The sequence below is a fragment of the Aotus nancymaae genome, unplaced genomic scaffold, assembly GCF_030222135.1.
Source record: "Aotus nancymaae isolate 86718 unplaced genomic scaffold, 86718_ANA_hifiasm-v0.15.2.pri h1tg000057l, whole genome shotgun sequence".
Classification (NCBI taxonomy): Eukaryota; Metazoa; Chordata; class Mammalia; order Primates; family Aotidae; genus Aotus; species Aotus nancymaae.
The window spans coordinates 70,175,194-70,319,372 of NW_026988471.1; the positions used below are offsets into that span (position 1 = coordinate 70,175,194).

General features: G+C 41.6%; 3 protein-coding genes, 1 long non-coding RNA gene, 1 other non-coding gene and 2 pseudogenes across 6 annotated transcripts; 5 read left to right on the forward strand and 2 right to left on the reverse strand.

The window, feature by feature from the left end:
• Positions 1-316: 316 nt before the first annotated feature.
• Positions 317-48,971, forward strand: LOC110568267 (ankyrin repeat domain-containing protein 36C-like). Of its 2 annotated transcripts, none has more exons than XM_064364216.1 (18): positions 317-458; positions 4,853-4,959; positions 6,193-6,330; positions 8,762-8,832; positions 18,334-18,362; positions 18,457-18,529; positions 20,207-20,235; positions 20,330-20,402; positions 22,912-22,940; positions 23,035-23,107; positions 24,758-24,786; positions 24,878-24,950; positions 30,524-30,597; positions 33,229-33,370; positions 42,341-42,545; positions 45,176-45,356; positions 46,488-47,405; positions 48,777-48,971. In XM_064364216.1, the coding sequence occupies exons 1-18, from the start codon at positions 408-410 to the stop codon at positions 48,969-48,971; spliced, it is 2,490 nt and encodes an 829-aa protein (XP_064220286.1). In that variant the 5' UTR covers positions 317-407. The 2 variants fall into 2 exon arrangements, with proteins under 2 accessions (XP_064220286.1, XP_064220287.1); XM_064364217.1 differs by having other exon boundaries at positions 30,527-30,597.
• Positions 10,940-13,528, forward strand: LOC135269710 (U3 small nucleolar ribonucleoprotein protein IMP4-like; annotated as a pseudogene).
• LOC110568268 (forkhead box protein H1-like) lies at positions 26,622-27,863 on the reverse strand (annotated as a pseudogene).
• Positions 35,063-36,381, reverse strand: LOC105711397 (myb/SANT-like DNA-binding domain-containing protein 3). The gene has a single exon (XM_064364218.1). It carries the CDS (start codon positions 36,199-36,201, stop codon positions 35,371-35,373), a length of 831 nt encoding a protein of 276 aa, XP_064220288.1. The 5' UTR covers positions 36,202-36,381; the 3' UTR covers positions 35,063-35,370.
• A 2,320-nt stretch (positions 48,972-51,291) lies between the features above and the next one.
• Positions 51,292-59,416, forward strand: LOC135269699 (uncharacterized). The gene is made up of 4 exons (XR_010337969.1): positions 51,292-52,343; positions 55,622-55,657; positions 57,109-57,169; positions 57,274-59,416. It is a non-coding gene; the product is annotated as an uncharacterized LOC135269699 (long non-coding RNA).
• A 2,873-nt stretch (positions 59,417-62,289) lies between these two features.
• On the forward strand, positions 62,290-115,074 carry LOC135268151 (pumilio homolog 1-like). The gene is made up of 12 exons (XM_064363785.1): positions 62,290-62,439; positions 64,664-64,761; positions 67,026-67,095; positions 67,829-67,883; positions 73,635-73,919; positions 84,936-85,158; positions 86,304-86,433; positions 87,681-89,509; positions 106,348-106,462; positions 111,900-111,928; positions 112,023-112,095; positions 114,949-115,074. The coding sequence occupies exons 1-8, from the start codon at positions 62,290-62,292 to the stop codon at positions 87,720-87,722; spliced, it is 1,053 nt and encodes a 350-aa protein (XP_064219855.1). The 3' UTR covers positions 87,723-89,509; positions 106,348-106,462; positions 111,900-111,928; positions 112,023-112,095; positions 114,949-115,074.
• Positions 91,678-91,762, forward strand: LOC135269812 (small nucleolar RNA SNORD103/SNORD85). Its single transcript, XR_010338063.1, has one exon. It is a non-coding gene; the product is annotated as a small nucleolar RNA SNORD103/SNORD85 (small nucleolar RNA).
• Positions 115,075-144,179: the final 29,105 nt, after the last annotated feature.

A 144,179-nucleotide genomic window follows, 5' to 3' on the forward strand; every position in this document is an offset into this window, starting at 1 on the left:
AGGACTGCTCTACATTTGGCCTGTGCCACTGGCCAATATGAAGTGGTAAAACTCCTGGTGACCAACAATTGCCAGCTTAACCTTCTCGACAGTGAATGCAGGACACCTCTGATCAAGGTATATAGAAGCCAACTCTGAGCATGAGATGGATTTGGTTTAAGTACATAGAATAAAATGAATTTGTCTCATTGTAATACCACTATATAACTAGTTGGTAAACCCTGTGGAGTGTTTAGTTTGATTTTCCAGTATTTACAATCTTTTTCTTGGTCTAATATTGACAGGCTATACAACTTAAGCAGGTGTTTTGTGCAACTATTCTGCTGGAAAAAGGCGCCAATCCAAATATTACAGATTACTATGGCAGGACTGCTCTACACTACGCTGTGTACAATGAAGATACAGACATGATAGAAAGACTACTTTCACATGGTACAGATATTGAAAGAAGCAGCAAGGTATAGATCAACCAATGTTATTTTCAAACTACCTGAAATGCATTTATTTTAGCATATAAGGGTCATTTTTTCATATTTGGAATCTCAAATATTCCTTGAATGAAAATGTTTTTAAATGCCTTAACTGTGTAAGATTTTACTTTAAATATTGGAACTTTTAAAGAAGCATTACAGGGTACAGCTTTCTTTCATGCACTTATGGTAAATAATTATAACAAAAAATGAATTGCAATAAATTTGTAATTCATGGTAACTGAATTTGGGAAAGGTAATAGTTAAGTTTTTTTCCACTAAATTACTCTTTTTTTCTGATTAGTGTAAAGTGACACAGGAAAGTAAAATTTGCCCTTGTAAATATGCTTTATTTTAAATTTCAAAGAAAATTAAAGCATTTCACAATAAATGTAAATCTTGCTGCTGTTGACAAGTAAGGTATGTGAAGGTGATTTCATTTGAAAGTGCACTTTGGGGGGCCAAGGTGGGCAGATCACGAGGTCAGGAGTTCGAGACCAGCCTGACCAACGTGGTGAAACCCCATCTCTACTAAAAATACAAAAATTAGCTGGGCGTGGTGGTGCATGCCTGTAATCCCAGCTACTCAGGAGGCTGAGGCAGGAGAATCACTTGAACCCAGGAGGCAGAGGTTATAATGAGCCAAGATAACGCTACTGCACTCCAGCCTGGGTGACAGAGCAAGACTCCGTCTCAAAAAAAAAAAAAAAAGTGATTCCCCTGTGGAAAGGCAGCTTAAGAGGGAAAAATGAAAAGGAGAGCAATCAGAAATACACAAGCTAATTTGGAAATTAGGTGATGAGGGAAAATACTGAGAAGAGGTTTTTTGTGTTGTTTTCAATTTATATGTTTAGACCAGTTTCTTACTTTGGGAAAGAGTTTGTAAGTTGTAAAATTGCCTATGGATCAATTTTGGTAGGACTCTGAGGAAACCAGATTGGCAGTGAATAGTGGGGATGAAGTGGGACACAGTTCAGCAAAGAGAAGAACACATAAATAATGGACATTATTCAATTCTGGCAGAAACAGCCACCTAGATAAGCATCTAAACTGTACTCTCAAGTTCAGAATGTCTTTATGGGCAGGTGAGAGATAAGGAGCTTATATATAGTAAAATCAAGTTGGATTTTGAGTTTACTATTCTCTTCTCTATCCCTACCCAGGAAAAGTAAATGGAGTTTTCAGTGAATGGCTCTATCTTTTGCTTTTTACTCTTTTTGGCCAAATCCCAAATGATAAAGGGGATTTGCTATGTGGATGAGAGATGAGACTGAAGTGATTATCAACTGCACTAGTTCGAAGCTAGAATTGTGCATGAGAGTAACCTGAGGAAATTAAAAGCAAATCTATAAGTCTAGAATATCCCCTGAAGATTTTAATATAGCAAATCTAATATAGCCTGGACATGTATGTTTTAAAATATTTCCTTGAAGCTGGGCATGGAAGTACATCTAGCTAGAGCAACAGAATAAGAACCTGGCTCTAACAACAAAAACAACAAGTTTCTTGAGATACTGATACACTACTAGTTAAGAACCACTGTATAGATAAGTATAATATAAATTCCCCTATCTCAAAAACTTAAGAAATCTCCAGAAGAGTTGGAGTTTGATAGGTGCTGCTTCCTTTAAATCTTTCCTTCCCAATAATATTAGCCTAACTTTTATCTGTCTCTACCTCTGTGGTTGGGAGGTTAAAAGGACTATTATTTGCAGTATCTATCAGCTTAAGACTAACATCTTTTCTTTGCCACCATCACTTATTCACTGCCATTCAGAGGGTTGTTAGAAATTTGCTATTGAGTAGTCTTTTAATAAGTAGAGACTGACTCAGGATTCTGAGTCTCTTTGTTATCATTCTGGTGATTAGGTCAATACATCATTATTAAAAGCAGGGTTCTCTCAATTACAATAGTAATAAATTCTAAACCTTTTTTTAAAGCTGAAGCTCTATTATGGACTGTTTCAGTATGTCAAGTACATAGAACAATGCATAATCAGGATAGCAGTTTTAAACACTGAAAACCATGAAGTTAGTAAGAATATGGAGAGGTATCCTTTTAATGATTTAGTTTCAGTAGTCCTATAAACTAATTATCCATTTGGTGAACAGTCTGGGTTTTTTTGTTTTTGTGGTAGAAGGAGTCTCACTCTGTCTCGCCCAGGCTGGAGTGCAAGTGGCATGATCTCAGCTCACTGCACCCTCTGCTTCCCCAGGTTCAAGCAGTTCTCTGCCTCAGCCTCCCAAGTAGCTGGGATTTTAGGCATCCACCACCATGCCTGGCTAATTTTTGTATTTTTAGTAGAGATGGGGTTTCACTGTGTTGCCCAGGCTGGTCTCGAACTCCTGATCTCATGATCCACCCGCCTTGGCCTCTCAAAGTGCTGGGATTATAGGCGTGAGCCATCACAGCTGGCTAATCTGGGAAAAGTAAACATAAATTATAGATGAATGAATGTTGTAAAAGTGCTTGAAGTGGGTACTATGACTCTTAATAATAATTTTTATTGCATTTTTGAGCCTGTTTTAGAAAAAAAAAATCTGAAACAAAAGAAAAGAAGTATTTTGCATGAAAATACTTGCTTTATGCACAACCGCTTAGAGACATATCCATAGCAAATATAAAAATACAAGATCTATAGTCTAAATGTGGCCCATAGATGTGTTTGGTTTGCCTCTATAAATTGTGTCAACATGTAAGGTTTGGGAGACTGTACACAGATCTGGATTCCAGGCTTCTTTTAAAGGATCTAGTCTGGTGTCCCTTGAGCCCATCTCACTGTTAAGGATGCTGTCCAGAGGTTGCCCCTTTCTATGAGGCATGTGGTCTTCATTTTGCTACTGTGCCTACTTAGGTACTTCACTTCCTCGGGTCATCTCCCTTGCCTCTGTAAGGATGATTTTACAAGCCCTGTTTTATAGTATATTTTAGTAAATATTTCAAGGTTTTCAAGATATTTTATATTTATTCAAATATGTAGTCTATATTTTATATAAATCCTTTAGTAATGGGGTTGAACTTTTGAATTTAGACAGTGTTTTATAAACTATTTTTCTTTATATATACTATAAAGAATCATCTTCCCATTAGAATGCAGGTAAGCTTTTTCAGGTTTATCAGTTGGTATAGTTGCATAGGTTATGCATATTGCCAACAATATTATATCTTTCTCTTCAGCATTGTCTCCTAAAAATGCAGGTAATTTAGTGGCTTTTATTATGCTATAAATAATTCATATAGGTAATTATTAGAGCTTTAATTGATTAGCCATTGTATTTTTATTTCTGATTTATATTTTATCTAAAATAAAAATATTTTAAGTAACAATATGAAAACTAGAATACAAATAAATTTTAAAATGAGTTATGTACCGGGATCCTAAGATTATAATTACATAATTATTTGCACCAGGGTCCTAATATTGTAGTTGAGAATAACATTTCATATAGAGCTTTCTCACAGCTAAGATAAAAATGCTACTAGAGAAAACCCATGGACTATTTAATAATAAGGAGTGAAAGTTTATTTGAAGCCTATCTCCTTTAATTCAGAGCCCAGTTCTCTGAATTAAAAAGAGATAGGCTTCAAATGAACTGTCAATCATGTCAGAATCTCAGATGACAATATCAGGTGCTCCCCAGGAGATTCTGACACCGTTGATAGAAACAAGCAAATGTGTATCACCCAGAGGAAACCTCCACCTTTACTGGTAAGCTCTCACAACTGTATCCCTGAAACTCTAATTCCTCAAATGTTAATGTTCTACATGAAAAGTATTGACAAATAGGGATTAGGTGAAGTTCAAAAGATTTCTCAAATACTAGTTACACACTGCACAGTTTTGTAACATTTTTCAAACTTGGGTGATCATGGAGTCTTTCGTTTGGAGTCTTTCTTCAACTTCTGGTAAAGTAAATATTCTTTGGAATATATTAATAGTTTAAGAAACACTGCTCATAGATAATAATTTAGATCATTAATAAAAATACCTGAAACATTTATTACTGTGTCTTAGGGTTTGAGGACATAGAGAAAAAAATACAGCTCTTGCTCTGAAGAAGCTCTTGGTTCAGGTGGGAATCAATAAAATCCTTACAAAATACCATGCTAAATGCGGTGACAGAAGCAAAGATTCCTGGAACTGGTAGATGTTTGAAATGAGTTTTGGAGATGACCAGAGTTCTTACAGTGAGGCAGAGAAGAGTTGTTTCCAGGGGAAGGAGCAGCACATAGAAAAGCACCGAGGAGTGAAAAGAAAGAGACACCTCTTATGTTATTTCAATTGTATATATTTAAACTCATAGGATCTTGTATAAGGTTTTCAATTCAGTTGATAAATATGTGATTTTGTGAATTATAAATTGTTGCTGTTGTTTTACAGGAAGAACCTCCACCACTTTTACTTGCTGTGAGTCAAGGAAAACTGAAGATGGTGGAATTTTTATTAAAGAAAAATGCAAATATAAATGCACTTGATTCTCTTAAAAGGTACAGACCTTAGTTCTTGTTGCATTGTTTTAAAACCTGAGTGTCATTTTAGAGTGACGGCAGTCACTCAAGTCAGAAATAGTACATTAATAAGAAGACTAACTTTTAATTATTGGGATATAGTGAGAAATATCAACACAGATTGTAATTTAGGTAGAAAAACAATTATTTGGATGAATAACATAAAGAAGAGTGTTGGTAGGATTTGTCTCTATATATAGACATACACATAGAAGGCTTCTATATATAGAAGTCTCTGTATATTGACAGATGTTTGTTATTTGTGATATGATGTGTTATTTATAATGTAATAATGTGATGTTTTTGATTGTATGATTTTATGTTAGCTAAAGGAGTTTCATGTTTTTCATTTCTACTGTGTTTTGATGTTTTTAATTGATATGGGGAGAGGGAGAAAAGATAGCTTTAAATGAGTAAAACTTTAATGAAGACAAGCTTTAGGTTCACACAGGACTGGGTTTAATCCCAAGCTTTCCCACTTGCTAGATGTGTGACCTTGGGAATATTACTTATCACCAAGTATGTTTTCTTATGTGAAAAGAAGGATAATATATTCTTCAAGGGTGATTGTGTATAAGTCATTATATATATATAACGTTAGAATGTCCAGCTAACACAGCAAGGTGCTGGTGTTTTGGAAACAATGGCTAAGCATGTAAGTATGTGCTCATATATGTGTGTGTGTGTGTGTGTGTGTGTGTGTATGGTTACACACAACCACCCTTAAAGGATATATTATCTTCCACATATATATGTGACATTTAATTAAATGCCTAGCACATGCTTATCAGTGTCATGAACTGAAGCTAAGGCTTTATTGTTTTAAGCCTACAGATAGCTCTTATCTGACCCCTTAGTTGATTTTGCATTATAATATCTCAGACTAGGGAAGAAATGAATAATTCTTCACTTAAAATTGCCTACTTTACATAGGTGGCCAGAGCACAGTTTCTTGCCCATCAAAGGACTTTAAGTCAACAACTTTAACTGTGTCATACCACAGTGGGACAAGAGGCTTCCTTTTTGTTCATCGCTTTTAACCTTTGTGATAATTTACAAAGATAAACCCTTGAGCACCCAAGATGCTTGTTTATTAGTACATGTAATTGTGTTAATTCTACATGGACAAGCAAGATATTAAGTTAATAAAGTATATACATTTAGCTTTTAAAAACATTATTAAAGTTCTTAATTATCTCTCTGTTATTTTAGATCAGCCCTCACACTTGCTGTTCGTCTTGAAAAAAGAGATATAGTCATTCTTCTTCTGCAGCACAATATTGATGTGTTTTCTCAAGATGTATATGGGGAGACCGCAGAAAATTATGCTGCTGCTACTAAAAATGAAATGTAAGTCTTTACATAAAAAGGCTAGTGAACACTAAATTGAAGTTTAAAATAATTGTAACAATTGCATCTTATGTATCAGGTGAGATTTCATAGTTTGGTTCAGGTAGTTTTCAAGTGGCAAATTTTTAAGTTTTCAAGAGTTATGGAACTTCATCAGCCAGAAATCAAAAAAAATAAGTAGCAGTAGGTACAGGATTCTTGATATTGAAACTTTTAAGACTTTTCTCATTAGGGATTCCAATGTTCTTTTTATTTCAAGTATAACCCCTATGCATAGGATAAAGTAGTTTCACATCTTTGATTTTTCTAATTAGTTATTTGGATCTTGAAATGTCCAGTTTATCAAAAAAATCTTGTGCTGTTTACTGGGGACCATCTACTATAGCCTGATCCTTGAATTTTTCAAGAACCTAAGGGGTTCCCTAAGTTCAAGGAAGACAAATAGTTTCTATAAGTCAGAAAGGGAGGGGGAAAGGACATGTTAATCATTGTTTTGTTTTCATTGATTCTGTTGCTGCTTTCTTGCCATTGAAAGTGCTCCTACAGTCTGGTAATGATTAACCTTTGCCACCCAGGTTGCCCCGATGCCCTTTCTGTTTGAGATCGCTTAATCTTCACAGTGATCCATTAAAAAACTTCAAAGTTACAACTGTTTTTTAGTTCACATGCATATACTTATATGTTCAGCCATTGTTTCCAAAACACCAGAACCTTGCTCTGTTAGCTGGAATTCTAACTTTATGAATACACATAGTGAGTAAATTGACACTTTCACCCACACTCAAAACCTGATGTAGAGCCCACATTTTAAGCTGGACTTCAAGACCTTCGTGGTGAGTTATTTTTTGAGTCCCTTGGTTTTTTTGTTGTTTTCCTTTTCTCTTTAAAGCAAATATTAGTTGGGATAGTTCTAAACTGTCAGAGATATTCAAATAATGTTGTAGAAAGAAATTACAGGTTTTTTTATTGCTACCAGATATGTACCCTGAGACTTTTAAAATAAACAGTGTAAGAGTTTTTCTCAGGTAGTGGAAGCTTCTATGCCATCCTTCCTTAGAGCAGTAGGCATCAACTTGTGGTTGGCCCCTCAAGTGGTCTGTTTTCTATAATAAAGAAGATCTCTCAAGCCGCTTGCATCACTATCTCAAGTTTTTAAAATATTTGTAAATTCTGCTTTATAGGAAGTCATTCATCAGAATTATCTGAGTCTCAAGTTGGTTAGTTAGATTTAACAGAACTAAGTCTCATCCATGGCTCATCAGCGTTTATATGTAAAAGGTTTTGTGCTTGCTTTGGCAGCACAAATACTAAAATTGGAACAATACAAAGAAAATTAGCATGGCGAAGCATTTCATATTTTGCAGTCACAGGAAGGTCATTTGGCTGCTGGCCAGCTAAGTAATAGTTTGAATCAAAACAAAATGGATGGCACCTTATATTAGAATTGTGATTTTCGTTACAAAGGTGATCTATAAACTGAGAATGGAGCTAAGTAACACATGGGGTGTTGCGTAAATATTTTGTTAGTATGTATCTTGAAATGAGAAAATGTCAACTTTCATCTATTTTATGGAACTTAAAAAAAATGAAAGTAGGGCTTTATCTTCCATGTCAGTTGGAGATAACATGGAGATTAACTATCACTCTAGCAAACGTCTGCTGGTTCAGTTCGAATCTATAGAGAAGTGATAGTGGTAGCCCAAGCCAGATCTTGACATGTTAGTTTTCTCTCCTTGGAATTGATGAGCTCAGTAATAGTGGACAATCATGTTACCTATTTTAATGAAATAATGGTATTCATAAATAAATTGATTTACAAATTATGAAATAATTGAGATGCCCTGAATTATAAGCCACAAATAATAGAACAATAAACAAAATTAGGACAACATTTTTCTTAAACTGAAGCATTTGAATATTAGAACCTATGAAAAAACACACATTGGGTTTGATTTGGGATTTCAAAATAGTTCCAGCAATAAAATTTAAGAACAGATTCCACTACTTTACTATTTCTCTGTGAATGTTAAAAATGCTACTTCATTAAACCTGTAAAACAACCTCATGAAAGAAGACAGTACAATCTAGAAGAAGACATTGCGCCTAAGAGAAGCAACCTGTTTAACAGCAAATACCTGTAGGCTGTAGAGCCAGGACTTATCAGTAAGAGCCAGGAAGGTGACTTTCTATTATGTCAAGGTGATGTGAGTTAGTTTATGAGCTATACTGCCTTCACTTCATGAGTACTTCACCTGTCGTTATTATTTAATTAGAAAGGTACTAAGAAGTTTGTAGAGCTCACAGAACAGAAGTGTATAGGATAATTAACATCCCGATACTGTTTAAAATACTCTAGTAATTTAGTATGTTTGGTAAATTTTTTTAATAATAGTATTAAAATATAAATTTTCTTCATTAATTTTATGCATAGCATTCTCAAACTAATTTCTGAATACAAAGAAGAAAAGAAATCTAAAGCGCTTTCTATAAATAGCAATCCAGGTAAGATTTCTAACAGTGAATTACTCTTGATGGTATTACCATAGATAAAAAAGAATAAGGATGTTTTGATTACAAAAAAGCACTGTTTAAATGGCATGCATTTAAAAAAATACTTTCTTAGTAGTCTAGATTTCATAATTATTTAAAAAGTTAATTGTAAATGATTTATAATCTGAAATAATATTGTTTGAAAAAATTGTTACTTAATTATGGTTCCTAATATTCTAGATGATCTTTTTGTGTAAATAAGAAAACAAATTTTAAGTTATGCTGTATGTTTTCTTTATAGTCACATTAAAATGAATTAGACTTTTTAATTAGAACTTCTATTTAATTTGTATAATAAATTCTTTGCAGCTAGTAAATGAACAATAATTACAATTGACCCTTGAATAGCATGCTATTTAGCTCTACCAATCCCCATGCAGTTGAAAATACATATTTGGTATGTTACATGTATTATATTCTGTATTCTGCATACAAGAAAATAAACTAGAGAAAGGAAGCTTTTGCAGTAGTTAAAGCTGTAGTTTCCTTGTAGTTCAATCCTTGAACTACTATCAAGCTAGTGTGAGGTATTTACCCTTCCATGGTAAAATAAATAAATAAATAAAGTAAGCTCCATTTACTCATTTTTAAATGTTGGCCTTTTTCTTGGCCTTGTGCCTTCTTCATTTGTTTTGCTTAATTTTTCCTTATATTTATAAAAATACAATAATAATTGACAGGGATTTTTCTCTTGTGAAAGCCATCAGTGAAGAGGCCATGTTGACTTAGGAAATATAAACATATTTATGTTGTGGCAGTAGATATATAAAGCATAAGCAGAAAAGAGGTACAGTTAATATGATTTAGTGAACACTGAATGTAAAACACTAGGGTGCAGAGAGAAATCCTGGACCATTCATAGGTTTCCAGGTTGTGTACTAGCCTTTATACTGCACACGAGAAAGGAGTAGGACATGTTCAGTGAATGGAGAAGTACAGCTGGTCAACAGGGAAGAATAATTTCCCTTCCCTCCAACTCTGAGGTTGGAGATGCAGACATAGATTGATGTTATTCTAATTATTAGGCAAAGTCATTGATCTCAATGAGCTGTCCATGATGCAGACGTAGAATGAGATGGCATCCAGTGACAAAACCCCAGGAATGTCAATATTTCCCCCCTACCCCCAGAAAGAAAAGAGTTGGTTAAGGAGAATGAGCAGTGGCTAGAAAAAAGTAGGAGAGGAGTCAGAGGAAGTGATGTTGCAAAAATAAAAAATGTGAGAATTTCAAGGAGGGAGTATCAATTCTAACAAGTAAGATGACTAAAAAGTCAATTAGATTTAACTTGTAAAAGCTCTTTGGTGGTGCCCTTTTCAAAAGAACCATTTTTGAGGTGTAAGGTGCACTATTGATGTGATTGGTATGTTTGGTGTCCAAGTATGGAGGAATAAATCTATCAAGATCCTGCGTAACTCTTTTGTAACTGCAGAAGCTATGTGCACAGGGTCAGGGAAAATGTCTTGACTTCTGAGTACATGTACCAACGCTTTTACAGAATTGTCAAAACCTAAGGGTAATGTGTGAGAAAAAACTGTGGCCTCCTTATCTGCTCCTTGTGGAAATACTTAATTTGTACTGAAGCCCCTGTTAAGTTCTTCTGGATGCATTCTGAAACAAAAGTCTGGTAGCAATAACTGCACCCAACTTCTCCAAAGCACATACACCCCAACTCACTCCAACATGGAATCATAACACAGCTGCATTTCAAGAGTTTCTAGTTTCAGTCAGAAGTAGTTTACAGATCAGCAGTTTGGAGAAGCTAACGTCTTTTATAATATGGAGAAAAATGTAAGTTGATATGCTAAATATACCAGTTCTCTGTGTTCTGGGACAATTTGTTTTAGTGCATTTTCCTTTTCATTGCCTCTTACAATATCTGCTTTTACTGCTTTCTTTTGAATTTCATCCCTAAAGAAAATATTATTAGAACACATTTCTAACACAGGCATGTTTGACAACTATATATTATTTCCTTTTAAGAGAATTAGCTACCTATTCTAAAGTATATCTGGTATTCTATTAATCTTTAATGCTAAACTTCTTGATATCTTTAGCACAATGACATTGTAAGTGATGACAGTCCTTTATGATTTTGAGTGTCTTTTAAATTTTCAAATTTTAAATGTCTTTTAAATTTTCAAACTTGACATAGTTTTAATGTAAAACACTTTCCTGGTATTACCTTTCTTCAAATATTGCTAATCTGTTACTTAGCTAGACTATTTGGTCAATTGGATTACGAGACTTTCAACCATTTATATATCACTTTCTTTCTTTCTTTCTTTTTTTTTTTTTTGAGATTGAGTCTTTTGCTGTCCCCCAGGCTGGAGTGCAATAGTGTGATCATAGCTCACTGCAGCCTCAAACTCCTGATTTCAAGTGATCTTCCTACCTCAGCCTCCTGAGTCGCTGAAACTGCTATAAGCATATGCCACTGCATCCAGCTAACTTTTTTCTTTTTTTTTATTTTTCAGAGACAAAGGTCTCTCTCTGTTGGCCAGGCAAGTCTTAAACTTTTGCCTTCAAGTGATGCTCCTGCCCAGCCTCCCAAAATGGTAAAATTATAGGCATGAGCTATGGTGCAGGTCCATAACTTCCATTATTCCCCAAATAAGTTTAAAGTCCTCTTGACCCTTGATAATAAAAATCCACTGTTTGGGAGGAGAAGTGGATAACTCATCCTACATTTTAAATGCAGTTTTTGACTTTTTGACCTGTTCTGTGAAGAACGGCCTTTAACAGATGATTTTTAGTTTTAATAGACATTTTTAGTCTTATAAGAAGCTAAAAAAAAAGATTAGAAACAAATTAATTGAGCTCTATGATCAGTGGTACAGTATTATACTATATCCAAGGGCTACATATATTTCTATAATTATCACAATGACTTGAATAATGCAAATTATTTTATCTATGTTTTCACTAATCCTTTTTTTTTTTTTTTTTTGAGCCAGAGTCTCTCTCTGTTGCCCATGCTGGAGTGCAGTGGTGCAATCTCGGCTCACTGCAACCTCCGCATCCTGGGTTCAAGCGATTTTCCTGCTTCAGCCTCCTGAGTAGCTGGGAGTACAGGTGTGCACCACCATGCCTGGCTAATTTTTATATTTTTAGTAGAGACGGGGTTTACGCCGTGTTAGCCAGGATTGTCTTGATATCCTGACCTCGTGATCCACCAGCCTTGGCCCCCCAAAGTGCTGGGATTACAGGTGTAAGCCACCGTGTCCAGCCTACTAATACATTTTAGAGATAGAGTCTCACTCTGTTTTCCAGGCTGGAATGCAATGGTTATTCACAGGCACAATCTGCACTGTAGCCTGGAACTTTTGATCTCAAGCAGTCTTCCTGCCTCAGCCTTTGGAGTAGTTGGGACTGCAGGTGCGTCTCACTGCACCTGACCTGCCTGATACCTAATTATTATAAAAGAAACCTTGCTGAGCTGAAGAAAATTGACTGTGATCTGTTTGTTTCTCTTCTAGAATATTTCATACTATGGGATATATTTTTAATTATCCACATTCTCAATTTTTTAATTCTGGTTAAAATAGGATTGCTGCTTGTTTTTCATTTTTTTGGCATAATTGTTTCTATTTCTTTTATGGATTTATTCAAGCAGAAATACAGGAATCTTAAAGGCAACTGTCAAGGAAAACAGATTAGGGAAAGGTATTTTGTAAAACAGCTTTCTGATTGTAGTCACATGTCACATCACTTTAAAGAAAACAAATTTCGAGGCGGAACCCACAGATTTTCCCGGACCCACGTGGAAGCGGCGCTCAAGATGCTGCGCCGCGAGCCCGCCTGCGCCGCGAGTACCTGTATCGCAAGGCCCGCGAGGAGGCGCAGCGCTCGGCCCAGGAGAGGAAGGAGCGGCTGCGGCGCGCACTCAAAGAAAACCGCCTGATTCTTACTGAGTTACGCCGGGAAGCTCTGACCTTACAGGGGTCCCTGGAGTTTGATGATGCTAGCGGTGAAGGTGTGACCAGCCACGTGGATGACGAATACCGATGGGCAGGAGTCGAGGATCCCAAGGTCATGATCACTACCTCCTGAGACCCCAGTTCCCGCCTCAAGATGTTTGCAAAGGAGCTGAAGCTGGTGTTCCCGGGAGCCCAGCGAATGAACGGAGGTCGACATGAAGTGGGGGCGCTGGTGCGAGCCTGCAAAGCCAACGGCGTGACCGACCTGCTGGTGGTCCACAAGCATCGAGGCACACCTGTGGGGCTCATCGTCAGCCACCTGCCCTTTGGCCCTACTGCCTGCTTCACGCTGTGCAACGTGGTCATGCGGCATGACATCCCAGACCTGGGCACCATGTCGGAGGCCAAGCCCCGCCTCATCACACACGGCTTCTCCTCCCGCCTGGGCAAGCGGGTCTCTGACATCCTCTGATACCTATTTCCTGTGCCCAAAGATGACAGCCACCGGGTCATCACCTTCGCAAACCAGGATGACTACATATCATTCCGGCACCATGTGTACAAGACGGACCACCGCAACGTGGAGCTCACTGAGGTCGGGCCCCGCTTTGAGCTGAAGTTGTACATGATCCTCCTGGGCATGCTGGAGCAAGAGGCCACCACAGACGTGGAGTGGCGCTGGCACCCTTACACCAATACCGCACGCAAGAGGGTCTTCCTGAGCAACTGAGCCCACTCACCACTTAGTCAGGACGTGGACTTGGAACACAGGACGGGGACTCTCATAGACAGACCTGCCAGGAGGGGCTCACCAACAGGCCCACTGAACTGGGATGTGGAACTGTGGCAGGTGGAGAGGTGTGAATAAACCGTCTGTGTCATGTGAAGGAAAAAAAAATTTCATGTAATGCAGTTGTGTCAGGGTTTCCCAAGACTGCCTCTATGTTTGGTGATTCACTTAGAAGGATTCAGCAAACAGTCATACTCAGGGCTTTGATTTGTTACAGTGAAAGAATACAAAATAAAATTAGCTCAGGGCAAAGGGACATGTGGCATATCTGGGGGAAGCCAGGCACAAGCTTCCAGGAGCCCTCCTGTGGAGTTACCAGGATGTGCTTAATTCCTGTAGCCTTGAATTTTGACAGCATACGTGCAATGTTGTTTACCACTATGAGTCTCATAGAGACTTACACAGTATCCAAAGATTTTATGGAAGCTAGTTACATAGGCATCCTCTCTCACACGTGCAAAAGTTCCAGACTTCCAGAAGAAAAGCAGCTATTCAGAGTCAACTACATTGTTTATGCAAACAGTTTAGGTACAGTGATCTACTTTTCTCAGAAAATGGTGAGAAACCTTTAAAATATAAATTTCCAAACACCAGTGAAAGGCCAGTTTTGCATGTAGGTCTTTCTAAAATGACAGTCTTATGACTGTCATGTGAATTATTTTCTTTACAGCAGTTATAGCCCCAACTTAATTTTAGGTATTGTCTTAAAAATTCTATTTTAATAGTGAATAGTATAGTGATATAGCATGCTGCTTATTTCATTTGCATGAGTTTCAATTTAATATGAAATATTAAGTTTCTGTGCTGTTAGATTTTTGACTTTTGGTGAATATTTAACAAATTTCTATACAGAAGTTACTATGGCAATATTAGGTAATTATAATCTGTTCTTATTTGATTAACCTTTCAGCAAAATTGTTAAACTAAGTAATAATTTCTGATTTAAAATTAAAATAAAAAATTTATTTCGTTTTAATTATATAGCTGGTTCAGTTTTGTTTTATATTTTGTAAAATTTCTGTTTATAATTATGAAATTTAAAAAATCAATCATGTATTAGTTATTTTCTTGCCTACTAATACAATTATTTCCTTTATGTATTTTTATATACTATAATTCTGCAGTGAATATTCCTATTCTGTTTCAAATTGAGTGTATCTTGCTATAATATATGGTAGTAGAAGATTTAGTGACAATCTTCTTTTTTTAAGTTATACTTTAAGTTGTGGGGTTCATGTGTAGAATGTGCAGGTTTGTTTCATAGCGTAATGGTGGTTTGCTGCATCCATCATCCTGTCATCTGCATTAGGTATTTCTCCCAATGCTATCCCTCTCCAGCCCTCCACCCACCGACAGGCTCTGGTGTGTAATATTCCCCTCCCTATGTCCATATAACTCCCACTTATGAGTGAGAACATGCGGCATGTGGTTTTTTGTTCTCATGTTAGTTTGCTGAGAATGATCGTTTTCAGCTTCATCCATGTCCCTGCAGAGAACAAGAACACATTCTTTTTGATGGCTGCATAGTATTCCATGGTGTATATGTGCCACATTTTCTTTATCCAGTCTATCATTGATGGGCATTTGGGTTGCTTCCAAGTCTTTGCTATGTGAACAGTGCTTAGATAATCATATGTGTGCATGTGTCTTTGCAATAGAACGATTTATAAATTTTGGGTATATACCCAGTAATGGGATTGCCAGGTCAAAGAGTATTTCTGGTTCTAGATCCTTGAGGAATCACCACACTGTCTTCTACAATGGTTGAACTGATTGATACTCCCACCAACAGTGTAAAAGCATTCCTATTTCTCCACATGCTCTCCAGCATCTGTTGTATCCTGATTTTTTAATGATTACCATTCTAACTGACGTGGGATGGTATCTCATTGTGGTTTTGTTTGCATTTCTCTAATGACCACTGATGATAAGCTTTTCTTCATATGTTTGTTGGCTGCATAAATGTCTTCCTTTGTGAATTGTCTGTTCGTTTCCTTCACCCATTCTTTTGATGAGGTTGTTTGTTTCTTTCTTGTAAATTTAAGTTCTCCATAGATTCTGGATATTAGCCCTTTGTCAGATGGGTAGATTGCAAAACTTTTTTCCCATTCTGTTGGTCGCTGGTTCACTCTATTGATAGTTTTGCTGTGCAGAAGCTCTTAAGTTTAATTAGTTCCCATTTGTCTATTTTGGCTTTTGTTGCTATTGCTTTTAGTGTTTTAGTCATGAAGTCCTTGCCCATGCCTATGTCCCGAATGATATTGCCTAAGTTTTCTTCAAGAGTTTCATGGTGTTAGGCCTCATGTTTAAATTTTTATATCCATTTGAAGTTAATTTGTGTATAAGGTGTGGGGAAGGGATCTAGTTTTGTCTTTCTGCACATGGCTAGCCAGTTTTCCCAATACCATTTATTAAATAGGGAATCCTTTCCCCATTGCTTTTCTCTGGTTTGTCAAAGATCAGATGGTTATAGTTGTGTGGTGTTCTTTCAGAGGCCTCTATTTATTCCATTGGTCTATATCTCTGTTTTGGTACCAGTACCATGCTGTTTTGAGTACAGTAGCCTTGTGATATAGTTTGAAGTCAGTAACATGATGACTCCAGCTTTGTTTTGTTGTTGTTGTTGTTGTTGTTTTGCTTTGGATTGTCTTGGCTATGCAAGCTCTTTTTTGGTTCCATATGAAGTTTAAGGTGTTTTTTTTGAATTCTGTGAAGAGGGTCACAGGTAGCTTGATGGAGATAGCATTGAATCTATAAATTCTTTTGGGCAGTATGGCCATTTTCACAATATTGATTCTTCCTAACCATGAGCATGGAATGATTTTTCATCTGTTTGTGTCCTCTCTTATTTCCTTGAGCAGTGGATTGTAGTTCTTCTTGAAGAGGTCCTTCACATCCATTGTTAGTTGTATTCCTAGGAAACATTATTTGTTGACGTGTATGTTTTTGCAAAACTGGACAAACAGATGGCAAGAGTGCTGAACTGCTGAACTCAGAAAATGTAGGTATATCAGGAGACTTGAGGAGTATAAAGAAAATGATTTTTAAAATTTTGACTCAAGTATAAATGAACTCACTTCAGATGTATTTAGAATATTTGCATAAAAGGTGATTTGATTTTGGCTGCTCCAGGAACTACTGGAAGCAGTAAAGAGTGCTAGAATTAGGATAAACCACAGTAACTGATTACTACTCTTATTTACTATTGGGCATCAGAGATACATGTTTTGTTGATATTAGTTATTCAAATGAGATAAACATGAATATATATACATTAACTTTGTTTCTCCAGAAGCTAACTTTTGGATGAAATAGTAATTTAATAAAAATTTTTAAGAGAATAGTATACTTCAAGCTAGACTATTTTGGAAACAAAAATAATGTTGAATTCATTAATTGACTCCTAAAAGGTTTGTTTTCAATGAATATTAGAGTGAGTTTCAAATGTAAAAGCTTATTCATATCTATCCTTGTAGCAACTTTATTTTGCATAAGTATGTCAAATTTGATAATTTATTATACTTTTTGAAGAGATTTATATATTGTATATTCTTGCCATGAGCAAAATGAAGAATGTTTCTGAAGATTAAACTAGAGGATACAAGAAATGTAGGCACATTGTTATACCACATGTAAGGTTTGTTCTTGGGTTCTTGCCAAGTTTAAAAAGAAGAAACTGAGGCTAACACAAGAAGATCCAATATGAAGGAATTTATTCAGGCTCCCAGGTGAGGTTCTGTGGTCCAACAGGAGGGGCCAGAGAAGTCACACGGACTCCTCTCAGATGTGGGGTTTTATAGGGAGTGAAGGAGCTCGATTGGTTTTGGGACAGCAGGACTGCTATTGGGTAAGGTTACAAGCCTTTGTTTGCATACAGGACTTGGCTGCTATTGGTTAGAATTACTCGGCTGCTATTGGCTAGAAAGACTCAGCTGCTATTGGCTAGAAAGACTCGGCTGCTATTGGCTAGAAAGACTTGACTGCTATTGGCTAGAATCACAAGACTCTGCTTGCATACTGAATTCTTTAAGGGAAGGCCAGGCTGTGTGAGAAGGGGAGAAGGGAACATGCCCAAGCAGGTGCGAGCTTTCAGACAAAAGGTGGGGGCGTGTGCGTCTGAGCTCGTGGCGAGGCAACCAACCTTACACTACATGGGTATGAGGAATAAAGAATATTATATACTAGGATTCACCAAACCTATATCCAAGCTGATCATTCTGGGACATGTCCACTGAGGAGTTGTGAAGCGTTCATTCAACTAAAGCGTCATAGTCATTGCGCACCTGCTCAATTATCAGGCAAGTAGAAGAGCGTAATGAATATTTGTAGTATAATGGTACAAATCCTTCTGATGCCTTGCATGAAAGACATGACATGCAGGAGCATTTACCGCCTGCTTTGACATTGATTCCCAGATGTATAAGTTGCTCCTCTGATTTTAGATCACATTTATTCCTAATCACTCAGCATATCCACATGCACAATGACACTATTTTATTGTGGTAATAGACATATAAAGAATAATATCACATTTAAAATTATAAGTGTATGTTTCATGACACCTGTATTTCTGTTCTCTTCGGTGTATTTCTGTCATGTTCCTGTTCCAAGACACAAAGTATGAAACATCAAAGCCTACGCTAATACAGGCAGGGGAATAAAGCTTGATGCTAACACTACATGAATGTATGGTTAACTTTATCATATTTACATATGATTGATTATGTATCCCTTTTTCTTTTCAGTATCTTCTCTGAAACAACTAGGCTACAGGGTAATTACACTCTCATTTATATTTCTAATTATTAACTCCATAGTCTATGAAATATACTTAATGTATTGATTATTTTGTTTCAAATTCCATTCAGGCTCCACGTGACAAGAAAACATCTGTTTCAGTTATAGCCAGAGAAGTAAAGGATGGAGACCAATCTGGGACAGGTAATTTTGCAATACACATTTAATGTCATGTTCCCTCAAGATTGAAGAGAACTTCTATTTTTTGAATAAATCAGTGGAAGGCTCAGTGAAGCTGCACATTCTGATTGAACAGGCCTGGGCTTCTGCATTAATAATAATTTCTTGGTTGACACTGGTACTGCTAGTCCTTGGCCTTGATCTGAGTAGTAAGATTATAGACTTCCCTACATTGAAATTGGGAAGAAGAACCATTAAAGAGCAGTTGAAGACATACCAGACTCAGGGACAGCATAATTTTGCTTTAGTTCTACAGCATGTTTTCATCAAGGGGGAAAGAGAAGGAGATGAAGTAATAGAAATTATAGGCATCAGACCATATTGCCAAAACCAGAGGGAAGAAGTGATCGTAATAACCCGTAAACACTGTAGAAAACAACTAAGGACACCACTGATGGAGTAATTACTTTCCTTAAGGAGGAGAGATTGTGAGGCAGGAAGGAGGGAAAAGAAGAAGGTATTTATGCAATTTTGGGGATTCTGCTGAGGAAACCTGAGTGAACTCCCTTCAGATGCATTTAGAATATTTGCATTAAAGAAGATTGGATTTTGGCTTCTCTGGGAACTACTGGAGGCAGGAAAGTGTGTTACAAATGAGATAAACCACCCTGATCCATTACTTTTCTATGTTACTATTAGGCATCAGAGATATAAGTTTTGTTGATATTATTCAAATGGGATAAACATGAATATGCATACTTAGTCTTCTTTTTTCAAAGAGCTAACTTTTGGATAAAAAATAATTTATGAAAATGGTTTAGAGAACAACATTATACTTCAAACCAGAACTTTTTAGAAATAATAATAATGTTGAATTCATTAATTGACTCTTAAAGTAGTTATTTCAATGAATACGGGAGTGATTTCTAAATGTAAAGCTTCCTCACATCTAATGCTTGTAGTAACTTTATTTTGTATATGTATGTCAAATTTAATAATTTATCATACTTTTTTGTGAGGTTTATGTATTATGTCTTCTTGCCACGAGTGGATTAAGAAACTTTCTGAAGGCTATACTAGAGGATGCCAGAAATGTAGTCACATTATTACACCACATGGATATGAGAAATAAAGAATATTATATAGTAGAATTCACCAAACATATATGTAAGTTGATCAATTCAAGATACTTCCACTGAGAAGTTATGAAGTGTACATTCAACTAAAGTGTCATTGTCATTTTGTTCCTGCTTAATTGTCAGGCAGGTCAAAGAGCATGATGAATATTTGTTGTATAATGGTATAAATCCTTCCAATGTCTTGCATGAAAAACATGCGAGAGCCTTTACCATCTGCTTTGACATTGATTCCCAGGTGTATGAGTTGCCTCTCCGATATTACATCACATTGGTCCTCATTACTCAGCATATCCACATTGATAATAACAGGTTTTTATTGTAGTAATAGACATATGAAAATATTATTACTTTTGAAATTGGAAGTTTATATTTTGTGAAACCTTTATATCTATTTTCTTCTGTGTATTTCTGTCATGATCCTGTTTCAAGACACAAAGTGTAAAACATCTAAGCATCCAGTAATACAGGCAGGAGGATACAGCTTGGTGCTAATACTACATGAATACATGGACACCTTTATTATATTTACATATGATTGATTACATATCCCTTTTGATTTCAGTGTATTCTCAGAAACAGCTGGACTTAAAGGTAATTACACTCTCATTTATATTTTGAACTATTAACTGTATAGTCTATGAAATATATTTTATGTATTGATTATTTTGTTTTACATCCCATTCAGGCTACAATTGACAAGAAAGATTCTGTTTCAAATATAGCCACAGAAATAAAGGATGGGCAAAAATCTGAGACAGGTAATTTTGCAATTCACAATTAATGTCATGTTTACTCAAGATAGAAGAGAATGCCTTTTCCCCAAAATAAATGAGTGGAGGGCTCATTGAAACTGTACATTCTGATTCAGCAGGGCTGAGATTCTTGGGAGATGTTGGTGCTGCTGTTCCTTGGCCATGATCTAAATAGTAAGATTATAGACCTTTCTACATTGTAATTGGAAAGAAGAGCCATTAGAGAGCAGTTCAAGATGTAACAGTCTCAGCGGCAGCATAATTTGCTTTACATCTACAGCTATGTTTTCATAAACAGGGAAAGGAGAAAGAGATGAAGTAAAAGAAATTGTAGGCACCAGATAGTATTGCTAGAATTAGAGGGAAGAAGTGATCATAATGACACATGAACATTGTAGAATGAGAACTAAGGAAATCACTGATGTAGTAATTATTTTCCTCAAGAAAGAGGAAATGTGAGTCAGGAAGGAGGGAAAAAAAGAAGTTATTTATTTAATTTTGGGATGTCTGCTGAGGAAACCTGAATGAACTCATTTCACATTCATTTTGAATATTTACATATAAGAAGATTTAATTTTGGCTGCTCCAGGAATGACTTGAAGCAAGAAAAAGTGCTATAATTGGCATTAACCACCCTGACTTATTACTCTTCTATATTACTCTTAGGCATCAGAAATACATGTTTTGTTGATTTTAGTTATACAAATTAGATAAATTTGAATATGAATATATTGTCTTCGTTGTTCAGGGAGCTAACTCTTGGATAAAATAGCTATTTAATGAAAATTCCTTAGAGAATAACATGATACTTTAAACAAGACTATTTTAGAAACAACAATAATGTTGAATTTATTAACTGACCTTTAAAATTTTTTTTTCAATGAATATTGGAATGATTTTCGAATGTAAAAGCTTGTTAATAACTAATCTGTGTAGGAGTTTTATTTTGAAGAAATATGTCAAAATCGATAATTAATGATACTTTTTCTTGAGGCTTTTATATTATACCTGGTTGTCATGAGTGGATGAAGAAACTTTCAGAAAGGCTAAACTACAGGATACAATAAATGTAGGCACATTATCACACCACATGGGTATGAAAAATAATGAATATTATCTGCTAAGATTCACTAAACATATATCCAGGCTGATCAATTGAGGACATTTCCACTGAAGAGTCATGAAGTGTACATTCAATCGAAGTGTCATTGTGATTGTGTATCTTTTCAGCTATCAGGCAAGTTAAAGAGCATGATGAATGTTTGTAGTATAATGGTATAAATTCTTCTGATATCTTTCATGAAAGACATTCGGGAGTATGTACCACCTGCTTTGACATTGATTCCCAGGTGTATGAGTTGCTCCTCTGATTTTAGATCACATTGGTCCTCATCACTCAGCATATCCACATTGATATTGATACTTTTTATTTTGGTAATATACATATGATGCATAATATCTCTTTGTAATTTTATAACTGTATATTTTGTGGAAGCCTGTATTCCTATTTTCTTCAGTATATTTCCTCATGTTCCTGTCCCAAAGACATAATCTATAAAACATCAAATTCTACACTAGTACTGTTACGGGAATCAGGAGACCAGAGAGACCAATTGGTGGAACAGGAGGATTTCATTAAGGTGTGCACCAGTTCAACAGATTTGCATTCAAAGGCTGAGCTCTGAACAAAGACAGGGCTTGACTTTTTTTTTTTTTTTGAGTTGGAGTTTCACTCTTGTTACCCAGGTTGGAGTGCAATGGCGTGATCTCGGCTCACCGCAACCTCTGCCTCCTGGGTTCAGGCAATTCTCCCTGCCTCAGCCTCCTGAGTAGCTGGGATTACAGGCACGTGCCACCATGCCCAGCTAATTTTTTGTATTTTTAGTAGAGACGGGGTTTCACCATGTTGACTAGGATGGTCTCGATCTCTTGACCTCGTGATCCACCTGCCTCGGCCTTCCAAAGTGCTGGGATTACAGGCGTGAGCCACCACACCTGGCCCAGGGCTTGACTTTTATACACAAAATACAAGAGCAGAACAAAGGCAGTTTATCAAGCAATGACGGGCCTATAACTCAGGCTTACATACGACTTTTGCTATGTGACCTAGATGGCCATTATCTAGGTTGCTGAAGAGCCTCACACAAGCTTATCTTGCATCCTTTGCTATGGCACCTAGATGGCTGCAATCCAGACTTGCTCAGACGTATCTCATGACCTTCACTGTGCTGCTTAGATGAAAAACGGAAACTTGCAGTTATTAGCTATAGAGAACAAGAATACAAGAATCTATAAACTCATAAAACTTGCAGAGCAGGGTACAGTTCCACAGGAGGGGGAAGGACTCAGGGAAGTTTGCTTATACCAAAGGCAAGGAGGAAAATTTGTTTTTCTGCCCTCATCTCCTGCTTCAGTACAGGCAGGAGGATACAGCTTGATGCTAACACTGCATTAACGTATGGTTGGCTTTATCATAGTTACATATGATTGATTATATATCCATTTTGCTTTTCAGTGTCTTCTCAGAAACAACCGGCCTGGAAGGTAATGACTCTTTCATTTATATGTTGAATTACTAATTATATAATCTATGAGGTATATATTATGTATTGATTATTTTGTTTCTCATTCCATTCAGGCTATAATTAAAAAGAAAGTTTCTCTTTCAAATATTGCCACAGGAATAACGGTTGTTGAAAAGTCTGGAGCAGGTAATTTAGCAATAGATATTTAATGTCATGTGCACTAAAGATAGAAGAGGACTTCCCACCCCTGAATAAATCAGCAGGGGGCTCTTTCAAAATGCACATTCTGATTCAGCAGGCCTGAGATTCTGCATTTCTAGTACATTCTCAGGTGATGCTGATGCTGCTGGTCCTTGGCCATGATCTGAATAGCCAGGTTATACACTTCTGTACATTGAAATCAGGAAGAAGAACTACTGGAAAGCAGTTCAAGACATGAGAGGATCAGGGGACAGCATAATTTTGCTCTTACTTCATAGCATGTTTCATTGGAGAGGGGAAGGAGAAAGAGACGAAGTAATAGAAATTATAGATGTCTGATGGTACTGCTAAAACCAGAGGGAAGAAGTTGTCATAATAATCCATAAACTCTGTAGAATGAGAAGCAATGTGACCACCGATGTAATTATTTTCATCAAGAAAGACGGATTACAAGGCAGGAAAGAGGGGAAGGAATAAGTTTTTTAGGTAATTTTGGGGCTTCTGCTGAGGAAACCTGGGTGAATTCACTTCAGATGTATTTAGAATATTTGCATACCAGATTTGATTTCTGGCTTCTCCAATGACTACTGGAATCTGGAAGGAGTGTAGAATTGGCATAAACCACAGTGACTCATTATTCCTGTTTATTACTATCAGACATCAGAGGTATATTTTTTATTAGTTATTCAGATGAGTTAAAATTTAATATGAAAGCATTAGGTTTTTTGCTAGCTTTTTTATTAAAATAGCTATTTAATGAAAATTCTTTATAAAGTGATACTCCAAACTAGACTAATTTTAGAAAAAAGTAATGTTGAATGCATTAACTGAATCCTAAAATGGTTACTTTCAATGAATATTGTACTGATTTCCAAATATAAAAGGTTATTAATATCTAATGCCTATAGCAATTCCATTTTGTATAAGTATGTATAATTTATTGTACTTTTTGATGGGGTTTATATATTTTATCTTCTTGCCATGAGTGGATGAAGAAACTTTCAGAAGGCTAAACTAGAGGATACAAGAAATGTAGGCACATAATTACACCACATGGTTATGATAAATAAGGAATATTATCTACTAGGATTCACCAAACATATATCCAAATGGCTCAATTCAGGACACTTCCACTGAAGAGATGTGAAGTATACACTCAACTGAAGTGTCATTGTAATTGTGTATCTTCTCAGTTATTGGGCAAGTGAAAGAGCATGATGAATGTTTGTAGCATAATAGTATAAATCCTTCTGATGTCTTGCATGAAAGATGTGCAGGAGTATGTACCACCTGCTTTGACATTGATTTCCAGGTGTATGAGTTGCTCCTCTGATTTTAGATCACATTTCTCTTATTAGCTTATCCACATTGATATCAATACTTTCTTTTATTGATAGACATGGTGCTTAATCTCACTTTTTAACTTGTAAGTATATGTTTTTTGAAGGCAGTATTCTTATTTTCTTCAGTGTACTTCTGTCATGTTACTGTCTCAAAGAAATAAACTAGATAAACATGAAATCCTACACTAACACAAGCAAGAGTATTTAGTTTGATGCTAACACTCCATGAATGTATGATTGGCCTTACCGTATTCACATATGATTGATTATATATATATTTTTTGCTTGTTAGAATATCCTGAAAATCTTCCCACCTTGAAGGTAATTACTCTTATATTTATATATTTAATTATTAACATATCCTATACAACATACATCATGTGCTAATCATTTTATTTTAAAACCCATTCAGGTTACAACTGAAAATAAAGATTCTGTTCTGAATATAGCCATCAAAATGAAGGATGTACAAACATCCTTGCCAGGTAAACTTTGCAATGCAAATTTAACTCTGGAAAGAAGTACATTAATCTATTTGTAATGCTCATAGTCTTTTCATTCTCAATTATTTTTCTTTTTATGTTTTATTTCAGGATTTCATATAAATAATGTAGGTGTTATCTTTTTTATGTTTTTAAAAATGAGATTTACACACATAAGGAAAAAGTATATTTTTAAAATATAAGGTTTTGTGTTGTTTTTTGAAAGGGAATTTCGCTCTTGTTTTCCAGGCTGGAGTGCAATGGCATAATCTTGCAACCTCTGCCTCCTGGGTTCAAGGGATTCTCCTGCCTCAGCTTCCTGAGTAGCTGGGATTAGAGGCATGCACAACCATGCCTGGCTAATTTTGTATTTTTAGTAGAGATGGGGTTTCTCCATGTTGGTCAGGCTGGTCTTGAACTCCTGACCTCAGGCGATCCGTCTGCCTTGGCTTCCCAAAGTGCCGGGATTACAGGAGTTAGCCACCACACATGACCTGAAAAATAAGGGTGTATTCAGATGTTTCTACTTTTACATTTGGATACTCTGAAGTTTTTGATTTGGAATTTCAATAGTTTTTAGCAATTTAAAGAGATCAATTTTGATACTCTAAAATATTTGTTTTGCTTTAAAAGTCAATTTGAAGTATAGTTTTTATCTAATGAAATATTTTACTTTGTAACATATTTAACTTTTATAGGTTCTGGTCTGTTTTGTTACCCTTATTATATTAAGCCAATCAGCTGTTTTGATTAGCACAGTGTGTGTCTGTGTATGTGTGTGTGTTACTTTATATATAAATTTTTGTTTTTAATTTTAATGTGTAAATTGTATGTGCTTATGTTTATGGAATAAATGGGATATTTTGATGGAGGCATACAATGTGTAATAATCACATCATGATTAATGGGTTATCCATCACCTCAAGCATTCACAATTTCTTTGTGCTGTCTTTTAATTTTTACTCCCTCAGTAATGCTAAAATGTACAAGTTATTGCTGACTGTAGTCATATTTTTGTACTATAAAATGCTACATTTTATTTATTGTATCTAACTATAGTTCATACTTATTAAGTATCCTCATTTCCTACCACCCTCGAACCCTTCCTATACTGTGGTAACATTGATTTTATTCTCCATCTCCATGAGTTCTTTTTTTTTTTTTTTTAATGTTGCAAATTCCTTTACTGTTATCTTCCCCACCACCAGGATCACGTAGAGTCCAGTCTTTTTACTCCCTAACCCCTTTCCTGAAAAAGGTGCTACCTCCTTCCCAGATAGATGAGAGAGGGCAGGACTTCAGGCTGGATTCACCATTAGGCTCTCCCTTCCACAGCCTGGAGCAAGGGAGGGAGGGGAGGTGATGGCTGGAGACGGATGGATGGGTGGTGGGCTGAGAAGAGGAAACTAGGAAGGGCAATTCCAGGCTCAGCCCTGTCCCTCCAGCTTTGCCTCTGGGTGTAGGGAAACAGACATGACTGACCAGGGTGAGGGCTGTGCCCAGGTGGGCCATGGTCACGCATCAGGTAGTCCAATAAACACCGTGGACTCCCAGCAAGGCTGCTGCCTGCTGTTTCAAGGCTGCTGTGGTTGCAGACACCCCACTGGCCTTGGCTCCCTGTCAACAAGCTGAGGGTGGGAGCAGGAGGGAGGAGCAGCCCCTGCCTTAGGAGCCTCACAGGCTGCACCAAGAGAGCAGCCAGCCTGGGGCTGGGGCTGCCAGGGCTGGATCAGCCAGGGTGGCTGATCCAAACGTCATAGATGCTTTTGTTGGGTGGCACCCCCTGGAAGAGGGTATCTAGATCCCAGAGCAGCCCTGGGGGCCCTCGGGTTTCAGGGATCACACCCCAGTAGGCAGGGCTGGTTGACGGTGGACACTGGGGACAGGAGGTGGGCGGTGGTGCCAAGGGCATTACCACATTGAGAGTGTAGATAGGAAAATAGGAGGTAGACAGCTGCCCTCAGAGGGAGGCCCTGTGTCCCCCACTGGACAGCCCCCCAGGAACTGAGGTGCCCTGTAGTAAGTGGAGAGGCCAGGCCCTAGGCTCTGGGGAGAGGGTGGAGGGCCCGATGGCTCCCCCCGGGAAGCCTCCCCCTCCACTCTTGTGGGGCCCGGAAGGGGGCAGAGGGGCCACAGAGGCCTCTCAGAGGAGAGAAGGAGTGGGGTGGGCACAGCCTCTTCCCCACTATTCTCCATGCCTGTAGGAACTGGGCTGCTCTGTGGAGCTAGCCCTGGCCAGGGTGCCCCCTCCCGGGAGCCCCCTAGCAGGAACTTGATGCTGAAGCCCTCGCTGGGTGGCGGCAGGGGACTGGGAGGCCGATAGGGCCGGCCGTGCAGCACGTAGGGGCCCAGGTCCTTGGCGAAGGCTCCTCTCGCACCCCCGTTCTGCCAGCGCCTGCACAGGGCCGTGTTCTGCAGCCGTAGTGCCTCGGCTGGGATCAGACTCACGTCGACTGCCCAAAAGTTGCCCTTGGCCTGGGGCTTTGCAGGGTCCTTGGGCACCTTGCGGAAGCATCGGTTGGAGGAAAGGTTGTGGCGAATGGAGTCTTTCCAGCCCTCGTAGTCTTTCCCGAACAAAGGGAACACCGCCTGGACCTGACGGATGATCTGGGCCAGCTTCAGCCTGCGGGAGGGTGCGGCCTGAATCACCAAGGCAATCACGGCCAAGTAGGTGTAGGGGGGCTTGTCATGTCGCAGGTACCTCCTCTTCCTCCTCTTGGGGGCCTGGGAGGGCGACTCTGCCTCTGGGGGCCGCAGACAGGAGCCGCTGCAGGGCCCCACGCAGGACCATAGACAGCGTGGGCGGGGGCCTGGCCCCACTCGGTCAGCAAGGCGTCGTTCTTTCCCACAAGTCTTTGTTGTTGTTTTGAGACAAGGTCTCGCTCTGTTGTCCAGGCTGGAGTACAGTAGTATCATCTGGACTCAGTGCAGCCTCCACCTCCTGGGCTCAAGCGATCCTCCCGCCTAAGCCTCCTGGGACTACAGGTGTGTGCCATAGCGCCCGGCTAATTTCTCACTTTTTGGTAGGGACAAGTCCTCCCTATGTTGCCCAGGTTGGTCTCCTGGGCTTAAGCGACCCACAGGCCTCAGCCTCCTCCCAAAGTGCTGGGATCACAGACGTGAGCCACCGCGCTGGGCCTTTCCCTTAAGTCTTAAGGCACCCCTCTCCACTGGGGTCTCCTTGGTGGGGCGCTGGAGGCTCTCCGAGTTCTGACCGCTCCTCTCCGACCGCAGTGTCCCGGGCCGAAACCACCCCAAAAGCTGCCACTCATTCCGCCGGCGTCCATCCAGTTGCCCACGATGACTCGGTTTTTTCCACCACCGTCCCAGGAGCCTTTGAACACTCACCGTCTCACCCAAGGCCCGAGAAGGTCGCAGCCGCAGAGGGATCGCCTGGCAGCCCGCAGCCGACCCCATGAGTTCTATTTTTTAAATTTCTCACAACCACAAAGGAGTGAGAACACGTGAAGCTTTTCTTTCCTTGCCTGGATTATTTTACTTGACATAATGCCCTCCAGTTCCATCCATGTTATTCCGAATGAGAGGATTTCATTCTTTCATATGGCTGAGCAGTATATGTATCATATTTTTTAAATTCATTTGTCTGTTGATGTATACTTAGAGTGATTCCAAATTATGGCTATTGTGAGAAGTGCTGCAATAAACACGTCAGGGCAGATTTCTCTTTTACAATACTGATTTCCTTGCTTTTGAGTAGTTACCTAGCAATGGGATTGTTGGATCAAGTGGGTAGTTGTATTTTTAATTTTTTGATGACTCTCTATACTGTTCTCCATAGTGGCTGTACTAATTCACAATGCCACCTATGGTGTACAGGGGTTCTGCTTTCTCCACATCCTCACCAGCATTTCTTAATGCCTGTCATTTGGATAAAAGCCATTTTAAGTGAGATGAGAAGATACCTCATTGTAGCTTTGATTTGCATTTCTGTGATGATTAGAGATGCTGAGAACCTTGCCATATACCTGTTTGTCATCTGATAGCAGTTCAAAACATAACAGAGTCAAAGCAGAAGTATCATTTTGCTATTATTTCTGAGCATCATTCTAGCCAGAGGGGAAGGAGCAAAAATTTAGGAAATAGAAATTATACATGTAAGATACTACTGTTAAATAAAGAGGAAAAAAGGGGTGGGAATAATTCATGAAAGTTATATAGAAGTTTTGATAATAATCAAATTAAATGTATTTGAACTAAGAAACTTTTATTTTATTAAGAAATCTATTTTTTTATAAGATCGCAATTCCATGAAAGTACCTTAGAGATAAGCATGATATATCAAATCAAATTAATTTTAGAAACAAAAAGTTATAGCATTCATTATTTGAATAACAAAACTGATATATTCAGTGAATATTGCACTGATTTTGAAGTATAAAAAGTTATTAAGTCTGAAAATTAAATTTTTCATTTTTGACTATTATTTACACATTGAAACTTATTATACACTATTTTGATGTTTTTAAAAATCTTCTTGCATGAGTGGATCAAGAAACTTTTTGACAGGGCCAAACTGTAGGATATGAGCAATGTAGACTTAGTAGTAGCCCACCTGAGAATGAAAAAAAATGAATAGTTCTTTTGTTATTCTAACTGTCTATCTAAGCTGAGTAATTTTGAACAGTTTCTTTGATGAGAAATAAATTATATATTTATTGGAAGTGTCCTCACAACTTTGTACTTCCTAAATAATAGGAAAAATAGTTGAAAATAATAAGTGTTTGTAGCATAATGGTATAATTGAACCTGATGGATTGCATTAAAGACAGACCATAGCATCCTCCCATCAGCTTTGACACTTACTCTCTCAGGATCATGATTTGCTATTCTTATTTAAGATTATTTTTCTCATTATCAGTCAGCATGTTTACATTGGAATAGATACAGTGTTCTATTTTAATTATAGTTAGTTGAGACATAATCTCACTTTTAAAATCTTAACTATATATATTTTTAAAACCTATATTAAATAAAACTGTTTATCTGAGGAAAGATAGCCAGAATCAAGGAAGACTTCACGTAGCTGTCTGAGTCTTTCATCTTTTAAGAAAGATGAAAGAAATTCATCAGAATAGTTGAGGAAGATATTTAGGCTATAAAGAAGAGACTGCACATTGATGAAAGTGTAAACAGTAGCAGTCATTTTGGAAATCATTAATAATGAACAGCAGGCTCAGTGTGTTGTTATAAAGCTACTATTAAGAAGTAAAGAACAGTGTACTGTTACTTTATCTGTTTCTACTGGATTTTTACCTTTTGTTTTATTTCTGATGGTTTTGTTCATTGATGTTGGGTGGATGAATTTCTGAGTGAATCTTTGACCATGTTTGTATGGCTCGAACCTGTTGACATCTAGTGCCTCCCCAAGTGGTTTGCTGAAGTTTTGGAGGATTAAAAGCATTTCTTAAAGAAGTAAATATTATACTAAAGATTAACCTTCATTTAAGCTCTCAATTTATAAAATAATAATTTTATTTTTTATTTTTAGAAAGACTATGGCTTTTATCTAAATGTTCTGTGTAGCTCATTTTAACTAAATATATAATTTTTTTTAGCAGAACAAGACTTAAAAATGGCATCAGAGGGAGAGCAAAAGAGGTTTGAAGAATATGAAAATAACCAGCCATGGGTATGTAAAAATTTAAAATCAAATACCTGGTCTAATCTTGTTTTCCTTGCTTTGGTAATATAGCATATTCCAAGTGAATTTACCTTTGGATTAGCCTTTTAGTATCAGTTGATTATAATTTAACATTCCATTTAAAAAACATTTTAACTAGTCATAAAACTCAAAATAGTGTTGGAATCTATAGTAACTTATATCTAATCTTTACTCTTGGAATTGAGTTAAAAGTTCCTGATATTGTTTGCACTTCTATTTTTATAACTTCCTATTATAATAAAGAAGGTACATCAAATATCGAATTGCAATTTGAAGCAATAGAAATTATGAACAATTTAACACTGATGACCGCTTTATTGGATTCTAAAGGAGTAATTCTTGCTAGTGGTTCAAACTTTGCAGTTTTTTCTTTTATTGCCGGTTATACCAAAGTTAAGAATTTATTTTCCCTTGTGATCTCTGACTTTAGCTACTATGTTCAGGAAGAGAATGGATCATAAAGTCAACTCAGCTGTCTATCAAGAGAATCATATCTTGCAGAATGGCATCTTTGGCATTAGTGTACAAACAATAACTTCCTGGTGTATTTCAATATAGGAAATCTATAACTATTATTAAATGTATTAAATCCACTGTCATTAGTGGACCTTAGAACTTAAGCCTATAATCTATATAAATATATAACACTGTCAATCATATTACAATACATAATTAGCATTAAAATGTAAGAATTTGCTTTTCTTACTGGTGTTGATTTTGGCTCCTAATAATTTAAAGTTTGCCTAATCATTTAGTAATGTTTGGAAAAACACTCAAGTGTACACTGTAGGTATAGTGATAAAATCTTTTTAAGTGGTGGTGCCTTTGTAGTACCACAGGTCATCTTGTAATTCATTTTTCATAAATTTAACACATAATGAATTAGTCAAGTTTAGTCCAAACAAACAGTGACAAATTAAAGTTTCATGGTTTATGTTTTTCACCTATTTTAGGCTATTCCAAATTATTTTTCACTTCTTAGTTACAATCCAGTGATTTGGGAGTAGGTAAACATAGATTAAGAAGTTTAATATTAAATTCTAATTATTTTTTAATTTTTCTCTTTATACACTTGATTATTTAAAGTTATTTTGAAAACACACACTCAGAAAAGTCATCTGAGAAACAAAACTAGCAAATTACTCTTCCACTGTTGCATGTGCAAAAATTGTCTCAACAACTAGTAGTGAAAAAGTGTTATGATAGAAAGGACTTCTTTATATATGCAGAACTTTCTTGTATGCAGAAGTATGAGAGAATGTGGATCAAACAAGACAAATTAGGGTGAAAAAGGTTTAAAATTCATCACCACAAATAAAGCAGAGTTTTGTGAAAATTACAAAACTGTTTGTATTGAGGAAGAGTGACTACACGGTAACTCTACAGGAAGAACAAACTTAAGTAAATACCCTCAGATTTGACAAATGATTCACCTGATTGTCAGAAAAGTGATGTGTCTGGCATGTCTGTCTCTGTAGTAGTCCAGATATTTCCTGAACAAAAATAACCCAGTCTCAAAAATGCCTTTCTATCTCATTCATACTCTGGGTCCCCAGAATACGCTTGCCAGTCACCTTCTAAGCTTTATTTAAATGGAAATTAAAGTAGACTGTGAAAGTGACCACAAACCAGATACTGAACATGTTTTTAACCCAGACCCGGAAAATTGTTATAATGATACAAAAAGTACAAAAGCAAGAAACTAAGAAGTAGTTATGGCTGAAATAAAAGAAGACTAATAGGTTGTTAGGCAAATGACAAAAAAATAAGAACCAAAGTACCGCTAATTGGAAATTAAACATCAGACGTATGCCTCAGTTTAGTGATTCAAAAAGCCTTTTAGATATGTGGCTTACCTGCTTCAAAAAAATGAAGCATGTGATAATAATAAAAAACAAGATCATACCCTTTTTGTTGTTACAAACACAACGATACAAAACCAATACAGAATTTGTTCCAGAAGCCATTATATGACAACTGTAGTGCAAGAAAAGTATAAAAGCATACACCTTTAATTAGAAAATGTGCATTATTCTCCACCACATTCTGACAGAACATCAACAGTATGTCTAGAAGTGGAATTAAGTGATACATGCATAGATTTAAGAATGAGGTAAGCATATTACAAGTAAAGTAGAGTTCCTGGCTTTGGAGAAAGTTCAACTTGAAAAAGAATTAGAGGGTCACTTGATGCTGCTCCTTTTTCTCTTCACCAATTATTTGATCCATTTGAATTTTTTATTTATGAAAATTTTATTTATGAAAATCTGTGTAGAATGAGGTTATCTAAATACTTACTGTATGTAGAAATAGATTGTTTCTGCAGTTGAAATGATACAAGCTCAGGAAGACATTATCCTAATCCTGGTTCCTTAATTAACTCAAGTCTCTCTGTCAGTTTTCTAAATGGCATAGGGACTGGGAAACTAATTTATCCATATACCATGTGACTTTCTGAACAAGTGTCAACATAAAGGAAATTGCTAAAAAAAAAAAAATACTGTGTTTGTGCTAGTCGAATAATTCCCACTTCTCTACATTTAGTATATGCTATAACTATTTTGGGGACATTTTGAAACAGTGTTATTTATTTTGCAGATGAAAAACCAAATACATTTTAGGGATGACCTTGATGACATAATTCAGTCATCTCAAATAGCCTCAGAGGATGATGACTCTCTTTCTTCTAATTGTAAGAAAGTTATATTACTCATTGATCAACATGGAATGCAGTGTAAAGGTAGGATAATGCATAAATATAAGGCTTTTTTCTATTCTATAGCAGTGTATGCACACACTGCTTACCACTGTACCATAGAGTGCTGATATAAGAATGTTCATTTCAGAAATATGCCTTAAGAATGAGAACTACTGTATCTTGTACACTCTCAGCTAAAGAGCTATGATCATTTCACTGTACCTTTATCAGTGTGAATGGCACTGCCAATGTGTTTGTTTACTCTGCTTCTCTTGTGTGCCTTTACCCATTTACCCATGGTCAGGTTACCATTTCCTCCCACCTGAAATACTGTGGTAACCTTATAACTGTCCTTCCTACTATTCCACCTTCCAAAACCATGGCCTGTTCTGCAATCATAATTATATAGTTGTAAAAAATCAATACTGATCATGTTACCTGCTTGCTGAAAACTCAGCTGCCACTTATTGCAGTAAGGTACAGATCTCAATCCTCTAGCTTTACACTGCATCATTGCATTCCCTTTTCAGTATCACAGCCAGTGCCTTAGGTGTTTGCTCCTATAATCAGTAGCTTTAGTGTGATATAATTGATATATGATAAAGTGCACGCATGTAAAAGGTACCATTTGATAAGTTTTAACAGATGTATACACTTGTGAAACTTATTACCATCAAGATAGTTAACATATATCCATCACCCACTAAAGTCTCCTCACGCCCCTTTATATTCCTGTTTTTGAAAACTGCAAAATGGTTTTCCAAAATATTTGTACCATTTTCCCTTCTCATCAGCAGCAAATGACAATTCTGCTTGCCATGTTGTCACACTACTGCTGTATTTATTTATTTTTTTAATTTTAGCCATTCTGATGAGTGTGTATTATGTATATTAATATGGGTTTAATGTACATAATCCTCATGACTAAAAATGTTGAACATCTTTCCATGTGTTTATTTGCCATCTATATATCTTCTCTTTTACCATTTAAAAAATAGGTTGATGTTTACTTACTTGTTGAATTTTTGTAATTCTGTATGTATTTGGATACTGTTACTTTTTAGCTACTTTTTTATAAGGATATTTTTCCAGTTTTGGGGTTCACCTTTCACTCACTTTGTAGTATCTTTTGAAGAACAGTTTTAATCATGATGAAGTCCAATTTAATTGTTGAATTACAGATTTTGCATTTTGTGTCAGATGTAAAAAGTGTTTGCCTAGCGCAAGGTAACAAAGATTTTTTCCTATGCTTTATTCTAGAAATTTTATAGACTTGGGTCTTATATGTAAATCTATGCTCCATTTTCAGTTTCCTTTTGCAGATGGAGTAAGGTATGGATTCAAGTTCACTTTTTGGATATGAACATCCAATTGTTCTAGCACCATATGTTGAAAAGCCTACCCTTTTCTCCACTGCATTGCCATCCTGCCTTTGTCAAACATAAGCTGGTTGCATATGTGTTATCTATTTCTGGACTGTCTGTTGAGTTTTATTAATTTCCAGGTGCTCCTCAAATTGTGGTAAACCCATTGTAAAGTCAATAGTCAAACCGCCTTAAGTTGGGGATTGTCTGTGTTTGACTTTCTTTATACAAGTTGAGCATCACTAATTTAAATATCCCAAATCTGAAATACTCTAAAACCCAAAACTTTTTAATTGCCAACATGGATGCCATAGTGGAAAAATTCCACATCTGACCTCATGTATACAAATGTTGTTTCATGCCCCTAATCATTAAAAGTCATGTTTTTTTTGTGTGTGTGTGTTTTTTTCATGGTTCTTGTATGAATTCTAATTAAGAGACATTACATTCAAAATTATAGCACTCATAGTGATAATTTTCAGAGGACTATAACAGCTTCTTTGCCACTTAAGGGGTACAGAGGGTGCAGCTGTTTACCTGACTGAATTCTTAAATAAGTGACTACTACCACTCTAATCTTCCTAGTTGTAACTCTGTTACAGGTTACTGACCGCAAGTCCATGTTCCAGACATTCTTTGCCAACACAGATTAATTGCAAGACAGCCACCCCCAAAGTCTTAGGGTGAATTGGGAAAGGGCCGGTTAAATGAGGAAACAGGCCATTCCTTGGTAAAAGTTTGCAGTTTTCTTTCCCAAAACATCTTCTTTTTATTGAGAACTTCCATTTTTATCCTGTGTTCCTCCTCTGCCATCTCACACTCTCGCTCTATCTGCTGGATTTTGGCCACATGCACCTCATTCATCTGTATCAGCTGCAGTTGTAAGATGGACATTGGCTGATGGTGTTGTTCTTCCTCATGCATCTTTTTTAAAGCACCTTCCTGAGAGGCTTTGCTCCTGTAGTTTTTATCGGCTGTTATTCTGACAGCTGAACACGAGGGTTCAGGTTGAGAGGTCTCCTCACATACTGGAAAATGTTTGAACTCTTTCTCATCATCGCACAGTTCTCTATTTGAAACAGCAAATGATTCTTGGGCCACCACGTCGGGGTGGTATTCGGGCTTCTCCTCCGGGGGGCTCTGCAGGAAGTAGAGCTGCTCCGGAAGCATGCTGGCGATCTTCTCCTTCCCTAGGACGTGAGTACTCAGCAGCGGGCTGACGCTCCGTTTCACTTTCTCTCTCGTTTCATGGGCCATAATTATTTTGGTCCGAACTTTTATGTTCTTCCAGCACTTCTTCAGCTGTTTGAAATCCCGCAGGGACACGCTCGGCTGAGAGTTGTATTCATGGGCCAGCGCCTGCCAGGTACGCTGCTTAAGGGCAATAGTTCGCGCATCACTTTTCTTACATTGCAGCACATATTTGTACTTTTCTACTAAAGCCAGCAAGATGCTCTTTTCCAATTCTGAGAAGTATTTGGCAGGCTTTATAATTTCGTTGTTTTGCATTTTCCACTATATTTCTCCTGGCCGCTAGCTATCCGAGTCCCATCCTAGCGCGGGGAGGCGGCCGCCCGGCGCCCAGCCTGCAGAGCGGGGGTCGCAGCGGCGCGGCCCGAAAGCCCGCCATGCCAGCCCCCCGCCCGCGGCCCCCGCGCGCCCGGCCCGCACTCCCCACCCACGACCCCGTCTCGCTGCGGCCCGCCGGAAGGGGAGCCTCCTACCTGCAGCGGCGTGGCGGCGACCGGGGGAGGGGCCGGCGAGGCGCGAGCGCGGGCGGCCTGGGCTCCTCTCTCCAAAAGTCATGTTTAAAATTACCTTCAGTCTTTGTGTATAAGGTACATATGAAAAATTAAGTGTATTTTGTGTTTAGGTTTGGGTCCTATCCACAAGATATCTCACCATGCTTATGCAAATATTCCAAAATCCAAAATCTTAAAAACTTCTAGTCCAAAACATTTTGAATAAGGGATACTCAACCTGTACCTGTGGCATACTGTTTTGGTTAATGTTGATTTATAGTAATTCCTGAAATGATTCCTCTAATTTTGTTCTGTTTTGACAATGCTAGATCCTTTGCATTTTCACATGAACTTTAGAATCAGCTTATCAATAAAATAAAGACTGCTTGCTTGTTGGAAATTAGGTTGGGATTGTGTCATATTTGTAGATTAATTTGGGGAGAATTGACATCTTAACAATAGTGAATCTACTCAATAAAGTGTGTGTCTGCTTTTATAGAGGTAATATTAAATTTTCTCAGTAATATTTTTTAGTTTTTATAGATCTTTCTATATTTTATCAGATTTATCTGTGTTTCATTTTTGATGAAGTTGTAAATTATAGTTTAGTTAGTGTAGATGTATTTGACTTTATACAGGTTGAGCAACGCTAATCTAAACATACATTTTTATAAAACTCTAAAAATGTTTTAAAATTTTAATTTGATGGTTTATTGCTAGCATATAGAAATACAGTTGATTTTTCTATGTTGAATTTGTATCCTTCAATCTTGTTAAACTCACTTATTAGTTCTGGCACGTTCTTGGTAGATTCGATCAGGTTTTCTACGTAGACAAAAGGTTGTCAAACCTTTCTTTCTCAAACTACCCTCTTACTAAGGATGGTAAATATTTTAGACTGTGTCAAAGGGGTCTCTTTTGCAGCTGATAAACTCTGGCATTGTGGTATGAGAGCAGCCATAGACCATCTATAAATTAATGAATACAGCTGGGTTCCAATAAAAGACAAGAAACTGGCCCACAGGTTGGGGTTTACCCATACCTATTGTATGGCCATGGTTGTGTATAAAGACTATTTTCTTTCTTTTTTTTTAAGCCTGGATGCCTCTTATTTCTTTTTCTTTTCTGACTGTATTAACTAGAATCTTCAGAACAATGCTACCTACAAGTGGTGACAGCAGACATTCCCTTGTTGTTCCTCATCTGACGGGAAATGCATTCCATTTTTCACTATGCTGCATGTTAGCTGTAGATTCATCATAGGTGTTGCTTATCATGGTGAAGAAGTTCCCTTGGATTCTTATGTTCTTGAGTTTTTCTGCTTTAAAACATCAGGAGTGAATTTTATCAGATGCCTCTATCCGTTGGAGTGATCCTATGTGTCTTTTACTTTGTTATATGGTAAATAATTATGATGTTTTGTTGTTAAGCTAACCCTGCATTTCTAGGATAAACCTCATTTGTTTATGATATATTATCTTTTTATTATACTGTTGGATTCAATTTACTAAAGTCTCATTTAGAATTTATTATAAAGATTTTTATTTTTTAGACCATTTTTATGTTCCCAGCAAAACTGAGAGGGAAGTTCAGACATTTTTTGTATACCCCCACCCCAGCACATATGTAGCCTCCCTCATTACCAGTATCCTTCACCATAGTGGTAGTTGCTATGATAGATGAGCCTAAATTGACATATCACAATTACTCAAAGCCCATAATTTGCATTGGGGTTCATACTTGGTACTGTACATATGTGGGTTTGGACAAAGGTACAATCCTCTGCACTCTGCCTATGTATCCTTTCCTGCCATCCCTAACCCTTTGGCACCTTTTTACTTTATCCATAGTTTTGCCTTTTCCTGAGTTTCATACAGTTGGAATCATACATTAAGTAGCCTTTCCAGATTAGCTTATGTCAATAGGTAATATGCATTTAAGGTTCCTTCACATATTGCCATAGATTGATTGCTCATTTCTTTTTCCCATAAAGTGATATTCCACTGTATGGCTGTTTAACCACAGTTTATTCACTCAGCTATTGGAGGATGTCTTACTTGCATCACAAATTGGTTGAAGTTTTACATTCATGTTCATGACGGAATTTGCTTGTTGGTAATACTATTTTCTGGTTTTGGTTCAGAGTAAAGCTAACATTACAAACTGAGTTGAAATATACTTCTATTTTGTTTGTTTGTTTGTTTGTTTTTTTGGTGGGAGTAGTTTTTGTACAGTTGTATTATTTTCTTCCAGAAATGTTTTGAGAATTCACCAGCATAGTTAGCTAGGTCTGAAGTTTTCTTTTAGGAAGGTTTTCAGTTATAACTTAACTTTCTTTTATAGATATGGGAAATTCAGGTTATCTACTGCTTCTTGTTTGAGATTTGCTAATTTTCATTTTTAAAGGAATTTATTAATTTTATCTAAGTTGTCATGTTTATTTACATAGAAATTATAATACTGTTATATTTTTATTATCTATAGAATCTGTAATAATGTCTCATTATTTCTGAAATTAGTAATTTGTTTTATTTCTTTTTTCTGAGCAGCCAGGCTAAATGGAGTTTTATCACATTTATTGATCTCCTCAAAGTGTTTTCTGTTGTTGACTTTCTCTATTGTTTCTTCTGAAGCCAACAGTATAACAAAATACCATAGATTGAGTCAAATAATGGAAGTTGATTTCTCGCAGTTGTGGAGTCTGCAAAGTCCAAGATTAAGATGCATTGGATTTGGTGTATGGTTAGGGACCACATCCAGTTCACAGATACATTCTTTTTCTCTGTCTTCACTTGGCAGAAGGTGTGAAGAAGCTCTGGGGTCTGTTGTATAAGAGCCCTAATCCCATTCATGAGGGCTTGGCTCTCATGACCTACCTACCTATAAAAATCCCACCTCCTAATACCATCGCCTCTGTGATTGGCTTTCAGGATATAAATTTTGGGGAACACAAACATTCAGACCACAGCTGATGTTTATTATTTCCTTTCCTCTGCTTGCTTTGGGTTTAATTCACTCTTCTTTTACCTAGTTGCTTAAGGTAGAAGTCAGGGTCATTGATTTGAGACTCTTCTAATATAGACATTCAGCAGTGCTAACATTTGTATTCAAGTACGGTTGTAGCTGCATTCCACAAATTCTGACACATTGTATTTTCATTTTTATTCAGTTCAGAATATTTTATAATTTCTATTTTTCATTACCTCTTTGACCCAGGATTATTTAGATGTGTGTTACTTAGTTTCAAATATTTGAGTGTTTCTCAGAGTTATTTTTCTTATTGGTCTTTAATCTGATTGATTTGTGGTCAGGGCATATACTTTGTATGACTTCAATCCTTCTGACTCAGTCCTTTGATTGAGAATTATGGCATGGCCTAAAATATAGTCTATTTTGGTAAGTGTTCCATTGGTACTTGAAAAGCATAGTGTTGTTCAAGTCTGTTTATTCTTGCTGATTTTCTGCCTTCTTGTTCTATCACTTATTGAGTAAAGGGTATTGAAACCTCAGATTACTTAGAAATTATCTATTTCTTTTTGTAGTTCTATCCACTTTGGCCTCATATATTTTGAAGCTGGCTTGTTTTTAGGGGTATAAACACTTAGGATTGTTATGTTTTCCTCATTAACTGATCCTTTTACTATTGTGACATGACCTTTTGTTATTTATTGCTGGATTTTTTTTTTTTTTTTTTTTTTTTGCTATAAAATCTACTTTGGTATTAATACAGCCACTCCCACTCAGCTGCCTCTGGCAAGTGTTAACATGTATCTTTTTCCAACCTTCTAACTAATTTGTGTCTTTACATTTAAAGTGCATTTCTTATAGGCAGCATGTAGTTGGGTCTTGCTTTGTTATTGAGTCTGACAGTCTGCATTTGAGTTGAGGTTTTTAGACAAGTGTCATTTATAATGTGATTATTGATATAGTCATGTTTTTCTGTCATCATGCTGTTTGATTGCTATTAGTCCCAGCTGTTATTTGTTCGCCTTCTTTTTCTCCTTTCTTTTAGATCAGTCACTTATATTTTATTATTCAATTTTATATATTTTTGGGTTTATTAGAGATAACTGTTTTGCTATCTTAATGTTTACTTTAGGATTTTAGTATATAATTTTAACTTATCACAGTCCACCTTCAAGTAATATTATACATCATAGATGGTATAAAAGATGACAATGATACACTTTCATTTTTTTCTGTCCCAGACACTTCTTTCCTAAATCTGTGGGATTATGGTTTGTATTAAGGTTAGAACATTTTTGTCCATTTTTTCTTTAATTTTTTTTTTCTGTCCCCTCTTTTTTATTTGCGGAGTTATCTATATTAGCTGCTTGAAAGTTTCCCACAGTTTATTGTGTCAAATTTAGGAATCTTTTCCTTTGTTATCCCTAATTTGTCTTTATTTCCATCCACTGTAGTTTTTACTTCTGAAAATGTAATTTGCATCTTTGCAAATATGGTTTCTGTTTTCTTGTTTTTGTTTTTTTTTTTTGAGATGGAGTTTCGCTCTTGTTACCCAGGCTGGAGTGCAATGGCGCGATCTCGGCTCACCGCAACCTCTGCCTCCTAGGTTGAGGCAATTCTCCTGCCTCAGCCTCCTGAGTAGCTGGGATTACAGGCACGTGCCACCATGCCCAGCTAATGTTTTGTATTTTTAGTAGAGACGGGGTTTCACCATGTTGACCAGGATGGTCTCGATCTCTTGACCTCGTGATCCACCCGCCTCGGCCTCCCAAAGTGCTGGGATTACAGGCGTGAGCCACCGCGCCCGGCCCCGTTTTTTTTTTTTTTTTTTTTTTTTTTTTTTTTAATAGCTTCCATGCTTTCACTTATTGTCTTGAGTTTTATTTGGAGTACAGCGATTTACTTATAATCTTTCCGTTTTTGCTTTTAGATTTGGGGTAATTCCTCACTCCTGAGGCAAGACCTTTCTGATTATTCATTGTTCTGTGAAGTTTTTTTGGCCTGGCTCATGGGAATAGACCCTCTTCCAGGCATGGTGTGAACCCCAGGAATAATTTCTGATAACCTTCTTTAAGTGGTTTTTTTATTCCATTGTTCTGAGGAAGTTTCCTAGCACCCAAGGACTTTTCATTACTCTCCTGAATACTCAAATGGAAATCTCTGCACATCTTCAGGATTTGTTTCCTGTACTGCTTTCTTCTCTCCAGTGTTCTATCCTGTCATCTCTATCTGCTTTAGTTTTACTAGCCTATCAGCTTCATCACCCCAGCTCTGTTTCAGATTTTCTCCCGTTGTCATGGCCTGGAACCTCTGTCAAAACTCTGTTAAAAGAGCTGGGACATTTATAAGGCCTGCTGTATTTGCTTTCTGCCTTTCAGTGATCACCTACCATCTTCACTGCCTGAAGTGCACTGTGTTGAAAATCATTGTTTAATGTATTTTGTCTGTTTTGTTTTTATATTTTTTCAGGTAAGAAGAAAAATCAGTACCTGTTTTCCATCAGGGCTAGTAGCAGATTGCAGCAGAGCTTCATCACCTGCTGCAAACTGGCCAGAATGCTTTGCTTTCCTCTTTGCCTATTTCCTTCTCATCCTTCATTTCTCCGTGTAGCCATCTCTTCCTCAGGGAAATCTTCCCTGGGTGAAGTATAGATCAAATTATCTTATGCAATCATATAACTATGTTTTTTTTTCACAGTACCTATCTGAGTTTATAATTGTCACCTTTTATCTTGGTTCTTCACTATACTTTAAGCTAAAACAAGAGCAGAGGTGTTCTCTTATCTGCAGAGCTTACTATAATGTCTTCCACCTTGTAGGCATTCAATATGTACATATTTGTTCAGTGTATGAATCAATGCTTGTTAAAATGCACAGTCCTTTATATCAAAAAAATCTACTCATGTATTTTATCTCTACTTTGTTTTTTCCTGTTTACAGATTGTATTCACCTATTAAAAATTAAAAATGCAATTTATTTACGTGAAAGATCAATAGAAAATCACTGTGAGCGACTTACAGGAAAAATTCAAAAAATGAAAAATAAGATTAGTATACTACAAAAGAGACTATCTGAAGAAAAAGAAATAATATCACAGTTAGAGCATGAAAAACCTGAATGGGAAAAAGCACTCTGCAGTTTGAGGTATGACATTCTAGTTTTTAAGAAATGTTTGAGTTATTTATTTATTACTAAGGATGTATAAGGAGAATTTTTGTAACTGCTGTTTTTCTTTCTAGGATTTAACAGGAAAGAAAGCTTCTTAATCATGTGGAGTGCGAAATTCTTCAATATAGTATCACAAGTTCTTTTTTTTCTTTTTTTTTTGAGACGGAGTTTCGCTCTTGTTACCTAGGCTGGAGTGCAATGGCGTGATCTCGGCTCACCGCAACCTCCACCTCCTGGGTTCAGGAAATTCTCCTGCCTCAGCCTCCTGAGTAGCTGGGATTACAGGCACGCGCCACCGTGCCCAGCTAATTTTTGTATTTTTAATAGAGACGGGGTTTCACTGTGTTGACCAGGATTGTCTCGATCTCTTGACCTCGTGATCCACCCGCCTCGGCCTCCCAAAGTGCTGGGATTACAGGCTTGAGCCACCGCGCCCGGCCAATATCACAAGTTCTTAATTATGAATACTTCCCTAATAACTAAATGCATATTCTTTTAAATCGTAGTTTTAATGAGTGTATAGAATTTTACCCTATGGAAATCTCATTATTTAATTGACAAATTGAATTTTAGGTTTTAAAAAGTTTTTATATTAATGCTGCAAAGAACATTTTTTACATATACATAGTTTTCTACATTTCTAATTATTTACTTTGGGTAAATTATTCTGGTTAAAGCATAGAAACTTTTTAAAAAAGATCTTTGATCAAAGTTTCTAAATTGTTCTTAAGAATGTTTATATTAATTTATAATTCAATCAACAGAGCATGAAATAGATATTTTTCTCTTCCCAGAACAATTATTTAAAAAATTATCAGCCAGGTGTGGTGGTTCATGCCTTTAATCCCAACACTTTGGGAGGCTGAGGCAGGTTTATCACAAGGTCACGAGTTTGAGATCAGTCTGGCCAACATAGTGAAACCCCATCTCTACTAAAAATACAAAAAGTTAGCTTTGTGTGGTGGTGTTTGCCTGTAATCCGAGCTACTCTGGAGACTGAGGCAGGAAAATCGCATGAATCCAGGAGGTGGAGTTTGCAGTGAGCTGAGATTGTGCCATTGCAGACTTCCTCTCAAAAAATAAACAAAGAAAAATTATCATTTTATTCTTAATATGCGGGGAATAAAAAGTAAAATGGAAAGTGATTACTGATTAGCTTATTCATCATCTCTCTCTGCTACATAGATAAAATTAATTCAAAGTTCTATGCTGAAGACACAGATTATTCTTTATTGTTTAAATATTAGATCTTGTTTTGTTTTAAAACAGATTTTAAAATTGTTTATAAAATATATACTAATCAACAGGATAGGTTGAAAATGTTACCCAAAAAAAATCTTAAAAAGTGTAGGGTAACATATTAGATTCTTGATCTAGCCTTGGATTACAGCAATCTGCTGATATATATTTCACAAAGACATCTGAAAGTGCTGTCGTACAATGTAAATTATGCTAAGGGATACCTGCAATGTTTCATGAAGATGAAAATTTATTTCTAGTGAATGTATCAACTTATTTATAAAAAGTAACTTCATTTTAATTAGTTAACTGTAAATGATCCATTCTAATTGAGGAGTAATTACTGTGTGAAAAAAAGGTAATTTTTATCTTGCAACTTTACTGAATAATTTTCAAAATCCTTTTTAATAGTATTTACTAGAGTTACTAGTAACAGAAATTTACAGATTAGCAGGATGTTCTTTTATCAATACACTTCAATTTATACATGTCCTTTGGATAAGATCGAGGTGAGAAATTAAAAACATTAGAACTAGAAAGAAAAATAGTATTTAAGAACATAGAAACTTTGTTAGGATAACAACCAACATATGAATGTTTTATTTTCTGGTATCAACAAAAAGAGTCAAACTCTGTAAAATATTTGAAGAGATTTATTCTGAGCCAAATATGAGTGACCATGGCCTGTGACACAGCCCTCAGGAGGTCCCAAGAACATGTGCCCAATGTGGTCAGGGCGCAGCTTGGTTTTATACATTTTATACATTGGTTTGGTTCAGAAAGGTGGGACAACTCAAAGCAGGGACTTCCAGGCTATAGGTAAATTTAAACATTTTCTGGTTGACAATTTGTTGAGTTTATTTGAAGACCTGGGATTAATGGAAAAGAATGTTCAGGTTGAGATAAATGATTGTGGGGATGAAGTTTTATTTTGCAGAGGAATCTCTCAGCAGATTTCAGAGAGAGAGAAAGCAGGTTGTAAAATGTTTCTCATGGGACCCAAAAGGGTGTCTGGCTCTTTGTTGATTATCTACTGAATGTGCAAAGAAAGGAAGGAAAACAAAGAGATAAGGAGATTCCCTATAGAATGTGACTTTTTCCCACAAAAGACTTTACAGGGCAATTTCAAGGCATGACAAAGAAGTATATTTTGATTAAATATTTTCTTCCTTTTCTCATAATGTTATGCCAGAGTCAGATTGAAAAGCAAGTCACAATGTACAGGGTCAAATAAAACCAATCTGATAATAATCCATGGTTTGTAGAACGTGACTCCCTGGACCCTTAGGTAGGAATTGGGCAAGATAAAAAATCAGAGAGCTTAATCTTCACTGATAAAATAAATTCTAAGATAAGTATATTTACAGGCATGCCATACAACAAGAAAAAGAGAAAGGAAGAAATTCTGAAAATTTGCACGAAAAAGTTAGGGAAAAGATAATAATAGAAGAGCAATATGTGATAGACGCCAAAGAGATAAAACAACTTAAACTGGCTATCAAATCACTGGAGGTGGAATTGGAGACTGTGGAAAATGATTCAAATCAGGTAAATTAATGTTTGGTGAAACTTCATGTTTCTACTTTTATTAATATTAGTTATAATATCTCTTTAATTTAGTATATATTATTTAGGCATAAAACAAACCAAAAATTTTATTTTATCTTAAAAAATGAATCATGGCATTTATAGCTACAATTATTTATAATAAATCTTGACATCAATATTTTATTTTAGTTCAAAGACCTTTTGAAAACGATATTCAATAATATATACATAATGGTATTGTAACAATGTTGTTCCTAGTGACATAGTTCAGCATATTTTTCCCTATTTCATGTTAATTACTGTTTCAAATGTTACGGAAAGGAAATAAAAGTTATCATAATAGTAAATAATCTCATGATTTTCTAAGAGGAGCTCAATAAATTTAATTTTCTTGACTTTTGGTGTTTGGAAATAAAAGACTATTTTTGTATGTGTGTATCTACCTAACAGAAGTAACTGATTTGGTGGAAGAGCACTAGAAGTAGAGTCAGAAAACCTGGGAAAAATCCTGCAGCTTGCTTATATTTTTAAACTTTCACTATAGAATTATAACTAAATGAGTTCATTGATTTGTGCATGTAGAAGTACTTAGTACAGTGCCTAGATATATCATTTATCAGTAAATGTCATTCTTAAAACTGACCATAACAATATTAGAAAAGTAGAATATCTATACAGTATTTTAGGAAAAAGGAACTTAAAGAATTTGGAAAATTTCATTCATCTGTCCAAATATCTGCCAAGCTAACGACTCTTACTCTAGGGAGAAGCATAGATTAGGTGTTAGAGTGCAAACCCAGTTTTATAATATAGTCGCAGTTATTACTCCTTTATACCTTGGGGTTTGTTGTAATTCAGTAAAAGCCTTTTTTTAATTCTGAAATTTAAAAAAATTATTTAGTGGTTTCTTTTTTGCCTTCATAGATTCACTGTCTTCAAATTTTTAAACTTTGGGGAATTCAAACCACTATGAGGTTTGAGGTTTTTGACTCAATTTTTTTTTCCAGTTAGATATCCAGTTATGGCAACCCTCTCATTGTATAAATGTACAGGTTATTATTTAATTTCAGAAGCAATCATAATATGTTATCCTATTGGGTACTAGTTAAAAGTTTTCTTTGTTTTGCTTAGATTTCTGATAGTCATGGAAAAGAAGAAGACCTGTTGCATAAAAACCACTTACTGCAAGATGCAATTGCCAGGCTTAGGATGGAAAGAGACACAATTAAAAATCAAAACCTGGAAAAGAAATATTTAAAAGACATTGAAATTATAAAAGGGAGGAATGAAGACCTTCAAAAGACTCTAAAATGGAATGGGGAAACATTAACAAAAATGATAGCCCGTTCTACTGGACGGCTTACTGCTCTGACAGATGAGAACACAGTGCTCCATTCCAAACTGGAGAAGGAAAAGGAAAGCAACCAAAGACTGGAAAGAGAAATTGAATCATACCGTTGTAGACTGAATGCTGTTGTACGTGATCATGATCAAAGTCAGTCATCAGAAAGAGACCAACAGCTTGCTTTCCAGGGCACAGTAGATAAATGTTGTCATTTACAGGAAAATTTGAATTCTCATGTTCTGATTCTTTCTCAGCAACTTTCTAAAGCTGAGAGTAAGTCCAGTAGCCTTGAAACTGAGCTCTGTTACACAAGAGAGGCTCTGAAAGCCAAGACTTTGGTTTTTGAATGCATGCAAAGAGACCTAAATCAAACACAGTGTCAAATGAAGGACATTGAACAAATGTACAAAAATGGCCAAGATAAAGTAGAAAAATGCTTAGAAAAGCAGGAAAGATTATGTCAACTACATAGACAAAGTATGTTGCTTCAACAGCAACTGAATGATGCTCACAACAAAGCTGACAATCAAGAAAAAACATTAATGAATATTCAAGCCAAATGTGATGCTAGAGTACAAAATGTTCAAGCTGAGTGCAGAAAGCTCTGTATTTTGCTAGAAGAAGAGAATCAGAGGTTGATCAATGAAGTTAATCAATTGAAAGAAAAACAATGTCAGTATGAAAGAGAGAAAGCAGAAAGAGAAGTGAGTATCAAGAAAAATATAAGTAAAATTTAAAGTAATATTTGGTTACAGCTAAATGTTGAATCTAGTTGAATATAAAAAAGGATATATATGATAAATATATCTGCTATATCAGCTTAGAAACATTCCTTGTTTCCAGCAAATCAAAGTTAGAACTGAGAGATGCTTTCCTCTGATTAAAGTCAATGTGTCACTTATGAAATTTTGTTATTATAGACTAATATTAATGTAGTCTTATACTGCTGAAATAATAATTTTAATGTATTTGTGTTGCCACATTTTAAGACCATGATAAATCAGATATATGGAAATGCATATACCTAAAATGGTATTTTGAAATTTATTCAATTAATTGGGGTACTTTGACAGTTAATATCAGATTTTCCAGATGAACCGAAGTGTACTCCCTGTGTCATAATTATTTTTCTTCAGTAGCTTTAAATATATCTTGGTACAGTTTTGTTTTTCTTCATGTCAATTTGACTTAAATCTGAAACTGTTCGTCTTAAATCTGAAACTATGTCAATCTCAAATTATATATAGATATGATCATTCCACCCTTTAAAGGCATCTAACTTTACTTATAGTATGAGGAAAATGTGGTAAATTTTAGCCAAACTGTATTTGATTTAATCTTCCTACTGGCATTTATAATTCACTTTGTTGTTTTTATGAAAAATTTGCTTATAATTTTTACATCAAGGCTTAATTACTATCATTTGGATATAACTTTGTCTAGGACAAATAGAGGCATAGCTATCTGTGATGCTATGCCCCAATTTTCAGACTAAGGAGGATTTCAGACTAATGAGGAGTGGCAGGATTCATGTAGAGTAGGAATGGAGTAGTCAGACACAGCAGCTGAGGTCAGGTCGGGAGGTGGAGGGCAGGTTACTTAGATCATCTAAAGCCATTGGAATTTTACTTTTGTTCTGTGATAGAAATCTTTTGGAAGGATTTAAGCAGATGATTTAATGTGAGGAACTCTGAGGTTGATTTGAGTTTCTAATAAAAAAAAAAAGAGGGAAATCATTCCACAATGTGTAATTTACTACCATCAGTCCCACTCACATACTCATTTCTTTTTGAGACTTCAGAAGGTTTTTAAGCACTACAAATTCAACAGGGGAGGAATGACTAGTGAGCTGAATATGTTGCGTGAGTAACAATACTAGTTTGATAGGAAGATAACACCTTCTGTATCCTTAATGGGATTCAGTAATAAACAGGAATGTGTACATATGAGGAAAAGAAGGTGAATCTGTCTGTGTGGTGATATTTTTCAAAGTGTATACTTTAGAGTTAAATATTATTAACGGTTCAATAATAAGGTGATTTGTAAAACCAGTAACAAAAATAACATCTTATCAGGTACTTGTGAGAGAACTTCAACAAAAACGGGATGATGCCCTACACAAAGCATCAACATCAAAAACTTTGGTGGATGCGTCATTGCGTCACTCCGTCCATTTAGAAAGTAAGCTGGAGGATTCAAAGAAGAAAGCAGGCCAGATGAGAAGTCAAGTATGTATGAAACTTCACATGCCAACAACAGTTAATCTTTAGGTGGTTAACTAATATAAAGTTTTTGGGGTACTAATTTTAGTGGCTGGCTTTCTTTTGTATTTTCATTCTAAGTAATTTTATTAAAATTTTATAGTGGATGCCTTTCTTTTGTATTTTCATTCTAAGTAATTTTATAAAAATTTTATTATCTTTATAATACACCTATTTGTTAATCTCTGGCTTTCATTCTGCCATTTTTATACAAATATTTTTTCCTTAAATATTTAACCTTAGGAAAGTTGAGAATTATGCATCCTTTCTCACATAAGTTCAGAGAGGTTTTTTTTTTCCCTATTAGTCTGTTTTTAGTGGTTTCTCTATTGCCATGATGAGAAAAGCCAGATTAATTCAGAGGATAATGTCTAATGGAATGTTTCAGAAAATTATCTTATTTTTAATCTCTACTTTTCTGAATGAATAAAGAACCTGTGTATACTTATTTCATAGATTTCAGGTTAATTTTGTACAGAAAGGCCATTCTACTGAATAAATTTTTATTTTGGTGAAAATCCTTACTCTGTATTGGGCTCAGAGAGTACACTCTGTTTCTACATGAACATGGACAGTTAGCATTTGCCAACATGTATCTATTTTCTCTTGTTTATTAAAAAAAACTAAAAAGGGGATTATAGAAGATCAGCAAAGGGTGAGTTTGAGATGTTTGGGTGGGTTAAGTGGGCATTTAGACAACAGGGCTTCTCCTTTAGCATGTTTAATGGACGCCTTGCAGTTTAGGATGATGCTTTTTAATGACTTCTCTTTTAATGATGCCTTGAGTCCTGCTACTCAATGGGAGAGTCAATATGATCCTGTAAGATCTTACTTGGAATGGACTTTGTTTTAATTTTGTTCCTGCTTATTTTTAAAATTTCTTGAACTTTTCCTACAAAGGAAAGATGATGCTTAGTTTTAAATATTAAAAATGTGCAAGTTGCTTTGCTACAATAAAACTAAATGCATACATACAAAAAACTAAAATTATAGTTGATGTGGTAGTGTTTGGAATTCAAAAATATAAATGCTTACCATAAGGTAATCCTTTATCTTTCCACATTTTACCAATTTGTAAATTTGAGTATTTATCTAATAAAATATCATTCAAAAGCAGGAAGAATATTGTGTTTTAGTCCTAGAGAATGGATCAGTCAACTTTTCTGTACAGGGCCAGATAGTATTATTTAAGGCTTTGTGAGCCGTAAGATCCCTCTTAAATAACTCAACCCTGCAGTTATAGCCTGAAAGTAGCCATAAACAATATGTGGATTGAAGGGGTATAGCAGTGTTCCAGTAAAATTAGTTACAAAAAAACAGGTAATGGGATGATTTTTCCTGGATTATGACCTTTTTTAAATAAAAAAGACTGTGATAGTCTAAAACAATATTTTATATATATTATATTTTGTTGATTTATTCATCTACTGATGGACATTTAGGTCATTTCCAAATGTAAATGGTTTGTTTTTAATTCTTTGTTTTAGTTTCAGGAAATGCAGGATCAACTTACAGCGACTTTAAGATGTGCTGAGAATATTGAAGGCTACGTACAAAAGTACGGTTTGAACACTAAATAACTTTAGTATTTATAAAGCAAAAGAGCACTGTAGTATGAGAATTGTTATCAGTTATGATAATAAGTATGCCTTTGTGAAGCCAAGGAAAAGTTTCATTTGTAAACTATATTGAAACACATCATTTTTCTACATTATTCCTAGGTAGAAAAATGACACAGTTGCCCAAACATCTGTTTTTAAAATCTCTAAGAATTTGTGTAACTATACCTTCAGAAGTTTGTTTAGAATTTACATGATTTTAAAACATTTGTATATGAGAGTAATTATTTTTAAATGCACATTTTAGGCTTCACATAGAAAATTCCACGATAAGATATATAATTAAAAAGCAAGACGACCAAATTGAGCAGATTCAGAAAATCATGCAAAGTTCAACTTTGGTAAGCCAATCTCTTAATTTCTATCATACTGAAAAGGAATTTTATTTTTCCAGTAGGACAGGCTGAATATCCCTTGTCCAAAATGCTTGGGACCAGAAGCAGATTTTTTTCAGACTTTGGAATATTTGCATATACCTAATGAAATATCTTGGGGATGGTACCTGAACCTAAACATGAAATTCACTTATGTTTCTTATACATCTTATACACATAGCTGGAAGGTAATTCTCTACAATGTTTTACAGTAATTTTTTGCAGGTAACAGTTTTCACTGTTTTCACTGCAGCCTGTCATGAGGTAAGGTGTGGAATGTTGCAGTTGTGGTGTCGTGTCTATGCTCAAAAAGTTTCAGATTTTGGAGCATTTTTGAATTTCAGATTTTTAGATTAGGAATGATCAATCTACAGTACAGTTGCTCCTTGACTTACAACAGGTTTACATGGTAATGTCTTTTGTTTGACTGAAACATTATAAGTAATATTTGATTTATTTCAGATGCAACATGTGTTGCAAGAAAATGAAACTACAGAAGTAGATGAAGGTATGTTGCCAAAATTTATGAATTAAATTCAAATCATTGATTTCTGAAATAAAATGTAAGTAGTGTACTGTATTCCTCTCCATTGCTTGGTTAATAAAAACTGCATTAAATATTTTTTCTGATATCCCTTTAGTGAAAAATGTGAAAACATAATCATAAGAAAGAGTATACTTATGCCTTGTTAACCACTCACCATACTCTGCCCCTTTGTTCTAGCATCCAGCCACACTAGACTACATGGAGCTCCACAGTGATCGTCCTCATCTCCAGCTCTTTGCATTTACTTCTTCCCTCTATCCTACGTATGTTTTCTTTATCCTTCAGTTATCAACCTATGAATCACCTCCACCAAAAAGCCTACAATGTTGACACAAACCTGGGCTAGTATCCCTTCTGTGTCTTCTGATAAATGCCTGTCATTGTATCTATGACTCTCTATGGGAATTGCCTGTTTGTTTTTCAGATTATAGCATACAGTTGTTGAGGGGTGGACTGTATCATCTTCATCTTGTAATTCCAGTGCTTGTCCTAGTACCTCAGCACATGCTTGGTAAATACATGAATGAAGAGTGAGAAAACCAGAAGCTCTGATACTTAACTACCATGATAAGGAATTCAGTGTGCAACTATGGGCAGATTATATTTAATAGTAATTGCATATTGTGCATATTTTTCATTCTTATTAATGCTGGTAAACTTTTCAACTTTTACTGACTTTATCTTAGCTAACTATGAAATCATTTAGATAAAGAATACAATTCTTTCTTTTTCATTCTATCTTCCTCTAAATTTCAATCTGGGTCCTCTATTGCTGGAGTCCTCAACCCGCAGGCTACAGAGGGGTCCAAGACCTGTTGGGAGCCACACTGCACAGCAGGAGGTGAGTGGCAGTCAAGCCAGTGAAGCTTCATCTGTATTTACAGTCACTCTTCCTTGCTCACATTACCACCTGAGCACCGCCTCCTGTCAGATAAGTGAAGGCATTAGATTCTCAGAGGAGTGAAAACCCTATCATGAACTGCATGTTCAAGGGATCTAGGTTGCATGCTCCTTATGAGACTCTAATGCCTGATGATATATCATTGTCTCCCATCTCCCCAAGATGAGACCATCTAGTTGCAGAAAAACAAGCTTAGGACACCCACTGATTCTATATTATGATGAGTTGTATGATTATTTCATTATGTGTTGTGATGTAATAATGGAAATAAAGTGCACAATAAATGTAATGTGCTTGAATCATCCTGAAACCATTCCCCAAACCCCCATCTGTGGGAAAATTTTGTCTTCCACAAAACTGGTCCCTGGTGCCAAAAAAGTTGGGGACTGCGGCTCTATAGCTTCTGCACTAGAATCTACTAATGAGTAAAATCTAAATCAATAACTAGTTGTTGTTTTTTTCTCTCTCTCTCTTTTTATTTATTTATTTATTTATTTTTTATCCTGATTCTGTATGACAATAAAAAGCCCCAAAAAGCCAATTTAAATAATCTTGACCTTTAGGTTCTAAAGAAAAAATTTTTTTCAGATTCGTTTATTTTTATTTTTATTTTTTTGGAGGAAAGAAAGAAAGAATGAAGAAGAGGAAGAAAAAGGAAGAGAAAGAGAGAGAGAGAATGGGAGTATTGCTTTCTTGCCCAGGCTAGAATGCAGTTTAGTAATGGGTATTGAAAACCTCTTTTATACCAATAATTATACTTAATGATGTAGACAGGAAGGAATAAGGGAAGAAAATAACAAACAAGCAGCCAACCATTATTTCATTTAAACCTACGAAATGCTATGCGATTACTGAGGAGTGATTTACTTCCAATTATGTAGTCACTTTTGGAATAGGTGTGAGGTGGCAATGTATGTTTTGTATATTTGAAGTGGAGAGTTCTATAAATGTTTATTAAGTTTACTTGTTCCGGGTCTGAGTTCAAGTCCTGGATGTCCTTGTTAATTTTCTGTCTCGTTGATCTATAGAATCGTTAACTCTTCTTGTTACATTGATCCTTTTGCCATTATGTAATGTCCTTCTTTGCCTCTTTTGATCTTTGTTGCTTTAAAGTCTACTTTATCAGAGGCGAGAATTGCATCTCCTGCTTTTTGTTTATTTGTTCATTTTTACTCTCTGGTTGGTTGGTAAATCTTCCTCCTCTTTGTTTTGAATCTTTGTGTATCATTGCATGTGAGATGGGTCTGGATGCAGCATACCGATGGGTTTTGGCTTTTTATCCAATTAGAATATATACAAGTTTAATACTGGCATTTGATGCTAGCTGGCTATTTTGCCCATTAGTTGGTGTAATTTTTCATTGTGTTAATGCTCTTTGCTTTTTGATATATTTTTGGAAAGGCTGATATTGGTTGTTCCTTTATATGTATAGTGCTTCTTTCAGAAGCTCTTGTAAAGCTGGCCTGGTGGTGGTGAAGTCTCTAAGTACTTGTTTGTTGGCAAAAGATTTAATTTTTCCTTCACTTATAAAGGTTAGTTTCGCTGGATATGAAATTCTGGGTTGAAAGTTCTTTTCTTTAAGGATGTTAAATATTGGTCCCCACTCTTTTCTGGCTTGTAGGGTTTCTGCTGAGAGATCTGCTGTAAGTCTGATAGGTTTCCCTTTATGGGTAACCTGACCTTTCTCTCTGGCTGCCCTTAGTATTTTCTCCTTCATTTCAACCCTACTAAATCTGGCGATTATGTGCCTTGGGGTTGGTCTTCTTGAAGAATATCTTTGTGGTGTTCTCTGTATTACCTGGAGTTGAATATTACCCTGCCTTGCTAGGTTGGGAAAGTTTTCCTGAATGATATCCTGAAGAGTATTTTCCAACTTGGATTCATTCTCTTCGTCACATTCAGGTACACCTATCAACCGTAAATTAGGTCTTTTCACATAGTCCCATATTTCCTGGAGACTGCTCATTCCTTTTTATCCTTTTTTCTCCAATCTTGTCTTCTCATTTCATTTCACTGAGCTGGTCCTCAACTTCTGATATCCTTTCTTCTGCTTGATCAATTCGACTATTTAAACTTGTGCATGCTTCACGAAGTTCTCGTGTTGTGTTTTTCAGCTCCATCAATTCACTTATATTCCTCTCTAAATTGTCCATTCTCGTTAACATTTCATCAAACCTTTTTTCAAGGTTCTTAGTTTGCATTGGGTTAGAACAAGTTCTTTCAATTCACAGAAGTTTCTTATCACCCACGTTTTGAAGCCTGCTTCTGTTATTGGAACACACTCGTTCTCCATTAAGCCTTGTTCCATTACTGATGAGGAATTGCAATCCCCTGCAGAGGGAGAGGCATTCTGATTTTGAGTATTCTCTGCCTTTTTAGGCTGGTTTCTTCCCTTCATTATATATTTATCCCTCTGTCATCTTTGTAATTACCAACTTTCTAACTAGGTCTCTGAGCAGACGTCCAACTTGTTGATTCCCTGCGCCGAAATCTGAGCAATCCACTGCGCCGGCCAAAACAGCGGTGTTAAGATTGATGGTGCTTTTCTGCCCGGGAATATCTGGACTCTGCACCAAGAACTGCCGCACTAAGGTGCCAGCAAAACTGCTGTGCCAGCCACAACAGTCGCCCTGGCGACCCGTGGGGCTCCTCCGCTGGGAATCTCTTGGTCCGTGAGCAACAAATATTCATCTGAAAGTGTGGCGTCCTCTCGTTCTCTGTGCTTTCACTGGGAGCTACGAGCCTGAGCTGCTAGTGATCAGCCATCTTGGATCTCTCTCCTCTTTTTTTTTTTTTAATTGAATTTTAGGTTTTGGGGCATTACAAGAATATGTGCTGACCGGGTGCAGTGGCTCATGCCTGTAATCCCAGCACTTTGGGAGGCTGAGGCGGGTGGATCACTTGAGGTCAGTTCAAGACCAGTCTGGCCAATATTGTGAAACCCTGTCACTACTAAAAATACAAAAATTAACTGGGCATGGTGTTGAATACCTGTAGTCTCAGCTACACAGGAGGCTGAGGTGGGAGAATCACAGAACTCAGGAGGCAGAGGTTTCAGTGAGCTAAGATCAGGACAGTGCATTCCAGCCTGAGCAACAGGGTGACTCCATCTCAAAAACAAAACAAGAATGTATGCTGACAAATGAAAAAAAAATCTGAAAGGTAACAAAATTGTATTACTAGGCTGTTAACATGATATTTTGTTTCTCATTAAACAGGTCTCTACTAACTGATGAAATCATTAGAAAAGACAGGTGAGGCAGAGGGTGGAGGGGATGATATTTGTTCACTGACTCAAAGGCAAATCAATCATATTAATGCTTCTTTATTGGCTTTTGTTTCTTGAACACATTGTTAACTGACTTTCCTGCCTCCCATGTTGTGTGCACATGGCACTGCCCTGAACACAAACACCCTAGCTAGAAATTGGAAGCAATGAAAATATAGGAAGAGAGTGAATGATCCTAATGATCGCTATCTGAGGGTAGGAGAATGAAAGTGGAGATTTACAGTTGTAAAAAGAAGTAAACAACAAAACAGGAAATTCTGACATAAAGTACACGAATAGCCAATTAAACATGTTTTAATAAAAATTTCTTTTGTCCAACCCATGATCCTCAGAGTTGTTGGAGGTCCAATGGCACATAGTTCCAGGGTTGTGGATCTTGGGTTCAGTTTTCTTCAAAAGATTTGCCTGCCTGCTGCCTGACTTCTTTCAGCCCCAGCCTAATGTCATTTGGCTTATAGGTTATTGGCTGTTGGCACTTGAATCATCTGCATTGTGTGTGTAAATCAGTGACTAGTTAGAGGAAGCAGTTCCAAGTCTGGAAGTAATGACTCATGTTGCTGGGAGCCATTTGACCCAATTTTCACGTGTGCTCCAAACTCTAGTTTTACCTGGCCAGAGTCTTCAAGAGTGCTCAGTGAGAAACTGGAATTAGAAATCAGTTCTCCTCTTTGAAATGCAAGCCCGATGGCAGTATAATGATGGAAGAGACAGAAAGCACTCCGAGCACAAAACCAAGGCTTGCCCTCTGGTTATTTTTTCTTAAAGCACTTTTTTAAATCTTTATTCTCTTTGATTATAAAAATACAAACTCACTATAAAAGTGTTACATTATAGGAAACAGAAAAGCCAAAAATTCCCCCAGAATCCCACCATCACCCCTCCTCATACCCACCACAGTCCACCCTCTGCAGCGGCTGGAGTGTCCTCTCACTAATGAAGCTAGACCACATCACTCCTCAGTTTAAAATCCATCAATGGCTCCCTCTTCACCTTGGGATAAAGTCCAGATGCCCTTCCATGACGTACAAGGGTGTGTGCAGAGTCACAGGCTGTAAAATCAATAACCAGCACTTAAAAAGCAGAATAGAATAGAAATACTTTAGAGTGGTTTGCGCATGATGAGGGCAAGTGTTGTTTGTGACTGTGGATTCATGCCTAGGTGTGTGCCCTGAGTTTGATTGTAAGATGTATTGTTTTTAACCTGTGAATTACGGTCAAGACAAGTTTGAAAAATACTAGCAGACAAGACCTTTTGGGATCTGTCCCAACACTCTAGGATCCTCTCTTACTTCTCCCATTTTGCAACATTCTCTGGTTACAATGTAGAATCTGCAATATCCGGACACCTGCAGTATCTCAACCACGCAGTGTCCACCACCTCCAGCCCTTTGTGCATGCTGTTCTCTTTTCTTACAGTTCCTTGCTTGCCCTGCATCTACTGAGCCCTGCCATAGCCTTCCTTGAGCCTCAGGCAGGGGTAGGTCACTGCCGTATGTTACATTCACACTGTCTTGCTTCCCCTGATTTGTGTCTATCTTTTCAGGGCAGAAATCATGTCTATCTTTTCACCTGTGTCCCCAGCACATTGCAGAGTGGCCAACATACCAGAGATACTCAACCACCTTGTTTTGGATGAGCAACCAAATGAGCCTATTCATTAACTCAAGAGTTGCTCACCGAGGATTTCTTGGGCCTCTCTGATGTGCCAGACCCTGTGGACACGTAGAAGTAAATGAGACTGCATTCCTGCCTCAAATTCAGAGAATATGTCCCTGACCTCTCCCCAGGAGAGGCTCTCAGGCAATCTCATGAGCAAAACATGGTACAGGGTGATGCCTCCTAGAGGAGGAAGGAAGGTTCTTTTGTGCTCCCACAAATAGAAATTAAACAAAACCTCCCCTAGCCACATGCCCTTACACCAAATTTCATTACCAGATACGAACCCCCTGGTTCATGCAGAACTGTAATGTTTTGGGGTGATGAGAAGGTGTCACTCCTTGGGCCTCAGGCAGAGATAAACAGTTTGCCAAGCTCTCGTACTACCCCAGGGAGAAGGAATACATTATCAACCTCAGTTATTCACACCTCATCATGGATAACTTTATTAATCTGATCTGAAATAAAGCAATGTTGAGCAGAAGGGGAGGAGCTGGAGAGTTTCAGCTCTTGAGACCAGGTGTCTCATAGAGAAGGAGAGAGAAAGAGGAACTGGAAGGACACTCTCCACTTCTGCCTCAGCATGCCGGAGACCACAGGGCTTTGGGATCGGCCAACCTGAGTCCTGATCTTGCCTTGGCCCTGTCTGCTTGGGTAGCTGTGGCCGAGGTACCTAAGCTTTCAGAATCAGTTTACTTATCTATAAGAGGGGAGGAAATATCTGTGGCCAAGCTTGTTGCAAGGATGAAAACAAAATTTGGAGGCTGACTGTCCATATGGGCTTTCCATACATGGCGCCCACAGTTATGAGGCCAGCTGGGGCAACACTCAAAATGGTCATGAGGGAGGAAATGTGGGCTCGTAAAACAGAGAGGGGGGGCCCTGTGTGGGAAACAGGCTCAGGCAACTGTCACACTCCCTGGAGCAAAGAGTGGGTTGTAGGACAGTTGTAAGAAGGAAAAGTACCACGGCCCATGATTAAGAAAGTAAGGAGGGACTTTTGCAAACCATTAAGCCACGAGGCACTTTTTGCATTTGTTTCATTTGATCTTTCCTTTACATATGTTATGAGCTTCTGAGTCCGGCAAACCCGCCACCAGCAATGGAAAGCTTTCTGCAGTGACCACGCAGATTGGAGGAGATAAAGGAGTGAATACGCCTGCTTGTTCTCCCTCTGGGCTTTGCAGTCCTTCTGCTTATCTGATGTGAACGTGCCTCGGGAGCATCCCAGGATGGCCTGTTTCCCGACCTGCTGGAAGACCGGCAGGAAATGAGAGGGTAGGCGAAGCCAGCTGGGCCCAGGGAAATGGAATACCCGATATCTCTGTTCAAAATAACTTCCACCGATACCTTTGAGAAGCTAATATAAACCATGTGAGGGCGTCTTTGTGTTCCTGAAAACATTTAATGTAAAACATGCACAAAACAGTCGTTGGACTTTGAGGGAAAGGTGGTTTGTGTTCCCCAGAGAAAGTCAGAGTCATATTTTCATGGAGTTTCTATAAGAAATTTGTAAAAATGAGGACAATGAGGGGCCCACTTGGCTCTTCCCACATTGGAGTTAAGTGTAGTGAAAAGTAGGGTGCACTTTACAGGCAGGACTAGCTGGAGGCTCACCATGGTGGATGTGTTGGTAAAGCTGGTAAATTTATGTGCCAACTTGGTGAGGCCACAATACCTACTTGGTCCAACATCAATCAGAATGTTGCTGTGAAGGTATATTTTGGATGAGATGAACATTGAATTCAGTAAACTTTGAGTAAAGCAGATGACCCTCCATAATGTGAGAGGATCTCATCTAGTCAGCGAGTGGGAAAAAGATTGAACTTCCCTGAGAAAGAGAGAAGAGAGAATTCTGCTTTTTCAGATCACCTTCCACTTAGCGCAACATCCACCCTTCCTGGGAGCTGCATGCTGCTGGCCTGCCCTACAGATTTCAGACTTGCAGCCTTGACAATTTCACAAGTCAAACCTTAAAATAAATGTATCTCTTTGTCTATTCAGACGTGCAGCCTTGACAATTTCACATGCCAAACCTTAAAATAAATGTATCTCTTTTTCTACACAACCCACTGGTCCTGTTTCCCTGGAGAACCTTGACTAATACAGGGCTGAACACCCCACTCCCACTTCAGGTAGGAAACAGGTGGTCAGGGTGAGAAGGGGCGGGGGAATGAGGGTATTTATTGGTGAGGACTAGTGGAGTCAGGTTAACATCGGGGTAGTAGGAATCATAAATGGTTCTTGTGTCCCCCCCACCAAGCTAGGAAATAGCAAGCTGGTTCTAAAAGGTTCATGGTCACACATCCATCCGTTCATTCCTCCTTTCGTGTAACAAATTCGTGATTCGAAGGCCCTCTCTAGGTGCTGAGGGGCAGCAGTGAGCTAGCCCTGCCGTCCTAGCAGGGAAGTGACCATACACTGGTAAGTCAGGATTTGAAGAGGAGGAAAAGGAAAGAATAGAGATATAGACTACTTAAGGCCCCTTTTTTGGTGGCACACACTGGGCTAGGTCAATAAGAAAGACACAATCCCTCCTTCAAGGAGGTTTTCTGAGGGAGGCCAGTGAATTACTAGGCCGCTAAAATGCAAGTTCTGTGCAGGAGGCACACAGCATCCTGTGAGGCCATTGCGTTCTTAGGAATCACCAGCACCGAAGGCAAAGGCCCAAGCCAGGGTCCCAGCCTTCCTTCTCCAGGCACCAACACAGTCCATATGATGCAGGCGGCTGACGCTGCTCCAAGCTCTCTGACAGTGAGATGCATGCCTCTGTCAACTGGGGCCCACTGCACGTTTCAACCCCCCTTCCAGCCGCATACTCAGGCAGAATTTTAGCCATAGTGCCTCCCATGTTGCATCTTTTAACAGATTGGCTTATGCTCCCAAAATGGTGTTGAACACATAAAGAAATAAAGAGAGTAAGGGCCGGGCGCGGTGGCTCACACCTGTAATCCCAGCACTTTGGGAGGCCAAGGCGGGTGGATCACGAGGTCGAGAGATCGAGACCATCCTGGTCAACATGGTGAAACCCCGTCTCTAGTAAAAATACAAAAAATTAGCTGAGCATGGTGGTGCGTGCCTGTAATCCCAGCTACTCAGGAGGCTGAGGCAGGAGAATTGCCCGAACCCAGGAGGCGGAGGTTGCGGTGAGCCGAGATCGCGCCATTGCACTCCAGCCTGGGTAACGAACGAAACTCCGTCTCAAAAAAAAAAAAATGATGTATGTTGTTATTGCTTATTTTATTGCATTTAGTGGCCTATGAAGTGGTCTGTTGTGGGGTTTTTTTATGTTTCTCTAATAAGTCGCCCCCCCCCCTTTTTTTTTTTGATAGTACAACACAGGAAGCTTTATTCATCTGCTGCTGCTCCAAAGAGAGGTTGGGAGGGTCACTCATTTAAATACGGTGTCCTCTTGGGCTTCTGCCAATTCTTTGGCAATCCGTTTCAGTTCATCCTGCTTCTTCTCCTCCTCTGCCGCTATCCTCCTCTCCTCTTCTGCCCGAGGTTTTAGGTAACTGTAGCGCGTGGCTCCGTAGGCCATGCCGAGGAACAAGAAGGAGTAGCGGCCGAGCTGTGAGAGAGGACGGTCAGAGGCGGCGGGGGACGAGGCTCACGGGGCAGGGGTCGCGGGAAGAGATGGGGTAGGGTCGCGGGGTAGAGATCGCAGGAACTGTGCGGGTCAGAGGTCGCCAGGCGGGGATCATGGGAGGGGAGGGGGTCGAGGGTCGCAGCCCACAGGTTCGGAGCTGCGGGGAGGGACACGAGGGGGCCAAGGCACTGGACGGCGGCTGCGAAGCCTGAATCACCTTGATGAGTGGAGAGACCTGCACCGGCGGCACCATCTTGTCATAAGTCCCCTTTTAAAATGTAAATAAATGTAAAGAATTTCCCATTTTTTTCCCAGAATTATATGTTGGGGATTTTGATCTCTAACGATTGAAATTTTAGGGATTTAAACTTTAGGGATTTGGGTCTTTTGGGAATTCAGCATTCAGGATTATGACTTTTGGGACTGTATCTTTCCAGATTATGGCCCTAACTCCTTAACATCATGCTGAGATTATTACTGGGTCAGTTCCCTGATGGGGTAATATGGTTCATTTCAACACGCAAACTATGTCAGCATAAGCCAAGTTTAAAAAGAAGAGGTGCCTGGATTCTGTACACCAGCAAATGATGGTGCTGTTTTTCAGGTTGAGACTTCCCAGAGCTGATCATAGAAGTATTTACACTTACTGGACATTTATACAGCCGTTCCTGACTGTTTATTGTTCTGGGAAGTGCAGAATGAATGTTTATGTAGAGGTTTCAGGAATAACAAATGCAGGGGTTAGGCAATGAAAGGTATTCACTTGAAAACGAGGCTGGGCTTGTCCTCACAGATTCTGCAGACAGATGCTTGATGGGCAATGTGGTTCACAAACCACTCATCCTCTGTACCCCAACACATACTGGTTCTGCATCTGAGGACTTTCCAGTCCAGAAAAACAAGGCTTTCCTTGGTCTACACTCTTCTCAGCTTACAAAAAGTGATACCATTCCATGCACTCCCTCCTAAAACCCTATTCTCTCTGCCCCAACACTAAGTGCTTCCCTCTTACCTCTCTGCTATCCTTCTCTGGCTCCTTGGCTAGCTGTCTTCCTCTGACATGCAAACCATCAGGCCAGCAGGGAAAAGGCTGTCCATGGTGAAAGAGACCCAGATCCCTCCAGCCAGAGGCCAGGTCCATTACCCCCCACCCCAGGCCTTTTCAGCTCAGGGAGGGAGAAGAAAAGGCTGTCCCAGCAGCAGTCAAGCTGGATGAAATTTAAAAAATGGAGGGAAACGTGGGCCTGGCTGGTCCTTGTGACAGATGAGAAGCACAAACACCCCATGGTAGGCTCAGCAACACTAGGCTTACCTCAGTGGGCCTGTGCTGCACACAGGTGGCTGACTGGACAATGCACCCCATCCCACGTACAAAGCTCAACTCTGGCAGGCTCCAGGAGCTACAGAAGCAGGTTCACAGAAAGATTAAGGCTTCCCACCCCAGAGCAAGAAGCTGTAGTGTTAGTGACTCCCTCAAAGATGATGGTGGCATGGCACCATTGGTAGGTTAATGACCATAAGGCAAAGGTGCACCAGGTTCAAGGTGAGAGCCTTAGGCTGTGACAACAGTGCACAGTTAGTTCACTGCAAGCTCCTTGAGCTGAAGTTCTTCTGTTATGTTCAGGGCTGAGTCTCCAAGACCCAGCAAAATGCTTGGCACATGGAGGAAGTTCCATGGACGGTTCTTGAAAAAAAATGAATGAACAGTACCGATGGATGAACATGATTTTATGTCCCACAGGCAAAATGCCTGAGTGCATGGGCCTGGGGGTGCTGAGATTTTGCAGGAGACACTGCCCATGGTGGGGGTGCCCTCACCCAGGCTGGCAGCTGGGGATAAAATGCCAGAGCTCATGGCCATCTGTGAGTCTCTGTCCTCTGTCCATCCTTGTGTCTGCCTCCTAGTGGAGGCTCAGTACGTATTTCCCAAATGGAATAAAGCATGCTTGTTTCAGATCTATCTGTCTTGTGGTTTTGCTCTCCAAGTTTTTGAAAACATGACCAAGAAGCATCTGTCCACCTTTCCTCTATGATCCCATGAAAGACAGGCAAGTGCCACATTCATGGGCAGTTCCTCTCCTTGGCATGCCCAGACCTGACCACAGCCCCGAGTCCTGGCCACGGCGCCCCCTGAAGATGTGGCTCCTTCCCACAGTGTCTGCTGCGGGTAGTGAATGTCAGGCAGGCACCCACCCTCACATCTCATCCATCCCCAGGACTGTGAGAGTGAGTCAGTGTAGAGCAAGAAGAATGTCAACCAGGGCTGCATAGGGGTAGAAACATACAATACCTTTCCTCCCCTTCAGCAGGGCCACAGCCAATACTTCTCTAACAAAAGACAGGCCAACAAGAGAAAAGCATAATAAGCTTGGTGTAGTGGCTCACATCTATAATCTCAGCACTTTGGGAGCTGAGGCAAGAGGATCACTTGAGCCCAGGAGTTTGAGGCCAGCCTGGGCAACATAGCAAGACCCCTGTCTCTATGAAAACAAAAAATAAAAATAAAAAATTACTCAGGCATGCTGGTGCATGCCTGTGGTTACAGCTGCTCGGGAGGCTAAGGCAGGAGGATTGCTTGAGCCCAGGAGCTTGAGATAGCAGTTCATAAGGTATGATCACCCCACTGCACTCCCAGCCTGAGTGACAGAAAGAGACCTGTCTAAAAAAAACAATGATTTCATCAAAGCTTTATGTGACATGGAAACCTTGAGAATGAAGACTCAAAAGGCCCAAGGAAAGCTGCCCATTGGTATGCTTAGATTTGATGAGGGATGGACAGTCCCGGGGAAATATGATGAAAAGGGAATTTCTAATGCTAATAGGCTGAGTGAGAAAACCCAGCAAGGCCTGTCTGCTCAGATTCTTCTTGGCCTCTCTGTGTGGCAATCCTTCCTCCCAGCTATAGAGCAGGGCCCTTCTGGAATGAAGATCTTATGATCGACTTTCAGATATGGCAGCACAGAGAATTTCTTTACAGCCAGCTCTTGTCCAGAAAGGCAGGAGAAGGTTAGAGTAATACTTTCAGGTTTTATGGCTGGCTTTGTGGGAGAGTTCTGATTTCTATAACCCACTTTGGGTGGAGGATTCTGGTTTCTTTGAAAGCTGCTGGGGAGGAAAAGAGGTGGGAGATAGGACGACAGAAAATGGTTGCAGAGGCTTGCTGCTGAGGCTGCTTCTGAGGCCTTCTGAGTAGTCAATTTACCAAAGCACCATATTTAGGAATATTGATTCCTGAGTCCCAACAGAAGCCGTTGTTGGAGACCAAAATACACCACCCCTTAATGTGCTGGAAAAGTTACCCTTTTGCAAGAGAATTCACATTTATAAAAGAGATCTCCATTCCTGCTCCAGGAAGAGAAGGATGACTGAATCCCTCGAGATGTTTCTGTGGAGAAGGTGCCAAGCTAACATGACCCATTTTGTTCATTTCCTGTGCTTTTCCTAGGCATTCCTCTCCCCACTAACAGTTTTTCCCACACCGTTCTTTCTGTGATTCAGAAAATGATGATACTTCAGCCCAAAGTTTCAACTCCCTCTTGGATCTACTCTAGAGACGCTCAGCTTTCTGTGTAATTCCCATGGATATAGAAGGGATCCACACTATTCAAAATTCAACTTGTTGGTTTTTTTCCTGTTGATCTGTCTTGTGTTCCAGGGCATCCCAGCCAAGAACTCATGAAGGGTTCACTGTTTTTCCTCTCCTTCATTTTGGGGGGCTGTTCCTAGAGATCAAAGATGAGCCCTGCAAACCGGGAGCTATCTCAAAAAGTCCTTTGTTATTTGGGCATTCCAATTTCTAGTCCTCCGACCAAGCTTCCTCCAAGGTAGGTCCTCCCTTAGGACTCTCAGTGCTGTTATCTTCCTGATCTTATCGTATCTTGAGATACTCTGCCCTACTCCAGAGGCTGATCTAAGACTGGAAGTCCCTGCTCCTTCCCGGACACCTACAGGATGCATTCCATGGTTCAGCTGGCTAGTCTCTGTGGGCAGTCAGCGCTTACTCCAGAGGGACTTCGGACAGTCCAAGCAGAACTTTGGCACAGCAAATTCAAACTAACAGTCCAGAGGATGGTGCTTAGCCTGCACACTCTGCCCTGGGTCTGTCTAGAGTCTCCCCTGGCAATAAGACCCAACACAAAAGCATTGAAACTACCTCATGCTGTGTCTTAGGCCAGGTCCTATTCATGGGTAGGTAACCCCATGCTGATCTCTGTAGACAGAAGAGATAATTAAAGGATTTCGGGTCTTCTGTACCTCAGGAGCCAGGTTGGGAGAGGAGTCCCCTCTTCCATCATACATATCACTGAAAATGAGTTCTAGTAAAAGAAGAATTCCTCTGTATCACATAGTCAGATGGGGAGGTCATTACTTAAGTTAAAAACAATTTTTTAAAAACAAAGTAATCATCAGAATACACACCTCCTTTAAATAAAAGGCCCACTAAATGCCTTTCTAATGTCCTGTTCGGAGCATAACTTGAGGCATGTTAGGTCAAATAAAAGTGACTCAGCGTGATAAGAATATGTATTATGATCACATATATTACATAAAGTTTATTTTCCTTTTCCTTCTTTTTTTTTTAGTTCTCTTTTATTTTATTTTCTTTCTGTTTTTCTTGCCTTGCCTTTGCCGTGACAGGGGCACTTGGAGGATTCGGCAGGTCCAGCTGCATCAGATCACTGGACCTGGCATGAAAAAAAGCTTCAGGCCTTACATAGGCTTCCCAAAGACTGAGGAAACCCCATGGACTACTGTAATCTTAAAATAAACTCAGATTCTTTCATGCAGAAACATAGAAAGTTATCTTCTGATTCTCAGAAACTAAGATTTTAGATGAAGTTAATTTTCTTATAAAAGGAAGACATTATTGTAAATAATTTAGAGATTGCATATAAGACAAAGGAGAAAATAAATCAGCCATATCCATTCCTCCAGCCATCACCACCTTCCACATTTGTGGCATATCCTTTCAAGATGTTTGTGTGGGGTGGGGGGAGAGGGGTGCTTACCTGCATGTAATAACTTCATATTACACCTACACCCTTTTTCCCTCAAGGGCGACCACTGTTATCGTCCAAGCTGGAGTGCAGTACTGTGATCTTGGCTCACTGCAACCTCTGCCTCCTGGGATTAAACAATTCTGCTGTCTCAGTTTCCCAAGGAGCTGGGATTACAGGCGCCTGTCACCACGCCCAGCTAATTTTTGTTGTATTTTCTGTAGGAACAGGGTTTCACCATGTTGGCCAGGCTGGTTCCAAACTCCTGACCTTAGGTGACCTGCCTGCCTCAGTCTCCCAAAGTGTTGGGATTACAGGCATAAGCCATGACCTGCTTTTTATTATCAACACAGTATACGTATTATTCCTATATCATTAAATATTCTCCTTTGACATTTCTAAAGGTTGCAGCATGTTTTGCTTTATTTTTTATCTTATTTTTAGAGACAGGATCTTGCTCTGTTGCCCAGACTGGAGTGCGCTGATGCAATCATAACTTGCTGCAGCTGCAAACTCCCAGGCTCAAGTGATCCTCCTGACTCGGGCTCAAGTGATCCTCCTGACACGGCCTCCTAAAATGCTGGGATTACAGGCATAAAGCACTGCGACTGGTCTGTTTTGCTTCTTCATACACTATTTCTCTTTTTTTTTTTTTTTTTTTGAGACAGAGTTTTGCTCTTGTTACCCAGGCTGGAGTGCAATGGCGCGATCTCGGCTCACCGCAACCTCCGCCTCCCGAACAGCTGGGACTACAGGTGTGCACCACCATGCCCAGCCAATTTTTGTATTTTTCGTAGAGACGGGGTTTCGCCATGTTGACCAGGATGGTCTCGATCTCTTGACCTCGTTATCCACCTGCCTTGGCCTCCCAAAGTGTTGGGATTACAGGCGTGAGCCACCGCGCCCGGCCCATACACTATTTCTCATTTAATCAGTCCCCTCTTGTGAGCTATTTACATTGTTTCCAACTTTTCCTAATTTTGAGGAAAAAAAGAGCTTCAGTAAATGTCCTTGCAGCTCTATCTCTGCCCACATACACTATTCTTTCCTCGGGATAAATCTGCAGGACTAGCATTGTTTTGGTGATGCAGACAGCTGTCACCAAATAATCATCAGAAGAAGTTGGCCCTTGCCGTGGGCGAGTGCCTTTTCAGCATACTTGTAAGTAAGAAATTTAAAAAGAATCAGGAGCTGTTGGTCTTCCAAATTAGTTTTCTCTTTCCTCTCCCAGCATATGGCTTTTAAAAGGCTCTGGGAAGATTTCACTGTTTTAATTCCATAGAGAAAACAATGTGTGGCTCAAGAAACCCTTATAATCATGCATGAGCAGGGAGGAAGGGAGGGAGAGACCTTTCTGCAAATGTATTTCACGCCATGGCTTCCCACATGCCTGCCATTTATTAAGCCGATTGTTTGGTCTTCCCTAACATCCTCTCACCCAAGCAAATGACCTCATAAGCCAAAGAGAAGGTCAGTGAGCTCTTTTCAAAAGGCAGAACTAGGAATCCACATTTCCTAGCTCACAGAGGGGCTGTGTTGGGGAAGTGTCCTTCCACTCCTGGGCCTCCATGCCAGGCATCTAATCTGAGGGGTGCATGGAAGTGCAGCTGGGCAGCCTGTTGGAGGCTTTGCCTCTTGTTTGCCAAAGTAAGCTCCCTTTCTGGCACTGGTGGCTTTTCCACTTCAGCTACCCTTTGGATTGCTGGAAAATGTGAGGCCTGAGGTGTCCTTGAGGCAGGCAGGACAAATGAGGACATGGCAGCCCTTTCCCATCTGGGAGCCTGGCCAATGTCCAGACGTACCTTATTTATAGTGCCACTGACAAGGGCAGCACAGCTGGCTGGCAACTGCACAGAAGGTTGGGGCCATCTAACCAGGCCGTCTGCCTGCACAGCCGCTGTCCCTGCTCATCAGGCTGGAGGACAGAAGACAGAACCCTGACACTGCAGGTAAGGACCACTGGTTCCCCGTGCCCTTCTCTCATCCTTGCCATCCTTCCCAGCCTGACTCTGCAGCAGGCTTGGACAGCAGCCATGTAGGCATCTTGCTCCATGCACAGGGAGTGTCCCAGGCCTGGGAGAAAGCTCTCAGGCACTGGGAGCTCACTGACCCCAGCAGAGATGCAGGTGGTGCTGGCTGCTGGCTCCTACCAATGGCAAAGCCCAGGAACAGAAGCCACCCTGCCCAGAGATACAGGGGTGTCAGCTTGAAGATAGAGAACCCTGCTCATTGGGAATGAGAAGAGGTTTAAATGAAATTGAACCCCTGCCCCCACTCAGTGGGAATCAGTTTTGAACACCGGAAAACATTTTTTAAGGGGAAAGCAAAAGAAGAAATATAAACATCGGAAAGGGAGAAAACCACAGTGCACTTGAACTTTTTCTCCCTGACAGAATTTCTGGAAAGCCTGGGCTGAAATGGCAAATTACTGATGAGTCTGATTACTCTGGGAAAGTGTGTTTATACAACATGACTCTTCGTGGCTGATGGTTTGAAAGTCCAGAGAGCTGTTGTGTGCTTTAAAAAGGAAATGCATGAATATTTTACAATTTCCAGAGCAGGGCAAACTCCAGGATGCACAGTCCTGAGTAATGCCCTGGCCAATTGTGTAATAATCTCAATACTGATAGGATGCCATATATGTGATAATAGACATCATCTATATAAATATCCTCTAGCCAGACTCCATGCAAGACACTTTATCAAGTCTAATCTAAAAAGAAAAGAAAAAGTTGTCAGTCCGGTTTTTGTTTCTAAATTATTCTGGAGTCCGAAGAGTGTTAATAAACACCTGCATTACAGGTTAATGCTATCGTAGCTCACATTTGCTGTATGTAAGTTTATTTTCATCGTTTTATTTGTTTCTTGAAGAATATTATTTGAATTTTATTTTATTGCTAGGCTTTTACAATTTTATTGATACGTGATATTTTACATATTTATGGGGTACTTGTGAGTGTTCAGTACCTACACAGAATGTGTAATGATCAAATCAGGGTTTCGGGGTGTCCAGGATGGGCTGGAATAAGGTTTATTATATGTTGAGATCCATCCGACCAAAGTTTTTATATTTAATTGAGTAGCTGATTAATCCACTCAAATGATTACATTTTGGAGGCTTTTTCTTATATTAAAAAATATTTTAATATATAACTTCCATGAAAAGTTGCATATTTTCCAACATAGCGTTCCCTGACTGCTCACCCACCATCTTGTCTTTTAGAACATTTCGTACTTTTAAGTTTCATTGTTCTATTTAGTGCTTCCAGAGTTCTCCATTGATTTCAAATCCCCAAGGTCAGGCCAAGCCATGCCTCTCACTGCATTCCCATGACTTGAAGCACAGGGACCTACACACTTTCCACTGATCTCTAAAATATTTCATGTTTACAATACATGGCCCAGAGACTGATTTTAATTCATTCTCTTCCCACCAAAGAATGAGGTAAAATTATATCGAGTGTTTACATTTTCTTTTTTTTTTACTCTACAAATAATCTGTGTTTACTATAGAAAATACAGGCCAGAAACAAGAAGAAAATGGAAAATTATATATACTCTTATTACTCAAAGATAACTATTCTTGCAATTTGTTGTTCATTTTAATTATTTATTGAGTCTTAGGTATCTTCGATTGAAAGACTAACCATTCACTTCATAGTACGAGATATTTTAAGGTGAATCCAAAAACATTAAGTTATTTGGGAAACTGTAAATTATAATTAGCAGAAACATATATATCAATCAAGTTATTTGGTAATCTGCTTTCTGTCCAATTTATGGTCAATGTCTTTTACTGCTGATTCAAAATCTAACTCCTTGAAAATCAGTTATCTCTATACATCATTATGACCCATTTTGGTTAGTCAATATATTAAAATATTCATAATAGTTGGATAGATGAAGAGTCAAAGGGCATAAAGATTTAGATAAGATATTTTATTAGAATACAGCGATATAACATCAGTTTGAAGTACGATCTGGTAATTGATTTCTACACTAGTACTGGTCCCGTTTGAATCATGAAAAACTCAACCATCTTGTGCCTTGATCTGCATACCCGCCATGCCTTACAAAATCTGGTTTACTGATTTTTTTTATTACCATTGATATGTCAGCACCTCCTCACTTAGTCTCTAATACACTAAAATATGGATGAAAAATAGAGAAGAACCAACATAAATGCTGAGTAATTTAATGTGTTACAATTTGGGACTTTATTTGAATTTAATGGATACATTTTAGATAGGGAAAAGAAGAATAAAAATCCATCTTAACACAGGACTTTTGTTGCAGTTAAAGAGCAATACTGAAAAATTAAGCTGAACTAAAACCATCTGAAGCCAACAATTCGTAAAACATACTTGATGTATTTTATTAAGGGGGAGCATACAATTAGATATCAAGAGGAAAGTGCAAGAATTTCATTCTGCTCTTTTATTATTATTATTATTACTTTTTTTTTTTTTTTTTTGAGACAGAGTTTTGCTCTGTCGCCCAGACTGGAGTGCAGTGGTGCAATCTCAGCTCACTGCAACCTCTGCCTCCCAGGTTCAAGTGATTCTCCTGCCTCAGCCTCCCAAGTAGCTGGAACTACAGGCATGTACCACCACGCCTGCTAATTTTCATAGTTTTAGCAGAGACAGTGTTTCGCCATGTTGGCCAGGCTGATCACGAACTCCTGACTCCAGGTGATCTGCCTGCCTCCGCCTGCCAAAGTGCTGTTATTCTGGTCTTTAAAGAGTAAGCATGTCTAGATGGTATCTGAAGTGGCTGTGGGGACCACCTATTTTCATATTAAGTAAAAGCCATCATAGTGCTTTTTGCCTGGGCTTAGTTCTGTTCAGCTAAATCTAAACTAATTTCAAAATATCAGCCCATGGTTTCATATGAACACAAAATAGAAAATGACATGATTTGAATATTCTACTTCAAGTTGTATCCTTTATAAGAAGATGAAATGGTTAAGATGAAGGCACAATGGGTTACATAAAAACATTGTGTGTGTGGGTGTGTGTATATATATATATATGTAATAATATGTAATAACTAATAAACAGTGCAATCGCTCAAAAGTGGAGTATGGTTAAATAAAATATAATATAGCCATAGTATGGAATATAGGCAACCATCAAAAATAAAGTTTACATAGAACTTTCAATTTTTAAAGCTCTAAATACAAAGCAATATTCATAATATATGAACTGAAAAAATACACCAAAATATATAAAATTATCATTTCTGAAGGATAAGATTAGTAGTAATTTTATATTTTCTTTACATTTAAATGGTTTACTAAATGTTTTACACTAAAACTAATGACAAAAGTTTTAGTAATGCAAAATTCTATGCAAACATAAAACACTCTAATGATTACCACCAATTATAAAAATTGTAAATAACCAACCAGAATGATTTAGCCTATTAAGAATAATGGCTAGTTTGGGAGGCTGAAGGGAGAAGATTGCTTGAGCCCAGAGTTAGAAATCAGCCTGGGCAAGAAAACAAGACCCCAACTAAAAAAAAAAAAAGTTAAAATGTATTAAATGATCGTTATATTCAGGAACTATGTTTTAGCTCATTTAACACAACAGCCCTATAGGCAAATGTTATTATTAATTTTATTATTACTCCTATTTTCAGAGAAGGAAACTGAAGCTTAGGACCATGCTATTCATTGCTGAGGGTGCAACCAAGTTAAAGATAATGTCTTTTTTGTTGTTGTTGGGATTTTTTGCTTGTTTGTTTGTTTTGAGATGGAATCTCACTCTGTTGCCTAGACTGGAGTGCAGTGGTGCAATCCGGCTCATGGCAACCTCCATCTCTTGGGTTCAAGCGATTCTTGTGCCTCAACCTCCCGAGTAGCTGGGATTACAGGCACGCACCACCACACCCAGCTAATTTTTGTATTTTTAGTAGAGACGGGGTTTCACCATGTTGGCCAGGCTGGTCTTGAATTCCTGACCTCAGGTGATCTGCTCACCTTGGCCTCCCAAAGTGTTGGGATTACAGGCATGAGCCACCGCACCTGGCCTATGTCTTTCTTTCCGGTACTTTCCAATCCAGTTGGCTTTAGACTTGAATGGCAAAAAAGCAACCCTCTTACCATATGCAATGGGCAGCATGGTTTGAATGACATAAATGAATGCTGCAGGCATTGAGGGCAAAAATCTATGGATGTTTTTAAATACTTGGGATAAAGTTTACAGAGCAAGGGACATGGCACCTGGATGAAAGGAGGAATTAGCAGAGGCTGAGAACATTACAGGTGGGAAGGAATGTGAACAATACGGCGATGGAAAGTGATAAGATTCCTTTCAAGGTACCAGAAAACGTGCTAAATGTGTTGAGGGCTGGGTAATGACTTAAGGACAAGGGCTGCCTCACTTCTCTTTGTTCTCTTTGGGATATTTCTAAAACCCAACATTTTGTAAGATGAAATAAGGAAGTTTCTTGGCTCCCCAAAATAAAAGGGGAAAAAAGAAAAACATGATTTTCATTAAGTATCTAGAATAAGACTAATTTGGATTCCAGATTTAAAATAAAATGAAGCTCTGAATTAGCGAGATAATATTTGTTGGCGTTCAAGTGCTCATGGCATGTACAGCAGTGTTGTGAGTGCTATACACACACACACACACTCTCAGGATGTGCAGGGTGGGTGGCTCTACAAGGAATGCTAACGGTTTCCTTGTTTATAGATGAGGACGCTGAGGCACTGAGAAGCAAAGGGGCACAGAGGCAGTACAGGGGAAGCTGAATTTGAATGCAGGCAGTGCAATATCAGCTTCACACTAATCCCACTAGACACTTGGAAAAGCCCCCACAATGGAGAAAGGACCTCGTCTTAAAAATGAAGCCAGGCACGGTGGCTCATGCCTGTCATCCCAGCACTTTGGGAGGCCAAGGTGGGTGAATCACCTGAGGTCAGGTGTTTAAGATCAGCCTGGCCAACATGGGGAAACCCCATCTCTACTAAAAAATACAAAAATTAGCTGAGTGTGATGGCATGTGCCTGTAATCCCAGTTACCTGGGAGGCTGAGGCAGGAGAATTGCTTAAACTCGAGAGGCAGAGGTTGCAGTGAGCCGAGATCATGCCACTGCACTGTTGGCACATGTTTCACCATGTTGGTCAGGCTGGTCTTGAACTCGTGACCTTGTGATCTGCCCGCCTTGGCCTCCAAAAGTGTTGAGATTACAGGCGTGAGCCACTATGCCCGGCTAGGAGTAATAGTTTTTTACTTTAAGCCCATACATATATATATACACATACATGCATACATATACATATATATGCACACACATACATATATACGTATATATATATTTAAATTAGGAACAATAACAGCAACATTTAGAACACAGCAATGTGCTAAAATAGGATTTTGAAGGATGTGTATATATGCATTATGTGGTTCTAGAAGAAACCCTCAACATAGGTATTTATGGAATTTAAGATTTTAGGAAGTAGTTGTATTTAATGGGTACATTTTATGTTTATACCCCCTTTAATCTATAGACTTTTTAAAGTTACCAGCATTGTGAACTTGTTCTAGTGGTATTTTGACTTCAAATTGAAAGTAGGAACAGAAAATAGAAGCTTCATATGAAGGGATCAAAGACAGATTTGTATAGTTTGTGTGTGTTTTAAAAAGCTAGGGAGCATTAAAAGGTTTTTTGAAAAAAGATAAAAATGTAGTTTGGGCAAATGGAGCAGCTGGTGCTCTTGCTGGAACAACAAATGGACCATTTCGCCCCTTAGGAACACAGCAAACTCAGCCCCAGCCCCAGCCCCAGCAGCAGCCCAGTAACAACCTGGCATCCAGTTCTTTCTACGGCAACAACTCTCTGAATAGCAATTCACATAGCAGCTCCCTCTTCTCCCAGGGCTCTGCCCAGCCTGCCAACACATCCTTGGGATTCGGAAGTAGCAGTTCTCTCGGCGCCACCCTGGGATCTGCCCTTAGAGGGTTTGGAACAGCAGGTAGAAATTAGACTGATATGCTCTTAAGACTGAATTTTAATTATTTTTACAATTCTTCTGGAATACTGGCAGTGCATGGAACCACAGGCAGATCTGGACCAAGCCCTGTGGGAATCCGGCCATCCCACATAATCTGTGAGATGATAGACTATTGAAATCAAGTTATCCAGATGGGACCTATTTCAATCCACGCTCATGTGGCTACTTACTTAATCAGTTTCTTTCAGGGATTTGAAATCTAGGGAAGATTTTGCTGTAATTGGGAAAAATATGGAGAGAACTATAGAAATGGATATCAAAAACTGAGGGAGGAGGACTTACTAAAGATAGCAGAGCTGAATACTCCACAATTGAGATTGAGCCGAGTGCTTGGCCTGCAGACCTTAAAGAGTTACAACTTTTCTCTGCCTTTTGAGTAGAATTTAAGGTAGACATGTAGAAAATTATGAGGAAGGATATTAGACCAAGCTGGTTTTAATGTTTTGATGAATAAAGCAGGAGTGTAGTATGGTGAATAATGGGATATTGCAGAGATTGTAGAAAACAAAAAACAAAAAAAAATGATCTCTAACTAGAAGGTCATGTATGAAAGAGAGTATCTTAATTGGAATTGAGGGTAGCATTAACTCTCAATTGAACCTGCTGAGAAAACAGGCTTTCATATATAAGTCTTGTGTAGTGGGGCAGTACCCCATTGACAGATCTTTTTTCTGTATCCCATTTTTCTACTTGAACCTTTTCAGTTGATGAAAGGCATTCTTCTAGTCCATTTCCTTTCACCTTTTCCATAGCTCATGTGGCCGTCAGAGCTTTTTAAACCTCCCTTATCCTATAATATATGACACCATAGGAAGGTAAATTTGGCATACGTGTGATGGTCATGTTAACCTGAGCCATGTCCTCTTTATTACTTTATCTGCCCCAGAACCGCTACATTAACAGTTAGGCTGTCTCTGCTGACAAATTTGCGGTGGTAAGGAGTCTGGATCAAAGTGTTAGGAACAGGTCACTGGGCTTGTTCTTCGAAGAACAGGCCTGTTCTTATCTGCATTGTTTTAATTCCATTTTAGTTGCAAACTCCAACACTGGCAGTGGCTCCCGCCGTGACTCCCTGACTGGCAGCAGTGACCTTTATAAGAGGACATCGAGCAGCTTGACCCCCATTGGACACAGTTTTTATAACGGCCTTAGCTTTTCCTCCTCTCCTGGACCTGTGGGCATGCCTCTCCCTAGTTAGGGACCAGGACATTCACAGACACCACCTCCTTCCCTCTCTTCACATGGATCCTCTTCAAGCTTAAACCTGGCTAAGAACCATTACTCTAACACCACCTTGAACTCTAGAAATCTCTTGCCACCAATAACATTACAGGAACTTTGCATAAGCAAAGGACAGTCCCTTTATACTAGAAGTGTCCTGGGTGTTCTGTGCCTTCTGTAAATACCTTATGTTATTCAGGCTGTACCTATAGATAATATAGCAGTTTTGGCTTTATTATAGTTTGGGTACATTTCTCTGTATATTCAGTTAGCTTTAGTATGAACATTTTATTATTTGGCTACCTGTGAGAGTATTTCAGTGTAAACAGTATAAACATAGATTCATCTCAGTGAAGCTAGGAAGCACAGAGACAGAATTTAATCACCTAGTATCACCACCTGAAATACCACCACAATTAATATTTTGCCTCACTTCTTTTCAAATTTTTTCCTCTGCTGTATGTACATATAATATCTTGCTTTTTCACATAAAGCATTTTATTTTTAAAATTTTGCCATATATTAAAATATTTGTAAATATAAACTCTCAAACTATATAGTATGTTAATGAGGAGATATATATTTCCCTGTTAAATATTTAAGTTGTTTTATGCATGGGATTTTAAAATATTACCATCTAGATTCTAGAAAATGGGGAGGGAAAAAGAGGATCCTAAGCAGCAGGGTGTAAGAATGAAAAGAAAATTATATTACCTTTTTTGTGTGTGTGGCAAATCTCTAAATCTTTCAGGACATGGGAGATGTTTTCTTATCTCACACATGGTGCATACTCCTCTCCTGCAGTTATTTAGTAAGCTTGAAGTACCGATTTATTTGCTAGATGGGGAAAGTTGAGTCCTAGATGTAGAGTCACCACATAATGTATCATGCAAACCAGGACACTTTTGTGAGTGGATGGGGTGCTATGAATAATTACTTGGTGATGATAGCCTAAATCAGGACTGTCCTGGGCAAATCAGCATGTGTGGCCACTTTACCAAGAAGATTTTCTTTTTAACTAGCAAGATTAAAAGTGGCTTCATGGACTCAGAAGTGAGAACAGACTGAAAACAAACAGGTGCTTTCATTTGGATAGACAGACTAGTAAGTGATTTATAGGATTTAAGAGACGTCTTAAGTGGGTAGCGTAATAGACTTATTATTCTAGAACTAAGAATGATAGCTTTGAGTTTGAAAGAGGTGAGTTTCAAGTCAAAACTATATTTATATATACATATTGGTATTTGTGTATGTATCCCGAAGTTTTATACAATAAGAACTTTAGTTGTAAAACTCATTTTCTCAGAATATATATGAACATCACTTTAGAAAAGTTACTGTGACATTCTTGATTAGTAGACCCATGATGGGTTGACAAGAGAATGGGGTACATTGTACAACTGTGTTTCCTAGTGACAGAATGCCTGGCTTCAAAGACTAGGGGTTAATGTAAAATCTGGAGAGGGATGTCAAACTCCCAGTTTGATATGTGGCTAGAAGGAAGGAACTAATGTTCACTGACCTGGCAGTTCCCTGCTGGTGTTAATGGTTTTGGGTCCTGTACATACAACACTAGAAGGTATAGGTATTATGCCATGTCTCAGGACTTAAATATCTTGCTTAGCCTAGGTTATCTCAGATTTGAACAGATTTAAAATCAAGCCTTTTTGACTCCAAAGCTTGCAGTTTCGTTGTATATCCTGTCACATGATATACTCAGGATATCTTGAACCAGTCCTTTATCAAATCCAGGAATATATATCTTTTAATTTCTTGGTTTAAAAACATGTGAACTATGTCATCCCATACTGCTTACTAAATAAACTGAACTGGCTGCATTTTTTTTTCATAAAGAGCCAGATAGTAAATGTTTTAGGTTTTGTGGGCCAGATGGTATCTGTAGTGAGTATTCAACTCTGCTGTTGAAGTGTGAAAGCAACTATAGACAAAATATAAATGAGTAGATATATAGCTATCTTCTAATAAAACTTCATTTTTAAAAATAGGTAGGCCAAGCATTGTGGCTCACATCTGTAATCCCAGCACTTTGGGAGGCCGAGGTGGGCAGATCACTTGAGGTCAGGAGTTCCAAGACCAGCCTGGCCAACATAGTGAAACCCTATCTCAATCAAAAAACATAAAAGTTAGCCAAGCATGGTGGTGCGTGCCTGTAGTCCCAGCTACTTGGGAGGCTGAGGTGGGAGAATCGCTTGAACCTGGGAGACAGGCTGCAGTGAGCTGAGATCATGCTACTGCACTCCAGCCTGGGCAACAGAGTAAGACCCTGTCTCAAAATAAAATAAAATTTAAAAACTGTGGTTCCTTGGTATGTGGAAATAGAGCCAGAAATATTACTTTCATGCATGATACCTTTCTTCTTTCTAAAGTATCAGCAATTTAATGTAATACTAACTCTTAATTCATGTTTTCCCTGTGAAGAAGGAAATAACTATTAGTGTGAGTTATTTCTTGTTTTAATGACTTCTGTTGCCTGCCTAGACTGTTTAACATAACTTCACTTTGGAAACATTCACCTTGTTTAAGCAGTTTCTTTGTATACGTTTGCATTGGACTTCTGTCATGTATAATGCATGTATCGTACTTGCCATTCCTGATGAACGTTTGTTTCAGTTAGTCAGCTTTGCCTCAGCTCAGTCTGTTTCCTTGAGAAAATAGAGGTGTGCTACTTGGTTTCTAACAATCTCCATACAGAGGCCTTAAAGACATTTTGGTTTAAGAGACTTAACATTTCTTTACCAAATATGTACTGGCCTACACCTAATATAGCTTCTGTTATTAATACTACTTCACTGCTGCCACCAGCCATCAGCAGTGATGAGCAGCCATACTAAGCATTTTATATTCATTGTGTTGAATACTCAAAATAACTCTTCACCCCTTTAAACTCAGCCTGGTTTAATGGATGTTGCTAATGATTCCAACCACATAGCTAGTGTTTGAATGCATATACCAGCCTGTATCTCTTGTGGATCTTTTCCATATCTTGTCATTTTTACACTTTGTCCCAGTAGGCAGGTATGTGTTAGTATCTTCTAACAAAATCAGTGATCTGTTTAGTAATTTTTCCTATTTTTTTTTATTTAAAAATCACTTATTGAGTGGCATAGTTTTTAATTATTGATTGTTTAAATTTCAGACTAAAAACAAACCTTTTCGAGTTCTGTTCCCTCCCCCTACCCCACCTCATCCCTCCTTTTTAATGTTTGAGACAGGGTCTTGCTCTATTGCCCAGACTGGAGTGCAATGGTACTATCATAGCTCATTGTAATCTCAAACTCTTGGGCTCAAAGGATATTTCTACCTCAGCTTCCCAAGTAGCTGGTACTGTAGGCACACTCCACCACACCCAGCTAATTAAAATAAGTTTTTTTTTTTTTTTTTTTTTTTTTTGTAGAAACTAAGTCTTGCTATGTTGCTCAGGCTGGTCTTGAACTCCTGGCCTCCAGTGATCCTCTTGCCTTGGCCTCTCAAAGCACTAGGATTACAGGTGTGAGCTACTGTTCCTTTCCCCCTTTTTTCAATTTTGTTTTTTATTTTATTTTATATTTTTGAGACAGAGTTTCAGTCTGTGGCCCAGGCTGGAGTGCAGTGGTGTGATCATGGCTCACTGCAACCTCTGCCTCCTGGTTCAAGCAATTCTCCTGCCTCAGCCTCCAGAGTAGCTGGGATTACAGGCACCTGCCACTATGCCCAGCTAATTTTTGTATTTTTAGTAGAGACAGGGTTTCACCATGTTGTCCAGGCTGGTCCCTTTTTTTCCATTTTTAAAATGGTATCTTTTAAAGTACAGTAGTTTTTTTATTTTGATGAGGTCCAGTTTATCTTGGTTTTTGAATAGTATCGAAGAAATCTTTGCCTAACTCAAACTCTTGGAAGATTTGCTCATATGTTTTGCTCTAAACATTTTATTGTTTTATCTCTTAAATATAAGTCTGTGATCCACTTAAATTTTAATGTCAGGTCAGGCTTCACCTTTTTGCACATGCATTTCTAGTTGTTCTATCACCATTTTCCTTTGTAATTTTTGGTGTGCAGGTCTTGTACTACTTCTGTTAAATTTATTTCTAATTGCATATATTTTTGATGCTATTACAGATAGAATTTTGTTCTGATTTATCTTTCTATTGACTGTTGCTTGCTCACAGAAATACAATAGATTTTTGTATATTGATCTTGTATCCTGTGGCCTCGCCGTAGTTTATTAGTAGTTCTAATGGTTTTTGGGTGGATTCTGTAAAATTTTCTACATATAAGATCATCTTATCTGAGAATCAAAGTCATTTTCCAATCCAGATAACTTTTATTTCTTTTTCTTGTCTGATTGCACTGTGTGGAACCTCCAGTACAGGTTGGGAATCCCAAATCCAAAATCTGAAATGCTGCAAAACCCAAAACTTTTTTGAGCGTCAACAGAACTCAAAGGAAATGCACGTTGGAGCATTTAGGATTTTGGATTTTCAGATTAGGATGCTCAGCTGGTAAATATAATACAAATACTCCAAAGTCTCAAAGACTTTGAAATCTGAAACACTTCTGGCCCCAAGTATTTTGGATAAAGGATACTCAACCTGGACTCTGTTAAATGGACGAAATAAGAGCACACACCCTTCCTTTGTTCCTGATCTTGCGGGGGTAAAGCATTTGTCTTTTACCATTAAGTATAATCACAGTTGGTTTTTAGTAGATGTCTCTTATTAGATTGAGAAAGTTTCTTTCTAGCCTAAGTTTGTTGAGAGTTTTTGTTGCGAATGGGTTTTAGTTCTTGTCAAGTGTTTTCTCTGCATTAACTGATGATCATGTGGCTTTCATCCTGTATTCTGTGAATGTGGTATGTTACATTAATTGATATTCAGATATTAATCAAACCCTGCATTCCACTTATACATCTTACTTTGGTCATGTTGAATTTGGTGTGTTTGTATTTTTGTTGAGGAGTTTTGAATCTGTTTTAATGAAGGATGTGTGTTTTTCTTTCTTGTGAGGTATTTTTTATGGCTTGGTATCAGGGTGATACTGACCTCATAGCATGAGCTTTGAAGTATACCATACCCCTCTGCTTTCTGGAAGAGTTTGTGGAGTATTAGCATTATTTCTTTAAACATTTGATAAACTTGGCCAGGGAAGCCAGTCTTAACCTGGGCATTTATTTGTAATAAGATTTTTACTTATTCCATTTCTTTATATCTTACAGGTCTTACAGGTTCAGATTTTTTATTTCTTCTTGAGTCAGTTTTGATAATGGATATCCAAGCTGCCAAATTTGTTAGCATAAAATGTATTGTTAGCATAAAATGTACTATTTCAATAAGTGAAATCTTTCTCAATCTTCCTCTCCCATCTTCCCCATACATGCGTATATACCCGTGAATGATTGTTTACATATAAAATACCTTGTGACCCTGAATAAGGCAGATGTTTCAGGTATTTATTTTGTTTGACTTAATTATGTGTTACTGTTACTCAGTTTAACAGTATTATTTTCATAATTGTTAATCATAGTTAATATGAATTTTCTTAACAACAGAGCTTATATGTAGGTTACATAGAAAACCTTAAACTCTCACCTATAACTGAAACATCCAACTCTAGTAAATTCTACTTCCCATGTCAAAGAGAAAAAAAGTAAGGGAGGCGGATATGAGTGCCCCCAAAGATTGATTGTAATGGTTTTGTGCCCTGTCTAGCCATAGATCTCTTTATCCTACTCCCTGCTTTCTCACCCCTCATTTCTTAGAATGCTTCTCCATGCTTATACTTTTCTGCACAATCCCCAGACTGTGTTATTTAAAAACTCTTAAACATCAAGAGGTAGCAGGTACAGTTTTTTGTTAAATGCATGGTTGACAACACATAGGCTTTTCATTTGCCCTGGAAGAAAAATGTTGTGGTTGTTCATTACTTCAGAAATGAAATATGTAATAGTACAAATGAGCTCAAGAGTTCATAATCTGTCCAGGGCAAAAGAATGAAAGCATTTATAACTGAAATTTAGTTCTAAACTAAAAAGCATTTAATTTTATTATCATGAGAGAATTCTTGTCTTCTTAAAATGTATTCTTTCTATTCTTTATCTTCAGAGTTGCATGTGCTTTTTAGGAAAAGCACAGCTCAAACACAAAATACCTTTCTCTCTCCTTGCCTGAACTGAAAGGTTTCTAAGTTACTGGTCAGTAACCTGTAGTCATGTATGCGTTTAGGTATTTCCCTATTCTGAATTGAAATGATTATTTTGTGGTTCTCACTTGGTTCTCTGAAGGATACTATCAACTGTAAAACCAACCTGTGACAATTGACATATTTTGGACTCCTTATTAATCATGCATTAAAGATAATCAGTCTTTAGGCTTATTTAATTTAGGGCAACCTTGGTGTGGTGTTGGAGAATGAATTGGTGAGAACTTATTTTTAAAACATTTTGATGAACATTGTTGCCTCTGATTAAACACGGAACTAGATATTGGGGACCATAGGAATTTTTCTTTAAAAGAGGGAAGGCAGGGCTTTGCCCATTAGGCATCTATTAGATCTGTGAGTACAAAAAGCAAATAAATGAGAAGATTTCATGTAGCAAGGGCATGACATACTAGATGACCACTGGCAGAAATCACTTTTATACAATTACACAAAATAACTGAAGCATTTATTAACATTTAAGCCCTTACTGTCTGTGGAAAGTTGTCATAGGACACACCCCTATGAAATCCACCACTGTCTCTTTGAAGCCTTATGAGAAATGTTTCTTTTAAAGCGGTTGCAAGTTTAAACACTTCCAGAGTGTTGCACCCAAACTCCTGGAGCTGTAGTGGTTTGGGTGCAAGCACATGTTGGTATTGAGACTATTGTGAACTGGAAAGCACATTTGTGCATGTTCGCCATCTAAATGAGATTCAATCACCAAATACTTGCTGATGGTCAAATATTTACTATTTGTCACACATTTTTTTTTTTTTCCCAAAAACCAGAGAACTACAATTTAGAGCAAAAATTTAAGCACAGGCTTAATGTTGAAAGAAGTACTACTTGGCTCATACAAAATATGTCCGTGAACTGTCAGTTTGCCATGTATAATTTAGTACCTGGGGAAATTTCTTTTCAGAGATTTCTATATTTCTTAGTACTAAAAGCTGTGTGTATGTTTGTGTGCATGAATGCCTTTGTAGTTATACTTGTCTGATATCTAAGGAGATAAGAGGCAAAAATCAAAACTTCATGATAATGTATTAAACATTTTTGTAGGCAGTTACTCAGTCTAGTCCTTTGTGTGGATTAGTCATTATGTTTTTGCCCATAATAACATAACATCCAACTAAGAGTGGCTTAAACAATAAGTACATTTATTGGCTTATATAACTGGAAGTATAGTGGTAGGGCAGTGTTCAGGGTTGGTTTGTCTCTTCATTAAACATCGTCACCAAGGAGCTGGCTTCTTTATAACTTACCTTCCATTTTGGTCAGTGACTAGGTTCTTAAAATTCCTTTAAATTATTTTCAAAACATTGTGTGTTCACCCCATTCCTTCTTCTTTGGCACGTTTGTTGCTATTGCCACACTTTGCCCATGCCTGCCAACCTACCCTGTTACTACCTCTGCCCATTTCTTCCCAGTCTCAGATGGGTAAGACAGAATTATGACTGCTGTTTTCTTTTCACATTAATCTTCTTCCTTTCCTTAAAAAAAAAAATCACTTTTCATTTGAATTCAGAAATACTGTGGAATTTGATAAGAATGTTCTGTAGAACAAGAAAACTTGATGAAACTGAGTCTGAAAATGAATTTCACCCCGAGTCAAGAGCCCTGTTCTGAATTCTGGCCATGACAATTTTGGGTTTTATATCTTTGGGTGAACATTTCATCTCTCTGGGCTTAATCTTCTGTCATATCAATGGGAGTTACAAACTCCTTCTCCAAAATGCCAGTGAGAATTCCATAGAAAGTGCATATGAAACACTTCTAGCATAGAACTGGGCTTAGGACAAATACTCTTACACATTTTAACATTGAGCCATTTTCTTTTGGTTTCATTACTTTGATTGAGACCCAGACTTTCAAAGCCGGGCCCTGGAATTCTGTGAAATCTCATGGATTTTTAATTATTATTCATCTAAACTTTTTGTGGTTTATGTGATGCTTCTTACCTACTTTGGCCTTTTTGTTTAAAGGAGAGGGGGAAAAAAAACCCAAAAAGGCTTGACATCTTTTTTCTAGTGCAATCAAAATTTTTAAAAAAAGACTGTTATTTTAAAATACTCATAATTTATTTATTTTTGAGGCAGAGTTTCACCCTTATTGCCCAGGCTGGAGTGTAATGGCGCAATCTCGGCTTACTGCAATCTCCACCTCCTGGGTTCAAGTGATTCTCCTGCCTCAGTCTCCCGAGTAGCTGGGATTACAGGCATGTGCCATCATGCCTTGCTAAGTTTGTATTTTTAGTGGAGATGGGGTTTCTCCATGTTGGTCAGGCTGGTCTCAAACTCCCAACCTCAGGTGATGAACCCGCCTCGGCCTCCCAAAGTGCTGGGATTATAGGCGTGAGCCATTGTGCTTGGCCTAAAATATTCATAATTTATTATGCTGCTATACCTTTTTTGGGGGGGTGGTGGGCAGGAGGCAGGTGGAGACAAGGTCTTGCTCTGTTGTCCAGGCTGGAGTGGAATGGCACGATCATGGCTTACTGCAGCCTCGACCTCCTGGGTTCAGGTGATCCCCCATTTCAATATCCCAAGTAGTTAGGACTACAGGTGTGCATCACCGCACCCAGCTAATTTTTTATTTTTATTTTTTTAGAGATGGGGTCTCTCTCTGTTGTCCAGGCTGGTTTCAAACTCTTAGGCTCAAGCTATCCTCCTTCCTTGACCCCCCAAAGTGTTGGGGTCACAGACATCAGCCACTGCACCTGGCCTGCTATATGTTGTGATACACCTTTTGGTCATATGTCTATTTTATCTGTCTAGGGATTCACAGTTATTATTCTCTTGTCACCAGTCAAAACAACAGTATCAGTGACATGAAGGTTGTTGAAACTATAGTCATTTCAGGCTATGTCACAACAGAAATTGTTAAGAGCTGTTCATTTGTAATGATGAACTCGAAAGTTCATTTTTAAGGTATCTCCTGTTTTCTACTCATTATGTCTCATCCATGGCCTGGAATATCTTAGTGATTTTTGCACTACTATTTAGTGGCAAAAATCATTCCTTCAAAGTAAGCTTTTTCATGGGGTCCCCTGTTTAAAACAGACTAATCTGGATGCCTGATTTTTTAGTGTTTTTCTGATGGAAATGGGGGTTATTCAAGAATGAAAGGAATCGCTACAGATCTCATAATGGAAAACCACTCTAGTCTGAGTTTTTATTGCTGGTGCTCAGGTGCTAGGTTCACCTGGTAGGCACCTTTGCTCCTCATTTTATTTACTATGGGCCATGCTAACTCTTGCTCCAGTCTTACCAGCAGTCTACTGTCAATGGTAAAAGCATTCCCCTCTCAATCTTTGTGCAAAAGTTTCCTTCCAGGTTGTTAAGTTGACCTATGAAAGTCATGACGCTAATAGAATTGTCTTCACACAAAAACAACAGCCAACAGCATTGAAGAAATCAGAGATGATGCAGGCTTTCATGTGTGGGAATGCTTTTTCCTCTCTTGAATGAAGTTTCTTAAGAATGGTCTTAAGTTCTCCTGTTCTGTAACCAACAGGAGGACTCACAAACGGCAATGGAAGATACATTTCTGTTGCTCCAGGCGCTGAAGCCAAGTACCGCAGTGCAAGCAGCGCCTCCAGCCTCTTCAGCCCGAGCAGTACTCTTTTCTCTTCCTCTCGTTTGCGATATGGAATGTCTGATGTCATGCCTTCTGGCAGGAGCAGGCTTTTGGAAGATTTTCGAAACAACCAGTACCCCAATTTACAACTGCGGGAGATTGCTGGGCATATAATGGAATTTTCCCAAGACCAGCATGGGTCCAGGTGAGTACTTGGCTTTGGCACTTAAGGTACCTGAAGTCTTAATGCCTTAACTGTTTTGCCTCAGATAGGTATCTACTAATACAAATTGCCATATAGTAATTTTTAAAAAGTGTGCCTCTTAGTGTGCATCAATTATTTCATAGGGATTTAAGAAACATGAACACAAAGACATGCATACGCTTTGGCTGCTTTAAGCATTATGAAGAATATTTTGCTCTCAAAGAGATGCTGTTCAAATACAAGTTTAATCTAGGGTGCTTAGGAGAAAGACAGCTCTACCACCTTTCTTTGTTGTTCCACTCTGTAGAAGTGACAGTCTGTGTAGAGATGATTGAAGAAATTATTATAGAAGACAGAATTTGGTTTGGGTTACCCCTTCCTGTTGGGCTCCTGCGGTGGGCTTCACAGAAAGCGAACCTGGTCCTGGGGAAAGAGCATAATTATCGTGACAACACCCATTCTTCTTTCCCATTTCTGTTTCTGTTTCTTTCTCTGACTGTGTCTAGTGAAACAGTTTCTACAGAATTTAACCTCCTCCTTACGTTCTGCCAGCTTGCTACTGGGCCAAAATTTCTCATATTTGGATTCTATAGGCTACATTCTATAGGCTACATTCATGATTTTCCTGATACTAATCACCTAGACTAGAAAAAGGCAAACTGTTACTATTTCAGAAGATAATGAATACTGTTTCATATGAAAATAAGTTAAAGAATATAGTAAGGACTGTAAAGCTTTGAGTTCATTGATGTGAGGCTGGTTTCTAAAGGAGAAAATTAAGTAGGGTACTTGTGTTATGCCTCCCTCTGCCCTGCCTCTCTTCCTGCACCCCCCTTTTCATCTTCCCTCCCACCTTGCACATAAATAAGATTTAGTACATATACCCTATTGGAATGAAATGTACCAACATTTAAATATGATTTTCAAAACTCAGTTGAGTTAGGGCCTTCTTCTCTATTTAAAAATTCTTCAAGGAAGTTCAAGCGATTCATCTAAATAAAGTTCAGTTGATTGTGTGCATGTGTGTGCGCACATGCGCACTCACATACGTTTCAGAACTGATGCAGTATGTAAACCAAGGTACCCTGCCATACCTCCAGGTCTTTTTTCAGTGCTGTGATTACCCTTTTTACTTTATACTTCAGATTCATTCAACTGAAATTGGAGCGTGCCACACCAGCTGAGCGCCAGCTTGTCTTCAATGAAATACTCCAGGCTGCTTACCAACTCATGGTGGATGTGTTTGGAAATTACGTCATTCAAAAGTTCTTTGAAGTAAGGCTTTGTTCTTTGTATCCTTTGACTTAAGATAATCTGCAGAGCATTTTGATTTTCATTAGCCTTTTTAAGAATAGCAGTCCCATTCCAGTTCTCAGAATGAAGGGTATGTGGTCCTTTTAAAGAGCTTTTTAGTGTTTTTCCAGTTCATTAGCAGCAATCTAGCTATTCTCTATGGTTTAAATACCCAAACAGATAATGCCAATCTGTTTTGGAAATGTGTTTTGAAAACTCTGTCTTCATTTAGAAACTAGCACGTTATTTCAGATTGTTACAGTAGTTTCGCAAAGCATGTCCCTTATGGAGGAAATAATCCCTGTAAAGTAGTTTTAGCGGGATCACAATAACATATTGCCAAAAACAAATTTTTCTAAGGTTCTTAGAGAATTGTCTTTGGACACCAACTCCAGTATATTTCATTATCAGCTAGGGTCACAATAATTGTTAAAGGCTTGCTGCTTGGTTAATCATTTGGCGTTGATACCTTATTTTGCCTCTGTTAGTCTGAATAATGTTCACTCTTTTTATCACTGTCTTTGGAAAGAATTAATGAGATTGTTAGGTTAATGTCTTTTTCCTCTAGTAAAATTTCAGAAAGGCAGGGGTTTTTTTTTGCTTACCATCGTAGTCCTAATTATCTGGTATTGGCAATCTTAAGGTGTAGATGCAGAATGGCACAAAACTTCGAGATGAGGAGGAAAATGCTGGAATTCTACACATTACCTACCACAAAACCAATTTGTAAATGTCTTAACATCTCTTTCTGTTTGATTTGTATGAAGATGAAAAAATGATGTGCTCATGTTTTACCTTCCCAAGTTTTTTCATGAAAACTTAACATTTTTTCACCCTGAATTCTCCAGAAACCAATCTAAACATGACTTTTATATTTTTGATTTTAGAATGTCTTGGTACTGCCATTTTGTCACATATATACAAATACAGAGCTCTCTAGTTCTGGAGGCTGATGCAGCTTGGGGTGGCAAATTGTGCAATGGATGATAGCCATGTGATTTGGACCAAGCTTGAGCACTTATCTGGATCTTAGTTCCCCTTGGGAGAATGAAGAGGTTGGATGGGCCGAAAATTCATAAAGTCTCCTCCGATCTCATGTTATGTGACTCAAATGAAAATAAAAAGCCAAGGGTGGAAAATCATTCTAAGTAGAATTTTAACATCGTGTAGCCTTACCTCTTGATTTTACTAATTTTTCCCCTCCCAATTTTGTTCCCTTGTGTAAATAGAAAAAAATTCAGAGAGAGAGATCCAAGATGGCCGATGACTAGCAGCTCGGGCACGTACCTCCCAGTGAAAGCACAAAGAACGAGAGGACGCCACACTTTCAGACGAATATTTGTTGCTCACGGACCAGGAGATTCCCAGTGGAGGAGCCCCACGGGTCACCAGGGCGACTCTTGTGGCCAGTGCGGCGGTTTTGCTGGTGCCTCAGCACGCCAACTCTAGGTGCAGAGTCCGGAGATTCCTGGGCAGAAAAGCACCATCAATCTTAACACCGCTGTTTTGGCCGACACAGTGGATTGCTCAGATTTCGGCGCTGGGAATCAACAAGTGGGACGTCAGAGACCTAGTTAGAAAGTCGGTAATTATAAAGATGACAGACGGACAAATATATAATGAAGGGAAGAAACCAGCGTAAAAAGGTAGAGAATACTCAAAATCAGAATGCCTCTCCCTCTGCAGGGGATCGCAGTTCCTCATCAGTAACGGAACAAGGCTTAATAGATTACACGTGTGTTCCAATAACAGAAGCAGGTTTCAAAACGTGGGTGATAAGAAACTTCTGTGAATTAAAAGAACTTGTATTAACCCAATGCAAAGAAACTAAGAACCTTGAAAAAAGGTTTGACGAAATGTTAACGAGAATGGACAAGATAGAGAAGAATATAAGTGAATTGATGGAGCTGAAAAACACAACACGAGAACTTCGCAAAGCATGCACAAGTTTAAACAGTTGAATTGATCAAGCAGAAGAAAGGATATCAGAAGTCGAGGACCAGCTCAGTGAAATGAAACGAGAAGACAAGAATGCAGAAAAAAGGATGAAAAGGAATGAGCAAAGTCTCCAGGAAATATGGGACTATGTGAAAAGACCTAATTTACGTTTGATAGGTGTACCTGAATGTGATGAAGAGAATGAATCCAAGTTGGAAAATACTCTTCAGGATATCATTCAGGAAAACTTTCCCAACCTAGCAAGGCAGGGTAATATTCAACTCCAGGTAATACAGAGAACACCACAAAGATATTCTTCAAGAAGACCAACCCCAAGGCACATAATCGCCAGATTTAGTAGGGTTGAAATGAAGGAGAAAATACTAAGGGCAGCCAGAGAGAAAGGTCAGGTTACCCATAAAGGGAAATCTATCAGACTTACAGCAGATCTCTCAGCAGAAACCCTACAAGCCAGAAAAGAGTGGGGATCAATATTTAACATCCTTAAAGAAAAGAACTTTCAACCCAGAATTTCCTATCCAGCCAAACTAAGCTTTATGAGCGAAGGAAAAATTAAATCTTTTGCGAACAAACAAGTACTTAGAGAGTTCACCACCACCAGGCCTGCTTTACAAGAGCTTCTGAAAGAAGCACTATACATATAAAGGAACAACCAATATCAGCCTTTCCAAAAATATATCAAAAAGCAAAGAACATTAGCATAATGAAAAATTTACATCAACGAATGGGCAAAACAGCCAGCTAGCATCAAACGCCAGTATTAAATTTATATATATTTTAATTGGATAAAAAGCCAAAACCCATCAGTATGCTGCATCCAGACCCATCTTACATGCAACAATACACAAAGACTCAGAGAGAAGGAGGAAGATTTACCAACCAAACAGCGAGTAAAAATAAACTAATAAACAAAAAGCAGGAGATGCAATTCTCGCCTCTGATAAAATAGACTTTAAAGCAACAAAGATCAAAAGAGGCAAAGAAGGATATTACATAATGGCAAAAGGATCAATGTAACAGGAAGAGCTAACGATTCTATAGATCAACGAGATAGAAAATTAACAAGGACATCCAGGACTTGAACTCAGACCCGGAACAAGTAAACTTAATAAACATTTATAGAACTCTCCACTTCAAATACACAAAACATACATTACCACCTCACACCTATTCCAAAAGTGACTATATAATTGGAAGTAAATCACTCCTCAGTAATCGCATAGCATTTCATAGGTTTAAATGAAATATTGGTTGGCTGTTTGTTTGTTATCTTCTTCCCTTATTCCTTCCTGATTACATCATTAGGTATAACTATCATTATAAAAGAGGTTTTTAATAACCATTACTAAATTGCGTTCTAGCCTGGGCAAGAAAGCAATACTCCCATTCTCTCTCCCTCTTTCTTTTCCTTTTTCCTCCTCCCCATTCTCTCTCTCTCTTTCTCTTCCTTTTTCCACCTCCCCATTCTCTCTCTCTCTTTCTCTTTTTTCTTCCTCCTTTTCTTTAAAAAAAAAAAAATTCAATTCTTGTAATGATGTAGAATACTAATTCAAAACAGTATGTCCATGTGTGCTTTGGTAGTAACAGAGTATAGAATCTTCTTTTTTTGGAGTCAGAGTCTCACTCTGTTGTGCAAGCTGGAGTCCAGTGGTATGACCTCTGCTCACTGCAACCTCCGCCTCCTGGGTTCAAGCAATTCTCCTATCTCAGCCTCCCGAGTAGCTGGGATTATAGGAGCATGCCACCATGCCAGCTAATTTTTGTATTTTTAGTAGAGATGGGGTTTTGCTATGTTGGCCAGGCTGGTCTTGAACTCCTGACCTAAGGTGATCTGCCCTCCTCGGTCTCCCAAAGTGCTGAGATTACAGGTGTGAGCCACCATGCCTGGCTGGATTCATTTAATAGTATGAATTAATGGCAGCTTTGAGGAATTATGTGTTTGCTTAGTAGATATTTGTAGTGAAACTACTATTGTTGGGTATTCGAGAAGCTTTTTAACATTAAAAAGGGTTACTCATAATTAGAGGCTGAGAACTACTGGCTCAAAGAAACAATGGCTCTTTAAATATAAGGTTTAGTTAATCATGGGTATCAGGGCTAAAAGAGTTTATGCCCGTGGTTGATGCAGAATAATGAATGCTTTGCTTTCCCTGGTTTATTTCCTTCTACTTAAGTAATGGTGTTCAGCCACACATTATGTCTAGTTTGGCAGCCTTGAACAGAGCTGGCTTTGGCAGAACAGATTCGAGGCCATGTCCTGTCGTTGGCACTACAGATGTATGGCTGCCGTGTTATCTAGAAAGCTCTTAGTTTATTCCTTCAGATCAGCAGGTAATTGTAAGTTTCCCCTTTAACTTTTCTCTTGGTGTTTGGTGTTTCTCTATGGTACATGCAGTGAACTCTGTAAATCTGTCAATTTTCAGTTTTCTTTTACGGTTTTGCTTTGGTGCTTGTGGCTGCCTTTTTGTGCATGGCAAGCATGAACTGTGCAAATAATTTAAATTCATTGTAGATCAAGTGTCTTGTGTTAAAACCTGTGGTATCCAATACTCTTCCAATTGGCTAGAACTTAGCCTTTAATAAGTTCAGTTTTACAGGTGGGTTTTTTTTTTCCATGAATGAAAGCGGGTAAAATGCTGATAAGCCATCATTTTCTCCAACAAGTCAAACTTTCCTCCAACCCACCTTCCATATTTTGTTACTCCTTCTCTCCTGTTCTTTCATCCAACCACCATCTGTTGAACAAGAACCTACCCAGTGCAGTGCATAGCCTGGCACATTGACCTGAAGCCCACTCTGTGCCAGACTTCATCAGCACAGAAATGACTAAGACCTGATTCCTGCCCACAGAGTGCAGTCTGGTGGGGAAGAGCAATGGTGGTGAGCAGTGGTGAGGATGGGAGAAGGGCTTCTCACCCTCCCCTGAGTCCCCGAGGGCCAGCTTTGCAGGAGAAGGCAAGGCTAAAGAAGAGTTAGACGGGGAAAAGGAACAGAAATGAGAACACTTCGGTGCTGTGAGTGGGGAACTGACAGAGAAATCTTACCTGAAGAGGCCCACAGCTTCTCGACAAAGTCACCGCGTGGGTCCAGTGAGCACTGCACACACCACGGGACCCAGGAAGCAGAAGAAACCCACAGGCAGGGTGTGCTACAGTTGTGTTTGTGCTAGGCAGTGCCTCCAGCCTCTGGTGCTTCTCATCAGAGCCTTCAACTTTTGGGCGCTGAGCTCACTCAGCCCTTCTCAATTGAGGGGTTGGTTGGCCATAGTCTGGCAATGATGACCCACTTGCCCTCACTGAGAACAAAGTTCGGTAATGAGAATCTTTGTTATGGACTCAAGTTCTGAGCCAGACAAGACACCCACCACCTCTGAGTCAAATCAAACCAATCCAAACCACTGCATTGGTATTGGCAATGGCAGTTGAAGGCTGGGGAATTCCCAGATCCTTAAAGTTGTAAGTTGTCAGGAGGCTGGTGAAGGCATAGGGAGTGTTGGAGGTAAGTAGGAGTTTAAGACATGTCCATTCATTCATTCAGTAAATGCTCAACACGTGCCATACAGCAGGTCCTATTCTCAACAGGGTTGTAATTGTAAACATGACAGTGCTGTGCACGGATAGTTATTGTAACGCTGGAAGGGGAAGGGGTTGTCCAGGAATAGGGCAGGGAGTCTCCTACAACGTGTGGGTGCAGAGGAGGCTCCCTAAGGGAGTGATATGTAATAAAGCGATGACCCTTTCTAGAAGACGGAACATGATGTGTGAAGTCTGGGAAGCCGGAGACCAGACCATGCTGTATCTGAAGAAGTAAAGCAAGTTCGGGGTGGGGAGGAGTGTGGTGACAGAGTCACACTTAAACGTTTCAAATACTTGTCCTGGCTGCCATGTGGCCTTTATAGTTTAGAGGAGGGGAAGCAGTGATGAGACCACTTGGGAGGCTGTCAAGCAACAGATGGTAATGGTTTAGGACTGAAGAGAAGTGGACAGAATAGGGTGCTGGAATCAGTAGGCTTTAGCAGTTGGTTGGCTGAGGGAGTTGACGGAGAGAGCCCTGAGAAGCCCTCTTAGTTTTTCAGCTCTTCCATTACTAAGTGGTGTCCTTTTCAGCAAAAGGAACACTAGGAGAGAAGCAGACTAATTATGTTTCACCTCTTGTTAAATCCAATAAATAATGGAGTTCAACACGTTGTGTGTGTGTGGCTTGTTAGGGCTCTTCTGTTTTGTTCTGGAGAAGTGTAAAGGTGAAGTGCCAGGACTTGTCAGCAGCCAGTTCCAGGGACAGAGAGGAATGGATTGGATTTTGCTTATTTTCTAAAAGGATAAGGGGATCCTGAACCCCAAGTTCTCATAACAGAAACATTAGTAACTATAACTCAGAGGAAAGGTGTAGCATTATTGCATGCCGTCATACAGGTGAGCTTAAGGGAGGTTAAACTGGAACCAAGGACTGTTTGCTACCCGCCAGCTTCACATGTAGGCTCTTAAGTGGGAATGTGACACCTGATGCAGCTCGGTGTCCTGGAAGCATGTAAAGTGGTTTCCGGATTGGATCAACCCCTCCTTGCTTTGAGGACACGGCTAAACAAATACTGGTGCCATCATGGAGCTCTCAACCTGGAGAGCCTCTGTCTACTGTGGTACATTTGCATGTTTGTACCCTTTAATCCACTTATCTTCATCTTCCTCTTCTACTTACTTTCTCTGTTTCTATCTTTCCACTCTATACCTCTGTTTGATCAAATGATTTAGCTTCCACATATGAATGAGAACACGACATATCTGAGATATATTTCTTTGTGCCTGGCTTATTTCACTTACCATAATGGCCTCTGGTTCCATCTATGTTGTTGCAAATAGCATGATTTCATTCTTTTTCATAGCTAAATAGTATTATACTATACACCACATTTTCTTTATCTGTTCATTGCTTGATGGACACTTAGGCTGATTCCATATCTTTGCTATTGTGAATTTTGCTGCAATAAACATGTGAGTACAGTTATCCCTTTGATATATTGATTTCTTTTCCTCTGGGTAGATTCCCAGTAGTACGTTTCCTGGATCAACTGGAAATTCTATTTTTAGTTTTTTGAGAAATTGCCATTGTTTTCTATAGTGGTTGTATTAATTTACATTCCCACCAACAATGTGTAAGAGAGTGTTTTCTTCACATCCTCACCAACATGTGTTTTTTTAAATAATACACATTATTAAAAATAATATTTTTCTGTTTTTAATAATAGCCACTCTGACTTGGGTAAGATGATATCTCACTGTTTTTTTTTTTTTTTTTTTTTGGAGTGCAATGGCGTGATCTCGGCTCACCGCAACCTCCACCTCCTGGGTTCAGGCAATTCTCCTGCCTCAGCCTCCTGAGTAGCTGGGATTACAGGCACGTGCCACCATGCCCAGCTAATTTTTTGTATTTTTAGTAGAGACGGGGTTTCACCATGTTGACCAGGATGGTCTCGATCTCTTGACCTCGTGATCCACCCGCCTCGGCCTCCCAAAATGCTGGGATTACAGGTGTGAGCCACCGCGCCCGGCCCCTTGCCCACTTTTTAATGGAATTTTTTGTGGGCTTGTTTTGCTGCTGAATTGAGTTCCTTGAATACTCTAGATATTCATTTCTTGTCAGATTAATAGTTTGTAATTATTTTCTCCTATTCTACAGGCTGTCTTCTCACTGCTAATTGTTACCTTGGCTATGCATTTATCTACTCTTGTTTTTGTTGCCTGTGCTTTTGAGGTCTTAGGCATAAAATCCTTGCCTAGACCAATGTCCTGTAGCATTTCCCATATTTTTTTCTAGTAGTTTTATAGTTTAAAGTCTTAAGTTTATGCCTTTAATGTATTTTGAGTTGATTTTTTAATATGGTGAGAGATAGGGGTGAATATCAGGTTTCTCCATGAGTATCAGGTTTCCCCACTCCATTTATTGAAGAGGCTGTCCTTTTCCCAATGTTCATCGCACTTTTGTCAAAAATAAGTTGGCTTTAAATATGTGGATTTTTTTCTGGGTTATCTATTCTGTTCCATTGGTTGATGTGACTGATTTTATATCAATACCATACTGTTTTGGTTACTATAACTTTGTGGTACATTTTGAAGTCAGGTAGTGTGATGCCATCAGCTTTGTTGTTTGGTTTTTTTTTTTTTTTTGCTTTGTTTTGTTTTTTTGCTTGGAATTACTTTGGCTATCCAAGGTCTTTTGAGGTCCCACACATATTTTAGGATTGTTTTTTATATTTCTGTGAGGAATGTAATTGATATTTTAATTGAGATCATATTAAATTGGTACATTGCTTTGGGTAGTCTGGTCATTTTATTGATAGCAATTCTTCAGTTTATGAACATGGAATATCTTTTCATTTCTTTTTGTACTCTTCAATTTATTTCATCAGTGTTTCATAGTTTTCAGTATAGAGGTCTTTCATCACTTTGGTTAAATTTATTCCTAGATGTCTTACATTTTGTAGCTGTTATAAATGGGATTGTTTTCTTGATATGTTTTTCAGATAGTTCAGTTAGCAAATAGAGATGCTATTGACTTTCGTGTATTGATTTTGTACCCTGCAACCTTACTGAATTCATTTATCAGTTTTTATGAGGTTTTTTCTTTTGGTGGAGTCTTTAGGTTTTTGTATATTATAAGATCATGTCTTCTGCAAACAGGGACAATTTGACTTTCTCTTTTCCAATTTGATACTTTTAATTTCTTTCTATTATCTGGTTGCTTTGGTTAGGACTAGCAATACTATGTTGAATGAGAATGGTGAAAGTGGACATCCTTGTCTTTTTCAGTGCTTAGAGGAAAGGCTTTTGTAATATAGGGTCTTCATCATGTTGAGGTATGCTCCTTACATGAGTAATTTGTTGAAAGTTTTTATCATGAAGAGATATTGAGTGTTATCATTTTTTTCCTGCATTAACTGAGATGATTTTATATTTTTTTCTTCTTCATTCTGTTATTTTAATGTAATATATTTATTAATTTGCTGATATTGAACAATTCTTGCATTCCTAGGATAAATCTCACTTGATCATGATGTATTATCTATTTAAGGTGTTATTGCATTTGGTTTGCTGCTGTTTTGTTGAGAATGTTTGCATCTATGTTCATCAGAGAGATTGACTTATTTCCTTTTTTTGTTGTGTTCTTCTCTGGTTTTGGTATCAGGGTATTGTTAGACTCAATGAGTTTGAAAGAATTCCCTTGTCTTCCATTTTTTGGAATAGTTGAAGAACATTTGTTTCTTCTTTAACACCTGAGAAGTGTTTACTTTTCTTTCAAAGTTTGATACAATTCAACAGTGAAGCCATCTGGTCCTGGGCTTTTCTTTGTTGAGAGGACTTTTTATTACTGATTCAATCTTGTAACTAATTGCTGGTCTGTTCAGGTTTTTTATTTCTTCTTGGTTCAATCTTGATAGGTTACATGTGTCCAGGAATTTGTCCATTTCCTCTAGGTTTTGCGATTTGTTGGTATATAATTGTTCATAATTGTTTCTAATGATACTTGGCATTTTTGTGGTATCTGTTGTAATGTTTCATTTTTCACTTCTGATTTTATTTATTGTCTCCTGTCTCCTTTTGGATCTTCTGTCTCCTTTTCTCGGTCTATCTAATTATTTATAAAATTTTGTTTATCTTTTCAAAAACCAAACTTTTCATTTCATCGATGTTTTGAAGTTTTTTGGGGGTCTCTATTTCATTTAGTTTTGCCCTATTCCTTTCTTTCCTTCTACTAATTTTGACTTTGGTTTGTTCTTGCTTTCCTGGTTCCCTGAGGTGCCACATTAGGTTGTTTATTTGAAATGCTTCTATTTTGTGATGTGGTTATTGCTAAAAGCTTTCCTTTTAGAACTGCTTGTGCTGTATTCCATTGGTTTTTATATGTTGTGTTCATATTTTCATTTGTTTCTAAAATTTTTTTATTTTCTTCTTAGTTTCTTCACTGATCCACTGGTCGTTCAGGATTATGTTGTTTAATTTCCGTATTTTATACATTTTCCAAAGTTCATCTTGTTATTGATTTCTAGTTTTATCTGTTGTGATCTGAAAAGATACTTGATACAATTTCAATATTTTAAATTTGTTGATACTTGGTTTGTGGATAACATATGGTCTAACATGGAGAGTTTTCCATGTGCTTATGAGAAAATGTATTCTGCAGCTGCTGAATGAACTATTTTGTAATTGTCTGTTAGGTCCATTTGGTCTATAGGACAGATTAAGTCTGATGATTCTTTGTTGGTTTTCTGTTCAGATGACCTGTCCAATGCTCAAAGTGGGATGATGAAGTCCCCAATGATTACTGTATTAGGATCTCTCTCTATCTCTCTCTGTCTCTCTCTCTGCCTCTCTCTGTCTCTGTCTCTGTCTGTCTCTGTCTCTCTCTCTTTAGCTCTAATAATATTTTTTTTTATATATCTGGATGCTCTGCTGTTTGGTGCATATATATTTACAATTGTCATATCCTCTTGCAGAATTTATTCTTTTATCATTATATAATAATCTTTTTGTCTATTTTTATGTTGTTGTTACTTTACTTAAATTCCATTTTGTCTCATATAAGTATGGCTTCTCCTGCATGCTTCTGGTTTCCATTTGAATGGAATATTTTTTCCATCACTTCACTATCTGGCTACGTGTGTCTTTACAGGTGAAGTGAGTCTCTTGTAGGCAGCATATAGTTGGGTCTTTTTAGCAAATCTATTTAGTAGTCTAAAATCTTTTAATAATTGGGGAATTTAAATCATCTACATTCAAGTTTATTATTGACAGGTGAGGACTTACTCCTGTCATTTTGTTGTTTTTCTGATTATTTTATTTATCCTTTGTTTCTTTCTCTTCTATTGCTTACCTTACAAGTGTTAGTTTTTTTGTAGTGATAACATTTGACTCCTCTTTCTCATTTGTTATCTGCTCTAACAGTGAGTTTTATACTGTCGTGTATTTTCATGATTGATATAATCCTTTCTGATCCAATTTCTTATTGCACATTTTACTTGTTTCTTTTTATCTTCTATTGTCAATGCTGTTTTGAAATACATGCTTCTCTGAGTACATATGTATTTATTTTCTCAGGTACATTCCTAGAAGGGGATTACATTCCAGGGGGAAAACAAAGTTGGGATGTTTACATATTGTTCAAATATGACACAGAATGTTTATACAGTTTATAGCCCCATCAACAGAGCATGAGAACTCTAGTTCCATATGCAAATGCTATTACTTTCTCTAAAAATCTTGCTAATTTTATACTGAACAAATGCTATATAATTATTTTATATTTTGTGTGTGTTTTTATTTATTCCTGGTAAATATTAACATATTGTCACTAATCAACTAAATTTCTTCTTGAATTATCTAAATACTTATAGTCTTTGCCCATTTGTCTAATATGATATTTTTTCTTGATTTAGTTTTAAGAGCTTTCATGTATTAAATATCATTTTCCAGATTTTCCCCACTATATAGTTGGCCTTTTAATTCTCTTTCTGTTTTTTTCACATTCAACATATCAAACCTTTCCATACATACCATTTGTGCAATTGTGCCAATATATCTGTAATACAGATTCCTACATTTAGAATTACTGAACCAATATAAGGTGCATTTAACATATTGATAAGTGTTACTAATTATAATAACCCATTTTATGCCCACCACAACCAAATGAAATAGCTATTATTTTCACCATTACATAGATGTAGAAACTGAGCTTCTCATAGTAACTTGCTTAATGGTACACAGCTTGTAATTGGAAGAGCTTAGAATGGAACCCGGGTCTCTGACTCCAAGCCACATTATACACTGTTTCACTAGTATCTTCTGCAATAACAAAAGTTCTTAATTTGCAAGTTCTCAAACTTTTCCTCTACCAGAAATTAGCACTGTAGAGGGCAAATTAAACAGTTTAAAAATAATAAACATCAAAGCCTGCATGCAGCATCTGATGCAGTGTATTGCTTAGAATATGCATCAAGGTCTATTTTTAGAAATGGCCCCTCCATGTCAAATCACATAAAACACATTCCTATGTTCTCAGTTTTTTTTTTTTTTTTTTTTTTTTTTATTTTTTATTTTTGGAGACGGAGTTTCACTTTTGTTACCCAGGGTGGAGTGCAATGGCGCGATCTCAGCTCACCGCAACCTCCGCCTCCTGGGTTCAGGCTATTCTCCTGCCTCAGCCTCCTGAGTAGCTGGGATTACAGGCACGTGCTGCCATGCCCAGCTAATTTTTTGTATTTTTAGTAGAGATGGGGTTTCACCACGTTGACCGGGATGGTCTCAATCTCTTGACCTCGTGATCTACCCGCCTCGGCCTCCCAATGTGTTGGGATTACAGGCGTGAGCCACCGCGCCCAGCCCTGTCCTCAGTTTTTTTTAAAAAAGTCTCTGAGTATTTTAGAACTGGTGGGAAATCTTATGAGAAAAAAATTGCAGGCATTGAAAAAATAGATTTTTGATTGTTTTCTACACAGGTTACTCACACCTGTAATCTCAGCACTTTGGGAGGCTGAGGTGGGTGGATCACTTGAGGCTAGGAGTTCGAGACCAGGCTGGTCAACATGGTAAAACCCTGTCTCTACCAAATATACAAAAATTAGCCAGGCGTGGTGGTTCATGGCTGTAATCCCAGCTATTCGGGAGGCTGAGGTATGAGCATTACTTGAACCTGGGAGGTGGAGGATGCAGTGAGCTGAGCTCAGACCACTGCACTCCAGCTTGGGCAACAGGGCAAGAATCTGTCTCAAAAAAAAAAGTGTAGATAAAAATAATTGAATGAACATTAAAAAATCATTTCAGCTTCTGAGTAACAGAATAAATATGCATTTTTATATATTACTCTTTTTCAACTAAGAAACAATTTGTGGCATTTCAAAATAGTAATAATGTAATAAACATTTCCGTCATAGTAAATAACTTTAACCACTCTCCCAAAGGTCATTGAGTGTTTCAGAAATCTCCCAGAAGTACTGAAAGATGTTGCCAACGAACTTGACTATTTCAAAGACAATGTCTTCTACTCCCTTGACTAAGCTGTAACTATACAAGATAAGCTTCTTATGTCAATGAAAACATGCCTCTTAAAGAATAGAGATCTCTCTTTGGATGCAAGGTAATCTAATAAGATATTACAGTTGTTAAGAGGAGCAAGATGGTGACACAGCCACAATTAAGGGTTGTGGTATCCAGAGTCCACTTTAGGCAATAATTGGAGGCAGAAATAGGATCACTGTGGTGCTCACAGGAAGAAGGCAGTGGTGGTGTGGAATGCTGTATTTCATAGATTCCAACACGTGCGTATTTTCCTATAGTAACGTCTCTGACATTGTGATGTGTGCTGCGATCAACACCTTCCAGTTGACAGCTTGCCACAATGTATTTATCAGTGATTTTTTTCTTCCTTAGTGGCACAGAAAATAATGCTGCATCTTACAACTGCCGGTGTCCTGAATGTGATGAAGAATGAATACTTACTACCAGTGAGCAAAGCGTGGGGCACCTTAATGAGGGGCAGGTGGCCATCGTTCACACTCACTGTTATCAGCTAATTATGATTATGGCATGAGAGCCTAGCACACAGGCTTCAATGCAAGGTGAGAGGGATATGAAGTGTTTGAGGAGGAGAAGGAAGGTTAAAAAAAAAGATGATGAGGTTGCCCATTTACCATTAAACTGAGGAAGGATCTAGATGTAGACCGGTGTGAAGAATTGTCATGTTGCTTCATTTCCCAGAACCAGAAAAGCTGTTTTAAAAAAAGAATAAACACATTCTTGCATATTTGCAGTATGGCCTGAAAACGAAGTAAATCAGGATTTTCACAGAAAATATTGAATTGTTTTGAACACAGCATTTGTACCTATTGATTGTGATTTGTAACAATTAATTAATACTCAGATGTAACAGCTGAACAAAACACTGCTGTTCTACAACATGATTACAGAATTGATTTTCTACAAAACATTTTAAAGGGATACGAAGTTAAAAAACTAGGAAGGTGTAAGGAGGCTGAGTTCAGAATCTGAACTGGAATCAATTCCATCCTTTTTAATTTGGAGAGTTGTGGCAGGACACAAGGCTGTGGCACCAGAGACACCTGACCTAATATTGCTGAAGCCTGCGCTTCCTGCACTGAGTGGGACATTGAATGAGAGGACTCAGGCCCTTTACATGTACAAGCCTATAGCATCATCAGAGGCCATTGTGTGAAAAGGCTGCCTGGCTTACCAACTCTCGTATAAAGTAGAGAGAAAAAAAATCCCACAGCCACGGGCCTTCAAGGTCAGACAGGTGGTCCTGGTTGGGATGGAGTTGGGAGCAGACTTAAAAAGCTTCATGGAAAGGCTCATCTGAGATGGGCTTTGAAGGTGGGACTGCATGGCACGCTGATGGGCAGGACTGATGAATGTATTCCATAGAGGAGGCAAATCATGTGATAATGCAAAGTGGCGGGGAACGTGGTATTTAGGACAGTGGCTCTCAGTTGTGGCCGTATATGGGAATCACCTAGAGCACTTTAAACAAGCCACGCCTGTGCTGGGGGCTTCCCCTGCCCAGCCAGATGCTCGTCATTGGCATGGGCTCTGCTGGTGCACACTCGTGCAGTTCTTCTCCACTCCAGGTCCACTGAGTCAGAATCGCAGATGCTGGGGTTGAGACAGTGATATTTACTTTTTTTTTCAAGTGATTCTAGTCCGCAGTTAGAGTTAAAAGACCTCTGACTTTTGGCACAGCGAGTAGAATAGTGTCACTGAGGTTCAGCCTACCAGTTAGGAAGATCGGAGAGCAGAACAGAGAAGTGGACTGGGTTCATTTTCCCCAGGGTCATTTATATTCATTTTGTTCTAGAAGGAAAAGTCAGGTCAAGAGCCTCTGATGATTCACAGAGGTTGTGGGCCGCATTAAGGGACTCGACAAGAGATAGTAAGGCATCCGGACAGTGTCAGCAGGGAGCAGCCCCTCACCCTAGATCTGGGGAAGGAAGGGGCAGAACCCTGGATGAGGGGCCAGCAGGCAGGGCTGTGCTCTTGGGGGATCCAGTCACTGCTCAGTAGCACTGAGCAGGGAAGGTGTGGCCAAGACAAACCCCACCTCTCTCTTCTCTTGTCCATTAATCTCTTGCTGCTGCTTCTTGTTGGTTGAGCCCAGCCGGAAGTCACAGGGAAGAAAGCCCAGGCAAGGTTGTCCTCAGAGATCAGCCTCCTGGAGCCCCGGGATGAGAATGGGGTGGGGTAGGGGGAGGCAAATGGAAGACAACTAGCACAGCACTAAAGGCACAGTTGGAAGTTTTGCCTACATTCAATAGACAATGGTAAACTGCTGGAGGCTTTTGAGTGGATTGTGATTAGAGCCACGCTTTTAAAATGTTTAAACTGTCATGATATTAAAATTCATGTAAAGGGGGCAGAAATATTGGTATGTAGGTTGATTAAGGCCAGGAGGAAGCAGGAGATTTTCTGCATGCACGCCAGCCTTGGCGCTGCTCTGCCGGGTCAGAGGTTCTCCCCAGGGCTGATAATGATGGCCGGCAGTGTGGGCGATCTGCTGGCAGCTGCCCTGACCTTGGCCTGCCTGTGCTGTTTGAGCTTGCTGCAGATACTCTATTCTGAAAAACAAAGCCCTGTCTGTTAATTATTCTTCTAGTCGCTAAGGGAATTAACCAAGGTTTATGGGATTGATTAATCTCTCATCAACATGAAAGCTCTATGCAAATGTTGGCAAACACACAGGGACATGTCGATTCTGGATTCCTGCGTGGGACTCAGGAATGGATCGTTCCTTGGGGGATATGTGGGAGGGAGGGGGGTCTTTTCCAACTGAAGCCACCCTGGAAAAATACAGTGTTGGGAAGAGAATTCTGGTTCAGCAATATGGCTCTCTACTTTTGAATGAGAAAAAAATGCCTCTGTAGGCTTTTCAGTAATGAGCATCTGTGAACTGGGGAATTTGATTATCAAAATTGAGTGCTCTTGGTTGGGGATCCTATCAAGGCATCTTCTTGTGCTGGAAATGGGCTGGCGAAGTCTATTCATAAAGGAAGAGGTTAACATGTAGAAGATGGGGCAGAACTTCCACTGCTCTTCTTGGAGCAAGAACCAAGCTAAAAGGAAATATTACAGAGACACTTGTTTTTGATCAATGTGTGCAAAAACTCCAACACTTAAAGCTGCCCAGCAAAGGAAAGGACTGTCTTGTGAAATGGTGAACTCCTCATCCTTACAAGGACCCAAGCAGATATCTGGCAGCTACTTTTATGGCTGATATTTTGGAAGGCATTCCTGCAAGGGCTCTGGAGCAACAACTTGCTTAGGTGACCCTCTGTTAGGGGCTGAATTGTGTTCCCTTTCCCATGTCAAATTCATATGTTGAAGCTCCGGGAACTCCTAGTACCTTAGAATGTCACCTTATTTAAATTAAGGTATTTAAAGAGGTAATTAAGTTACAACATGGTCTTTTGCATGGGTCCTAATCCAATGTGACTGGTGTCCTTATAGGAAGAGGAGATTAAGACACAGACGGAAGACCATGTGAAGGCACATGAGGATGACCGCCATCTACAAGCCAAGGAGAGAGGCCTCAGAAGAAAACCACTCTGTCACCATCTTGATCTTGGACTTCTAGCTTCCAGAACTGTGAGACAATATATTTCTGTCATTTAAGCCACCCAGTTTGGTGAATACCCCTCAATCTTTCTAAGATTCTATTCTTTGATTTGATTTAAAGAAGCTTATTCACTGGAGTTCAGAGAAACACTACAGGATAACAAGGCCTGCTGTTTAATAAAACGGCAGGAGCCTAAGGCTGCAGTTGCATATTACTTAGCTTCCTAAATAATTGAAATAGGAGGGTATCACAGAGAAGAAATCACTTACAGGATGTATTCATTCATTAAGGAATATCTGTTGTGGGCTTTCTGTGTGCCAAGAACATCAATTCAAAGCCATAAGCAATCAGCCGGCCTGTTTGCAGAATGCAGGGGTACTGCAGGAAGGTGACTCGGATTTACACTGCAGAAGGGTAGGCAGGAATATCCAGGCAGGTGGCTGCTGGATATCTGGTTATCTGGGTATTAGGATGTATGAGCAAATGGCTCTTGTGTGAAAAAGAGAATTGACTTTTCTCTGCATCTCTATAGTAAGAACAATAACAAGAAGTTCTGAGAAGTAGACTTTAGCTCAACATTAGGGGACCTATCAAACTCTCAAGTTTCGCGACATGGGCTTCTGTTGGGGTGAAGAGGGATTTAAGTGTTGGCTTACAATGACACATGGGGACGTTCTAGTATGGTTCAAATATCGGAAGTGAGATAAACTAGAACATCCTAAGGAGCTTTGCAACCTTGTCCTTTCATGACGTTTGGAGACAATGATATACTATCATACCATCCACAATGGTATCTGGCTTGATGGAAATCGGAAGGCCTGTCGTGAAGCTATTGAAATGACTCAGTACTGAAAGCCTACAGATCTTCATGAGACTCTGCCAGGCGAATGGGAAGGGACAGCTAGACAGAGTGAAGACAAGTGGGTTCCCCAACCCCATTCCACGTCATTCTGCTAGCTTCCCCATAAAGTTGATCTGTCCGGGTTGCATCAATGGGTTCTGTGCCCTCTGGTGGTTTAGCTGATAAGAAGCCCAGCTGGGGACTGGAAGGAAGGAGCAGGAGAGGGGTCGGGATATTTATTTCCTGGTTCCCACAACCTTAACAAAAAGACACAATGATCCTCTCAAAGTGGCTGCTCTGCACCACTCTCTCCCCTCCCAGGCTCTGTGGTGTCTCCCTCCCCTCCTCCCGCCAGGCCTGGGAGTGGGAGCTGGATGGCAGTCTTGTGGCTGTTGACCTGAATTCCTGTGCTCACCATTCATGGCTCTCTACCCTTCACCACACCTTAAAAAAGGTCCCTTTGTAAATAAAACCTCCTCCCATTATCCTTGATTGAGTGCACCATATATTTTCCTTCTTGTTTTTCCTGACCCACACAAACTGCTTGACTGGATTTGGTCAATGACAAATTTTGTGTAAATCAGTGCATTTCAAAATGCACTTTTCAGAGGTGGGTGTGGGGATGGGGGAGTTTTGTCTGTGGCTAATCAGATAGCTCCATTAACCTCTTGGGCTACTCTCTAAAATTCCATTTGTGTCTGAGCACAGTGACTCATGCCTGTTATCCCAGCCTCCTTTGGGAGGCTGAGGCAGGTGGTTCACACCTGTTGTCCTCTACTTCCTTTAGGCAGGTGGTTCACTTGAGGTCAGGAGATCGAGACCAGTCTAGCCAACATGGCGAAACCTTCTTGCTACTTAAAAAATAAAAATACAAAAATTAGCCAGGCGTAGAAGATGGGGCAGAACTTCCACTGCTCTTCTTGGAGCAAGAACCAAGCTAAAAGGAAATATTACAGAGAGACTTGTTTTTGATCAATGTGTGCAAAAACTCCAACACTTAAAGCTGCCCAGCAAAGGAAAGGACTGTCTTGTGAAATGGTGAACTCCTCATCCTTACAAGGACCCAAGCAGATATCTGGCAGCTACTTTTATGGCTGATATTTTGGAAGGCAAAACAAAAATACTCTGATAGTTGCTTTGGGACAATGTCAAGTGACACAGAGTATTTAACTCTTTTGTTCAAAATGGGATTTCTGATTTCTAAGGGGAAAAGCCACATTTCTGCTTTACAAGTTACAAGACTGGTGAAACTTGGAGTGCAAGAGAGAGAGCATGCCATGGGCAGTTTCATATATAACTAGGCTCAATCTAAAAACTTTTTTTTACCCATGCTTAATATGTAGTTTTGAGTTCACACACACACACATATATATATGTGTAGTAATTTTCAGTAGATAGCATTTTAGCCTTGATAAGCAGAAGGATTACCTTCTATACTTTAATAGTTCCATGGATGATGGAAAAATATTGGACTGATTTGATCTAAAAATTTGAAGGTCAGAATTCACCAGCATTCTTAAGTCTGGTTATCCACTTTGAAGGCCAAAAGAAAAAAAAAAAAAAAAAAAATCAGGTAGGATTGTCAAAAAGATAAAGGCCATTTCACTTCTGTCATCACAGGAATCTTCCCAAGGTTAGTGTGACCAAATATCAATCTAGGAGCTGATATGTTGACTCATAAACTTAAATTTTCTGATCTCTAGGATCAAATGCCAACAGACGAGAGGGACAACTTAACATGAAAAATGGGCACAAAACTCTTGATATTGGAATATCAGAACTTAAAATGAGACCAAATCAAGACATTTGAAAATGCCTCCTAAAACAATATTAAAACACGAAGCACATTTTCAAGTAGTGAAAGGTCTAAAGCTCAGAGAATTTAAAAAATTGCCCTTAAATCTGTAGCATCTGGTTTTAAAAAAAATACTTGAAATTCAGATCTTTCTGGTTCTATCTTTTCTAACCATGTGAAGGCAAATACTCCCCAGGAATGATGTTTTGTCAGCCTGGTAGAGCAATTTAAAGGACATCAGAAACTTGCAAAACCGACAGCAGGGGACATGCTGAGAGGCTATGCTATTAACCACAGAATCTTAATTTGAGGGGTTCCCATGTCCAACAGAGTAGCCTCTCTTCATGAATTCAAACAAACAGCCAAGACCTAGTCTTTAAAATATGCCCTGATTAAATCGTTTTGAAAAGCATGGTTTGTTGCGATAATTTGTGATAATTGCAAGTGCTTTTTTTTTTTTTTTTTTGGCATGGAGCAGGGCCCATAACATTTTCAGTGAGAAGACTTGTTTATAAAAGTAGTGATTGAAATGTATTTTTTCCACACCCAGGATCTGGAAGTGCCAGTAAAACACACTCCAGAAAGTCATGCATTTATTCAGAATGTTTCCTGATAAATGACATGGATGTTAGTTTCACCCTTTGGCTGCTCACACTGAGGCTTCATTTTCTTTTGTTTTGATCAGCAGCAAGTAAAGAAATTGCTGAGGGGAATTCCAAGACTTCAAGCCTCCAGGGACTGATCATGGTTTAACACATGTGCTTGTTTTTGTCGGCGAAGCTCAGTGCTCTTGCGTCAAGGTGAGCTGCTACTCAGAGTCAACAGGCCTTCCCTGAGGTGCTCAGCCAGGCAGTCTCCTGTACCTTGGGCTGCAGGAACTTGCTGTTCTCTCCCAAAGGGAAGAGGTGATGCCCAGGTCATCGTTATGGGCTCTTGCATATGCAGCCAGTAATGCAAACTAAGCAGAAGTGCACATCCTGACTTCCCACTGCCAAAGCAGAGGAAGTGGACAGAATGCAGTTGTATCTGACAAAGGGTGGCATTTTTTTGCATGCAGCGGTCAGGCTCATGAACTTCCTCCTGTCTCTCCTGCTTTTTCCTTCCAGTGCCTCAAACATTCCAGAAACCCTTTGACCTCACCAGGGCCTGCAATCCACTGACCGAATATCCTGTCTCGGTCCCTCATCCAGGTTGCCCTTGCCTTCAGTTTTAGTGCTTTTGCACTGGCCATTACCTCTGCCTGGAACATTCTTCCCTCTGGTACCCATGCAAGCTGGCTCACCTCATGCAAGCCACCACTCAGATGATGTCACCTTGAAGCCCATCCTAACCATTTTTAAATAGTTACAATCCACATCTGTCCACATGCCTAATTTCTCTGGCCTACTTTTGAAAAAAGATGGTCCTAACATTTATCACCTTCTAACATAAGACCTCAAGTGCGTTTTTATTTGTTATGGTCATTATTGTTATTTGTCCTCCCTCCCCAACTAAAAGGAAGTCTCCACCAATGGTAAGGGTTTTCTGTCTGCACTGACATTGCAGACATCTACCAGACACTGAGTAGATTCTCAGTTAACACTGCTGAACTGAATGCAGAGATGAATTCTGTAGAGAGCCACAGTCTGCTGCTCTCTTGTTAGACTAGAAGGACACTTGGTTCCATAAGAAATCAGATCTGGGACACCAGTGTGAATTCATTTACTTCTGAGTGAACACACTGTTGACTTCCCTATTTCAGAATGCCAATCACATCTTTTAAATCTATTTTGCTACAAGCAAAATTGAATCCAGAGCGTGGCTCAAGGGTAAGTCATTTTTCTCTCTTTTCATTAAAGTCATAATTGGTTTAGCATGTGAATCTCCATCAGGTATGATACAATATGTGTACAAGTTCCATGATGAAAGTGGTCTGCTTGATGTCTGTCCTTTATGCTAGTTTTGGGGGACAGAAAACAAATGAAATATGCAATAGATTATTTTACATCCTTTATACTTGGTCCTCTTGAACAGGCCAACTTATCCTGGTTGGTATTGCACCGTTACCTTTCAGAGAGAAAAAAAAGTATTTCCAAGGAAATCCATACTCATTTTTCTCTTACACACAGATTTGGGGACTGCTCACTATAAGCTTTGCTTATGGTCCTAGCCATGGAAATCACAGTGGGGGCACTCTGGGCTTCCAGCCCCAGGGTTCTCTGCCAACGGTTCACAGTTGCTCAATATTTATCCCCATCCCACAAGAAATGTTTGGTATCATCTAGACAGGTGTGCGTCATTAGGCCTATGGCTAAGAAGCATGGTGAGAAGAATGGGTCTGAATTTCTTTAGAGGCACATGATGAAAAAGATAAGTGCAGGAAATATGAAGTCTTATAGAAAAACACAAATTCTCATTTACTGCAATGTGTTAATTTTGGCATATCATTTAAAAATTCTTAAAAACGAGAATAACTGGCTGTTTTTCATTTCTCCTACATTTTTCTAAAGCAGAGACCAAGGAAGTGAAAGTCATTACTTTCAATGTCATAAAAGTAGTCTAGAATGAGTGGTGCTTAATACTTGTTAAGTGATGAGAATATTAAAATTTATCTCCTCACCAATGACTGGTTTGATAAATAAAAGGTACAAAATCATGTGGTATCTATATACAGACTTATGCAGGTTTCATCCATCCACTTACCCAACCATCCACCCGGCATCCACCCATCCATCCATCTATCCATCCACCCACCCAACCCCCCATCCATCCATCCATCCATCCACCCACCCACCCACCCACCCACCCAACCCCTATCCATCCATCCGTCCATCCACCCACTCATCCATCCATTGCTGGAGCAACTGGGGGAAGTACATTAGACAAACTGATATATAAATAAATTACACACACAATTGACAATTGTGATGAAGAGAATTAAGATGTTTCAAGGAATGTGAGCTGCCTGGTGTTGGAGTTAGAAGTTAGGGCTTAGAGCTGAGAGCAGGATAGGAGGCAGAATGCCCCAATTCTCCTCAACACACATGCACACACACACACTCATAAACACACACAATAGACACCCACACACAGTCACACACACATGCAAAACATACATACACATTCACACAACACATAAACACATACACAAAACCACATATTAAACATATGTACAAAACATACAGACAAGACACAAAAATTATACACACGCAAAACATGCACACACAAAACATACACATATACATTAAAAACACATACAAAACATATACACACTCAACATATACATATGAATTATACAAACCCACATAAACACACACACACAAAATATACATACAAAACACACATATCAAACACATAAATACACACATACAAAGCATACACACATACACTACACACACAGAGAATGTGCACATTCTAGGCACGCTTAGGAGTGCGGACTTGTCATGAGAGACCTGCCCTGGTCTCCTGCTGGAAGTGGGCCTCTAGGAACTCTCAAGGCCCCTTGATCTCAGTGCAGGGTGTTGGCATAGGTGGAGCCTGAGGCCCTGGGAGCCACCGTGGGCCCTGTAAGGAAGGCTATCAACAGCTTGATGTGTGTCCTGGGGTTGCCGTGTGCCTCAAAAGACAACATGAGCAGCCACGTCACACAAGGGGAGCTGCCACCGGTCCTGTGGGCTCCACAGGCAGCATGCTGTGGGGTTGAGGAGGTAGAAGGGACCCAGACTTCCCACAGCACCACATGGAGGGACTCAGAGGCTGGGAGAGTGGGGGTGCTGGGGGTGGTGCTAAGCCAAGCAGGGACGTTCCACCCAAGCAGATTTGGGTGGGGAGTACCCCTGCTGAGCTGGGGGCACAGCTGCCTTGGGTGGGGGTTCCCACTGGCAGAGAGCTCAGCTAAAGCTGGAAGCCACCCCCTAAAGGACACCTCACAGCCCAGGGGTCTCTGATACACTTTTACTCTTCCATGTCTCCCCTCATTTCTCATCTTGTTGAATAGTTGCAAAGGATTCCATCTCCAGCATTTGTAAATCTTCTTTTTTTAAAGTAAGCTGTAGCATCACTGTCTTAAATGTACCAATGGAATCTAAACGCATTGAGGTTTGATACCTACTTTCATCCTTTACAAAAGCACACTAACAAACTGTTAATTAACACTCAGAAATGTAGTGCCTTTCCCTTGTGGCCTCACATTTCCAATCCATTTGCCCCATAGAATTGTATCCTAATAAAATATATTTTGGCCAGGCGCGGTGGCTCACGCCTGTAATTCCAGCTACTCGGGAGGCTGAGGCAGGAGAATTGATTGAACCCAGGAGGCAGAGGTTGCGGTGAGCCGAGATGGCGCCATTGCACTCCAGCCTGGGTAACTAGAGCGAAACTCCGTCTCAAAAAAAAAAAAAAATATATATATATATATATATATATATATATATTTTATGCGGAGAGTCTTTTTATTGCGAGTCTCTGTGAAAATAATACATGAAAGTTGAATTTGTTTGATTTCATTTGTTGTCATAATGACCGCGAGGATGCAGCTGTTTGGATCAGTGTAAATACATCATAGATTTTGGTATAGATTTTAATATAAATGAAAACAGTAACATTTTATTAGAAATGCATCTCTCTCTTTTCTTGTTTTTTTTTTTTTTTTTTTTTTTTTTTGAGTCGCAGTTTCGCTCTTTTTACCTAGGCTGGAGTGCAATGGCGCGATCTTGGCTCACCGCAACCTCCGCCTCCTGGGTTCAGGCTATTCTCCTGCCTCAGCCTCCTTAGTAGCTGGGATTACAGGCATGCACCACCATGCCCAGCTAATTTTTTGTATTTTTAGTAGAGACGGGGTTTCACCATGTTGACCAGGATGGTCTCGATCTCTTGACCTCGTGATCCACCTGCCTCGGCCTCCCAAAGTGTTGGGATTACAGGCGTGAGCCACTGCGCCCGGCCCCTTTCTTTTTTTTTGAGAGTCTTGCTCTGTAACCCAGGCTGGTATGCAGGGAGCCATCGTGGCTCACTGCAACATCTGCCTCCCAGGTTCAAGCAATTCTTCTGTGTCAGACTCCCGAGTAGCTGGGACTACAGGTACCTGTCACTATACCCACCACGGCTGTCCAGAAATGCATCTCTAAATGAGGTGTTTATACCCCAAGAAGCAGAGATTCTCCCATATGTGGCTTAGCAAAGAGACAGTGTAGACTGAGAAGAGAAACTAGAATGGGGCCTGGTTTAGCTGAAGGGTGGGGTTTGAGCAGCCCCTCAGAGGCAGTACTTGGTAAACTGAGGCCTGAAGGAGAGCCATGTGGGGAAGCCATGGTGACTGTGTGCTCTGAGCACAGGGAGAAAGCTGAGGCCAGGACCAAAGTTCTGCAGGGCTTTCATGGGCCTCTTGAGGGGTTTAGCTTTATCCCAGACACAATGTGAAGGCAAAAGTCTTGAGGCAGGGGTGTGATGTGACCAGAGGTGGGAAGGAACACGTGGCTCTTCGGATAGATTGATGTGAAAGGGAGGTGCCAAGGAAGACCCCCAGATTTCTGTCATACATACACCCTTAGGTGGCTTCTATGTCATCACCCATGAAATTGTTTTTGTGTGTGGGTTTCAAATTATTTAAAATAAACTGGACACATGAACATTGCTCCATTCGTACCATGATAGGAATAGTCAAGCTCTACTTTGAAACCAGACAACATACTGTCAGACAGCAAGAGTTAATTTTCCCAGTATTCATAGAGTTAATTTACTAGAGGCATGCTGGTTTATATTCTAAAACCACGACTCACTCCACCTACTGTAGGCCTGCAGTTAAGGCTGATTAGAAAGACAAATGAGTGACCACACAAATCTGAAGCTCACTGTCACTGCTGTGACCAGGATGTTTGCAGAAAGAAACAAAAATTCCTAAATCATTTTTTTCCCACAGACAGCACAGATCAGCTGTTGTGTGATTTCATTTAGATTCAGTGTGTTATTCAATAAAGCAGTTAATACGTATTTTACAAAAATAGATTGTAAAATATTTATTCTAATTAACAGAGTTGTAATTCTGAGTCATCATGGATATATTGGAATTTGTGAAACCTATATTCCTGTTTTCTTCAGTGTGTTTCTGTCATGTTGCTGTCCCAAGACACAAAGTATAAAACAACAAAGCCTACACTAATACAGGCAGGAAAATACAGGTTGATGCTAACACTGCATCAATGTATGGATATCTTTATCATATTTACATATGATTTATTATGTATCCCTTTTTCTTTTCAGTGTCTTCTCAGAAACAACGGGCCTCGAAGGTAATTACACTCTCATTTGTCTTTTGAACTATTAACTGTATAGTCTGTGAAATATACTTTATGTGCTGATTATTTTGCTTCAAATCCCATTCAGGCCACACATGACAAGAAAGATCCTGTTTCAAATACAGCCACAGGAAAAAAGGATGGATCAAAATCTGGGATAGGTAATTTTGCAATACACATTTAATGTCATGTTCACTCAGGATAAAAGACAACTTCCCTTCTCAAGTAAATCAGCAGAGGGCTCATTGAAAGTGTACATTGTGATTCAGGAAGCCTGAGATTCTGCATTTGTAATAAGTTATTTAGCACCAGTGATGCTGCTGGCCCTTGTCCATGATCTGAGTAGTATGATTATAAACTTTTCTACATTGAAATTAAATAGAAGAACCTCTGAAGAGCAATTCAAGACATAGCAAGCTCAAGGGACAGTGTAATTTTGCTTTAATTCTACAGCATGTTTTCTTCAGGAAGGAAAGGAAAAAGAGATGTAGTAATAGGGATGATAGACACTAGGTTGTTTTGCTGAAACCAGAGGGAAGAAGTGATTGTAATAACCCATAAATACTGTAGAATGAGAGAACTAATGAGACCATTGATGCAAAAATTATTTTCTCCAAGGAAGAGGGATTGTGAGGCAGCAAGGAGGGAAAAGAAGAGGTTATGTATGTAATTTAGGGGTTTCTGCTGAGGAAACGTGAGTGAACTCACTTTGGATTTATTTAGAATATTTGCGTAAAAGAAGATTTGATTTTGGCTGCTCCAGAAACTACTGGAAACAGGAAAGAGTGCTAGAACTGGGATAAACCATGGTGACTCATTACTCTTCTTTGTTGCTATTAGGCATCAGAGATAGATGTTTTGTTGATTTTAATTATTAAAAAGAAGATAAGCTAGAATATGAATACATTGGCTCCATTGGTAAAGGAGCTAACTCTTGGATAAAATAGGTATTTAATGAAATTTCTTTAGAGGATAACATGATACCTCTAAGAAGACTGTTTTAGAAACAAAAATTATGTTGAATTCATTTACTGACTCCAAAAATGGTTATTTCAATGAATATTGGAGTGATATCTGAATGTAAAAGCTTATTAATATAAGTCGCTGATTAAGATCAGGATACAGGGATGGGTCCTTCAGCCTCTGTGCTCCCAGTCATCCTCATCCAGCTGTCAGATTCCCACAATTTCCACCTTGTCTTCCTAGATGCTCCACATTTTATTACAGTAGCCAATCACAGCATGCTCCATCGTCCTCAGGTCCTGGATCATGAACGCATTAAAAGCCATCACTCCGAATATCCACACTACAAACTTTGTGTAATAAACGCAATGAGGAACATGGGGAGAAGGATTTTCCTGATTGTGCCAGGCCCCACCAGCATGCTCAGTGGTCTCGCTGTCCCTGCGCACACTTTCCCAGGCCTGGTCCCACTTCTTAAAGTAAAGCACAGCCCTTTGCTCCATTGTGAGGGGCAGCAGCTGGGTCTTCCCCTTGGTGAAGCACACCTTAATCTGCAGACATCAAGAGGCATCCAGGACCCCGGTCCTGGGAAGGCCTTTTATTGTTTAAGATCATGCAATCGAAACAGAGACATTGAAAAGATCCCACTTCGAATGTGTCAGAGGACTCTCCTGATTCCTGGAAACCCATGGTTGTCAGGACCCTTCAATGGATATCTTTTAAAAAAATTAATTCACTTGTGATTCAAGTTCATAATATTTTCCACTTGACTGTGTTCTAGGTCAGTGGTTCTCAGCCTTGACTGCCTATTAGAATTACCTGGCATTCTTTTTAAAACTGTCAGTGTCCTCGCCCCATTTCAGCACCAGCTGAGAACTTGTGGGAATGCAAACTCTCAGGCCCTACCTTAGAACTCTTGAATCAGATGCTCTGATAGGGTCCAATAATCTGTGTTTTAACAAGCCCTCCACATGATTCTAATACCCATCCAAGTTTCCGAACCTATGCCCACCTCAGAACAATCGATTCAGAGTGTCTGGGGCTGGGTGAGGAGGCGGCCTTAGCTAAAAGCTCCCCAGCTGATCCTCAAGTCCAGTGAAGGCTGGGCTGGGGATAGCCCTGCCTGGAAAGAAGGGGCTACTGGAAGTCAGAGTAAGGGGAATCGTCAGGCCTGAGAGATGGGAAAAGGAGAAATGGGAGGAAGCAGAGGAAATTAGGAAGCTGTTTTAAAAACTACCTGGGACTTTATTTCAATCACATATAGTAAAGCATGACAGACATGGAGAAAACATCCTTGAAAGGAGAGTTTATTACAGTTCCCTAGAGCAGGGGGCAGGGCAGGCCATGGGGTCACAGGAGGAAGCACTGGAGTCAGAGGCAGAAGGGGTGAGGAAAAGCAAGGGTCGGAACCTTTATTGTGATTTTCATGGGAAGGAATGGGTGAGGGAGGGTAGGCATGCCAAGCACGCTTAGGATTGCAGGTCTGAACAATTTAAGCAGAGTCTGGGCCATAGGGATAGGCTGTAGTTGTCTGGTTCCTACCTGGCCATAGGGTGATCTGGGGGAATAGGGAAGTATGGGCTCTGGATTGATTGATCTGCACATCACAGTTATGGGGCGGCCAGTTGTTTGTTATTGCTAGGAATTAGCTAACCCTGAGAGGGATAGTTCTTCCCAGACTCCACAAGGCCCCGATATATATGTGTCTATGGTTTAGAGCCTGCTCCAAACATAAATTAAAAAAGAAAAACGTGATTAGTACATGTAAGGCCGGATGCCTCGCTGGGAGCCAAATGGACACACCCTTCTCTCTCCGAGCCTGAAAACTACGTCACCATTCTGAGCGCATTACTCAGCATTTGCCCTCTCCATGCGGGGTCCCTGTACCCAGTTCTGTATTCCAATCTCAGTCCTGTACCCACCGAAATTTTGAAAAAGCCCACCAAAGGCCTGCCCTATGGCTGCTTGCCCCGTACATCCTCGACCAGCCCCTTGCCAGTGCCCAGTCCCTTCATAACCAATGAAACTATTTCCTCTTTGTTTCCCCGCAGCCGATCAAGTACCTCCACTCCCTATAAAACCCCACACCCCAAGAAGAGAGGTGCGACTTCTCCGGCCCCTCCTGTAGGACCATAGAACCTCGCCCAGGAGCCGATTAAATTTCTTTGTTCCAATAACTGGCCTCAGTTGCCTCATTCGAACCTCAGTTGCTTCATTCAAACCTTACAGTACAGAAGTTAAGTCATTCAGACCCAGGTTTGGCTCTCAGGCCTGCTACTTACCAGCCATGCAAACTTGACTTCTTCCTCTCTAAAATGGGGATAATAACACCTACATAATTTCTACACAGGGTTTGTAGCAAGTATACGAGATAGACTACAGTCTGGCTCAACTGGCAAGTGTTTAATAAATGAGGATGATGATAAAAATGCACAATAGAACACTGGACTTGGAACCTGAAGTAAGGAGCCATGAGTCAAATACAGCTTACACTTTGGAGCTTAAGAAAATCATAGCTGGTGCAGTGGCTCACACCTGTAATCCCAGCACCGTGGGAGGCCAAGGCAGGCAGATCACTTGAGGTCAGGAGCTCGAGTCCAGCCTGCCCAACCTGGTGAAACTCTGTCTCTACTAAATACACAAAAATTAGCCGCGCGTAGTGGTACATGCCTGTAGTAATCACAGCTACTTGGGAGGCTGAGGCAGGGAGAATTGCTTGAACCCAAGAGGCAGAGGTTTCTGTGAGCCAAGATTAAGCCACTGCAATCCAGCCTGGGTGACAAAATGAGACTGTCTCAAAAAAAACAAAAAAGAAAAAAGAAAATCAGAGAGCCACTGGCAAACAAGTGGCAGACAAGAAGTGGTGGATGAGTGGACACGGAGGGCAGGCTACTCTGACAGGGAAGGTGTGGACATAGCAGTGAAGGTCATCTCTGAGGCCAATTGGGGACTGGGGAGAAAGAGATCTTGGTGTGGGGGAGGTCGACAGTGCCAGAAAGGTGACAGTTGAATCAAAGGGCTTATTATAAGAGACCCAAAACAGTGGTGCTTCAGGAAGGCCAGGACAAAAGTCCCTAGAGAAGTCAAGGAGAGCAAAGTCCTCATCCGAGCAGGGCATAACACTGTTCTCTGAGCACCTTTGGAAAGAGACAAAGATGATCCTCTCCTCCTTCTTCTCAACCCACCTGGTTGATCTGCTCAAGGCGGAGACCATCTTTTGTGTCTCTGTATTTATAGGACTAACATGATGCATAATCCAGTAAAGAATTTTTTAATGTAATGAGACTGAAACTTGGGGATAACTTAGGCATCATTCTGTTTAGAGAAGTGCTTTAACTTTTGGAGTGATATTAGAGAAAGCTTTTATCCCCTTTCATTTTTAGGGTGTGTGCATGTGTGTGTGTGTGTGTGTGTAATAGAAGCCATGGGATGAAATACATGAGGCAGAAGGCACTGAGCCCACCCTTCCTGAAATACAGTCTGGCAGAGCCTGCAGCCCAAGTTCTGGAACTAGTTTGCCATCTAATTGACCATGTAGCCTGGTGCATGTTCCCTATTCCATCTTTATGTTAATAACTTCTTTAAAAACAATTTGGGAATAGATATGCTAAACTTACACTGCTTGGGCTTGGTGATTAAGCATTGACATTTTCTGGGCTATAGTTATCTTTTACAAATCTTATTATTGAACAGATGTTATTAATTTCATTTTGGAGGAGTGTATTCATTCCCTATGGCTACTATGACAAATTACCACAAATTTAGTGACTTTAAACAACACAAATTTATCATCATACAGTTCTAGGGGTCAGAAGTCTGACAGGAGTTTCAGCTGGCTAAGATCCAGATCTTGGCAGTTCGTTTTGGAGGTTGTAGGGGAAAATCTGTTTCCCCTCCTTTTCCAGCTTCTAGAGGCCGCCTGCACTCCTTGGCTCACAGCCCCTTCCTGCATCTTCAAAGCCAGCAATGTCTGGCTGAGCCCTCCTCCTGCTGCCACCTCTCTGACTCTGTACTTCCCTCATCATAACTCTCTCTAACCCTCCTGCCTCCTTCTTGTCCCTAATAAAGACTCTTGTGATATTTTGGGCCCAAGTAGGATTATCTCCAGTGTTGTTAATGTAATCATATCTGCAAAGTCCCTTATGCCATGTAAGGAACGTACTCACAGGTTTTGGGAATCAGAATGTGGACATTTGTGGGGGTAGGAGTAAAGAGGGCATGATTCTGCCTACCCACCAGGAGGAAGAGACGAACACACACACAGGCACAGGCTTGTTGTGGGGAGCCTGGACTTTTCTCAAGATGTGCAGACAGATGCAAAGACAGCATCTGCAGGATTCCTGCATGATGGAATGTGGGTGCAGTCATTTTGTTACTGGCAGCTGGCTCTGGTTCCTCACTAGGTAGATGATTAGGGGAAGGAAAAGACAAGAGCAGTCACTGAGATGACAGTGTGGTCATTTGGGTTCAAGTGCTTCTGTGAACAGAGGAGGTGAAGTTTCTCTGAGTTTGGACAACCTCCCATCTCTCTTATTAATCCATGAAAATCAAGAAAAGTCATTAGCTCAAGAATGCTCCTCATCCAGTGCTCAACCTGTATATCCAGTCAAAAGATCACAGATTAGAAGCACTGAAATCTCCTCCAAAGTAGTGACCCCAGCCCCACAGCCTAAGCCCCACAGCTAAGGCTGAGAGAGGTGCCATAAACTCCCCGGAGCTGGAAATGCCTGCCTTGAGTGTGCTTAGACTGGAACGGAAAGCTTACAGAATTTAAGAATAGTGGATGAAGGCTTTTGTAGAGACAGATATGGCAGAAATAACTGTTTTAGTTAGAGACATCTAAGCAGAATGAGAAGAAATAAAACTCCATTTTCAGGTCATTCGTTTTTTATTTTATTGCAATATGCTGTGTCTTCCGGGAGGAGGGTGTTCGCAGGCCACCTGTAGGGCGTGCAGGTCTTCTTCCTGAGAGCGTGCTGGAGGTGCCAGTGCTACCTTGTTCAGCCCTTCTTATTCCCAAAGGACCCTGCTTAAGAGACCACAGGCCATCCCGGTTACGCACACTGTGTGGTGCTAAATGAGCCACTGACGGAGGGAGCAAGAAACTACTCGGTGATGTCTGCCAAGCTCAGCCACTTCCCCTCCAGCCCAGTGTCCTCTCCCCCTGAGACTCTGCTCCCAAACCACCACTGTTCAACGTGCTTTCCTTTGGGTTAAACATTACCTAAACGTTAAGCACAGTTAGTGTTAATGTTAATGTTACTGAGTTGGAAACATTAGAACTGATTACTACTATCTGTAGAAGGAGGTGGGCACTGAGTCACTGGGGATGGGGAAGAAGTGCTGAAATCTGGAAAAATGGCATCAGGAAACTCATTTCCTGAAGGTGTTGTATCTGCAAGGCACTGCTTTGCATGCTCCTTGAGTCTCTTCAACAACCTTGTATTCCCAGGTGTTGTTATCTCTTTGTGCAGAGAAGACTAAGGCTGATGGGGGCCTCTCTAGCACTCACTCCTGGCCAGCCTATGTGAGGAGTGATTCTGGGATCTGAGTCTGCTCAGAGAGCATCTGTAATTCCTGAGTCCAAAAGATTCCTCAGGTCTTGCTCTGGGGCTGGGCACTGAAGGCAGCTGAGCAGAGGTTCCTGGGCTCATGGCTCAATAGCTGTCACAGAACAGGCCTGTTTGTTGTGGAACTCTGAAAAGTCTCTTTTGTAGAAAATGCAATATGAACCTGATTCACACACACACCGTGTGTGGTGTAAGTAAGCCCCTTCTGCTATTTGAATGTTATTCAAATAAAGGATTACAAATCATCTCAGTAGCTTACATTACCATTTCCAAATGCAAAAACAAAAAAGATCTAGTGTTTAGAACAGGGAATTTACTATTGGACCATGAGAAACAAAGGCATCATTTTCATTTTGAAATAATAGAAACTCAGGTATGGAAAGTACTAAAGAGACATTCTAGACTAATCCCTTCTCTTTGCCCAACCTCCTACCCACACAAAAATGCAAATTCCTTCCAAAACATCTCTGACAAGCAACCTCAAACTCCTTCAAGTGGTGAGAATAGCCCTCTGCTGTGCAGCTAGCTCCATTTGGTTTGATGGTAAATAAGCCCACAATTCACATTGTAACAATGTAGAAGGAAGCAAAGTTTGTGAGTTTCATCCTCTTTCCTCTCTCTACCCACCCTGCAGGAAAGGAGACCCTTATTGTTTTCCTGTTGCTGCCATAACAAATTAATACAAACTTACCAAATTAAAGCTACACAAGTGTACTTTCTTATAGCTGTGGAGGTCAAAAGTCTGAAATGGGTCTAACTAGGCTAAAATCAAAGCATCCACAGAGCTATGTTCCCTCCAGAGGCTCTAGGGAAGAATATTTTGTTGCCTTTTCCAGCTTCTAGAGACCACCTGCTTTTCTTGGCTCATGGCCCATTCCTCTGTCTTGAGCCAGCAGCACAGCATCTTCAAACCCTTCTGACTCTCAGCCCTCCCTATTTCATTATAAAGACACCTGGTATTACATTGAGCCTTCCCAGATAACCCAAGATAATCTCTCCATTTCAAAATCCTTAACCACATTGCTAAGTCCCTTTTGCCATATAAAGTTACATATTCACAATTTCCAGATATTAGGACATGGATGTCTTTGGGAGCCATTAAACCTCCTTTGTTTATAAATTACCTTGCCTTGATTTTAAAGGCAAGTTGAGGGAACACCAGGTGGAACCCTCCCAGAAGCTGAGGAAATAGAGGTCAGGCTTGCAGTGGTAGAGGACGAAGTGGATGCGACACCCCAGTATCCTGGGAAGAGCCAGGAGATGCTGGATGTTCCACAACGCAGGTGGAAAGGAACCCTAGGCTGAGGGCTCTCAACCTAATCCCAGGGTCCTATTCCAAACTTGGCACAGAAGCAATACAGACTCTGTTTAAGGGATGCCAGAACTTAGGCAATGAAGATATCAACAGGGCTCAGCATGGGCTAGAGAACAGGGAACTCTGCCAGAAAAAGTTCCAGGGCTTCTGCATGGCTCAGATGGTGATGAGGGAGCCCCAGTGATGGCTGGAGTGAGACTTCTCTGCATCCTAGCAACTGAGACTTGGGCACTGGGCAGAGTGTTAATACGATTTAGAAAAATTAAGTAATGTGACATTTCTTTACCTGAGTATGGAAATCCCTAATCTACAATTGTGTGTCATTAATGGTTCTACAATGTTACAAGTGTAGCTAAGAATCAGCCTAAGTAGTTTCTTCCACTGACAGAAGCAGAGGGGCAATTGAAGACCCACCTCCAACCCCACCTTCTCTAAATGTCTTCTCTACAAGTCGAGCTACAGCAACACCTCCCTCTCCCTTAGCATTTACTTACTCTCCTTGTATTTGGCATTTGGCTCGAATGTCCTTGGGTTGTAATTCTATTGAATGTCGACACAATCAATATCCCACCTTCCCAATCTAACTGTAGACATTAAGAAGGGCAAGTGTATACATTGTGCATCCCTGAGTCCCCTTTCAATGCCTGTACCACCACTAGCATAGTAGATCCTAGAAAAATGTTTATTGACAATGAAGATTCCAAGAAAGCCCAAGAGGATCGGAACGAGAAAGTACAATCCTGTGCAACAGAAACAAGAAAGTACATGGTGTAAGGCCGGTCGCCCAGCCAGGAGCTCGGACACATCCCCCGTCCCTCGCCGGGAGCTCGGACACACCCCTCCTCCCTTGCCGGGAGCTCGGACACACCCCCCCTCCCTCGCCGGGAGCTCGGACACACCCCCCTCCCTCGCCGGGAGCTGGGACACACCCCCCTCCCTCGCCGGGAGCTCGGAAACACACCCCCTCTCTGGGAGCTCGGACACCACCCCCCCTCCCTCGCCGGGAGCTCGGACACACCCCTCATCCTGACCGGGAGCTCGGACATACCTCCCCTCTCTCTGGGAGCTCAGACACACCCCTCTCTTTCTCCGGGAGCTTGGACACACACACCCCTTTCTCCAGGAGCTCGGACACAGCCCCCCTTCCTCGCCGGGAGTTCGGACACTACCGCCCCTCCCTCGCCGGGAGCTCGGACACACCCCCACCCTCACAGGGAGCTCGGACACACCCCCACCCTCACAGGGAGCTCGGACACACCCCCCCCTCGCCGGGAGCTCGGACACACCCCCCCTCCCTCACCGGGAGCTCAGACACACCCCCCACCTCTCCGGGACCTCAGACACCACCCCCCCTCCCTCGCAGGGAGCTCGGACACACCCCCCCTTCCTCACCGGGAGCTCGGACACACCCCCCCCTTCCTCGCTGGGAGCTCGGACACACCCCCCTCCCTCGCTGGGAGCTCGGACACACCCCCCACTCCCTGGCCGGGAGCTCAGAAACACCCCCCACCTCTCCCGGAGCTCAGACACCACCCCCCCTCCCTCGCAGGGAGCTCGGACACACCCCCCCCCTCGCCGGGAGCTCAGACACACCCCCCCTACCTGCTGGGAGCTCGGACACACACCCCCTCCCTCGCTGGGAGCTCGGAAACACCCCCCCCGCCACGCCGGGAGCTCGTACACACCCCCCCTGCCTCGTCGGGAGCTCAGACACACCCACCTCCCTCTCCGGGAGCTCGGACTCACCCCCCACCTCGCTGGGAGCTCGGACACACACCCCCTCCCTCGCAGGGAGCTCGGACACACCCCCCCCCATTCAGGAGCTAGAACACACCCCCACCTCGCTGGGAGTTCGGGCACTACCGCCCCTCCCTCGCCGGGAGCTCAGACACACCCCCCACCTCCGGGAGCTCGGACACCACCCCCTCTCCCTCGCCGGGAGCTCGGACACACCCCCACTCTCGCCGGGATCTCGGACACAACCACCCTCCCTCACCGGGAGCTCGGACAAACTCCCCCCTCCCTTGCTGGGAGCTCGGACACACCCCCCACCTCTCCGGGAGCTCGAACACCACCCCCCCTCCCTTGCCCGGAGCTTGGACACACCCCCACATGTAAGGTCTGTTCTCGCCAAGGATAAAACGAAGAAACTGAGGCCGGCACGAAAATAACCCAATGCAAGGGAATTTATTCAGGCTCCCAGGTGAGGTTCTGCCGTCCAATAAGAGGGGCCAGAGAAGTCGCGCGGACTCCTCTCAGACGTGGGGTTTTATAGGGAATGGAGGCGTTTGATTGGCTGTGCCCAAGGTGAGTGGGGCAAAATGGCGGGGAGTGGGGCCCAGATGGAACAAAATGGCAGGGAGTGGGGCCCAGATAGGACAAAATGGTAGGTAGGGAGTGGGGCCTGGATGGGACAAAATGCTATCAGGTAAGTCCTGGTGGAGCTTTTTTCCTGGGCTCCCGGGGGGGGGTGGGGGGGGATGTGTCTGAACTCCCAGTAAGGGAAGGAGGTGTGTTCAAGCTCCTGGTGAGGGGAGGGGGGTGTGTCCGAGCTCCCCAAGAGGGGAGGGGGTGTGTCCGAGCTCTCGGGGACGCAACCAGCCTTACACCACCCTCGCCAGGAACTCGGACACCACCCTCCTCCCTCGCCGGGAGCTCGGACACACCCCCCCCCCGCCTCTTGGGGAGCTCAGACACACCCCACTGCCTCGCCGGGAGCTCGGACACACCCGCTCTGCCTCCCCGAGAGCTCGGACACACCCCCTCCTCTCTCTCCGGGAGCTCGGACACCCCCACCCTCCCTCACCAGGAGCTCGGACACACCCCGTCTATTGCCAGGAGCTCGGACACACCCCCCTCCCTCGCCGGGAGCTCCGACACACCCCCACCCTCGCCGAGAGCTCAGACACACCCCACCCCCCACCCTCGCCGGGAGCTCGGACACACCCCCCTCCCTCTTTGCCATAAAAATGACTGAACCACCCAAATTTCTGAGGTTAGGTTTTTTTGTTTTGCTTTGTTTTTTCACCAGTGTCTTCAAAAAAAAAAGACAATCATGACATCATCTTCATGAAGCTGTTCCAGCTGATAGTGGAGCACATGCCCGACGAGGAAAACATTGACTGGACCAAGATTGAGCCCAGTGTTAACTTCCTCAAGTCACCCAAAGACAGCATGCACGATCCCAGGGGAACTTCTGCCTCGGGCCCGGGCGGGTGTTCCTGCTGTTGCTGTGCGCGGTCGTGGGCATCGTCGTCTGCGCCGTGGTAGGGGCCATGGTGTTCCAGAAGGAGCAGGAGCAGAACAAATGCTTCTATTGAGTGGTGCCACCAGTGGGGCCTGCAACTGGGCCCAGGAACCAATGTGAACTTTTTTTTTACTGTAATTATAAAAGAACAACAAGATGACGTTATTTCTTAACAGTTTCAAATAAATGATTAAAGTATTTTCAAAAAAACAAAAAAAAGACTTCTCCTTCCTGCCGCCTTGAGAAGAAGGTGCCTTGCTGCTTCTTTGCCTTCCACCATGATTTTAAGTTTACTGAGGCCTCCCTAGCTATGCTGAAATATTTCTCCCTGAGAGGCCTGGACTGGAAGAAGTCACGCCCACAGACCAAACATTAACTTTGCTTTCGGTTGACCCCAAGTATTTGGACAAACCTTTGCTTTTTTAACCAGTTGCAAATCATGGAATCTTTTCATCTACCTATGACTGCCCACCTCTCCTGCCCACTTCAAGACATATCACCTTTTAGGCCAAACCAATGTATAATTTCCAGATATTGTTTCCATATATTGATTCACAATCTTGCCCTGTAACTTCTGCTTTCCTGCAGTTTACCTCTGCCTTTAAAAACTCTTGACTGTAAGCCATCAAGAAGGCTGAGTCTCAAGTGGGAGCTGCCCGATTTTCCTTGCTTGGTGCCCTGCAAATAAACGTCCTCCTTTCTCTGAAAAAAAAACAACAAAAAAACAACTGCTGGATGGAGTTGAATGACAACATTAGGGTGATTTTTATAAGGCAAAATATGTTAGTTTTTTTGCTCTCCTGAGTACATGGTTCACACCCTAACTTGACAGCAGCACCTTATGTGTGCCACTCCAGCATCACACTGTGGCCTGGAAAAACACTGAGGCATGGGGTTATACAATAAATAATTTATTTCAGCCAAATTTAAGTGACTATAGCCTGGGAAATACTTCCAAGTTACCTTGGGAAGTGCTCCAGGGAACAAAAGAGAGACTGACGCTTTGAATATATATATATATATATAAATATATGACAAATCAGGAAAGGGTTCAGTTATAAAAGTGGCTTTTCAACCATTACAATTGGCATGATCATCTCTAGAGCGGTCTTGGAAGTCAGGGGATTGCTTGTCAGTCAAAAAAGGGGGTCTGTAGTCAGGGCCCTCCTATCTCAACAGGAGGCAGGCAGCAGACAGTGTGGCAGTCATGCATTCTTCCCTTAAGGCATGCCTGAGGCTCAGCTGAAATGGTCCGCCTGCTCCATTTTAGGTGCCATCATCATTTTCCTTCCTCAACACTTTCGTTCACAGAGCACCTTGAGATATCTCAGTTGATCCTCCATTATTGATCTCAAAGATTAAGGGGCCTGTTGAAACTCACTTGAGATTCACACAGTGATGTGCTGGTGTATGTTTAATAACCAGCTCTCCAAAAACAGTTGTATATATATGTATACATTCATTATAATTTTTATATGAGGAATATATACCATACTACTTACAAATAATGATAAAATATGCAATACTCTTCGTTGTAAATTCCATATTGCCAGTTGAGTCTCAAAGAATGCTTTTGTTAACTTTTGACAAATTATTGTTTCTGTAGCCAACCTGTGGGTACAACTGACAAATAAGAATAGTTCCAATATAAATGATAATTGATCATTTCCTTTAAATTTAACAAAAGAAAAACAATGCAGACATATGTCACAACTTTACTCATCCATCAATAACATGAGCAACTTTTTTGCTGAATCAGATGATGGTTTTTAAATTTTGAAAGAATGTTCAAAATAGCAGAATCTGAAAGCATCCTAGACCACAAATTTGCCCTCTTGAGAATAAGTAATTATCAACACTTAAAATGCAGATACAGATCAAGCTTTATATAAATCACAATAATTTATGTGGTTTGTCAGTGTGCAGATGAGAACCACAACTATTGCTTTCCAAAGAAGAGGTCTTCCTGACATTCATAATGAGGGCTGCTAATTCACCCTAGTGGGCTAATCTATGCAAGACCTCAGAAAGGGTGAAATGTCACCTTCTCTCCTGATCAGAATTCTGGCTCTGTGCAGAAATCAAGTTGGTGGTTGGGTTTATCTTCAAATCAACTCATTTTCTGGCAGGAGTTAGTGAGGGTAAGAACACAGAAGAAGGAGGGGTTTAATGGGTGTACTAATTTCAGATTTATTTCTTCTGATTTTGCAAAGCTATGTTTTTTGTTTTTTGTTTTACTTTTTGAACTAACCTTGTCTCTGTGGGAAGTGAAGTTTTGCTGTGTGGCACAGCAGCAACTGCCTTGGGATACTGGAACCAGTTCAAAAAAAAAAAAGGGACCTTTGAGGTATGGGTAAGGTAACGGGGCACAGCGCTGAGGTGCTCAACTAGTGGGGATTTGTGGAGTTGGATATCTGGATTTTTAACAAGTTTCCAAGGGGATTTAGATGTATATCCAAGGACAATAACCTTGTCAGTGTGTTTAAAATCACAGGTTTTAGAGCCAGACAGGCCTGAATTTGGTTACATCTTGGCCTCACAATAGAAAAGTGATTTAGGGAAATGATGCAATCTCTTCTTCCATAAAATGGAGTTAATAATAACAGATACTTCACAGAATGATTGATGGAGCAAATGAAGCAATGTTCATATGATGTTTGGAAGAAAGCAAGCCCCCAAGAAATGAAGGTCATTGAGACAGACAGGTGGGAAGAGGTCCCCAGAGAAACTCCAACCTGCCTGTGCATTGTGGTGGAGTTACAGAAGTTCACACCATTAGCAGCCAGGAGGAGCTTGGCCCCTCCTCTTCCTGGATGGACCCTGGAATTCAATCTGCAAGGCAGGAAGCGCACCAGCAGGGACTCTGGCTTTGTGAAGGGTCCCTATTTCCCCTTTTTTCCCCTTTTTGTTTAATAAACTCCTTTTTTTTTCTCACTATTCAAAGTGTCTGCAAGCCTAATCTCTCAGGACCTTGTGACAAGAAGCTGGCTGTCAGCTGAAAAGGAAAAAGTTCTACAATATCACCGTTATCACCAATGCTATTATCACCTTCATCATCATCACATCATATCAGCAACATGATCATCAACACCATCATCACCACCACCACCATCACCAATATCACCATCATCCAACATCATCACCACCACAATGACTGTGTGACTTGAAATGACCAGGGTCCTTCTCCGATTCTCACTGTCCCCTTCTGAAGTCAGGGCTCTTACATCAGAAGCTAAAAAACAAAAAACAGTTCCTGCTTCCCAAGCCCACTGGATTCAGACATCCTTGATTTGGTGGAGCAGCTGCCTTAACAAAAAGCTATCGATCCACTGGATATCTGCCATAAGCTCACCAGTTTTTGCTTTATGTGTGGAAGGAGAACTAGATTTTATGAATGCTAACAAGAAAACTGCAACTAGGAGCAATTAAAAGGGAAGTGGGAAATGCAGGCAGAAAAGCTTGGAATCTGGGAGAGGTCTGAGTATCAGGCCAGGTCTGAGTTTCAGGAACAGGGGCCTAAAGCCGCCCCTGGCTTTGAGGTTCTGACAGGTAACTTGGCCGGGTCTTCTTGTTCTCTTGAGGCCCTGTCTTGGTCAGCCCCCTGATCCACAGAGCTGCCTTAGCCAGGCAGACTTGGCTCCCAGCCTCCTTTTACACACTACAAATTGAGTTTTAATTGGCAACTCTTATCTATAATTAAGAACAATTACACAAATTCCCAGGAATTTTTTGCAAAGTAGATAAAAAATAGATGCACCTGGGTTCTTGTGGGGAAGGTTAACTTACCTGATCCAGTGCAGCTCATGGGGCTATGCTGACTGGCAAGGCAGAGGCCAGGCCTTCGTGGGATGCATGCGCACAGATAGTATTTCTCCTGCCCCTTCATTCTTTACCAGGATGGCTTTTGGAGTGCATTGCAGCAACGAAACTAGGTCTGGGGTTCACATCTGGCCTCCATCTGAGAGCCTGGAGACTGGGGCAGGTGTTGGGATGGCCAATCCAAAGAGGGCCCTGGGCCTGGCAGTTGATTGGACACCCACATGGGTGACAGCAAGGTTAGGGCACCCTGCACCCCTCTCAGCCTGTCTCTCACTGTGTGGCCTAGAGCACATCACTCTACCTCTCTGCCTCCATTTATCCACTGGAAAATGAGGAGCTGGTACCAGACCAGTGGTTCTTAAACTGTGTTCCTTGAGCCCTGGAGGCTGTGAAGGGGACTCTCAGGGGCTGCTGATGGAGGAAGTTCAGCACAGCAGGGCCCCCACATGCCTTCAAGGCCAACCAGAGCTACTCCATTCTGATCTGTTTTGTTTACTGGGAGTCTATATCAACCTGAAAAATAAACTTCTGTGGCTAACAGAGATGGTGTGCTGGACATCTCTCATCCATTCCCTGAGAGCTCAATTATGCCAGGCACCATGCTAGGCACTGGGGCCACGGAGGACAGACCAACCTGTCCCTTCCCTCATGGGCTTGGAGTCCAGTGGAGAAAGACAGACAATCTATAAACAAACAAATAAGATGAATCCTGATGGGACTGAGAATTAAAACAATGTGGTAGACACTTAAGCACTCTGAGATAGTCCCTAGTGAGGAGCAGAGGGGCAGTGTTGTGGCTGGCCACGGGATGAGGGAGAGTCCCACAGCTGAGGTCCAGCCACCAGTGTCACTGTGTCTCAGAGAGGCCATCTCTGGGCAAATGCAGGGGCCTCTACATCTGAGTCCAGAAGGTCCCCGGGAAGTGGGCCATAGTGAGCATTGAACCACAGTCTTCCCCTTACCACTGGAAGCGTGTGGAGTCATCATGAGCCCACCCGACACAGACCAGCTTCAGCCATGGGCTCTCAGGGGCACCTCATGCAGGTCACTGTTCTCCCTGCATTCACAAAGATGACACCCCTAGGCAGGGTTGCACGTGGGAAAAGGCCAAGCACAGGGCCTGGCTCACAGTGGGGTCACAGAATTGCTCGCTGGCTTGTGATGCGGGTGTCCATCATTGCTTCCTAGGGGCTAGTCTGGGTACTTTAAGTCAAGCCCATAGGGACATGAGTCAGACTTTGGCATCTCCGCCTCCCCGTCACAGCCCCTCTATTCTGCAGGCAAACAGCGGGTGCTCCATAAATGCCCAAGGCATTAAAAGGTGAATTAGTAATGATGCCGAGTGTGCCTGTGCAGGCGGGCCCCACTCAGACGACTCCTCCTTTAGCCCACCCACAGTCTAGCTGGTGGGCTGCCGCAGCACCTCTGCTTGCCAGACAAGGAAATTGAGACAGAAAAACAAAATAACTGGAAAAGTTATTTCCCAGACCCCACAGCTGGCAAGTTCCTAGGGGACTGAAGCCTGGCAGTCTGGCTCTCCTGGAAGGACAAAGCAGGAGAACAGAACACAGAACACATCCCCCTCTCTCCTCTGATGCTCTCAGGGAGGTCACATTTTCCTGGAGCCCTAGGAGCATCCTGGGTCGGATTACAGCAGCACAGGTCACATGCTCCAGCCCAGACAGGCCCAGGATCTAACCCATCCACTGGCCCGGTCCTTCCTGGCCACCACTGCAGCATGTCGCAGGCTGGGCTCTGGGTGGCCCTGGCCCCTATCCTGGTTGCTATCACTGCAGGTGAGTCAACAGCAAGACAACACAGTAACACCCTGCACAGGGCCTAGAGCCTCCACCTGCGTTCTCTGTCAGCCTCATCAGCTCTATGCAGTGAGGATGAAAAACTGAAGAGAGGTAAATCGCTTGGCTGAGGGCATGCCTCCAATAAGGGTCAGGTCCAGGAAGGAAACCAAGACACAGACTTCATCGCTGCTGTGGAGGAACCTGAGGATGGGGCGGGAGGGGTCACCTGCTCACCAGCCTCCCGCTTCTGGGTTTCTCTGACCTACCCTCTGTTCCTCATCTTCAGGCTTCAGCTCTCACCCCTGATCCAAGCGAGGTGTCTCCCACACAGCTTTCCTCCCTTCTGGGGCTCTCAGGGACGTCTCCTTCTCTCCACCCACGCTGCACGTTTTCTCAGGCCCCTGAACGCCATGCAGCCTCAAGAAGTTCCGGATGCTCTAATGGATGTTAGCTTTTCTCTGTGAATTGTCTGTCTCTTCTCCATGGCAGGGAGCAATGCTGGGTTTCACATGACACAAGTACTAGGAGTTTGCTTTGTCACAGGAATGCATATATTTATATATATATATATATATATACTATATATATATATATATAATCTTTTTCCTTTATTGCCCACAGTTCAGAGGTAGGTATTGTGTCCCAATTTCTGCACATGATAAATCAGACTGAGAGGAGCTGCTAATTCGCCAAAGGTCACACTCCAAGTGGGTGGTAGAGCTGGGATTTCAGTCAGGTCTGTCTGTCTGTCCCCAAAGCCTGCAGCTTCCCCACTGGAACCTCTCAAGGCCTCCAAAAGGATTTGCTGAGCAGTTTCAAGATAAAGCTCAGTCAGCTCCTCCTTGGTCTTCAGTCCCAAAGGAGAACACAAGCTGCCTTCGTGCTCATACAGGTTCGGTTTGGCTGAGTGGCTGAGGATGAAGCAGGAGCCCACAACAAGCCTCTTGACCTGCCAGGGGCACAAACAGGGGCTCAGATGTACTGCACCCCCACCCAGGCCAGCCCTCCCTTCAGGGCTTCAGGGTAGCTTTGTGAGGTCACTCAACCTCTCTGGGCCTCAGCCTTCCCAGTGTAAATGACAGTGTTTATGTGTCAGGAGATAAAATGTCAGCTCTGCTATTCTACCTCTATGGTACTGACTGCAGGGCGCCCTGAGAGCCTGGAAACTCTAGGAGTTGATAATAACAACTGATCCCCTGTGGCTTCCTCCCAGCTCCGGTTTCCAGGCTCCTGGGCCTTGCAGCCAGCCTGTGGCCTGTGTTACATGACCCCTCTGCTTTTCTCTCCCTGCAATTCATGCCGACTGTGTTCTGAGTAGCCGACCTTGGCACCAACCACCATGCCCTGTGTCCTCAGCAGAGGCTTGCTGTTACAGCTGTCAGTAATTGCAATGTTGGGCTGAAGTCACACCAATGGAGACAGCCAGCTCAGAGGGGCCATCTGCAGAGATGGACAGGAAGCAAGGTGCTCCTGCAGGCCCTTCACTCTTTGCAGGAATGGCTGCCCTCTTCCCTCAAGGTGGAGCTGACAGTCACTGTTTATGCCTTGTCTGCCCAACAGGCCAGCACTCGATGGTTGGGAGCAACCTGAAGTGCCCTGTGGGGTTTTAGTAAGGAGCAGATATCCTGGTGCTCCAGGAAAATAGGAGGGGAGGGAGGGAGGGAGTGGCACCACTGCCTGGACATGTTCCTTCCACAATGGCCCTGAGTGCAAGGGGCTTCCAGGGAGATGAACGCTGCCTGGAGATGCATGCCAAGAGTCTGGTGGCTGGAGCCACCAGGGCTCGCCCCAGGATATAGCCCCTGAAACTTCTGACCTTGATGGAGGGTGGGTGCTATGCCAGAAGTGAGCTCTGACCTGGCTCCTCTTCTCACCTGTCCTGTGACCTGGCGAGTCCTCACCTGAGAAGTAGGGCCGGTGGGTCAGAGGTGCCACTTCCAAAGGACACCCTCTCCATGCTCACCATCAGCAGTTCCTGCTGCTGTGGCCTCCACCCTTAATCCAGATGAAGGAGGTCATCCCTCTGCCCATACACATTGCTCCATCCCCTCCCTCTGAGCCCCCACAGTAAGCCCAGAGTGATCAGACTGGTCTGGAGCCTGCATTGACACCCTGAGGCCTGTGTGGACAGACCATGTCCTCAAGCCTCTTGGCATTGACACCAACTCTGAGTCATCCAGTTGGGGACACCCTTCCTCCTCCCTCTCAGCCCATCCAGTTGGGACAGGCAAACATTCAGCCAGGCAGTGGGGCAGGCAACTGTATATGCTGGTTGATGTGAGGGCCTCACATGGAGGCCCAGTTGTTCCCCTGGCTGGGCCCCTCTTTGGCACACAGGGCCTCTCCTCAGCCACTTTGTTTCCTCTGGTCTCTGCAGCTGCTGGGATGGAGGGATGGCTCCGCGGCTGGGTCCCACCAGCACCTGCAGTGGGCTCCCAGAACTCACAGACAGCAAAGATTGCCAGGTGACCCCAGGGCAAGGGCGACTCCTTGTCTCAACCATTCTTTGCTGGAAAGAGAAGCAAGGATGTTATGGGAAAGTCCCCAAAAGAGGCTAAATTTCTAGGGATTAAAACTAATCCTCATTCTACCTGCCTCATGTGTGAGATATGCGTGAGGTGTCCACGCTGTCCTTGGAAAGCAGCCAACACCTCCTGCCCATTCTGACCTTGCATCCCAGGACTTGCCCCACTGGCTTAACCTGGAAATGAGCTTAACCCACCTCCAGTGCTGCTGTGGGGATGGAATAGGAGGATGCACGGGGAAGTAAGGAGGCTCAGAGCCACTGTGCCCATGCAACATTCAGAAGAGAAGCCATGGAGATGTGGGGCACACAGTGACATGCACACTCGTGGCAGACACTTTGTGACTTGGCCATTCCCGTGCGTGCCACGTGTTGCCAGGTTCCCCATGTGTGCAGTACAGGTGCAGAGGAGGATCAGGCAGGCCTCCTGGGAGCTGGCCATGCCCCCTCAATGTCCTACAACAGCTGCAACTCCTGGGACTGCAGAGCCACAGAGAGTTAGAGGGCAAGGCGAGAGTCCTTCCTTAGCCACAAAGCTCCACAGATCACGTGGACTAATTCCACACGGACAAAGAGCTTGGGGGACCCACAAAAAGTCTTGGCAGAGTGAATACCTGGGTTGAGGCCTTGAATCAGCCATGTGCAGGTTCAGGTATCAGTCACCATCTCACTGCCTTCTCACCCTGGGCCCTGTTGTCCCTCAGCAGTGCCCACTTCCACCTGGACAGGAGCCAGGCCCACAGCGCTCCAGCTGCATTTTCTGCTCTCTGCACTACTTCACAGGCAGAAGCCCCAGCTGCCAGCCCTGCCCCTCGGGTTGGTGAGACTGGGCTTCCTCAGTGACATTCAGGAGGCACCAGACCTGGGGTGAGCTTGGGTCTCCTGTGTTTGGACTAGCCTGTCCATGTCCCAGGAGCCCAGGTGGTCTCTGAGGGGCAGAGCCCCGCTAGCCCTGGGCCCAAATACACAAGAACTATTGACACAGGATGTGGCGCAAACAAAATGAGATGACGCAGAAGAAAGAGGCATGCAGAGTGTTGGAGAATGGGGCGTTGGAGGACAGCTAAAGTCCTGTTCTGCCCCTGGCTAGGGTGTAATCTCGGCAGACTGTTGCAGTTCTCAGTGTACAGGTCCTGTTTGTTGAGGTTATCCCCAAGTAGTTCATGTTTTTGGATGAAGTTGTAAGTTGTAAGTTGTATTTTTTATTTCCGTTTCCAGTTGTTGATTGCTGGTAGTGATTTGTGTGTATTGACCTTCTATCCTTAACCTTGCTTACTCCATTTATCTGTTATGGTAGCTTTTATGTAGATTTTTTAGGATCTTCTTTGCTGGTAATCATGTTATCTCTGACCATAGATGGTTTAACCTCTACCTCTTCCTTTTGTTTTTTTGAGACGGAGTTTAGTTCTTGTTGCCCAGGCTTGAGTGCAATGGCGTGATCTCAGCTCACCACAATCTCTGCCTCCTGGATTCAAGTGATTCTTCTACCTCAGCCTCCTGAGTAGCTGGAATTACAGCCATGTGCCACCATGCCCAGCTAATTTTGTATTTTTAGTAGAGATGGTGTTTCTCCATGTTGCTTAGGCTGGTCTTGAACTCCCAACCTTAGGTGATCCGCCTGCCTCCCAAAGTACTGGAATTACAGGCATGAGGCATCACACTTCATTCACCTTTTGTTACTTTTTCTTGCCTTACGATACTGTCTAGGGACTCCACTACTATTTTGAATAGAATTGGGCATCCTTGTCTTGTTCTTGATCTTAGGAAAAAAAGCATTTGGTCTCTCACCATGATGTATGCTGTCAGCTGTAGTGTACAGATGCCTTTAATCAGGTTGAGGACATTCTCTTCTATTTCTTGCTGAGAGTTTTATCATAGATGGATATTTAATTATGTCCTGTGTTTTCCTCAACTTATCAGGGTGAGCATATGGATTTTCTCTCCTTTGTTCTGATAATGTGGTGAGTATCACTGTTTTTTGGATGTTAAACCAATCTTGCATTCCTGTCAGTGAGAAATGAGGACCTCAGCCAAGTGTCTGGTAGTCTTGGAGGGGATCACAGGTTACACTGCAGTGATAAGGGGGTGTGGAAGGAGCAGAAAGGAAAGAGGAGCAGAGCTGGCAGGTGTTCCAGCATCCTTCTGGCTCTCTGTGCACCCTCGCTTCTGTCTCATGTGCCAAAGCCTGGGGCAGCGCCGAAACTTCAGGTGATCTCCATCCAGGGGAGAGGCAGACGCCAGAGCTTCCCTGAAGCTGTGACATGGGAAGTATTGAATCAGGGTGGTGACAGGGCCCTTGAGGCTTAGACGAGACACCCCTGAGAGTCTGCCTGCTCAGAAAGGAGCCCAGGTGGCTTCTTGGAAGAAGGGATGTGGGAGCTGGGCCAGGTGCCTTCCAGGCTGGGAGAGCTCCCCACAGAGGAAGCAGCTCTGTGCAGGAGCAGAAAGCAGAGACCGCGCCGCCTACCCTGCTCCCCAGCAACCTCCGCCTCCTGGGCACCTGGGCCTGGGGTGGGATCCAGCCTCACCCTGCGTGGTGCAGACCCCCTCAGAAGCCACTCCCAGGTGCCAAGCTCCCAGCTCACCCTTCTCAGCCAGCAGGCTCCCTAGGGGGATAAGAACCCCAAGCCCTGGCGGGACCCACCCCATGAGGCCCACCTCACAGGCTACTTCCGCCCGTATGGTGCTGCCTCTGCACCATGCCATGCTGGGAGCTTCAAGGACAAGAGGGAGGTGCCCCACCTGGACACCGGCTTCTGCTCAGCAGGTCAGTTCTGGATTCTGCCTTCTGTTTGCAAGACAGAATGGCCTTGACTCTGACCTTGCTGATTGAGTGTTTATCAAACACTAACAGAGGCTGATGTTAGGGGGCTGACAGCAGCCCAGGCAGCGAGTCCAGGCACCTGTCAAGGGGTGAGCCTCAGGAAAGCCACACCGGGGTGCAGCCAGGCCTTACCAGGCCCCAGCTCTGGGAACTCCATGTTCTCTGTGTTCAGCTGGGGAAATCAGGACATGTACAGAAAGTTCAAAGGCAACCTTGATTGTTCAACCCAGAGCTGCCAGAAAAGACAGAGGGATGATGGGGCTGGGAATCACCAGTGCTGAAGACAAAAGAAACGAGCAGTTTTAAAGGGAAGAGTGAGAATGTCGGTAGGTACATGGGAGGCCTTTCCTAGGAGCGGTCAGGAGCCTGGGCCTAGAAAACACCAGGCCAGGGACAGCCCAGATTTGCTATGCACAGGCTGTGTGATATCGGCAAGGTTCTTCACCTCTCTGAGCCTCATCTTTACACTAGAGGCAGTGATGCCCTTTGCCTGGTAACCAGGGGTGGTGGCAGCTCCTGCACTCCCAGGCCCATGGGAGGATCAGGTGTGGCCAAGTCCTGAGAAGTATTTGCTGCTTTTCTTGTCACTGCTTCCCTTGTCACTGCTCTTTCCCCAGTTCTCAGCCTGTGTCTTCGGTGCCCTGTGGGACACTTCTGCCCCAACAGAGCCACCCACCCCATGTCATGCCAGCCAGGTACATTTGGCTCCCAATCAGGCCAGGATGAAGCCACAGACTGCACTCCTTGTCCAGCAGGCAAGGCCTGTACCCAGGCTGGGCTGACATAGCCCGACACACCGTGCTCACCGGGGTAAGTGCCCACCACTTCTCAATGATGAGTGTCCCGATGTGGGCCAAAGCCGTTCCCCTAATACGATTAGAGAGTCAGCCCCCGGTCAAGGCCAGGCTTCTCCCAGCCTCCAACCCTCTCAGGGTTCAGAGAGGGCTGCACCTTCAGATCAAGTCTCCGTCTCAGCCAGCCCGAGACTCCAGGACTTGTCCCCAAGCACCGAGGCCCAACACTGTCTCAGGTCCGTCCATGTTCAGGAGGCATCTAGGGAGCTATCTTCCATGGGGAAAAGAGCTCAGAGAGGCCGGGCTACTGTGCAGAGTCACACAGCAGGCCTGGGGCACAGCAGGATCTGGCCATGATTCTCCAAGATGCTGGGCTCTGCGTGGTGGACACCAGGTGCCAACTCCCCTGCTGTTGTAGGTATGCATGCCCTGCGGGCTCCTCCAGTCCCCACACTCCCTCCCATGCCTGCCCTCCTGGAACCTTCAGCAACTGCAATGACCTCTCTGACCTGTCACAGTGTGAGATCTGCCCCGCAGGACTGGCCTGTCCTGAGGGTAAGTGAGGAGGGGGACAGTGGCCTCAACACCTGCAAGACCCTGCCTTTGGGTAAAAAAACAGCTCCACCCCAGGACAGGGAGGCCAGGACAACAGAGCCTGACCCATAGCCCCTTTGTTCCTCACAAAGAGCACTGCCCATCCCTCCATGGGGAGCCCAAAGGATGGGGCCATTAAAAGCACCCTGAGTCCCCACCCTGCTGCCTCGGGTCTGGTGGCCTCGGGGGCTGCTAATCCAGATGCCCATAACCCAAGGCAAAGCCCTAGCCTGTGTCCCTGCCGCCTTCCAGGGGTTGTGACTGGAGAGGGGGCAGCAGCCCTCCAGGCCTAGCTCAGGACTGTGTTTGCAGGAACCGGGGGCCCAGACTGGCCCCCCATCCCCTGCTCAGCTGGCCATTATTGTCCTCCTGGCACCAGGAGTAACCAGACTGTACTGACCATGAGCGAGGAATGTGTGCCCTGCCCCAGGGGCTGGTTCTGTGTCAGTGGAGCTCAGGTACCCTCAGGGACATGCAGGGCTGGGCATTACTGTCCACGAGGTGAGTGGGGCCAGACTCTGCCCTGGCAAGGTTGCAGGCAAGTGCCAGGAGAGGGTGCCATGGGCCAGCCTGTGCCCCTCATCCAGAGCAGATGCAGCAGGTAAGGCCTGATGTGCAGCAAGAGAGATGAAGGTTCCATTTCAGGACCACCTTCCTGAGAGGAGGGCTGGAAGGAGCAGGAAGCTCAGGAGACTGTGGGAACAGTGGCCCTCTGGGGGACAAGGATCTGGAGGGGATTGGTCAGCCCAGGAGCATCACAACTGGGGGTTCCCAGGTATTTCAGCTCAAAGCACAGCTTCCTAAAGGCTGTGTCCCGGAGAGTGACACCCCCTCTCCCTGCCCATCCCCGGTGGCCTCCCCCAGAAACTATCTCCAGGCAGCAGGTGAGGAGCTGGTGTGCCAGTGATGACACAGGTCTGACCTCTCTTCCTTCCTCCAGCCCCCTCTTCTCTCTGAAACAGAGACGAAGTGGGGGACCCAGTTCCCCTGCCCGGCAGGCACCTACAGCTCCCAACCAGGCAATGGCCAGCTCAAGGACTGTCTGCCCTGCCCCTCAGGGGCCTTCTGCCCGAGTGGGGTCCCTGAGCCAAAGCTCTGCCCACCGTAAGGAGGCCACATATGTGGTTGTTATTGAGGCCACGTCACCACGTTCATTGTGTGCCTGCTGGAGCCCAGCACTGGGCACGGGTACCGAGGGAGTGGAGGGCCCAGCCTGCCCTCAGGACCTGGTCACCTTATTGAAACAGGACACACAGGAACAGGATGAGCTGGAGCCAGGGCTCCAGGTGCTCTAGGTGAGGGACACCCCTATAGCCAGGATGTTGAACAAGGGGGAATCACTCTGGGTTACAGTCAGCAGAGAAGCTATCAGCTTGAGATGACTCGATTCAGCCTTAAAAAATAGGCAGAGTGCCGGGAATAGTGGCTCGCATCTGTAATCCCAGTGAGTGGAGTAACTGGACTGGATTGACCATGAGCGAGGAGTGTGTGCTGAGGCAGGATGATTACTCGGGGCCAGGAGTTTGAGACCAGCCTGAGCAACATGGCAAAACCCCGAATCAAAAAGCATATAAGAATTAGCCAGGCATGGTGGCCTATAGTCCAGCTACTCAGGAAGCTGAGATGGGAAGATCGCTTGAGCCCAGGAGTTCCAGGCTGCAGTAAGCTATAATCATGCCACTGCACCCCAGCCTGGGAACAGAGCAAGTCCCCATCTCTGAAATTATAAAAAAAAATGTTAAAGATGAGCAGAATCCAAGGAGGGGTGTGAAGGTATCCCTGCTGAAGCAGCCCCTCTCCAGCCCACCACCCTGAATGAAGAAGCTACTTCAGAGCTGCCCCCTCCAAAGGCCAAACCCTTCCTGAAGCTAATTTTAGCAGAGATTATTTGGCCCAAGTTGTGAGATCATCTGTGAATTTTACTGTTTTATTAAAATGTGCCTTTTATTCCTCTGGTCAAAAAGAAAACTTAGGGTTTGTCTTACTAAAAACAAAGCAATACGCATTCTTCATATAAAAAATGGAAATTACGTTGATCACAAAGTATAAACAGATATTGATAAAATGTGAGAGAATGTGGAAAATCTAAGCCTGGGCAACAAAAATGAGACTGTCAAAAAAAAAAAAAAGAAGACCCAACCTCCCTGGTGGCTTACAAGCAAGGGTTTCTAAAGGCAGGAGTAAATTTCAGGAGAGAAATTTACCCTTATACAGGCAAAATTATAAATCAAGACATGGAGGTTACACATCGATTTGGCCTAAAAGGGCATTCTATCTTGAAGCAGGGGCTTCCAGGTCATAGGCGGAGTCAAAGATTCTCTGATTGGTTAAGGAATTGAAGCTGTGTCTAAACCCTTAGGGTCAGCAGAAAGGGACGGTAAGATCTGGCCTGTGGGTGTGACTTTCTCCAGGTGCCCCCAGGCAGAAATTTAGAACAAAGCACAGTAGCAGTAAGAGTTCAGGCCTCAGTACCCTCTTATCTGAGGTCTGCCTGCCAGTGGTTCTATTTGCTGGGCATCCTGGTTTCTGAAAAGCAAAGGACATAAGTTAGATGGCATCTTTACCTTCCAGAGGAAACCACACCTCTCGTTGCTCTGATTTCCCTGGCTGTTGTTCAAAGCTACAGTTACCTTCTTGCTTACTGGGTTGCTCATTAACTCCTCAGGGCTAGCAAGATGCTGGACTTTCCCTTGAAGGAACTCAAGATTTATCTTTATTTCCATGCTGGGAGGGCGAGGGGCAGCAGGATCCTAAGAGGTGTCCCTGCTCCATTACACAGACAACTTTAAAAAGAAGCACAATTAGCCGGGTTTTTTAATCTCTCACCCTGCATTCCCCAGCACTTTTGACCTCCCCTGCAGGGCCTCCTAAGGCTCAGGTGGGCTGGGAGCTCTGCCCTTACACCCCGAGGGGAGGCTGGGGGACGGTGGAAGGCTCTGGCCTTGGAGAAATGGCGACCCCATGGGTGGGGGCTTTTCCCCAGGAAGGCTGTGGGCATCCACCCTCAGATCTCTCCACCCCCTCTAGAGGAACCTACTGCCAAGGTTCAGCTTCGAAGCTGGCTGTGGCCTGTGTGCCTTGCCCTGCGGGTCACCACTGCCCTGAGAGGGGCACCACCATGCCACGGCCATGCAGCGCTGGCAGCTTCTCTGTAAGTGTTCCCAGAACAGACTCCATCCTCAGAAGGCTCTGAAGAGAGGGGATCCTAAAATTGGGAGATGCCTGCCCCAGCCTGCCCTGATGATGACTCCTCAGAGCTCTGCTCAGGCAGGGGGAGCGCGCAACTTCAGGGAGAATCATTTGCTCTAGGGTGACTTGGGAGCTGGGCAGGCCTCCAGGTGTTTGGGTCCTTGCTCCCTGGACCAGCCTAAAGCCTGCTAGGGAAGGGGAAGGGGAAGAAACAGGGGGAGGGAGATGGACGGACAGTCATTGCCCTAAGTCTACTGGGGTATGGTGTCCACATTTAGTTCCCTCTGGAGGGAGCTACGGGGGATGAAGGCAGCAAACTTCCATTTTACACTCCCCTTCCCCCACCACCCAGGTAAGCAATGAGCAGGAGCCTGGGACATTGCATGGCATTGGCCTTCCAGACCCAGAGGAGCTATCAGTACCCTCCTCCCCGTGGCCTGCCATGTACACTCAAGTGTCAGGGAGGGGGTAATGTTGCAGGAGTCCCTCACTGCTCTGCTAATGCCGTCTCTGCAAGCTTCTTCAGTGAAGTTTGGTGATTATTCCAAGAAACGATGTCAAGCTTAGGGAAGCCACAGGTGGCCCTGGGAAGTTATGCAGAAGTCAGAGAACGCGCAGTTTATTCAGTATCTCATGCTTTCCACACAAGGTAACTGTGGCCAATCGCTGCAGCCCAGAGAGCACAAATTGTGTTTTAGACACAATCTTTCCTTCCTTCTCAGGAAGAACCATCATCACCCCTTACAATTACCTGGAGCTCTACCATTTACAGAGTGCTCACTGTGTCAGCTCAGGGACACGCACACCCCCAGCATAGCTTTCCCCTTCTAGAGGAGGAGGAGTCTGCAGATGGCACAGCTTGGAGGCAAACCCAGCCGGGTTCCACCAAGACTCACCTGGCACAGCAGCCCCCGACCTTCTGCCCCGAGTCCTCCCAGAGAGCCCAGGCCTCAATGTGGACACCTTGAGAGACCTGGCAGGCATCGGGAGGTGACAGGGTGGGTGACCCAGAGCCCACAGCATGGTCCACTGTGCAACCATCCTGACTGCCCTGCCCAGACCACTCGTGAGCGCAGCTCTGCAGGTCCATATCGGCCTCTCCTAACTCACACGGAGGCCTCCCAAGGAACAGCAGAGCCTCCAGCCTGGGCCCTCCTGTCCCAGGCATTGCCAATCCTGCAGCCAGGTGCTTGGAGAGCTCCCTGGTTCTGTGGCATCCACTCTCCTCATGGGGAGGTGCACTGAGCTAGGCCTGGCCAGCAGCAACCCCGCATTTCCTCAGTCCCTGCCATACACCAGGCCCACCTACACATTACATGTGTGGAAGGAACCTTGACCTTATTGCTCACACCCCTCTCCAGGGTCCAGGTCTTCTCTGGTGCCAGGAGAGCCCAGGAGGAAAGCTCTGCAATCAGACAAAGCTGCCTGGCCCCATGATGTGTCCCCTTGGGCACTACTGCCCAGCACAGGGCCTGCTGTCTGTCCCCTGCCCCACAGTAAATCTCTCCCCTGGGACCCCCCAGCTGATGTCTCAGCTTCTGCATGGGAAGGCTCTGAGCCATTGGTCCCATACTGGTGGTTGAGAGGGACTATGTCCCTTCAGCATGACATGACCACACCCAGTTCCCGCCTCCCCTGCCACTAAGGTAAGGGCTGGGCTGCTCACATTCCTGCAGCCGGTTTCCCTAGAGTGCCAGACCAGAAGGTCACAAGGGAAAGAGTAACCCAGCCCAGGAGAGCAGGGGATGGGGAGGAGGAGGGAGGGGGGCAGGGAGCTCGGGAGTGAGGTGCAGATGCCACTCCCTGCGGGGGCAGCCTCCCCTCTGTTTTGCACCCAAAGACTTCAATCTATGGAAACATCAGTCCCACCCATTAGTGTATGGGTCCTGAGGGCTCTGTCCTTGTTGAGTACAGATCATCTCCTCCTCCCTGGTTCTGTGTGCCCAAGGGTGGAAGGCCGGGCTCTGCTTCCTCCGTGGCCCCACTGTGACCTCCAGAATCTTGACCCTGGTAGCATCCCTCTATCTGCCCACAGCACTTTCTGAAAGGCTCCCAGGGCTGCCCATGTAGAAGACTGCCAGCCATGTCACCCCGGGGCCTTCTGTGGCAAAGCTGGCCTGGCTGAGCCCCAGGGCCTGTGCCACCCTGGGCATCACTGTGGGCCTGGCTCTAATACCTCCTCCCCATTGAGTGCAGGCCTTCTTGGGCCTTCCCAGGGCTGGGGTCAGGGACACCACAAGGCGAAGGTCCAGCACCTGCCCCCCGAGGCTCATTTCCCAGTGAAGCACAGAGTAGCCCTAAGAAGACAGAATGAAATTACTGCAGAGCACGTACAACTGCAGCCATTAAACATGGCCCGTGAAAACATGTAACCAGTGAGGAAAGGCCCAAGGGGCTAGTGTCCGGCACCCACTGGAAAAGGCACCAAGTACAAATACGTCTTCAGCCAGGGAAAGGCTCAGCGGGCTTACATTAAGGGCACATGAAGCAATGCCACTTCTGTACCTGACGCATCTACTCACCACTGGCAGTAAAGCAAGTGCTGAAGGCCTCATGAGGCATCCACGTGGCAGAGTCCGTGCTCTCCGCTGCAGCCTGGGCCCGGGGCTGCTGTATCCTGCAATACCTAGCAAGAGCCTAGGGCAATTTGTAACCTTTAATCCAGTAACTCCAATGTGGGGAAAAAAGTCACTTATGAAAAAATGTTCAAAGCCACAACAAAACACCACAAAGGCCCAGTAATAAGAAAATATCTAGACAGAGATCTGGCTTATCAACCTAGAGGGATACTAGGTAACCATTAATAATGACAAGTAAGTCCATCATTTGATGCTTAGATGATTAGTAGATGATAGATAATTTATTAATTGATAGATTATTGATAGGTGATAAAGATATAGATTGATTAATTGATCGATAGATGATAGGTGTGCCTCACCACAATTAAAGCTGTGTGTTGGTGATATTAGCAGAGAGTTGGAATTGCTTAGGTTATTTAACAACTTAACAATCAAAATTTGCTTGCTTTTTCTGAAGTTAACTTCCTGAATGTTTCCCAGAGGGTTCCTAGGGGCACAGAATAGGTGTGGTTGGGCTGAGCTGAGCAGCAGCTAGAGAGGGGCTCAGGGAAGAAGAGGAGGAAAGCCGGTGGAGGGAATCCCCTTGCTCTCAGCTTATGAACCTCAACAGACCCTTCTTCCTCTAGGAGGGGCTCCCCTTTGGTGACCTCTGCTCCCCAGGTCATTTCTGCCCTGCTGGCACCAAGAACCCCAGGCAGTGGCCCTGCCCGGCTGGCACCTGCAATGCAGAGAGAGGGGCACAGGATGTGAGCTGGTGCCTGCCCTGCCCACCTAGATTTTTCTGTACCACCACAGGCCAGGCTGCCCCTGGGGGCCCGTGTGCACCAGGTAAGGACACCTACATCCCCCTGAGCATGAAGAAGAGCATGGCTGGTATCTACCACCCTGGGAGCCTCAGTGCCTGGGGGAAAGGCACGCTGAAGGGAGCCTGGGGCAGGTGTGCCTGGGCCGTGTGGCCAGGCTTGTGTGGATGAGGAGGAGGCAGGCTGGAGACTGGCTGGAGGCCGATACTAAGCATGGTGGGGCAGGGTCTCAGACAGCAGCCCCTGGCTTCTCACAAACCGTTCACATCCTCCCAGCCTGAGGCCTGGGTGCTGGGGGAGGTGAAGGGGAGGTAGGAAGCGTCCTGGAGGGTAAAGGGGGGGTTCTGCCAACTTGGCCCAGAAAGGCCTGCCGCCTCTCCAGAGAGCACTGCCCATCTGTCCCTGGGACAACACGTGGACCAGCCTCTGAGAAATGGGCTGAAGGTTCCCCAAGAGCCTCTGGACTGGGGGTTCCCATGCACAGCAGACTACCCATGGGTTTAGTGAGGGGTGAAGTTTGAGTTCAGACAGATGAGAGGTGGGCACTGTCGTCCACCATGCTGCTGCCCACACACCACCTCTACTTGGCTACATGGGGGCCACAGATTTGAAGATGTGGATTTAAGAAGGCCCTACATTATGAGCTTACTGGGCACCCCCAGAGCCCGATCCCACCACAGCAGTCACAGGTAGAGCAAGAGCCTCGTGCATGGGAAGGCGGGAACCAGGCCTCCCCACAGAGCAGGCCAGCCTGGCACTTCCCTTTTTCAGGATTCTACTGCCCAGGAGGGGCACAGACTCCGACACCTCTTGGTGGGCTGCAGGGACACTTGGAGGGTTCCCTAGCAGCCACGCCCCGGCAAGACAGGGAGCACAGCAATGGTGCAGGTACTTGGCCTGCTCAGAAAGCAGAGCGGGTTGCTAAGGACACCTACACGCTGGGCATCTGAGGCCTTGGGATGACTGAGGTCACCTTTTCCAGGCTGAGAGACCCACCAAGGGAGGACCTGCTCCCCAGGTCGTTACTGCCCCCAGGGCAGTAGCCACCTCCCTAGGCCCTGTCCTCCAGGTGTGTCCAGTCCCCGGGAGGACCGAAGCCAGGCTCACGGCTGCCTGCCATGTCCTGCAGGTGAGGAGAGGGGCCAAGGCTGTGCGGTGGGCCTGAGGGACGCAGCTCCTGGGAAACCTCTTTGGCTGGCCTACGGGGTCTGTGACCCGAGGTTGAAGGCAGGGCTTTTGGTCAGAACCTGCTTCCAGACCATGGCAAATCCCTTAACTCAGGAATCCTGAGTTCTCCCCACATAGAGCTGAGATGAGTATGAAATAAGACTGAGCTGAGGAAGGGCAGTAAAGAAACACTTAGCTGTCCTAAAGGAGGCTGCAGAGGAGAATAAGCCTGGGGAGAGACAAGGCTGCAGCGACGGCCCCTCCTGCAGGGCAGGCGAGCAGCAGGGTGGAGCGCGTAACAGAGAAAGGCAGGATCCAGGCTCTGCAGGCTCTCTGAAATGCAGGAAATGCCCCATCTCTGCTGGTGCCTGGCCAAGGCTTCCACGCTGCCCAAAAGATGAGGTCAGCACCAGGACAGCTTTCCTGCAGGAGAAGTTAAGGACTGAGCTAAGGAAGGAGGATCATAAAAAGGCCACAGTCGCAGGGCATTGGGCTGGAGGAGCTTTAGGAGCAGGACTTCTCACACATACTTGCAGCCATGAGAGGCAGCCTGGGCCTGTGTTCCCCACCGCCCCTGAGTGGCAGGCCCAGCCTTCAGCCCTGGCATGGTGCCAGCATGACCTTGGTGGCCCCGAGCCCACAGGCAGGGCTCTGAGGACTATGTTATGGGATCAACATCCACCCAGCAGGCTCTGCCAAGTGACACTTCGGCTTCACAGGCAGTGGCTCCAAGACAGGGTCCAGGGACACCCCAGGGTGGAGAGACTGATAAAACTGCCCCCAACCCCAGCCCCACCACTCCCTCTCCCTGAGACAGCTCTTGAGGTGAGATGACCTCTCACCCTCCTGAGACACCTGAGGGATGGTGGGTGGTGGAGATGGCTTTCATGCACGCTGTGAGGACACTGGTACTTTCACCTGAGTTCCTCTGCCTTCTTTTTGCGTCTTCGGCCACCTGCATGGAGAGGGTAATGTGTCATCTTCCACAGGTATCCCTGCCCTCCCATATAAGACACGTCTTCACACAGACAAAGCCATGAGCTTTAGGGACATTCACA

What these genes read in the sequence shown, in the direction of transcription:
- LOC110568267 (XM_064364216.1), top strand. Translation starts at nt 408, where the DNA reads ATGATAGAAAGACTACTTTCACATGGTACAGATATTGAAAGAAGCAGC. An exon ending in TGAAACAACTAGGCTACAGG is followed by an intron (nt 18,363 to 18,456) that starts GTAATTACACTC and finishes AATTCCATTCAG; the next exon opens with GCTCCACGTGACAAGAAAAC. An exon ending in AGAAACAACCGGCCTGGAAG is followed by an intron (nt 22,941 to 23,034) that starts GTAATGACTCTT and finishes CATTCCATTCAG; the next exon opens with GCTATAATTAAAAAGAAAGT.
- LOC105711397 (XM_064364218.1), bottom strand. Translation starts at nt 36,201, where the DNA reads ATGCAAAACAACGAAATTATAAAGCCTGCCAAATACTTCTCAGAATTG.
- LOC135268151 (XM_064363785.1), top strand. Translation starts at nt 62,290, where the DNA reads ATGCACCCCATCCCACGTACAAAGCTCAACTCTGGCAGGCTCCAGGAG. An exon ending in CAAGACCAGCATGGGTCCAG is followed by an intron (nt 85,159 to 86,303) that starts GTGAGTACTTGG and finishes TTTATACTTCAG; the next exon opens with ATTCATTCAACTGAAATTGG. An exon ending in TCATTCAAAAGTTCTTTGAA is followed by an intron (nt 86,434 to 87,680) that starts GTAAGGCTTTGT and finishes TTGTGTAAATAG; the next exon opens with AAAAAAATTCAGAGAGAGAG.